The sequence below is a fragment of the Cenococcum geophilum genome, assembly GCF_001692895.1.
Source record: "Cenococcum geophilum 1.58 unplaced genomic scaffold K441scaffold_18, whole genome shotgun sequence".
Classification (NCBI taxonomy): domain Eukaryota; kingdom Fungi; phylum Ascomycota; class Dothideomycetes; order Gloniales; family Gloniaceae; genus Cenococcum; species Cenococcum geophilum.
In genome coordinates this window covers 2428677-2568715 of record NW_027137576.1, presented here as the reverse complement: position 1 = coordinate 2568715, position 140039 = coordinate 2428677, and the positions used below count along the sequence as shown (strand labels likewise).

Below are 140039 nucleotides of genomic sequence, written 5' to 3'. Positions count from 1 at the left end.
CAAACCTCCAACTTCATCGATCCCCCAACTCTCCTCCCCGCCGCCATCACTACATCCGACGATGTATCATGGTGCTACAGGCTTTCTATGGGTTGCGTCAATTGCACATCGATTTTGATATCACCGAATTCTTCCACTGCTTCGACGACATATTGTTGCAGCCGAATGTCTTTGAATCTATGATTTCGTCACTGTCCTTCATAGTCAAATCGAGGCCTAAACTCGAGACATTCAGCACCGGATGGACGCGCATATGGAGTAATCGCAATAATACAAGGACGCTCGAGAAAAGGCTACAAAAAGCGAAGAAGATCTTTCTTGATGGGATTCGAGCTGGCTGTGGCGAGGGGTGTCCGATCAAGGCCGACATTTATGGGAATTTGGCTTACAGGAGTTCGTACACGGTTCGTCAACGCCCGTGCATCCTCCTCCTTCACCAAACTTTTACCAACATCAATAAATTCTTCGAGCTTGAGATGTTCAAGATTGTCCCCCTTTCGGCTCGTCTATATATCGTCGATAGATGCTCTTACAACCTTGAGCCCGTGGAGCTGAGCGAGGTCCTCTGCGCCAGGGTTCTGGGCCCACCGATCAAGCGTTTAAGACAATAACGACAATGGTAACGACGGTAAAGACGACGAGGAGGAGGATACTTCAACAGATAGGAAAGACGAGAGGGGCCAGTGAAAGCGAAAGATCTACCCAGAAACAAAATAAGTAGCTAGAAGGGTTATAAGTCTACTAAGATTATTCTGTTTAATCGGAAGGAAGAGGAAGGGTCGTGAAAACTAAAATTGATCTGTGGGGTTTGGTTGGTTACACGTCTAGGGCGAGAAGTAATGTAGGTGTGCCAGAGGTGGCGAGCTTGGGGATGACCTGAGAGCACGGGTGTGTGGAAGATTGTCTGTGGATGGGTCTGCGTCAAGGGAGTGCGGTGGAAGGTTTAGAAATGGCGTACACCTACATTGTTGATCTGAAGTCGTACATAACTATTGTTAGATTTTAGATTTTGTATGTTTGATGGAACGGGCTCTTGGTAGGTACCTTCATGAAGATCTGCGATGCTCAGCGCCAGAGTTGGGGGTTGCTCACGTGGCCAATACAGGGGGGGCTGTGGCCATAGAGTAGTTTATATATGAATGTTGATTTCCCCGCATTGTTAAGGCCGAGGACGAGAAGGTCTAAGCAGTAGTTTAGATGGAAAGATTATTAGATTGATACTGCATCTCATAGCTTACCGGCCTGTTTCTGGACTAAACCAAGGTACAGAAGAAGTACAATGACTGCAAAGTATGGATCGGAAGCTACAGTGTAGATCGTCATAATAGAAAGAGGAGGCAATACGAGGTCCGTGTAACAGGGTCCTCTAGGGAGAGATCGCCTACCCCTGGAGACAAGTTAAAATTGCGCAAGAAACGGTGAAGAGAGAGGACTAGCCTCACGTATTGATTGAAAATCCATCTGAAGCACGAAATTACCATTGTGCATCTGGAGACGCCTTTTCAGGTGTCGATCTGCAAGAAGTAACCACAACAAGAGGCTCCTGAAAACAGAAAAAATTCTCTGAAATGACGCTGACCGATAATTGCGGTGAGAGGAATTTGATCCCAATACCGGTCAAATGTTGGTATTCCTATGAGGCGACAGAAATGCTTCACATATTATGAGGCTAATATCGACACGTGTCTCTTTCTCTGCATAAAGAAAAAAAAAACAATATTGCTGCCTGGTGCCGCCAGGGTAGTTACTGGCGTGTAAAAACCACCGAGATGGAGAGAAGGATGAATGCTCAACAGAATCGACCAGACGGAAAGAAAACAATGATCAGCCTCATCACAATGTGGCCCAGCTGAAGTTGCCCTTGTAGAGCTGACCCCCATATTGCGATAGACTTCTTTGGTCCAATAGGAGGAGCCAAAGCCGTGGTGACGTCATCTGGCGGCCTTAGAGCCAAACTAAGAAGAATCGCTTTCGGACGGCGTTATGGATACATGAGCATCGGACACCGAAGTACCGCAGGTGAAGTCGCAGGGCGACGACAAATGGACGTCGAGGAAATGAGTCAAAAAGCCTAAAATTTCCGGCAAGCCTTTCTGCTCAACAATAACCACTTACTCGCACGGCGTCCCACATAACCGGTCAATCTCCTGCCAGATCATACCCCAAGAATTGCAATTCGATTTGTTGGCATCGCAAGGCTGTGCCTAGTCCTGCCCCTGTCGGGGGCTGAGCGCTAGGTCGAACAACGGGCGCCACGACCACGTGCTCAGAGAGCTTACTTATTAAGCGATGCACCTCGCCCTACCGGGCTTCCACTATACTCGCTTTGCACTAAACATCTTCCCGTCTTTTCGACGCAGGGCAAGTCATGCCGATAATGGCTGTGTGACTGGGCCTCGGCAGTGCATACAATGGTGGTGAAGCGTTGGATAGTGGATGGGCGATTGAGTGGTTCACACCGTTAGTCACGAGCTAGGATAATTCGATTTAAGTGCTGGGAACCAGTGATAATTGATTACTGAAAGAAAAGGCTACACCCGTAGGCTAAGCGCCCAGGCCATTAAAGAGATTGACGGAGCCGGCTCACTCAAACTGCCCATCTCAAGTGAGTTGAGCTGAAATGTCCCGAAACAGCCAGTTCTGCAAAGAGCGAACTTCTTGAATCCACATTCCTAGCCTATTCCCATGACGCTTCCAGTCCGCTAGCAGTGTTCAATTTGCCCATAGTTCATGACGTAAATCCATGCCATGTCGTACTTTCACTCCATCACGAAAAAGTAAAATTCAAAAGTGCTTTTGTGACAAGGGTTTCCACGGTGCCAGGTTCATGCTGGAAAAAAGCCCCAAACCAAAGGAAAAGAAGCTCAAAATATCCAGAAACTCCAGCGCCACATTTGGATGCTAACGCTGCCAAGTAATCACTTCAAATCGTTACTTCTGTTAAGCCAGTCTGATCTACAGTCTGTCATTGAATCGAAGAAAAAATCTGCTGAAACTGCCGAAATATCGCTTGCTGAACGCGTGTACTAAGGTTGAAGTGTTGTGGAGTAGATCTGCTGTCGGGGTCCAGTCCCAGGACTTGGGCCATTTAGTGTTCTGGGCGACAAAGCAGACGAAATTTGGTAAGAGAGTGGAGAAATGCTGAGAAGTGGGAGTGAAACCGGTCACAAGTGCCCGTGTCGGAAGTGCGTAAGCTAAGACGCGACAAGAAGACCGGCTTTATCGCTATAGTCGCGCCGTTTCTCATCTGCGAGATGCCAGGATTTGTTGAATAGTTATAAGTGCCGGGTCTTCGGCCAGCCACTTGCCCTGTTCTGTATCCTGCGATCTCAACGTGTATTCGATGTGCTCGTCAGTGATTCCAGCAAGCTCCTATCATCAAATCCATCAGTGAAGTCCAGGAAAATGGCATTTTTCTGCAAAATGGGAAAGTCTGGTCGGGAAAAATAGACGACTCAAGGTGACATACCATCCTGAGCCTGGTATCAGCTTCTTGCAGTTCGGTAAAGTGGCCTGCATGAGCATTCTGGCCCCTCAATATGGAATTTCGTGAGTTCATCCATCGTAGTGCAGTGTGCGCGCGTAGGTACGCTCTCTGGCACTGGAAGCGGCGAACGCTGGCGTCCAGGATGATGCTGCGAGGTGGCGGACTTGTCAGCCTCATTAATAAATCCAACAAAGGTCCATCAGAGCATCATCGCTGCATAGAATTCGAGTAATGCGCCGAATGGATCGTCCCCTAGGGAGAGAATGGGGAAGACGTACGATCTCAACTGCGCTTTCCTTTGTTCCGCATTCCCGCCTGGTGACGTGGTCATCGCGGCGAATGGAGCAGCGAGGACTGCTTGGGCCTCAGCGGCGCACTGTCGCAGCAAAGAATAGCCTTCCAGATAGTACTCCTCGGCGGTGGGTGTGGCCCGTATCTGGGCGATATAGTACTGGAGGTTGCGGAAGTCGGTCATGATCTCCGCGACACGTATAGCGCGAGCATCGTTAACTGGCAAAAGGAAATCTTAGCACAAACTTGGAGAGGAGTAACCACTATCTCCAGAGACACGGAAAGCAATAACGGCGGGGTGGAATGATGGTGAGAGGGAAGCAGGAGTAGTCTTACATCCATCAGCCATTGTGTGATTAGGGTATTACGAAATAAGATTCGACGAAGGAGAGACCGAAAGCAAAGGACGAAGGAAAGAGTGGCAACTGGGCTTGATTGAGGACAAGCAGGACTGGTGAGGATGTTCGCAACGGTTTATAAAGAAGCTTCCGTTGCATTCATGACGATGCCCCGGTTGGCATATGTCCCGAATCAGGCTCAATAGTCAGGCTCTTCCCGCCGCCAGTGTTTTGCCGAGTCCCACAATAGGTCATGGTTGAGGTCCAGCTGGGCGTGTGTTTCAGCATCGCAAGGTACAGAAAGGGGGACAACGATAAGGCGTAAGAGTAACATCGCAGAGAGCAATGCAAATACAGTGAAAAGCAAAGCAGCTCTGTGAAGGCTCAATGGAGCTGGAAGTATGCGGGTGAGGGCCATATCACGGGCCCCAATGGTTGCTCAGCTTCGCGAAAGCAAGCCATAGTGCGCCACACTTTCAAAGCCGCCAAGGGCCTTTCCGGAAACGGTAGAGCTCACCGCCAAGAATACCAAAGCAGCCGCAAGGCAAAGCTGAGATTGGCCATCCTCGACAAAATTAGTTTGGGGCTTTCGCGTGCGCCTGCTGAAGGTGAGAAGTCCTTCTTGCGCCCTGTGGACTCAACCTGAGGTTCCTACAACGTCTGCGCAACGCTTCCGGCGACCGGTGCGCGCCACACTACGGCTGTGTCTCCGCCCCATTGGCCCAGTCAGATGCAGCAACTGCCAACGGAGTGATCAGAGTGGAAGAGTGAGCAGCTGGTAAGTAGCAACGGCTGGAATTGTGTTTGACAATAGAGGGGCTAGTAGTACATACAAACCGTGGACGCTGCGGCTGAAAACCTAAACCTACCCGATCGCCCAGACACGATGCGCTTAATGCAGGAGTGCAGAATCTATAGCCCATGTATACCTCTAGAATGGTGAGAGAATGCCCTGCGTGTGAGACTGCTTTTCGCCACCACAGTGGCTCACAATGAGCGGAGCCCCTCCCGCTGCAACATGCGTTCCCAAGCCCATCCTTCTGGCTCAGTCCTTGTCAGCGATAGCTTGCAGACGTTCGTCAATCTCATCCTCCGTAAGAGCCCTGAACTCTGAGTCTGTGCCTTCCTTGCCATCAGTGCGTGGCCCACCAACAATGCCAACTTCCAATTCGCCCTTCTTGAAATCAACACTTAGTACCGTGCTCAAGGTCGTTATGCCAAGCTCAACCACGTCCTGCCAATCACCTTCCGCACAATCCTTGTTCTTCAGCTTCTTCTCCAGGTAGTTAAGAGCCTCCTGTGTCTTTGGCCCAGAAGCGGTTGCCTTGTAGCCTACATAGTAGCCAGCCGGATCGCACTTGTACAGTTGGGGGCCGGCCTCAGAGTCCACCGAGATGAGTGTCGTTGCCACACCAAGTGGTCGCATGTAAGCCTAGGACACCGCTGTCAGAGCCACTGAGGAATCCACAGCTTTCAGCTGCCAGCCTTGCTTACTCTTTGAGTGTAAACTTGACTAATATTGGCTATCCTTTTTGCAAGGACGTCGCAGGGCATCTCGTATCCATATTTGTACCTAAACTCAGCAGCTTCACCTCTTGCTCTATTCACCGACGCTCTGGCATCAGCAATAGACCCCGTCATCACGCAGCCAACCGATGGCGATAGTTTGTAGACGTAGGAGACAGATGAAGGGTCGATGAGTTTATCCTATGGCGATGAACATCGCATAAGCAGCTGAAGGCGACCTGCAGGCGCTGAGGGTGACTAACAGGAACTTTCTTCTGCGATATAACCACGGCACAGTCCTTGCCTCTCACTCCCACTGATGTTATATTCGCCGCCGTAATTGCTTTGAAGGCATACTCTGTGATAAATTTTGCTGTCAGCTACTGTGTCTTGTACAATGGCGGTGTTGTCGCTGGCGAGACTCGCAATGTCGCCATGATCATAAATAAAGGCCACTCACCGACTTGATATAACCGGCCTTGGTCGGAGAAGATAGTGATATGTCTGTCATAGCCCGCGCTTCCTACAGTGCAGATAGAGCTGTTAGCTAGGGAGCTTCAAACGATAGGAGCTTTCGCGAGAGCTTCCAACGTGCCGGACATGATGGCTATATGGATTCTTGACTAGACGTTTGTTCTCAGCTTTGTCGGCAACTCCAGGAAATTAATCGTAAGCTCGGTATGATCGGGTGCTGATGGCTAGGGTGATTTTATGAACTGAATGAATTTGAAGTTTGTCAACGCGTTTCTTGGAGCCTGACCTGGGAGGCTTGGCAGTTAATGCGAGGATCACCAAACGCCCTAAACCTCTCTATCCGGGCTCGGCGATCAGCTCTGCAGCCAGTGAAAACTCGAAATTACCACCGCGGCGAAAACCCTTCTCGGAGGTACCGTTGTCAGCTTGACTGTGATATTCTCGCCTGTCCATTTCCGGATACAAAGATGCCTCTTGGAGCTGTAAATTCGGCGACTGTTCATGTCCCAGCCTGGAAGCGTTTAGGGCTGACCCTGAAGCAATCCGGAAACGCCGTCACACTTCCCCAGGAACTCCAAAAGGTCGAGAAAAAGAGGATAAAGGACGATTCCTCCAGGGGTCTGAACGGTGGTATCTCGACAAATATACCGGAGCTTGTGGCGAGTGTGAAAGGAAATCATTCAGGCCTTGGCAAGAGAAAATTTGAATCTCGTGCAGCTGAGGAAGGCGAAGTAGATGACGCGGAGCACAAGAAGAAAAAGACGGCCTCGAAAGGCCCAACGTCCAGTTACGATAGCATAGAGAGTCGTCAATTTGCCGTACCAGCAGAAGCAGCAGGTGCTGCAGCTCCATGTGCCACGCCCTCAGCCAGCAACGACTCACCTTGTCCAAAAGGAGATCCGAATTACAGGATAAAGAAGGGCAAATCTAAAGAGAAACCAGGCAACCAATCTTCGTCCGCTAAACACGACGATATCTCCACAACGGCCGAAAAGGTTAACGCTGATGGCCGACCTCAGCTCGCGAAAGACCAAAAAGTCTCTAAACCAGAGCTGACACCAAGTGAAATCAAAGCATCTTATACCAATACGGGTAATGAACAAGATAATTTAGAAAATGATCTACGGTCATCTACAGAACCTACAGGTCTTCAGCTTGGTCTTACCAACGACCATACATCCACCAAAGTTTCAAAGAAAGCAAAGCAGTCAGAGAGACGACTCGGATTAGAACTATCTTCGGTGGAAGCAACCGCTACTCCATCTCTTGTCCGCCGTAAGTCGGTCGCTTTCACGCCAGACACTAAAACTAGTGATGGTAATAGTGCACAAGAGCTGTTTAAGACATGGGTGGCGCAGCAGAAAGGGCCTTCTGCTGAGTTCACCGCCGATAAAGTCGCTCAATTCGTGCCACCACCCAATCTGCATCCAGCGAATGACCTGCCATCGCCGGAACCAATTTCGAAGTCTTCCAAGAAAGACCTCAAGAAAGCTAAGAAAGTGAAGAAAGCGAAGAAGGCAGATGAAGCAGAGACAGCAAAGTCCAAATCCGAAGTGAATTCAAAAGCTTCACAGTCGGATGAAGACGCTGATTCCACTGAGGAACAGGCAAAGCCCTCAAAAGCAGATCTTAAAGCAGCGAAGAAATCACAGAGAGTCACAGAGGCATCTAGCAACGGAAAGAAAGACCCTGTTCCCTATCTACTATATTTGGACCGATACCATAAGTCACGGGAAAGCTGGAAATTCAACAAAGCTACCCAAACCGACGTCCTCAAAAACGCTCTTAACGTTTTCCGCATACCTTCAGAGTACTCCACAGCTCTTAGAGAATATATCACTGGCCTCCAAGGCGCCGCAGCACGAGATCGGCTCAGCGAAGCCGCCAAAACCACCCTAAAAGAGCTCGACGACCCCGAACCTGCGGAAGAGAAAGGTGTAGACAAGGACACGCCCATGGACGGTTCAGCGGATCGTCAGGCTGCTCATGATTCTGCGCTCCGTACTCGTCTCAAGAAAGAGAAGAAGCGCCGTCGAGATGAAGCCGATGAAAAATTACGTGTGCTAAAGCGCAGGCGAGCTGAGGAGATCTTGCAGTCGCTGGCAGCTGGGGCACCAGCGACGCCAAGGGCATCATCTATCATCACGCAGCCATCCAATGGAGTGGCGAAGAATCGGAGAATCGTTTTTCAAGACGAGGAAGCCTCCGCGCCTCAACCTTGCGCGCGGAAAAGGAAACTCCGCGTTAATCTCTCGGACGATGAGAGTAGCAGCAGTAGCAGCATTAGCAGCAGCAGTAGCAGTGATAATGAGTCAATCCCTTCTCCAGCTAACTCGGATGATGACTCGGATGCTGACTCGGATGATGACTCTGAGGAAGAGGAACATGATAGCTCTTCGGATTTAGACTCTTCGGATTCAGACTCTTCGGCTTCAAGTTCTAGTGACGGTGAGAGCTCATCTAGCTCGGAAGAGGAAAGTGATTCGGAGTCTAGTGACAGCGACTCAAACTAAACCCGGAGTATTGGCTGAGTCAACAGACCTCGAGCCACACCAAAGGATAACCGCACTGAGGGTGATAGAAAGGAAGAGGAAGATGCAACAAGCAATTTCGAGGATGAAGATGACAGGAAAAGTCGTGATAGCAATGAATAGAGCAAGTGGAGAGGTAGTATTTGAGAAAGGAAAATGATTTTGGTCTGTGATGGATGCACAAATTGCAACAAATCAGCTGACTCCATTGGGAGGCGAAAGCATGGATGGAGAGAATTCAGATCAAGGTGTAATGAGCCTGTTTGGGGAGGACTTAAAAATTGCGCATGATGAATAGGTGATAGTGGAGCTGAGTCCATGGTTGATGACGGGATTTTGGTTTAGAGGATAGGTATAGGTTGGTATCAAAAACTTTGGAGAAATTCTTCAAGGCCTCTACACCACTTCTACTTCATAGCCTTTCCAGAGCCCGCGAAAATCTCATTACGGGTCCGTGGAGCACCCCTATACTTTTTAGACGCGCCGATACACCCGCTGGATAGAAAAAGTTCATGATATTGGTATCCACCGCAACGCCTCACCGCATACAACAGGGTTCATCGAACCACAAAACTCCAATATAGTCAAAATTCCCTCAAACGTGACAACTTCTACTCCTTCCCTTTGTCCTTGTCTTTATCCTTTTCCTTCCCGCTCTTTCCCTCACCTACTTTCGGCGTCTCCTTCTCCTTGTCCCTCTTCTTCTCTCCCCTCTTCTTTCGCCTCACTGGCTGATAAACATCATTAAAATTCATAACCATAGCTAGCCACCTCATATCTACGTCCGGCTGATGATACAAATCGCCTAGTAGCACGTTGACACTCGCCTTAAAATCCGTCTTCAAGTTTTCCAGGCGAATCCGTAGCGCCGGGAGGACATCATCCTCATTACCACCAGCCGGATGCAAGAGGGCAGGGAAGGGAGAGTCAGCATCCGTCGGCCTGGGCCTACGCTTCGCCCCGGGAAGGTTGAGCGTAGAGGTATCAGAGTCTGCAAGGCCGTCTTTATCCTTTTCCGTAACGCCCCATCTCCCTTCCGCTGTCCTGGTCTCAATCCTAGCGCTCATCTCCTGTCGCCTGGTGAACTCTGCAATGGAGAAACTGTATAGCCCATCCACTGCTTCCTTATACCCTAGCATGACCTTCAACAGTTCGTGCAGCTGTCCCGTAAAGTCAACCGAAGAACTACCTAACAGACCCTTCCTCGTGATGCTTGTCAAATATCTTGCATGCGCCTGGATTAAATCATCCAATGTGCTCTCCGGTTTCCGGAGCGCGGCCTGGAGGTCGTTCCAAGAGCTCTCGATGACTTCAAAGAGGATATAGTACTGTAGCTGATTTACGAAATGGATCATTTCAGCAATAGCGCCACGTGCCTTCTTCCAGTCGGAGCCGACTTTGTCGGAGACGGAAGCGAGCACACCGCGAGCGCCTGTCATGCAGCGTCGCCAGGTGGAGCCGAGAGCGAACTCAACGCGCTTGACGCGCCAGAGGAAGTTGAAGACTTTCAGGTACTGTTTCGAACCGAAAGGGGTGACGATGACGTCGACTGGGGCGTCGATCTTGTATTCCAGGGTGAAGACATCCCAGCCAATCTCGCCGTGACTTAGCTCGAGCATGCGGGAATCGAGACGGCGCAGGACGTCGGGGGAGTCGTACTGGGCATTCGAGTTGCGGACAGCGTGTTCGAGTTGAGCGGTTAGTGTGTGCCGGTATTGCGTATTGGCAGGGCGGTCGAGGTTCGAGGAAAGAGACTCCATAAGAACTGCAATGAAGTCGCCGGCGCCGAGGAGGATGTATTTCTTAAGGGCCTGCAGATGCTCGAAGAGTTTGAATTTGTCCGCCATGAGATTGATGAGGCGGGCCATGGTGGTTTTGTATGCCTCGCCAATTGAATGTTCTAGGTTGGCAGTGTCGCCGTATCGCAGTTCTTTAGAAGCTTCTTTGGAGTAGCTTTCTACCCATGCGGCGTCACCGCAGCCGTAACGGATGAAATTTAGGCTTTTGCCAATTAAAAAAACCTTGTTAGCAAATTCTTTAGTGATTATCGAGGGGATCATGCGGTCGTTAAGCTTATATTTGTCTTCCCAGACGCTGGTGGCACCGCCTTTACGACCATCACCATTCAAATCATTCACTTCATCTTCACTCTGTTCTGAAACGAAGAATTCGAGAAAAGGATCGGCAAGCTCGCCATCATAAATCCATTGGCGTAACATGTCGTAGAATGGTCGTGTGATATGTGAAAGAAGTCGTTCCGCGAAAGCACCAACGTAAGGATCACCATGCGTAAGTGAGAATGAATGTATTAAAGATATGAGCTCTCCACCCTTTTTGCCTACAGACAATTAATACGGTTTAGATGCTATAGTGATCTTGACTTACCCTTGGATTCCTCCACCATTAAGCTCATTAATCGTAAGCCCATGGTAGCTTCTCTCGTCCAAATAACGCATCTTTTGAGAGTCACGCCAGCCTTCCCAATCCCTTGGCGAGGTCATGGTAGCTTCTCTCGTCCAAATAACGCATCTTTTGAGAGTCACGCCAGCCTTCCCAATCCCTTGGCGAGGTCATGGTAGCTTCTCTCGTCCAAATAACGCATCTTTTGAGAGTCACGCCAGCCTTCCCAATCCCTTGGCGAGGTTGAGAGTCATCCAGCATTGCTAGTGCTCTTTTGATCTGGCCTTCCAGAGTTGCTACAAGACCAAGGTATGATCTCAATTCCTTACTTAAGGCCGAACGAAAGCTCTGCCCTACTAGACCACCCTCCGAGGAGTCAACAAATTCTGATAGGTTACGATATAAAAGTGACGGCTCGGCCAGACTGTGCAGCAAGCTTATGAGAGGAATAGGTAGGGTCGGAGGAAGTTTGAGAGTCGTGGAGGACGATAATACTAGGTTGGTGGAGGAAAGGCCTTGTAGTGTGAATGGTAAGTCTCGGAGTAGGGCAGGTTCTGAGGGATTCATTGGGAGATTTTTCTGCTCCGGTGGAGATTCTTCCTCAGGTTGCTCTTTAGTTGTCTCCAAGGGTTTCTTCTCCCTCTTTCTCTCCACTTTATCCGTAGTAATTGGGCGTGGAGAAGGTTTGGGTGATCCATCATTTACGGGGAGCTTCCGTAGTCCTGAGTTCGAAAATGCTTCATTGAATGCCGGGCTATCTGTGCGGGTTTCACTTTCTTTCTGTTGCTTCGCCGGCGTTCCGGGTTGCTGCGTCTGAGAGCCTACTCCAGACTGGTGGATCATCACACGACGGTCCGGACGACCGCTCGAACTTGGCGCGCTTTGTTCCCTAGCTGGGTCTGAAAGCTGATAGAGGAAGTAGAGCATAGCCCATTTTTTATTTAAGACTGGTTGCGTCAGGAGTTTCGAATACAGGTTCGCGAACCTAATGGCCTGTTCGGGGACATCATTTTCCCGTATAACTACGCCATTATTAGCGACTGTCTTGCAAATGTCTTAAACACCAATATGTCCATCGCGTACGTTTCTTCTTTATCAGATCTGAGACGTGGTTAACATCGGAAGCGATAGGAGGTTCGCCAGCACTACACTATAGTTAGCAGGGCTTTTCAGTAGAATTTTCGTGCCTTGCCTGCCTAAAGCATCTATTGCAAAACTGAATGCGTCGTCGAATCGCTCATCGGCCGCTGCTTCGTCTTCGTCCGGGTAGGTCGGTAGAATACGCTCAAGAAGCTGTGATAACGCGTGTTCTACGCGCTCTTCTGTGGATTTCGACATTGGAATATCGAATGATCATAGCTGCTTCGAAAGACAGTGGTTATCGACGCGTGCCCCTCCTGGCGTCGAGTCGTGGTGTTTTGTTGGTGGTCGCGGGAGATGCCGGTTGGTGGGGTTTTCAGCCAGCCGAGATTTTCAACACCATCCCAACATCACGACTTCACTCTAGCTGCAAGCCCGGCAAAATCATGCGTAGCGGTGTTTTTATCACTTACACTTGCTTAGGGTTCATTTGCAAAAGTTTCACCATTATGAAGCCTATGACATCTTGAAGAAATCTACCCTAGAACCTTTCACTTAAATTCTCTTCGTAGCCTTTTGTTTTGCACGTGGTATTAACATTGCCAGGCTTTCAGCGTCTCTTAAGCTTGCTTATGCGACAGTGGACCGCATCTTTTGTTGAGGCTAAAGACTCTTCACTCTCCTCTGTCTAGTCCAGCGCGTGATCCGTAACATCCTCTTCGATCGGCACCAACTACTGCGTAATCCGTTCCTTGCCAATCAAGAAATTTTGAAGCTATCAAATTTCTCATCTGAGGGTTTCATAATATTGAGTCGCATCTATTTCGCGGATTAGAAGGCACACACTTCGGAAGTCTACCATTGGTATTTGAGAAGTCCAGGTAATGCCATAATAAGTATTGGAAGTACTACAGCAAGGCCTTTTGGAAAGTCAAATATCCGCTCAAAAACTCACGGACATTTGGAGTACTCTGGCTTCAAACGACGATTTTATATGGTCGTCATTACAGTACAAGCGCCATCTACCGAAATCCTAGAGTTCGCTAGACGCTGGCTGGACCATTCCCTTTATAACTGCCAGCATCCAAGCCTCACCATAGCTTTCAGTTGCACATTTTCTCCGCATCGGGAAAACCTAGCTAATTACTTCAACTACTTACCTTCCACTATTTATTCTACAAACAAGGATTTCAAATCGATTGATTTCTAAGTATTTTCAATTTCTTTCACATCTACAGTCCCCATTTTATCCACACTACTACTTCGATATCAATTCTACACCTTCATGAATCCAAGCACGTCTAGTCAGGAACTTTCTTCGTCTCCCCCACCCACCATGGCGGATTCTAAGCCCAAAACATCCTCTCCATCAATCGACCCAAACACGTCAAAGTAAGTGAACTCACTTGCTGTCCTCCCTCTAGCCAATTAACCAGCCCCAGCTACGTCTACGTCACACCCTTCACAATCGAATGCGGCCCCGAGCTCAAACCATCCATGGTCCACAAAGAACTGCTCTGTACCCACAGTCCCTACATCCGCGACCTCTGTGCTACAGCTCAGTCGTACAAAGAGATGATATTCTCCCTCGACTATTTACGCCGCGAACTCGCAACATCCGTCCAGGGCGGCAACAATACCTCCTCCAACGCCGAAGTAAGCCGCACCCCCTCCCCTATCCACAGCATTCTAACCCGCTCCACACTCGCAGCGCATCAAGCTCCTCTTAAAATGCCACACGCACTTCCCGTTCCCCTCCGCGCGCGACTCCCTTCGCAGCACCATCAAGAACCAAACCCACGCCCAAATCATCAACGCCAAAAACCTGCTCCCGGACACCAAACCCACGCTCCCCCCCTCCGACTCCCTACACGAGCGCCTGACCTCCCTCCGGCCGTCCAGCGTGAGGAAAATCGCTGAAGCAACCCTCGAAAAGCTGAAAAAGATCCAAACGACCGAAACCGCCACCGCAAGCCACGACGCCCACAAAGCCGCCGCCCAGGACAAGCTGCTGCTGCCCAACACCAGCCCACTGGCGGTACAGCTGCTGATCCACTGGCTCTACACCACCAAGCTCGCCGAAGTCGCGCCCGTCCTGCCGCTGTGCGAGCTGCTCGACCTCGCAGCCCGCTTCCGCATCGCGCGGCTCGTGCAGCTCGTCACGGGCCGGCTGGTCGCGACGATCGTGGCGCAGACCCAGATGCCGTCTGGCGGGCTCGGCGGTGCGCTTGCTGCTTTCCCCGCTGCGTTGCCTGCTACGTTGCCTGCTTCTGAGCACCCGCTGCAGGACGCGTCGAGCGTCGACCCCAGCTCCAGCGCCGAGTCGAGACCCGGCGCGCCCGACCCACCTTTCCTAGCCCTCCTGCGCTACACGCACGCGCATGCGGCGGCGCCGCGTCCGCTGCGGAAGTTGGTGGTCGAGACGTTAGCGTGGGCGGCGGGGCCCGAGGACGTGGATGCTGCGGCGCAGTGGCTGGATCACGATATGGCGGTGCGGCTGGCGATGGCGCTGGCCGGGCGGTTGAAGGATGCGAGGGAGGGGCGGGTGGAGAGTGGGCTGGTGGAGAGGTTGGGTGGGGAGGGGGTTGGGGCGGAGAAGCGGGAGGAGAAATTTGAGGAGAAGTTTGAGGGGGATGGGGATGGTGTGGTGGAGTAGGGAGTAGGATTGGGGTTGGTAGGTGGGTGGGTGGTTTGGTTTGGTTTAGTCCGGTTTTATCTCGGGTGGTGGGGAGAGCGGTGGGAATGCTATAGCGTCAGCAGGGGCTGTTATAGCACGGCATATATGCTCGACTTGAGCAGGTTTCTGGCTGACATGGAATCTAATGGGATAGTTTTAGAGCCTGGAATCATCCTACACTGGCGGGTAGCCGGTACGTTGAGCATGCCGTCCGTGGTGGTAACAAGGGATCACAGCTCCAAAAGTCAGTCGTTTATCTCATAGTATCCGGAAAGCTGAAGCAGATATTCTCATCTAACTACACTAGCAAGAGAAACCCAACCCTCGAGCATACTAGCTACACTGACGTCTTGAGAACTCGGCAGCGGGAGCTTAGCTCACCGGGAACTCTACAACACCATTACCAGTTCCATAGTAACAGTCCGGTACAAGAATGACGACACAAAGCCCTCAAATGCAGCTCCAGCAAACTTCAGAATAACCAATCCCCAGCGCCACCTCAACACAAAACTCCATCCCATCACAAATCACCGAAGCCTTGCACCATTACAAACATTCTTAACACGATTCACAGCAACACGTCACTCTACACGCAAGACAATCCGTAATGGGGAAAAGCCAGGAAAGCAGAAAATACCGTAGAAACTGTAGCATATACCTAAAAGTGAAAAAGACAATGGATATCCGCGCTCCACTCGCCGATACCACTAGAGTCTCAGAAACAGAAAAAAAGAGGCGCACAGCACCACACAGAATCCCTCCGAAGCCATATCAAGCCCGCACGGCAAAGCCTACAAAAAAGAAGAAGAAAGACACGCTCACCCTCCCGCTCCCGCTCCACCAATGCACTCCCTCCCATCACATCCGCAGAGCCAGCTCCGGATACCATCAGTCAACCATCAGAGGCAAACACACCATCAGAAGCAAGCCCACCAGCACCAGCAGCCAGCAGCCCCCGCTACGGCGCCGCCTCATCCTCGCCAGCCGGGAACCGCGTCCGCTCCCATGCCCTAACATCGCCGCGCTTTATCTTCCCAGCACTATTCCGCGGAATCGCGTCCACGAACACGATCTCAGCGGGGATCTTATACCGCGCGAGCAGCTCGCCCACAAACCCCCTAACCCGGCGCGGCGTCAACCCACAGCCCGCCCGCGCAACCACATACGCGCGCGCCGCCTCCACCGCCTCCACCGCCTCTGTCACCTCCATGCCCGCCACCGTGTCGTCCGTGCCCGTCGAGGCTGGCGACGTGCCCGCCTCGGAGAGCGCCATCCCCGCCTTCGCGAGCTGCTGCTGCAGGGCATCCGTACCTGCCGTGCTGGCGTGCGCCGACGAGGCAGCACCGACGCGGGTGGTAGCAGTGAGAACGGAGATGACGGCAGCGTCGAGGATGTCCGGGTGCTGGCGCAGCGCCAGCTCGACTTCAGCGGGGCTGACCTGCCAGGCGCGGACCTTGATGAGGTCCTTGATGCGGTCCACGACGACGACTTTGCCAGCATCATCCACGCGCCCGATGTCGCCGGTCTTGAAGCCGCCGCTAGCGGCGCCGAAGGCGGCGGCGGTCGCAGCGGGGTTGTCGAGGTAGCCGAGCATCGGGAAGGGCGCGTGAACGATTAGCTCGCCGAGCCGGCCGGGTTCGTCGGGGGTGGGCGCGTCGGAGTCGATGGCGGCGGTTGAGATTGAGAAGCCTGGGAGCGGGCGGCCGGCGCTGTCGTCGAGGAGCTTCTCGGGCCAGATGCCTGCGGTGACCCAGCCGACTTCTGTGAGGCCCCAGACCATGTTGATTTGGGCGTCCGGGCTTAGCTTCTCGTATAGTGGCAGTCTGCTCTTGAGCGAGGCTGCTGCGCCGCCTACCCAGATCTGCTTCAGGCTCTGCATGTTTTCCGTGGTGCAGAGTGGGGAGCGTGGTAGGCTCATGAGGACGGCGGGCGGCATGTATGTCTCTGTGACCTGGAAGCGCGCAATGCAGGAGATGAAGTTGGTTTCGTTGAAACGGCGCATGACGTAGATTGGGTAGTTGCTCCGGATGCTCGAGGGCACAATGGGGGTCGAGAAACCGTGAAAAGGAGGTCCATGCGTGAGACGGCGGACAGAGTAGGGAAGTGCGCTTGTTTTTTCGCAATGGACAGCTGCTTGTGCAATCAGGTAGGAGTGGCTTATCATTGCGGCTTTGGGAAGGCCGGATGTACCACTGGTGGTGAAGTATGCCGCGATGGTTGTAGTCGGGTCGCAGACCTGTTCGAATTCGCTTTCACCCTGTGAGAGGAGGACCCTCCATGATCTCAGGTCTGGGTAAAGGTTCGTTTCGTGCTCGTCGAAGACCAAGACTGCAGACCGAGGAAGGCCGTAGGCTTCCGCAGCAGCCAGTGCAGTGTTGAGCATTGATGGCTCGACTATCAACAACTTTGGTTTCGTCGTCTGCATATGGTGAGTGACCTCGTAGGCTGTGTAGGACGGGTTGACACCAGTGAAACGGGCGCCAGCACCAATGATGCCGAGTATCAAGACATTGTAGAAAATCTACCATTGACAAAGGGTTAGTCTGATGAAGTTTGCGGAGTGAAGAGAGAATAGGGAGCGAAGTCATACATCATTGAAACTGTCCAAACAAACACAATCCCCTAACTGTATCCCAAGAGCTTTGAGCCCGCTGATGAGTTGTCTCACATGTGTTCGGGCTTGGTTGTAGGATAGCCATCGAGATTGGTGAGATGAATCGATCAATAACTGCTTGGAAATTAGTAGACTGTTTTAGAGAACGCAGACTGAGGGCTTCGCAAAGAACTGGGTGATTGAAGACTTACAGGCTTGTCGAGATCCCCGGCAAGACTCGAGAAAGTCCATGAGACTATGTCCGTACTCCGGGCAACCTCAAGATCCGAAGAGCCCTCCATGGGATTTCTTATATGCATCATCATGTTAGTGTCCAGTTGTGTTTCCTGGCAATTGGTGTTCATACCCGGAAGGTAAGGCGTAGTTTTTGTATCTTACAGACTCAGGCCGCGACAGTGAAGAGGAGTCGGCAATATCACGTAGATGCATATGCGATGCAGTTTTGGGATGTTGAATACGAGTGACTTTATAGATGGAGAGGGTCAAAGGTGGTGTTAGTTCACAATGCTAGGGTTAAAGGCGAAGGGCAATCACCAGGCGGAGCATGAGAAAGCGGCGGTATGAAGGTCTGGCGGGTGGCATTGTGCACTTTTCCAACAGAACATGATAACGACCACGTGGTAGAGATATATCGACACCCCAACCACATTAGAATGGTCGACCTTGCCGGGTGGATCCATGGTATCATATCATTTCTACCCTCCACATTATTGTGTCAGCCCTTCCGTTTTTTTACGGCACAAACCGATCTTGGACTACCATGTCTTGTCAAAGACTAAAATTCATGACTACTTTAAGAATGTCTAGTTCCATCAGCAGCACTGCCCTACCGGCGAATGCTTGAATAACGAGACGCGAGGACAGTATTGTCAGGAAACATCAAAACTGTGTTGACGGCCATTAGCAATCAATGATTGCTCAATTGAATACAGCCATACATTATCCTTGTACTATTCAATAAATGTTTGTTTTACCTGACCTCTTATTTGGGGGTAAGAGCAGGTTTTTCAGAATGTAGCCCTGAATTCGGCTTGCTCACCGGCCATGACGTTATATGAGAGATGTGAACAAATAAATCGACCATTTCGCAGCATGAGGGGCTCCATAAGGAATACCCGGTTCGGATCTTCAAAGATGTCTGGTGTAATTAATGGAATTACTGTGTCTAGACGACGGCTACTGAAGGCCCTCGATTGTTCCGTCTTGTAGCTACATATCTGAGTGTTCAGTTTTGAAGCTGGGTAAAGTTGTGGCGCATTAGACGAGTATGTATTTGTGGTAGTTACTCTTTACTGTCTTCTTAGTAGCCTATCTTCAGGACAACCAGGGAAATCTCACATTGCAGGGCTCCCCTCAGAGTATCTTTTGGAGATAGCGGCAGGCAGGCAATTTCAATACAGAGAGAGACATATCTAATCCGTGTAAGCCATTCTCATGAGCAGAGAGTTTTAGATAGGGGTAAATACAAAGTTCACCCTCAGAGTTTCGTTTATTTCGACATCCACCTACTATAAACTAAATCCACCTCCTGCCAATTGGGGTTCTTTAGTTACCCCACTAAATTTCGGTTTCAAAAAAGGGGGGGATATAGCGTGCTAAGTTTTAGAACTACCTAATTTGACAATTAGTTTAATATACGGTAGTCCAAAGCTTTTACACCTTCCCGATTAGGAAGTTAGATACTGAAATCGTTAATCGTCGAAATCATGCGCAAAGCCTCAAACAAGGGGGCATATATATATATATATATTTGCTTGTTAGATTAATAAGCTAGCTATTTAGAGGGTGTTGACCTCTGCGCGGGCGCAGCTGTTGGCTCTGCGGAGGCTCAAGAGCGTCCTCAACCGGTTAAGTAGAGTCCTCTATATGCTTAACTGACTAACGTCTTCCTACGTTTTTTAAAGTATTTTATACAAAGCTTTAGTATTATAGAGGCTCTACTAAACTTAATATACTATTAATTGTCCCCCTACCCAAATTTACTGCCTTATTAGAGGGAGGTATAAAGTCCTTTTTTACCTACTTCCTTTTTAGCTAATTAATTGTATTCTACTTAATATCTATCTTATAGTATTGGATTTCCTCTTTTTACTACTACTAATATTATAGCTCTAATAAGCTGACTTTAAACTCTACTTTCTTTAAATTTTTACTTTTTATATCTAGTTAGTTTTACTATATAGGAGATAGAGGAGGATTAATAGGTAGTAGAGGTAGCTAAGAGTTAAGTAAAAGGTTTTATATTTTATATCTATGTATATCTATATATAAATAGGTAACTTTCTTTAGTATTTATTACTTAAACTTATAGGTAACTATACGTTTTCTACTAAGATTAAAGGTATTATTAATATAGCAATTAATATCAGGTGACGATGTCACCTCGCCTATATATATTGTTCCGCACAGCCATGCCTAGCATCTTGCCAGTCACTCGCTTACCTTTTAGGGTTTGTGCTGTGATTAGGTAGTACGGAGCCTATTATCTTACAGTTAAAAATAAAAGGATTTATAATAGGATTTTAACTTTAATTAGCGGCTTTTATAAATAGATACTAGAGGACATATCGTTTAATAGAGGTAATATTTTAAATCTACTAAAGAGCAGCTTTTATAGCCTTTATAGTTAGGATTTAAGAAAGGCAAGCTTTTATCTACTAGTTTACACTGTAACTAAAAAGCTTTAGTAGCGTTAAGGTTGGTGTAATAAGAGTAAGAAGACTATAGAAAGTATTCTACTGCGGGTGGTAAGCCTAAACTTCCTAATCGGGAAGGTGCAAAAGCTTGGGCAGCGACTACACCCTCTTGTCAACTGCGGTGGTTAGCGCAGCTACGTCTGCACGGCCTTACGTTTCCTTAAACAGCCAAAATACCAAAACTTCCCCTACAAAAAGGCCGTGCAGACGTGGCTACGCTAACCACCGGAGTTGACAGGAGGGTGTACTGTAGCTTAATGTCAATCTAGCTTAGTATAACGCTAACTTATGTACTAAGTCTAGAAATTCCCTAAAACCTAGCGCGCTATACCCCCCCCTTTTTAACCGAGATTTAGTGGGATAACTAAAGACCCCCAATTGGCAGGAGGTGGATTTAGTTTATAGGAACGTGTTTCACTTATCTGGACACCTTACTATTACCAAGACGTATCTTCGTACGATTAATCCACCACAACGCCATAATTCAATTAAAATCTATCTAGCTATTTCCTTAACCCTAGAACGTCAACAAATTGTATAGCCTTGTATATAACAATTACTACATGTTGGGATCTCCGGATGACTGGGGTGTCTGGATGAGTGGTGAAACACGTTAGGTAGGGGTCAGAACTTTGGGGGTGGATTTTGTATTTACCCCTTTTAGATACCTTCAACCATATTCATACGTATAACAGAAGTAGCTCAATATTGGCAGGTAAGATTGGGCATTATAGAGTCCCAAAAGAATATTTACTGGTGTGGGTTATTGAGGATGAGTAGCTTTAAGGATTGGAGATGTAGTTGCTTTGGGTGGACCGTGCGGCAAGTGTCAAAGCTTCTGACACAACCTATTAGCTGCTTCAATCAACATCAACTCATCGTCTTTTCATCTAGAAATCCGTTCTAGCTTGACAACTTTTTGAGAACATTCTCCGTTTAATGATTCAAGACATCTCATGAAATGATGGCTGACTTAAAGATAAGATTGCCTCTACTTACTCATTCTTGGGCACCGTCTAGCCCTCAAACCCTTGCATTCGTTCAGTAAAATCCATGAAGGCTGACGTATTCTTCGCCCGATTGAAGATATTTACAGAGGCTATAGAAAGTTCCAATGGAAAAGCTCAATTTCCGACTGGCTTATTCGGGAAGAGCAGGAGGAAGGTCAAATGTTTAGAATTTCTCAACTTCATGGCTATCATCGGAGGGCGCCCCGCATTACGAGTGATATAGTTGTTGAATTGTCCGAGAAGAGATCTCTTTACGCATACTCCGGGGCCGCTGCTTGAGTGAAAGCACTAAAATGTGTTGTGTTGCCAGCGAAAGTTCATTTATTCACTTATCTAGGTCGACAGTGAATTGCTATGATTGATTGGGGGGATAGTGTCGGCAACTGCAATGCCTGTGCCGCCTTTTGGCAACTTCCATGTGCGGAAGGGCCTCACTTATCCGCAAGCAGCTACGATAGCGCCTTCTCTCAACATTCAACCTAAAATCTCTCGCTTCTCGTATCCTCGTGTTTGCTACCTTAGATTCTACTCCTCCAAGCTGTTAATAGCATTCGTCATCCTTCGCCATCTTCGTGTCAACTTCATTTCACTCCACTCCCTAAGGCTCTACTATTTTGCTGCTTCCTTCATCCCTATGCCAGAACCGAAGAACGGACGCAACAGCGTCCTGGAAAACGGACCTCATGAAAATTGGAGGAGCCTCGAGACAGCCAGCGAATTTTCTAGAAATGAATCGCCTCTTCGGTCCAAACGCTCTCTCTCACCTCCAGTCGAACTGAAGCTCGATATTTCTGACAAAGATACTCTACCGAAAGATGAGGCAGTCTCTCCATCTACCGCATCATACTTTACCAAGCTCGACCCGGAAAGGGGGTTGCAAGTTCAGTCCGCTGATCAGATGCCGCCGCTTCCTGCGAAACGCCAAAGCAAATTTGTTCGGGGAATTCGCCATACCTATCTCACAGTCTATCGTCGACTTTTCTCCATCGTCTTCCTCCTAAACCTCATTGCTCTCATTACAGTCCTCGTAAAGATGGGTCTTCACAAACTCCCAGCTACAGATATGGCGACTGCATCATCCGCAAACTTTCTCGTTGCCATCCTAATCCGACAAGACTATATTGCCAATCTGCTTTACCAAACCGCGTGGTTGGTCCCAAGGAACGCACCCCTGCGACTCAGACGCCTCGTGGCAAAAGTCTATGAGCATGGCGGTGTACATAGTGGAGCTGCTATTTCGGGCACAATGTGGTTCATCCTCACTACAGTTACCATCACAGATGACTTTGCCCGGAGGGAAATCCGCTCAGCGGCTCTCCTAACAATCACCTACCTTATTCAAGTGCAGCTGATCCTCATAGTCGTTTTCGCTTACCCTACTCTACGCAGCAAGAAGCACAATACTTTTGAGCTGATGCACCGCTTCGGTGGTTGGCTTACAGTGGAGCTTTTCTGGGTTGAGCTTATCTTTCTATGCCGCGCAATCGGTGGTGATACTGGTGCTACAACAGGATCAATCATTTTCAAGCAACCTACGTTCTGGTTCCTCATTATCATAACCTTCCATATCATCCTCCCATGGCTTCGGTTGCGCCAATGGGAGTTTGTTCCCGAAGTTCTCTCCGACCACGCTCTCCGTCTACACTTCTCGCACCGCGTCCCTCAATTCAGCGGCCTAGCCATTTCGGAATCTCCCCTTCTTGAATGGCACCAATTTGCTACCTTTCCTGCTCCGCAGGGCCGGGTAGGTGGTTCGATGATCATCTCTGCTGCAGGCGACTGGACGAACCGCACCGTTCGGAATCCCAAGCAGAAGTACTGGGTGAAGGGCCTCCCAAAATTCGGCGTCCTGAGCATGGCATGCATATTCCAGCGTGTCGTGGTCGTCACTACGGGCTCTGGCATCGGGCCCACTATGTCCTTCCTCATAGACCGGCCCACAGACCAAGCCTGTCATCTCATCTGGAGCACTACAACACCAGTGAAGACGTTTGGCCAAACACTGAACAACTGGGTCCTCGAGGTCAACCCAAACGCTGTCATCATAAACACTCGCGAGACAGGCCGTCCTGACCTTGTGCGTATGACATACGAGCTGTACAGGGAGTGCAACGCCGAAGCAGTGTTCGTAATTAGCAACCCGAAGCTCACACGCAAGCTAGTATACGGGATGGAATCTCGCGGCATCCCAGCTTATGGACCGATTTGGGACTCATGATTATATACTGGGGGTTGTAGGTCAGCTGTGGGAATTCGGATGGCTGCTGGGTTTGCACGCCGGAGTTCCTTGTAGGAAAAAGTGATATCGTGTGAGAGTTCGGGAAGACTCGACTGCTGGCTTCACACGTACACGAACTTTTTTTTGGCTGGGTTTCTTTCCCGAGACTGGATCTCCACATCTTGCTACACTAGATTCCATCCGACACAGCCCAGGAGGATGTTTGTGAGCTGGATGATTTTGGATTCTCCAAATTGTGCATATTACTTCTTATGATTGCATGCATTTTATTTCCTTTCCTTAAATCGGCTCCAATGCTTGGAGTCGGGCCTTTTGATTCGAGCAGTTGGTGTGGGGCTTCAGGTCTGAGTGATTTGTGTTCTGTGGAGAAGCGGAGAGCTCTCCTGGATTTAACGCTCTTGCTCAGCCGCGTCACAGCATAGATAGCTTTGACGTATTTACTTCAACTCTAAGAATACGAATGTTTTGATATCAACCCCTCACTTTTCTTTGATACTTCATAAAGCCATCCCTTTGGCCTCTCGGAATTAGATGACGGCCGGCTCAATGTCAATGGCATGACTGATTATTTTGTTTACGACAGAGCCTAAATATCAGTATTGATGTTGATTCCCGTCACAACAAAAACGGACCACAAGACTAATAATCGAGTGATATGGAATGGAGTTAGCTTCCCCCCCCTAATCCTACCAACCTCATAGACGCCTGAAATATGATACACTTTTTCCATAACCACCGGCGCCAGCTCAAAACCCAGGCAATCGGTTATGTGAAGAGATGTACTAAGACACGCTCTCCAGAGCCGCGAATCGAAATGCGTCGAGCACGCAAAACCGGGAAACCAAGACGCCGCGCTAATTGCAACAAAGCATTGCAACAAAGCCCCGTCCACCCAGAAGGGAGATGCGTGTGTATTTGTACAGCAGGCCCACCATACCAACCTCTGTAACCCCCCAAAACCGTCCTAGCCCATCCTTTCCCGCCCTCTTATCATTCGTCATTCATCATAATGCTCATCAACCTCCTCCATCCACCTCGCCCCCTCCTCCCCCTCCTTCCGCGCCCCAATCCGCTTGAAACTCGCTCCATGCACCATCTCGCGATCGCGCCGCATGCCCTCTAGCACGGCCACTAGGCCGCCCTCGCGCAGGCGCTCCAGCACGACCTTCATGCCCTCCTTCGCATTCGGCTGGCTGCGCCGCGCGCGCTTCAGCCCGATTAGCTCGATCGAGCGCTGTAGGCTGGCTGTGCTCCAGCTCTTGAAGAAGCCGACTTTCGGCGCCTCCTCGTCCGCGGTGGCCGCGAGCTTGGTAGCGTCGTCGTCCGCGGCACTGCTCCCGACCCGCCGGCGCTTCCAGCGCCCTTGCCCGAGGCGCGAGTGCAGCGTCACGCTGCTCGTGACGTCTGTCTTCTCCAGCTCCGGGGCGGTCTGCAGGCCCGATTTCGCGACAGCGGAGGAATCGGGAGTAGGGAAGGGGTTTGTGACCGCGATCGGCGGGGCCGCGGCAGGCCGCCGGAAGACCTGCTGCTCGACGACGCTCAGCACGCCCGTCCACTCCAGGTTCCGGCTCTCGGTGTCCATCCAGCCCTCGCGCACGTCGACGACGCTGCGCTCCAGGATGTACGACTGCGAGTCGCCGTCCTTGCTCGCGCCGAGCAGGGAGCGCGGGAGCAGCTTCAACACGGCGGAGGGCAGCTTCGATCGCTTCAGGTGCAGCCGCACGGTCGTGAGCTGCTGGGTTTCCGGGTTGAAGGACCGCTCGATGACGTCGGTTGAGAGCACGTGCGTGCTGTAGGGGTTCGGGTAGCGCAGGAAGTAGGCAAGGGTGACGGCGGGGAAGGCGTAGTCGTAGGTGTAGGTTGAGGAGTAGAATTTCACCATTTTGAGTGTAGGGATTGGGGGGTGGGCATGCTGGTGCGGGCAAGGGTAGTCCTGTTTAGGTCTCGTGCTCGCAGAGATTGCGGGATTGGAGTTGGGGGAATCGACGATGGGATTTTTGGATGGGAGATTGAGAATATGGTATGGACTTAGATGTAGTTGGTGGTGTTGGTTCAAGGTAGGTGGAGATGGGGTGATGATGGTGGTGGTGAGAAGTCGATCAGTTCATGCCCCCATGAGCTTCGGAGCCACGGAGCCACGGAGCTCTTGGTGCCCAGTGGCTCATCGGCGCGGGGAAGACACAGCCCACAACACCGACGATGATTCAGAGCGACACAAGACTGGACAGCGAGAAGAACTGCAATTGGCACTTTTTTGAGTGTTTCTAGAGAGTGTTGCTGGGCGTGGGAAACTTCAAATTTTATTGAGCTTTGTATTGCTCGGATTACTTTTTGACTCAGGCGGCGGAATTTCCTGCCCTCAAAAAATTGACATTTTCTCTTATTCTTATATTATCTAGGCTCATAACCTCTTATTTAGGCGATCCGCCCTCTCTCTTTCCATCCCATACCAACTATGGCCGAGAAACCCTCCGCAGACCTTGGCGAGCCGCCCTCCGTCGCCGCCCTGTCCCTGACCGAAACAGCCCCACGCATGCCTCTGAACAGCAAATAGACCCGTGGTCTGTGAAAGCGGCGACAGATGAGCAGGGGAATGCGCTGGCGTTCGACTGTGAAGCAATATCCCAGTACGTTTTCTTCTCTCCAGTCCCTCGTAACCTCCGACTACCCTTCATTGTCGCGTCTCATGCCTCAATCATACACTCTAACCATATTAACATAAATCTAATGCTCCATATCTAGGAAATGGAACACTAAACTTATTGACAAGGGCCTGCTCGAGTGCTTCGAGCGCGTAACAGGCCACCGCCCGCACCGCTGGCTACGGCGCGGTCTCTTCTTCTCCCACCGCGACTTCAACCTCATTCTAGACTATTACGAGCAGGGGAAGGGCTTTTTCTTGTATACGGGCCGTGGGCCAAGTGCTGGCACTCGATACCTTTTGTATGTTGCTGTGTTGCTGCTTGAATGTAAGAGTGGGGCTGACGCTATAGGAATTCACGTGGGTGTAATGCTCTTGGTGGGGGTTTTGGAACTGTCCATTTAAGGGGATAGTGCTGACGAATGTGGTGCGGGATAGGAAGTGGTTACAGGATGTGTTTGATGTGCCGTTGGTCGTTATGCTGACGGATAATGAGAAGGTACTGTAATCTCTTTGGTTATGGGAGGCAACCGCCTGACTCCCAAGAGTTGTGATTGTATTGACCTTTTGACAGGCTTTGTTCAGAGATAATCTCACGTTCGAAGAGGTGATGGAATACTCACGGGAGAATGCAAAGGATATCATTGCGTTGGGGTTTGACGTTAAAAAGACGTTTATTTACAGGTAAGCTTCTTAGCTAGACAATAACCCATATTCCCATAAACATGTCTTTCTGATAACCATTTATAGTGATCTCAAATTCGTAGGAAATGGAGGTGGTCACTTTTCCTTAAACGCCTGGGAGGTCAGTTCCAGATATATTCCGTCACGCTTTTATCATAGCAAGTCCGATTAATACTTACTCCACCTAGTTCTCCAAAATCGTAAACTTCGATCAAGTCCGTGGCGCCTTCGGCTTCGACAACTCCACCAAAACTGGCCGCATCTTCTTCCCCAACCTACAATGCGTTGCCGCCTTTGCGACTTCCTACCCTTTCATTTGGGGCGATGACCCGCTCTCGGACTTCCGTCCCGCTAAAACTGCCGCCATCCCCTGCCTGATACCGTGCGCCATCGACCAGGACCCGTACTTCCGCCGCGCGACAACTCGCTACGCATGCGCTTCCCGTCCCCCAAGCCCGCGCTCATCCACTCGAAGTTCCTGACTGCCCTTCAGGGCGCCGGCGGCAAGATGAGTGCGAGTAACCCTAACTCTGCAATCTTCATGTCGGATACGGATAAACAGATAAGAACAAGATCAACATGCGCACTTTCTCGGGCGGGCAGGAGACGCTGGAGTTGCACCGCGAGCTGGGCGGGAATCCGGATGTCGATGTGGCGTATCAATATCTTACGTATTTCGAGCCCTTCCCCAGCAAGGGAATCGACAGACAATATACTAACCCGTGTGTAGCGTCAAGTCTTTCCAAGAAGCCCGAGCGAAGGTCACGGACGAGGTAACTATTTCCTTTCTCCCCCCCCTTCCTCTCATCTTCACCATTCTCTCCTTTCTGCACCATCTTACTGAGCGGTAACTAACGCCTTCTCGCCACAGATCACGCAAGCTTTCATACGTTCCCACAAGCTCGAATGGGCCGGAAATCCAACCCCATTAAACGCCCGCTCTCGGAATCGAAACCCGAAGCCGCTGCTGACGGCGCGGGAGCAGAAGGGCAGAAGAGCTAGGGCAAGCGGGCCGCTAAGCGGGCAGCGAAGGCGGGGAAGGCGGGGAAGAGCGAGGAGACACCCGCGGCGGCGCAGCGACTAGCTGGGCCGGTCCTGGGGTTGGGTTTTCTTTTGTCTTTTGTCTTTTGTGCGGGTTGGAGTTGGGGTTTGGTTAAGGCGGGTTAGTAGGACGGGAGAGGTGGATAGACAACGTAGTTGCTTCTGTAGAACAAGAACGGTTTTGCTTTGGAATGCGTAAGTTTGCAGTATAGGATTTTCATGCGTGAGACTCGTGGGGGGGGGTTGACGTTAGGGCGTAGCTGGGAGAGGGCGACAGTTTTGCTACAGGTAGCTTCAGCGATAGTGCAGAAGGCGCTAACTGGTGAACGCGTTCTCAGCAGCATTTGCTACTTTCTGAATGTATACTTTTATATGGGCATCGGGTGCTTCTTGTGCGCAATGTTCATCTCAATACTTTTACGCAAAGAAGCCAAACTTTAGGAGGTCTTTGGAGTTTCAAGGTCATAGACTGGTGGAAATACATCATCGTTTTTACCATCGACAGTCAAAGGGCTACAATACCCTTTCATCTGCGGCTTCTGCATCTCTTTAAGCACCCTGTCTGGATTGAACTGGCGTAGTCCTGTCTTTGACTATCCCGAGGTAGTATTTCGAGAATTCATTGCTTTGCGTCGTGCGAGGTCATAGAGAAGAGTAAAATGCTGCTTTCCGATCATGTTAGACCCTCCTCGATACAACCGTTCAATCTCCTCACGATATGCAATCTTCAGTACGTCGCAGGGTTGGAGCTTGTGGGATGTGTGCGACGGAAGGCGACAAAGGATAATTGGCTCGCTTAAGAACCACGCATCAGTCATCTAGTCTAGCTTAAGCCACAAGCAAAGCTCAGCCGCAAGTGCTGGCATTTCAACTTCCTTGGATCTGAGTTGGTGGCAGACGAAGCCCTGGATCTTCCACGGTCAAGCCTCAACCCCTTCGCATCCATATGAAAAGCACTAACCCTACTATTGATGTGAAATCCACTCCTGCTTTCTGGCTGCCGACACACTTCAGGCACCCGCAGCACAGCCCGGTCTCAAGAGTCGCCTTATCTTGAGCCAAGAAGCTTATCGCTAAATATATACGACGCTACTTGACCTGCGTGTTTGCCATCTACTGGTCATATTTTGAAATTAAGGTGATCTACTTGCCGAAACTCACCTTTCTACGAAATCATAAGTCCTCCTATTGCAGTCTTGGCCGCAGCCTCAGAATATGGCTGAGCTCGGAGTCGCTGGAGGTGCAGTTGGGATCATTTCCCTGGGGATTCAAGTCTGCCAAGGACTTATACAGTACTATGGGTCTTGGAAGGACGCCCCTAAAAATGTTGCACAGATGTGCAGATCGGTACAGAACCTGGAAGAAACATTAAAAGTGTTGAAGGTCACCATCAAAGACAAAGGGGTAGCTACGCGGGCTGAAACGGGAGTTCAAAGCAGTATTGATGCCTGCACGGTTAGTATCAATGAACTGCAGGGTGAGTTGATTAGAGTTCAAGAGGTCAAGGGGTCTAGTATCTGGTCCAAGGTTCATGGACAAGGACGTCGCCTTCTTTATCCATTTCGAGAGAGTACACTGCTAAGGTTAGAGGAGATTGTCGCTGAAATCCGCGAAAATCTAAGCCTAGCAGTGGACGTGCTACATCTGTAAGTGTGATCAACAAGGGAGATAATATATATGGAGACTGCAGTACTCACGAGGCTATCAGGCAGGGTACAGCAAACACTGGGGAACAACTAGAGTACGTGTCTACTCAAGTCAACGACTTGGTGACATTCGTTCGTTCTCATCACAATGGTATTCCGTCCTTATTGCTGTTAAAGACTTGTTCTGAAGATATCTAGATCAGGAGAGTAGGGCTATCATTAACTGGTTGTCTCCTTTAAACTTCTTCGCAGCACAGAACGATAATTTACGCAGGCGACAGGATGGTACAGGAGAATGGCTTTTCGAGACTTCCCAGTTTGAAGCATGGCTGGCTGGGACAGACAGAATACTATGGTGCTCGGGATTACGTATATCTATATTCATTTTCGAGAAGGCCAAGCTAACTTAATTCTAGCTGGCGCGGGCAAAACAATTCTTGCGTATTATTACCTATCAAATTACTCTTCTTGTACTAACTGTTACTAGATCTGCTATTGTCGATAAGCTCCAAACTCAACTAAGCCCACAAAACGTTGGACTAGCCTTTGTATATTGCAACTACAAAGAGCGTGGTAGCCAGACGCTTGCAAACCTCATCGGGAGCCTTGTTCAGCAGCTTGTGCAATGCCATAGCACTATCACTGATGAAGTTCGTGCGCTCTACACCCAGTACAACTCAAAGAACATACGACCAAGCGAGGAGGAGTTTTCGAGAATACTTCAGTCACTCATTGTCAAGTTTTCGCATGTCTACGTTGTAGTTGACGCCTTAGATGAGTGTAACCCGAAAACGAGGAGCAAGTTTATCGAGAAATTGCAGGAGTCACCGGCGAATCTTCATTTACTATGTACTTCCCGACATCTCGGCGATATCCAAGAAGCATTTGCAGAGGCATCTCATCTAGAAATCCGAGCGAGCGATTCAGATGTCGCACGATACCTGAAGGCGCAGATCGTGCAGGTGCCTAAGCTGGTTAAGTTCTGTAAGAAAGCCGTAGATCTTCAGGGCTCTATCATTGAGAAGCTGGTTGAAAAAGCAAAGGGGATGTCCGTATCTCCCCTGTATCTTAGCGCGCGCCTATTGCTTACTTGGTTAGGTTCCTACTCGCCGAATTGCACCTTGAGTCACTGAAGACGAAGACGGACGTCAAAAGTCTTCGGAAAGCCTTAGATGTTCTGCCCGAGGAACGGGATAAGACGTATAAAGAAGCTCTAGAGAGAATCCAAAGACAGCCTGAAGATGAATCGAAGCTGGCCATGAGAGTCCTGTCGTGGATTACTCATGCTATCCGGCCGCTCAAGGTTGGAGAGATTCAACATGCAATCGCTGTCATGAATTTCGAGCCTGACGATACCACACTTGACGAGGAAGGTCTTACTGACGAAGCTGAACTAATCACCGTTTGTGGAGGGATTGCTGTAATCGATCAAAACAGCAGGGTCATTCGCCTAGTACACTATACTACCGAGGAATATTTCGAAAGGCACCGCAGCAAAATATTCCCAACTGCTCAAGTCGACATCTTATGTGCTTGTATTCGATACCTCTCAATGGACCCTTTTAAAGATGGCCCCTGTACTACAGATATGGAAATGGAAAATCGACTGAAGAATTACGAGCTTATTGAGTATACTTCACATCACTGGGGCACTTATGCCTGTGGTGACCTAGATGACACAATCGAAGAACAAGTATTACGGTTTCTCGACGATGGCTCTTTACTGTCTAGCGCAGTTCAGACTATGAGCATGTCTGGTTATCGCTACGGCTCATCATGGAGTCAAAAATACTCAAAGGGAGTTCCTGGAATTGTAGTTGCGGCGGGATTTGGACTAACGAGACTTGTCGACAAGACGCTAAGGTTAGGAAATAGTATAGAGGGAAATGGAAGTGATGGGTGGACGGCGCTGCACGGGGCGGCCCGGAGCGGGCACGAGCCCACCGTGCAGTTGCTGCTAGAGAAGGGGGCGGACGTCGAGGCGAAGGATCAAGAGGGATGGACGGCGCTGCTTAGGGCGGCTTGGAACGGGGACGAGGCTGTCGTGCAGCTGCTGCTGGAGAAGGGGGCGGACGTCGAGGCGAAGGAACAAGAGGGATGGACGGCGCTGTTTTGGGCGGCTTGGAACTGGCACCAGGCCGTCGTGCAGCTGCTGCTGGAGAAGGGGGCGGACATCGAGGCGAAGGATCACGAGGGATGGACGGCGCTGCACTGGGTGGCTGAGGACGGGCGCGAGGCCGTTGTGCAGCTGCTGCTGGAGAAGGGGGCGGACGTCAAGGCGAAGGATCAAGAGGGATGGACGGCGCTGTTTCGGGCGGCTTGGAACGGGCACAAGGCCGTCGTGCAGCTGCTGCTAGAGAAGGGGGCGGACATCGAGGCGAAGGATCACGAGGGATGGACGGCGCTGTTTTGGGCGGCTTGGGACGGGCACGAGGCCATCGTGCAGCAGCTGCTGGAGAAGGGGGCGGACATCGAGGCGAAGGATCACGAGGGACGGACGGTGCTCCACCAGGCGGCTGAGGGCGGGCGCGAGGCCGTTGTGCAGCTGCTGCTGGAGAAGGGGGCGGACGTCGAGGCGAAGGATCAGGAGGGGTGGACGGCGCTGTTTCGGGCGGCTTGGAACGGGCACGAGGCCGTCGTGCAGCTGCTGCTGGAGAAGGGGGCGGACATCGAGGCGAAGGATCACGAGGGACGGACGGTGCTGCACCGGGTGGCTGAGGACGGGCGCGAGGTCGTTGTGCAGCTGCTGCTGGAGAAGGGGGCGGACGTCAAGGCGAAGGATCAAGAGGGGTGGACGGCGCTGTTTCGGGCGGCTTGGAACGGGCACGAGGCCGTCGTGCAGCTACTGCTAGGGAAGGGGGCGGACGTTAAGGCGAAGGATCAAGAGGGATGGACGGCGCTGCATAGGGCGGCTGAGAATGGGTATGAGGCCGTTATATAGCTGCTTACTCCTTTAAATCTAATCTTATAGTTAAGTGTAAGGCATATTGCCCAGGTGTACGGTAGGGAGCAGGCAAGCCGAGTATGAGTCACAGGAGAGTCGATGGAAGAGGACGATATGGTAAAGAGTAGGTATGGCAATACCCTAGTACAGAGACGAACCGATGAGGAGGGAAGGGCTGCAAGTCCGAGGTGCTTATAAGGAGGTGCCAAGCTTAGCCTTCGGCTAGGCCTTGGCTACCCCTAAGCGGTCTTTAGGCGATGCAACCGGGTAAGGGTGGGGACGAACAGACAGGGCGACACGTCTTAATTGAATGCCCCAGTTTTAAAGAATTGGTCTGGCCGTATAACAGCCAACCTCAGAGCTTCGAAGCGATCTTGAACCAAACATGGTCAGCAAAGAAAGCAGCACAATATATGGTACAAACAGGCCTCCTAGGGCAGTTTCTGGAGGCCAGGAACAGACTTGAAGTGACCAACTGAGTCTCTCTCAGTGGCAGATACGTCACACGCGACATTGGCGGAAGACGGACGGTATCAAAGCAAGAACTCCAGGCCCCGTAAAACAGGCCCGGCTCCAATATATGGTACGGAACAGAGGTAATTTAGGTACTCACTACTTTTTGATTATTTAATTTCGATCATCTCCTTTGCACAGGAACTTACCCTACACGCATATGTCTTTGTAATTTTGATTTCAGGCGTTCGCTTCTCTCCTGGGCACCATACACCTACAGCACGTAATAGATAGGCGGATAAGGGCCTTACGTAATTACTGCTGTAGGTAAGACGGGCGATTACCTAGGATTTACCTCTGTAAAATAGAAGACCCAGTATAGCGCCCTTAGGGCAGCTATAACGGTGTATAATTTCAATTAAAAAAAAAACCTAAGTAAGGGATAACATACTCCTTATATTGCCCCCCCCCCCTTTATTAGGGCTGGCCCTTAGCCTATATACCTAAATAAATAAATTTCTATATATAAAGGAAGGTAAGCAATATAAAAGCTTTACTTATATAGGGAAATAGGAAATAGGGAGAAGGACTAGCTAAGCAGCCTTAATTAAAACCTTAACCTATAGCTAAAACCCTATAGGAAAAAAGGCCTATTTAGGAAGGAAAAGAGCGTCTGCTAGTGGGGTAAGACTTAATCGTATATAATTAATCTTAAAGAGATAACCGTATATAGTTATATCTTGGCAGCTTTTTGGCTAATAGCTAGATAGTCTCTACTTAGAGCTAGCTTAATCGCGTAAGATCTTTAAGCTATTCTATATAACGCTGCTTCGCGTCTAATGGTTATTAATAAGGATTAGCCAATTAAATCTTTAGGATTAATAAGCTGCAATAAGATATTTAAGGCTTTTGATATATATATAAAACGCTATAAAAGCTTAATTTTTGGTAGAGAGTTGTGTGATATATAAGCCCTAGCACTCGTCCTTCCTATAGAATGGAATTTTATAAACGCTATAGCTAAATAAGGTTCTTCTATAACGCTAAGGGCGTTTCCAATCCTTACTATTACGACTTTGTCTTATAGTGTTAGTTAATAAATCTACTAAGGCCTTTCTACTACCTAGATAATATGTAGTAGACTTCCTTCTAGCGTCTATACAGGCAGAGTAGTTTTACAGCTTTATAGCCTAAAGCTTAATAAGCTTATATTATACTACTAGCTCCTATATAATATTATCTATACCCTTCCTCTTAGCGACTTTATATTTAGAGTGTCTTTAAATATAAATAGAGTTCTTAAAAAGCGTGTTCCGAAGGTCCTTTCTAAATTGCTTATATAACTTCTTACGCTCATAGTAGTGCTTTATAGGCTTATAAGATAATAGCTAATAGCAATTACTAATAATTATATTAAGTAAGAAGTGGAATAGAGGCTTCTAAGTCTTTCTATATATCCTTTACGTGTTGTAATAGCTCCGTAGCTAGTCTACTACATCTACCCTATATATATAGCAATTATACTCATTTATAAAGTTAGGGATTGGGAGTTTTTTAGTAACATCGTTGCCGAACACCTTGCGGGTTTAAGCAGCTCCTAAGGCAGTTTTTGTAGGTCGTTATTATTAAGTTATAATATAGGATTAACCTAGCAATACGTGACGTTAGCGCGTTCTTAGCATGGTATTAAGGCTCTTAACACTATAGAAAAATCTATAGAGCTTACTATTATGTATAGTAGACATAAAAAGGACTATATTGGCGTCCTTTTAAGCAAACTCCATTACCTAGTAGTCTTTTAATGTAGATCTATAGAGCTTACCCTATAAAATCTATGCTGAATGCACCAGCTTAAGCTTTAACAGTTGCCTATTAATTTGCTCTGGCCGCTCCTTTCTTTTTTATCCTATTAAATCCTTTATAATATCTATAGAATCCTCCCTCTGCGTTTTAGTTGTTTTTACTATTCTAACGGCCCTAATTCTAAGCTTTTAAAGGCGATAAAGAAGCTTAACGCTTATAAATAGGTTATTAAGCTATATAACGTACTTTCCTAAAGGATATAATCGCTGCTAAGTAATCTTATACCGTTATATAAGGAAATCGAGGACTACTGCTTGTGTCTTACTAAAGCCTTTTACTTTCGTATAGTGATTATTAAGGTTAATAGGGCCCTTGTTACCTTTGGCGTACCAAATCCAATCTAATACATAGCCCTTATTCGCTAGAATCTATATCTTAAAGCCTTTTGGTATTAGTTTAGATAGAATATTAACTATTTTAAACACCCGTCCCGTAAATCTTTAAATAGTCTTATTAATAGTAAAGTAGGCTCTAGGATTATAGAGCTTCCGGCATATTAGTCATAGATACTTAAAGAGTTTATTAATACGATTAAATGTAGATTGGAAGGTATTCTTGTTATTAGGGGGGGTTTCTATAGCTCTAAAGTAACGATTAAGCTGCTAGAAGCGGTTCTTTAATATATAGTTTTTAACTATATATGTTGGTATGCTTTAACAACGTGCAGAATATATATATTACAATGATATGTACTATGCGGTGTTGTAGATGGATATTGTCTTTTATATGAAGAAGGGTGAAGAACTTAAGGTTCCTTACTACGCTAGTGCCGCGGTGACACGTAACGGCAACTTGCCATACATGGCGGTAATTTGCCTCCTATTGCAATGCAATATATTCTAGCTACACTGGGAGTACTTTAGAAAATGCGGAGGACTAGTATCCTACAACTGTGCAGTTTGAAAATCCATATATATACACTTCTTTTTCTTTTTCTTCCTTTTTTCCTTCCTTCCTTCCTTCCTTATGCCTTTATATTAGTGCTATTATCAGTAGCACGTTCTACCCATTCTACTGTCTTTAACTCGATTCGGTTTGTATTAATGAGTTGCTTAAGAGCTAATGACGGTTTGCTTTTAGTTATAGCGTCCGTAGGGTTACTGTCTCTATCGATCCACTTAACTTTAGCTATTTCGCGTCTTTCATATAACTGACGTAGGCACATAACATTAATTATAAGTCTCTTCTCCTGTGTAGTTCCTAGTTTAACGAGGCATTTGTAGATTAACTTTGAATTGGTGTAAAGGATAAGTGGTAAGCTAATATTAAGTTGCAATTCGACTGTGGCCTTAATTGTAGCGCCGATATTAAAACCATAGGCTATAGTATATAATTTGGAGGCTAGTACGCTTCTAGTGATTCTCTTACACTTGACTAAGGACCAGTAGACGATGTTCGCCTTGTTTAATAAGTCTGCTAGTACTAGGATATATCTAATCTATAATAAGAGATCCTTATTGTTTATAAATAAGGAATTAGTGAATACAAGTAGTTATAATATCTCTATATTAAGTTTAACAAAGTTTAAACCTCTTATTAGGTTCTTAATTTGCCACCAAATCCTCTTATTAAGCAGTTTTACGTCTTTCTTATTAGGGTTAATTACCTAGGCAGCGTAGGATAAATTAAAAGAAGCTTTAGGTTGGCATACGGACGTAATATAAGCTCCTCTTACTTATTAGGCGATGTATTGGTCCTTAAGTATAAGTGCTATACAAATAGTGCCTCTGGAACTAGTTGTTGTAATAGCTTCCTTAATATTAATAAGGGTTAAGTTCTAGCATTAGCGCTCCTGCGTAAGCGTAATTATATAATCCTATTGTCGGATAATACCTCCATTAAACTTAATTAGGTATTCCGGCGTAAGTTATTCGCGTTCCTTAGTTAGGAACTTAGCTTTCTTAATCTTCTCCTATTCTAAAGCTGTAAAGACTAAGTTAGCTAGTAGGAGGGTATTATTAGTCTGTAAACCAACTATTCTAAAATTTGTAGGGTTGTTAAGGTAAAGTAAGTAGGGGTTATAAGTAGATTGGCTTATGTTTAGTTCTTTAATATAGTGGTTATAGTAAGTCTTAAACTAATAATTGCCTGCCTTAGGAATGCCGTATAAAGGTCTAATAACCTTTAGAATTATGCCTTGTGAGACTCTAAGTGCCGTACTAAGTTTAAGAGGTACCCTGATATAGAAGTTTCGATTTAGTCTTATAGCTAATTATACGTAGACCTATAAAATATCTCGTAAGTAGAGATATATACTATTGTTCTAAGTTATAGCCGTAATATAGAGAATAAGGCGTTGGCTGACTTATTAGATTATAGGTGATTGGGTTAATATAAAGTCTTTTTCTAGGTTATTATATGCCTGTACAACTAGTCTTGACTTCTTAAAGGCTTTATTAGAACCGGGGTTCTTAATCTCGTTAACGAATCTAAAGTTAAATACTCTGTTACTTTATGGTATATCTTTAGGGTTAACCAGTTTAAAAACTCCTTTCTTAAGTAATCCCTTGATTTTCTTCTGGCGTAATACTATAAACTAATTAGACTTTGTAAGTTGATTATTGTCCTCATCTTATAGATATATTAAAATGTTCGCGGTATTAGCTTTAATAGGGTACTTACGTGGTCTACCTCTTCTATACTTAACGGGTTAAGGTCTAGGCTTAGTTTAAGGTGGTTCGCTTTTATCGTCTTCTAGTTGCGTATTCTTTATAATCTTAGGGTCTACTAGATATAGTTTCACAACCGTACTACGGAAGTTGGTGGGTCTATAGGGAAGTTGTATAGTACAGGTCTTATTTTCAATGCTAAGTAGGTTATATGGACTAGACTAGTAGCTAGGTTGGCCTATAGGTCCTTCTCTCCATACTAATACAGGTGAGTTAAGTGGTAGGTTATAGATTGCAGTTGTTTTAGGTCTGTTGCGCATGTTAAGGGCATCTACTACTTGGCGCTTAGCTCTAAGTTTCTTAACTTCTTCTATAGCCTTTTTAAGAGCTGCTGCTCGTTATATGACTATAGGGTTAGGTGCGTCGGATTCTACTATGCGTAGGTAAGCTCTAAATACTAGTAAGGTGGGTATAAGACCGTCAGGGCCTATGGAATTATTAATTGCTTTAAAAGCCATTTATAGGGCCATGTCCTTACTAATATCTGGCAGTTCTGCAGTAATAATATGGTATATACAACGGAGGGGGCCATAGTAGCGTTTTACTATTCCGACTGAATTATAGGCTTTAATAGGTACACTTCTTGTAACTGTTCCAAATATTGTGGCGTATTGTTTAAATTCCTTACTTACAAAATTCTTGCCTATATTGTGTGTAATAATATTAGGAGGCCCTAGGTATGTGTTAATCTAGCACATTCGTAATACATCCTATATATGCTTGGCGCTAATATTTTGCAGCCATCTACTAGCTTAAAATCGTGTTCCTTTATTAACAATATATAAAAGGGGTGCGCCATTAATATATATAATATTAACCACGATTAAATAGTTAAAATCGATATTATTATATAAGGTAAATCTGAATCTACTAGGCGACTTTCTATATTTTTGATAATGGTGGCAGTAGTGTATAAGATAATCTAAGGTCTTGCTGTTAATATTATGCCCTAAACGTTTAAGTATTTGTACAAGACGCTCAGCTAAAGGGTAGCTAAAATAGCGATGCAGTTGCTTTAATTCTACGTCGGTAAGGTAGCAGGGGTTTTATTTGAATAACTTAGTTAAATAAGTACATAGGGGTGTGTTTTAAAGTAGGAAAGGGTGGCCAAAGCGACGTACAACGGGTACTTCGCTCTAAGGGGTGATTAGCATATTTTTTAGGTTGTTATAGTATACTTATAGGTGATCTATGTCTGCCAAGCAAAGTAAAAATGGGGTGTCGACCTTAACAATATGAAACTCGATTATGCTAATTAGGGTGATTACTTTAGCTGATCTAATTAATGAGGTTAATCTAATGCCGAACTGTACATTAACCATGCCTTATGTGGTGGTATTAAGCTATATATTAGTATTAAGTCTCTAAAATACTAAGAATTGGCCATATCCTACTATAGATCGTTTAGATGCTCCTGTGTTAATCATTATACCTATAAACTTATCTATAGTATAGCGGGACGTGGATATGGTTATATTGTAGGTAAAGGGGTCCTAGTTGGTCATAAGAGGTACTATATTGTCTATAGTTATAACTAAATGGCCAAAGGCTTTATTAGCTAGGGTGGCGGCTATAGAAATCGCTTTCTGCTATTTTACTTGGCTAAGGGAAGTATAGTAGTGATTAATATTTAGTTGTGAGTTCTTATTAGTTGCCTTATAACTTGCATTAATAGTTAGTGCTTAAAAAGCTTCCTTAAGCTCTTCTTCTGAGTTAGTATTATTATCCTCGTAATCTATAATATATTGGTTAAGTCGTTTCTCGAATTAATTATTAAATTTGCTAAACCTATCTCTATTGGCAGTTCTAAACTTAGCTTTAAACTCTTCTTGCTCCTCCTTAGTATATCTCCATAAGCGACATCCTTCCCTATTATATATGAAGCAATATAGTTTCTTTCGGTTGCGGTTATATGGAGGGTTGTTATAGTTACTACGGTCGTAGTTATTATCTCTTTTATAGAACCGTCGGTCTGTAAAGAAGGCTTATATCTTCTCTATATGCTCTTTCTCATATACTATAATAGACGATTAAAGTTTGTTAATAAGGGCTCTAAGGTTATCCGGTGGGTTAGAGACTGTATATCTATATACTAGTATTCCCTAGTAAGAAGTGACGATTTTGTTATAAAGGAAGTTTATGGTTTATAAGGTAGGTCTAAGGCTATGCTATAGTTGACGAAGTCTGTGGATTAATAATTAGAGATATTCGCTTGTCGACTTGTCTATATTTCCTGCTATTACTATTATAAGTATAATGGTATTCTACTCGTCTAGGTTCTTGCGTTAAAATTCTAGTCCTTTAAAGAAATTCTAAAGGTGCTTGTAAGCTTTGGCAAATAGTAGGCGGGACAGTTAGTTTATATAGAAGTGGTCCAAAGCTAGTCCTTTTAGCATAGTAGGGAATGCCTTAAGGTAGGCTTCTTGGAGTACGTCTGCTCAATTGCAGATATTATAGAATATTGTTAATTTATAGTTAAGGCTTTCGTTTATGCCACCGTATTTCTGCTCCTCTATATATATCTTGGCTGCATTTGCAATTTCCTTACTATAGCCGGTTATAGTAATAGGGCGGTTCTCCTCATCTGTAAATTGTACGTGGAGTTGCTGTATTATTATTACGGGTTAAGGCGTAGCAGATAGTGTAAAAGTAGACGTAGTCGTAGATTAAGGTATGATAGATAGTGTAAAGGTAGAGGTAATCGGTATACCGGTTAGTTAAGTTGCGGTAGTTTTAGCTTATTATTGCTCCTCTAAGGTACCCTCTATTATATATACCTTAATTAATCTTAATAGCGTCGGTCCGTACTTATTATTGGCTAATTTAATCATCTCTCTACTCTATTTAGTTTGGTCTTCTTTTTATGCTATATCGTGTAAAGACTAAGGGAGTGTTTTATTTTGTTTATGGTTAATATTAACCTATACTCCTTTAATATTTAGGCAATTATATAGTTGCTAAAGCTAGTATAAGGGGATTTGCGTAAAGATATTAACCGTAAAGTCCTTAAAATCTCCCTAGAACGATTCCTAGAGTGTTAAGTCTAGCTAGTTATATATCTCTGTGTATAGGTATATCTTACATCGTAGGTAGTTAGTTAGGTCGTCCTTAGAGGCTTCCGTTATATTAGCGACTTAGTTAATTAAGGCACGAGCACGGTAAGAGGGACGCGTAAGCCTGTACGATTGGTAGTCTATAAACGAAGATCTAAAGCTAGAGAAAGGAAAGGAGAAGAAGAGCAGCGCTGGTCGAAGTAGGGTTCTTTTATACGGTCTTCTAGTCACGTAACCGCGAAGTTCTGCCAAGTTCTGCCAGTGCCGTAACATTACCCCCCCCTCCGTAAAAGCCTGCCCTTAGGCTTTGTAGTCCGTATTATGCTTATAGGGCGTTCTTATCTTTATATTCTTCTGGTAGCTTATTATCTTTGCTATACTAGCACTCTATCCACTCGTTTAGGTACTTTAGGGGTCCTAGTTTATTAGGGTAGCGGTTATAGAATTTTTAAAGCTTATAGGGACTACTAATAAAGTTCTATACCGGGTACTAGGTAGGATCTAGGTTATAGCCTTTCCAACTAACGCGGTACTTTAGCGTTTTCCTTACTAGTTTACAGGCCAGTACTTCTTTAATTTCCCATTTGTTGTCGCCATTGACTTAAATTAGTAGGGGAGGTTCGTTCTTTTGTCCAGGTAATAGGTCGTTTATAGCTTTTTATAGCTTATCCGGTAAGAAAACGGGGTAAACCTTAATTAAATCCGGGAGCTTTACTTTGTATAAGTTACCTATCTTCTTAAGGACCTTATACGGTCCCGCTATCTAATAGTCTAGCTTACGGCTAGGCCGTTCCGTCTTCTAGTTCTTTGTTATAACCTAGACCATATCGCCTACGGTAAAGTTGGGTTCGCGTCTATACTTATTTACCTACTATTCCATTAATTTCTAGGCCTTTTCTAGATTTATATAGGCTACTGTCCAGGCTTCCTCTAAGCGCTTGGCGTACTACTAGGCTTCCTTATAAGACAGTTTCTTGCGTATAGTCCGTAGTCCTTCTGGTCTATCCTAGTTAAAGCTTATTTAGGGTAAATACCCTATTTCTAGTTAGATAGGTGTAAATCCCGTAAAGTTATAGGGTAGGGTCGCCTGGGCGTAGTCTATTAGGGGTAGTAGTTTACCCTAGTTGTTTTAGAAGTAGTTAATAAAAGGCTAGAGTCTCTAATCTAAATATTAATTTATAATCTCCGTCTGGCTGTTTGTTTAGGGGTAGTATACTATAAAGAGCTTTAGCCTAATACCTAGGATCCGGGTAAACTCGTTCTAAAAGGCCGATATAAATTGCGGGCTATAATTGGATATAATAGTATCTGGTGGTCCATAAATATAGTAGACGTAGTAGATATATAGTTGGGCCGCCTCCTTAGTATTAATATTCTTATAATAGGGAATTAAGAATAAACGCTTGCTAAAGCGGTTAACTAGAATTATAACCATATTATATCTGTTGCGGTCTATTATTAGCTTATAAAAGTCTATAAAGATATACTATTAGGGGCGGTCGGGTATCGGGAGAGGTTTTAATAGTCCTAGGGTCTTATCTCGTGGAATTATAGATCTATAGCAGCTGTCGTAATTCCGTATATAACGGTTAATATCTATAACTATTCTGGGCTAGTAATAGCGGTCACCAATAATCTTACGGGTCTTATTTTTTCTAGGGTAGGCTATAGAGACCTAGGTATAAGCTTCGGCAATAAGCTAGGTCTATAAGTTCTGTTCCTTAGCTACTACTAGCCATTCCTAGTGCTTAAGTAGTCCGTTTTTAAGGGACTATAGGCTAGTAACATTCTTTACCTTTTTACGGTATTCCTATAGAGAGGGGGTTGTTTGGTTGGCCTATAGTAGTTTATTAATAAGGTTAAGTTCGGAGGAGTTAATAGGATATATCTCGGCGCCTAAGGAGTCCGTACTTAGTTCTGCCTATATCTAGGGGTTAAGGTGTTCTAGTTATAGTAGCGTCTAGGTCCGTAGTAAGATCTTTACAGCCGTCTAGTTATCTAGGTCTTACTTACGCCTTATAAGAGTGTCCGCGCGGTTTATAGCGCCTAGTCTATATATAATTAAGAAGTTAAACTAAGATAGGGTATCCGCCTAGCGTGCCTACCGGGCCGTAAGGGCCTTAGTTATTATAAAGTATTCTAGGGCCTTATAATCTAAAACTACCTTAATTGGCTTAGGGGTCCCCTCTAGCTATATACGCCAGTGCTAAAAGCTAGAGATAATAGCTAGCATTTCTTTATTATAGATGTGGTAATTTAGCTCGGTATCTATTATAGTCTTTAAATAGTATATAATAGGGTGCCACTCTCCATCTAGTTGCTTCTAGGAAAAAATACCAGCTATTATACCGTCTAAGGCATTAGTTTCTAGCATTAAGGGCCGTTTTAGGTTAAAATAGGCAAGTAGGGGAGCCGATACCAGCCGTTTTTTAAGCTCATTAAAGGCCTGCCTATATATGGCGTTAAAGTATAAGGGCTAGTCTTTTCTAGTAAGACAGTTAAGAGGCCAGGCGATCCTGCTGTAGTTCTTAATAAAGCGTTAGTAGAAGTTANAAAANCCTAAAAANNATTNTACCCCCTTTACGGTCNNTNGGGGTGCCNACTAGTTAATTNCGGCCGTNTTNTCTNGGTCNGTTTTAATTCCGTCTATACTAATAATAAAACCTAGGTACTTTGTACGCTTAACACTAAACTCTAACTTTTTAATGTTAACCTAGAGGCCAGCCTTATGGAGCCGTTATAGAACTTTATAGATATGCTCCTTATATTCTAGCTCGTTCTCAGAGTAGATTATAATATTATCTAAATAAGCCGTATAGAAATCGTTAAGGTAGTTAAAGAGTACATCGTTTATATACCGCTGGTATATAGCTAGTCCGTTAGTTAGTTTAAAAGGGAGTACTTTATATTTATACGTTTCGTAATAGGTCTAAAATATAGTAAAATCTTTAGACCTAGGGTCTATTCTAATTCGGTAAAAGGCCTAGCGGATATTAAGCTTTGTAAAGACCTTAGCTCTACTTATTTAGGCTAGAGTCTTATTAAGTAGGGGCAGTGGATAGTGATCCTTGCGGGTTATATTGTTTAGCTTATAGTAGTTAATGTAGAAGCGGAGTCCTCTATTTAGCTTTTTAATAAAGAGAATAGGCGAGGCGAAAGGGGCTTGGCTAGGCTCAATAAAGCCCTTATTTAGGTTATTGATAAGATACTACTTTATAGCCTATAATTTGGTAATAAACTGCTTATAGAGGGGGCTAAAGCTAAGGGTGTTTTCTTTGCCCTGCTTAATCTTAATCTTGTAGTTATATAGTTAGTAAGGTGGAAGTATATTAGACGCTGCTTTAGAGAATACGTCCTTAAATTTCTAGTGTTAATAGGGCAGCTTTTATTCTACTAGTTCCTTATCTATAAGCTCGCTTTCTTGTCCACTAAGCTTATTTTCCTTTTCCTTAATTATTTAATTAATTTTATATAAGCTTGTTATAAAGGCGACGGTATTAGGCTAAACCAAGTTCTAGTAGAATCCTACGGCACTAATACAGTAGACATTAACTAGTGGGAGGTCCGCTGGTTTCCTTATAGCCGTTTTCCGGACCGTATTTTGCGGTTTAGGGTTTATAATCTTTCTTAGCTCCTATTCCATCTTCTATAGGTTATCCCTTTAATCTATTAGTTTAGTATAACGTCTAACGTCCCTTACTATTCTTTATAGCTGTATAGGGCCTAAGCTCTTTATAGGGGGCTTTTTTAGGTCACTACTAACTTCCTAGGTCTTTAATGCGGGTGGCGTAACATAGGTAGTCTAGGGGCGATATAGTATATGGATCCGTTGCGAATTAAGCTATATATCTTTCTTAAAGGCCTAGTCCCTATATATAGCATTAGCCTAGTAAATAGTATTAATCTAGGGCTGTATAAGGTTTCCTATTATAATGCTGATTTCTTTTATAAAGGAAGGGGTTAAGGGTAGGGTTTTGGGCTAGGTAAGCCGTCTACTCCGTACGTTAAGCTATAAGTCTAAATAGGCTAGCCATTTTCGCCCTAAGATTATATTATGGCTACCTAGGTCCGTAATAAGGAAGGGGGCATTATACTGCCTTTATCTGTTAATACAGAGGTAAATCCGCAAGATAGTTGTAATAGGTAGTCCTATCCGCCCATTATACCCATAAATAGGAATTGGTTTAGGCAGTTCTTTAATAGGTGCATTTAGAAAATTAGCTAGCTTTATAGTATACTAGGTGTCTATTAAGGCAAAGGCATTTACTCTAGAGTTAGCTAAAGTAGAGGTTAAAACTTAGTATCTATTACGGAATAAAGTATAAGGGATAGTGTAGCTTCTTCTACTAACTAGCCAACCTAGATTAACATCTAATATATTAATCCCTTTTAACCCTAGAAAGGAGTCTTCCTTTAAGGTTCCTCTTTTTCTAACTCTACGCTATCCTCCTAGATTAATAGGACTTTGTCCGCTTTTACGTTTGTTAGACAATTCTTTATATAGTAGCCTTTCTAACTATAAGAGAAGCAAGCTCTTTAAGCACTAAGGGCCTATATACGGGGGTTACTATATATAGGCCGAGCATTCGCTAGACCTATGGTAGGGCTAACCGCACAGCTAGCTGCTAAATTAGCGGCGGGCTATATAGGTGGTGCTATAGGGGTTACCAATTGTGCCGGGGCATTGCGGGCCGTTCTTATATTGCTTATAGTCTAATTTAAAGGGTTTCTAGCTTTATACCGTTCGGCATATACCTTAATTTGGCGGAGGCCTTAGTTAATAGCCAAGCACTAGTCTGTAAGTTCCTTTAGCGTCTATATAGTAGTAAAAACTAGTAGTACAGCTCGCTATAGGTCTAGGGTAAGCTTGTTAAATAGGTCTGGTATTAGATCTTCTTAGGGAATTCGAGCCTGGCCGGCTAGGTATAGAAAGCGGATCTAAAAGGCTAAGAAGGTCTCCGTTGTTTTTATGTTTAGGCTTTTATAATTAAGTTAAGCGTTTTATACTTTAAAGGGGTCCTTATAAATAGAAGACAGGTGCATAATTATCTCTTCTTTAGAGAGGAAGGGATCTGCCGAGTCCTATATATATTAAGAACGTAAGTGCGTTTATACGTCCCCGCCGGTACGGCCAAAGATATAGGCCATTTTAGCCTAAGTAGTAGGGAAGTAGTCCGCATTAACTTTAAGCTTATCCTGCAATTAAAGCTTCTAATTATTAAATATAGGGTTAGTTCCGTTTGTAAGTAATAGGGGGTCCGCGACCTTCGCGGACCGTAACAATGCTAATACTATATATTAGGCTAGGGCCTTAAGGATTATAGCAAGTCTTTAGGTGTCCGATGACTCTTTACTAGGTATAAGGGGTTCTCTAGCTTTAAGTAGCTCTTAAAGTCGTTTAATTTCGGCATTAGCTGCTATAAGCTCCACCTAGGAGTTTAAGTTAGTTGCTGTTTCACCATCAAAGGTATTTAAGGGTCCTGCGGCTGCTTTGCCGGCCGCTATAGTTCTTAGCATAGTAATACGGTTATTAGGGTAACTTTTGGTAGGGTTCTTATAGGGGTTCTGGTCTGTGCGTATTCTATAGATCTTATTATTCTTTTCTATTCTTCGAGTTCTAGTAATAGCCTTTAGGTCTACTTCTATGTTCTATTCTTATTTGCGGTCTATAAATATTTTTAAGTTCCTTCTTAGGAAGAAGAGTAGACGAGCTTTAGATAATATTAGCGACTTAGTTAATTAAGGCACGAGCACGGCAAGAGGGACGCGCAAGCCTATACAATTGGTAGTCTATAAACGAAGATCTAAAGCTAGAGAAAGGAAAGGAGAAGAAGAGCAGCGCTAGTCAAAGTAGGGTTCTTTTATGCGGTCTTTTAGTCATGTGACCGCGAAGTTCTACTAAGTTCTGCTAACCAAGTTCTGCCAAGTTTTGCCAGTGCTATAATACGTTAGGTTAATTCCATCTTCCTATTTAGCTACTTCTTCCTCTTAGTCTTTCTCTGTTCCTGATATCTTGTATCTTATATATTATTTAGGTAGGTAAGGGTGTTCGTAGGGTAAAGGTAGGGGAGTGGTTAAGGAGGCGGTTAAGGAGGTTTAAGGGGGCGGTTAAGTAGGATAAGGTGTTTTGCGCAGTGGTCCTCTGGAATAGATAGAACAAGATATCTAGAAGTCGTTATGGATACCAGATAAGTACTTTTAGGTGGTTTCTCTTCTTCTCTTTAACTGAAATAGGCTGATATAAAAGGTGGATAAGTATAACTATCTTCTAATCTGCTGTAAGGTGGACAGTATAACTGTCTTTTAAGCTATCTGCGTGTTTCCTGATCTATACACGCTCACTAATTAGTGTTGGTATGCTTTAATAACGTGCAGAATATATATATTACAATAATATGTACTATATGGTGTTATAGATAGATGTTGTCTTTTATATAAAGAAGGGTAAGGAACTTAAGGTTCCTTACTACGCTAGTACCGCAGTGACACGTGACGGCAACTTGCCTTACGTAACGGCAACTTGCTATACATAGCGGCAATTTGCCTCCTATTGCAATGTAATATATTCTAGCTATAATATATAAATAGCCATCTAAGTCTAAACTGCCCTAGTAGTCCTTAATAGCTAATTTACTAGTAATTCCTATATAAATAAGTACTCTAAAGTACGCGTACAGTTTCTCTCTAGATATTAGTTACTATAGATAAGCTTTACCTATTAGGGCGTCCTTATTAGAGGGCGCATAAGCCTCTATATAATTATTTAACCACTCTATAAGCTTATCTATTATCTTATCTATAAAGAAGAGCTTAAAAAGCTCTAGGGGGGCACTTATATTAACGTAGTTTAGAAGATTTGGCTCGCTATACGCGTTATAATCGTCTATAATATAGGGTTCGAATTTAGGCAGCTCCTAAGGCTCTAGGGGTGGTTCTTTCGCAATACGGGTAGGGGGGACAATGTATTTAGTAGGCTTAACGACGTTAGGGTCAATATAGGCACGATTAGAAGGTATAGTGGTTAAGTATATTACTATATAATTGTATAGACGCGTTTATAAACATTTAAAAATGGTGTTCGCGTATAGACTAACCCTTATTAGACGCCAGCGTTGCATAGGATAGCTAACTATATTAAGCCTAAGCTATCCTTATATAACTAAAGATAGGATAAAGCTGTATTTAACTAAGCTAGTAAAGGACCTTATTGAGGATTATAAGGGAAATAGGAATTAGATGTATAAGAGCTAGTACTTCTTAAAAATTGTTTTAATAAAAGGACTGTATTATAGACGTAAGGGTAAAGAATATATAATAAAGGTAGTTATAATAGCTAAGAAGCTACTACTAGATAATAAAGAGACTAAAAGTAAAAGATAGTCCCTAAAAGGCTCTTAAGCTAAAAGAATATTAAGGATATATAAGCGTACTACTAGTAATAAGGGTAAAGGAGTAGCTATAAAGGCCTAAGATACGCTAAAGAAGCTAAATATAAAGACGGCCTAAAAAGAGAAGAAAGTAGCTATTAAGGATGTCCTAGAAAAGCGCTAGGCCTATAGTAGTAGTTTAGAAGAAGCTACTATTAGTGCTTATAAAGGAGGAAGTCTTAAGATAGGTCTCTAAATTGGATATTTAGAGGATACTAAAAGCCTTAATTATATAATGCAAAGCCTTAATTAATTGTATGGATATAGAGCTATAACTAAATAGCTATATAGCCAGATTCTTAATTAATTGTCTATAGATATAAAGCCTATAAATATAAAACCTAGGTTATATATATAGTAGAAGACGCCTTAAGTTAAGCTAGAGCCTTAGTTAAATCCTAATTAATTAAATGCTGCCTTTATAGTTAAGTCGTTAAATTAGAGCTTTAGTTGGGCTAACTTTCTACCCTATTTAAACGTTGGTTAACTATATATTATTATAGTTAAATTAAATTAGTTACAGTCGCTATTAAACGTCTTTAATTAGTAGTTAAAGATATATTACTATAGGTACGTAGGCACTAGACCTAATTAGGAAACTAATACACGGCTAAAAGAATATTAGAAATACGGTTAATTAATATTTTAGAGCCTTTGCGAAAGCCTTTTTCCTTAACTACCTACTTTTATATTAATTAACTGCCGCCTATTTTAACGCCTACCGACTAGTTAACTAGAACGATCTTTTTTATAAATATAGTTACGGAGCTTTATATAGAGTCTTATATAGAGTTATATACGGAGTTTATAAATATAGAGTATATAGGTATAAAGCTTTAATTAGACAATAGTATAGTAGCTTAACTAGACGCCTATATATATAAAGCCTTAATTAAATAGTAGATAAGGAGCCTTAACTAATTGTATATTTATATAAAAGTTTAGCCCGTAAAGCCCTACTGTACGCGTCCACGTCGCCGCGGGTGGAAACATTATCAGGAAATCGTTTCTTTATGATGGCCAAGTGCAGAGGCAATGGTAGGGAGCCGTCGCAGCGCGTGCAGCGCGCTGTCGTCGCGGTTCTGTGGTGTTGAGCCTGCGACGTGTATGTATCGCCCTTAATAACACCAGGAGCCTTACTGCCTCCGCTTAAGGTTCCTGCTCTACTACCTAGGGAGGCCTATTAAGGGATACTAGGATACAAAAACCACCTAATATACGACTACCTAGCTTGTAGCTAGGCCTAAAACTAGCCTTATTATTAGCTAGTCGATATAAACGCGTCCTAGTCGTATAATAGGACACCCTTAGGCTTGCACTAGCTCTAAGATCGCAGGATAAGGGCGTAGGGTAACCCTTTTTTATAAGAACTTGTTAAGGTTAACGCGTCGCAGATACCTTATACGAAACTTATTAAGGCCCTAAGGCCACCGCGAAGAACTTGTTAAGGCCCCTGCCTAGAGAACTCGTTAAGGCCCCTCTACGAGGGCCTATCTAGTATCCGGTATACCCAGGTGACTCAGAAGAGGGTCTTAATAGGCGTGGTGCGCGCGACCTGGACGACAGCGACGCGACAGCGACGCGATAGCGACGTGACGGCGACGCGACGGCGACCAGACGGCTTGACGAGGTGGAAACACGGGCAAAGCTCTAGGTAGCGGAAACACAGGCCAGCTTCGACGGCCCCATGGCGTTCGACCTACGGTCGCAGGTGACTTACAGGAGGGTCTTAATAGGCGTGGTGTACGTAACCTGACGTATACGTATACGCACACGCATATGTATATATATATGGGGGAGGCTGTAGGGGAAATACAGGCCAGTTGGACGAGGTCTTAATAGTTAGAGGTATAGGCTAGCTTATAAAAGGGGGGGATATAAGCTTAGTTAGTAGGAGAGGGGGGAGTAGGTTGCCTAGTACGGGACCTAGCGTCTCTATAGCCCCCTCTTATAAGATACGGTCGGCCTATTATAAGGAGACTCTTATAGGCAACGCGAAATGACTACCTAGAGTAGTCGCGGGGCGTAGTGCGTAGTAGCTACTGCTAGCTCTAGGGACCTTACCCCTTAGCTAGGCTCTAACCCCTAGTGCACCTAGTAGGTAGGTAGAATTACGTCCTAGCTAGAAAGACTACTACGCGGCTTAAGAAAACGGATGTGTGTGTTGGTGTACTAATAGACGGGACTGCTCGCTAGGGTAGTATGCTAGTAAGGGACGCTTAAGGAGTAAATAGGAGTTACTTAGGCGGGAGAGGCTTTGGCTAGGCCTTAACTATAGAAGGTATACCTAGCTATATTATAGGATGCAGCCACGACGCCCTTATAGGATTACGCCAGTAGGCGCGTAAGATAGGAGTTATAACCCCTACAAATGGTAGCTTATGCCCGTGCTAGCGGAAATAATAAAGAGAGGCGTAAAACTAGAGGCTATAGAAGGCTCCTAAGCTGTGCGAAAGCGTACTAACTCTAGGAGGAAACTCTTATATAGACCGCTGGGGGGCGGACTAGTACTCGGGCTAATTTTATTATAAGATATCCGAAAGAACTAGTGAGATTCCCCGTATTATAGGTAGTGGTAGCCAACTACTTATAAACTAGGACTAAAGCACTAGAAAACTAGGGTAGAGGCCTAGATAAGTAGGCATATAGAACTCTACTATATTATTAGCTAATATATAACTACCTGCCGTAATAGCAGCGAAACTAGTCTAAAAACTACTTAATAAAGCAACCTAATATCGGAATCCTATTCCCTATACTAAGAAACCCTATAAAACCACGTCGCCCCCTATTTAGAGTATAGGGGATAATAAAGGGGCGTAGGCTTCCTACTAGAGTTATAAGAGTTGTGACGCGTGGGAGCTAAACTATAAACTAGTTGGGCAACAACGCGAAAAGGACAGCTGCTAGCAATAGCAAAAACCAAAGAAAATACTTAAATAAATTAAAAACGATCTTATAAAAGAGGAGGAAAAAACTCTATAGCACTAAATACTTGCCTCTATTTAAGAGGTAATATAGTATATTAAAGCCCTCTTAATGCATCCAGTCCCCTAGATAACCTAAGAATAAGAGATTAAGGCCTAGCTTAACCGAATTAAAGCTAGTATTAAGAAAATCTAAAAAGAAACGCGTAAAGGAGGACCCCTAAGCCTAGGAGTTTCCCTAGTATAGGTCTAAACCTAGGTAGCTATTACTGCGTAGGCGGCCCGTATAGTAAACGTAGTCGCGGCACTATAGAGAGCGAGTGTACGCGTCTAGCTTAAGGAGCCCCAGGGCCACGAACTAGGGGAGCTTCTTAAGACTATTTAGAGAATAATACTAAGCGTATACGCCGTACGCACCCTTAATAGTAGGGATATAGATATCTATATCCCCTCCTAAATAATAAAGGACTAAATTCTAAACGGGCTAGACGCGCTAGGACTTAGGATACTAAGAAAAGATTACCTTCTAAAAGTACTAGGAGTCCTACTTAAGACTCTAATTAATAGCGGAAGGGACGTAGATAATTTGGAATTAACTTAATCTATCTATAAAGCTACAAAGCGCCTTATGCCTAAAATAGCTATTAGCTAGATCTGATAGCTATATAACCCTAAAGCGTAGGCGAAACGCTAGGTAAACTCTAGTAGCGCCTAAAGAGAACCTAAGAAGACTAGGGGAATAATTATAATTAGCGTCCTAACCTAAGCAATTTAGCAAAAGATTGTAAAAAGTGGGATAGTTATTAAATCCTAGCTTTTTAAGACTAGGCTATTTAAGAATAGCGTAATTATAAAGTAATGCTACTACTATAATTAATAGGGATATATATAAAGCGTATACGGAAAGTAAATAAAATATAGGTAATATATAGGACTATATAACACCACAGATTACCCTAAGGAAAGGGTATCCTATATTAACTGCGGTAAAGCCTATAAAGTATAGTAAAGAAAGGAGTATAGGACCTTTTAAAGCTACCTTAAAGGTATCTAAATAAAGAGGATAGCCCTCTTAACGCAGTTACTCCGCATATAAGAAGCCGTAGAAATAATATACTAACCCTTAATACTAGGAAACCTTATTATAACAGAGCCTTATAGCAGGAACTACGATAGACTCGTTAATGGGCTAGGTATATAGATATTGCAAGTAAGTTAACAACGTAATAATAACTGGTAGAGTGGTTGCCTAATAGATTAACTCTAATTGTATTCTAAGAATTACTATAAGGAAGGAACTATCTAGGTAGGGACTAAGGGTCCTTAAATACACAACTATACTCCTAAGAAATCCTTCTTATATATAAGGTATGTAAGGTATATAAGGTATATAAGACGTTCCTTATAGACCTTGTAGAGCTTATAGAGCTTATTATATGACCTTAGTTACTATTTCTCGTTATATAGCTCTACGGGTTCTATTTTAGACCGTGCTTATATTAACTAACTAGCTTCTTCTAACTCCTCTCTAAGTAGTTATAACATTATACTTAAAGCGTCCGTAATACCATCTCCCTCCTTTTTATCTTCGTCCTTAAAGATACCTAGTATCTCTAAGTCGTTTACTAGAGGTGTAATATCCGTCTAATTAATTTAGTTAATATCGTTGCTTATAATGCCTAAAGCTACCCCTTCTTCCTTAGCTAAGCGTTAGTCTCGTACCATAGCTATTATATTATTGCTAGGTAAGGTTATACTTTCCTATTCTTATTATACGAAAGAGGGTTTAGTTTATATTATAATTGCGTTACCTGTTAACTAATAACCGTCCTCCTATACTGAGTGTCCGTAAGCGAATATGCGGTCTTTCTATAATATTCGTTCCGTTTCTAATACTAAGTATACGCGTCCTATTACTTTTAATAGTCTCTAAGTTCCCTAAGTAATTTATTATAGGGTCTTATATTTAATCTACTACTGCGAAACTTAATAGTAAACTGTTAGAGGTGTTGGCCGAGATTTATTAACTTTAGTATAACGATAAGCTTTATCTAGCTCGTATTTGTAATAAAGAGCGTTATACCCTTAAGGCTCGTTAAAACGCTTATACTTGTCTTCTTCGTCTTAAGAAGGTTTGTAAGAAGGTTTATTCTAAGGAGTAGAAACTTATTTAATAAGGTTTGCAGGAACTTAGTGATAAAAGAACGGATTCTCTTCTAATAGAGAAGGAAACAACTCTAAGTAGTTTAGCAGTCGCTCTTCCTAGGTCCCCCTTAGGTAACTTATTCTTTAGTGATTTTCTTTATTAATATTGCCTAACCTTTTTTTTTCTAATACTCCTATACCTTTCCTATAGCGTTTTTTAAATTCTCTAGTAGCTCCTAGGTAGTCTCATTATAGCCTATCCACTTTACTTTATACTATATTTTATTATCTACGTCCTTATAACTAACGATCTTTAAAACTTGCTATTTATCTTTCTCTTATCCTTTATATATATCTGCTTTATAAACCGGTGGCTTAACATTCCTATATACTAGCTCTAGCATTATAATATATTATATAGGGTAGATCTTTATCCTAGCTAGTAGGTTTAACTTAAATATAACTAATAAAAATTTTTATATAATTTTAAAAGGTCCTAGTCTAACGTGGTTTAACTTCTTGCTTAGTTGTTAACTCTTAAAATTTTTATATAGTAGCCATACTTTATCTCCCTCCTTAAGATCTAGTCCCTTAAATCTCTTAGCATTATAGTACTTTTTTATCCTTTACTATACCACCTTAGCTATTTCCGTAAGGTTTATATAAAGATTTATTAAACTCTTTATTCTTTACTTAGCTATACTACTTATCTTTTTTACTTAATATAGCGATAATAAGGTCCTTAGCTTATATCCGTAATTCGCCTTAAATAGTAATATACCTATTTCTTCTTATAGTGTTACATTATATATAAACTATATAACTGGTAATAGCGATACCCAATTATTCTATATATAATTAATATAATGCCTTAAATATTATTTTAGTATCTAATTTAATCTTTCCGTTTAACCGTCTGTCTATAGATAATATATAGTAGAAGTTACTACTTAAACTCCTTACTCTGCTAAGAATACTTCCTAGAATACTACTATAAATCTTAGATCTCTATCCAATATAATTTTACTTAATACTTTATATCTTATAAAAACTTCTTTAATATAGATTCTAGCGACATCTTCTACTAATATTTCTTTTAAATATGCTATAAAGTATCCCCACTTTATAAGCTTGTCTACTATTACTAAGATTATATTATAATCTTGCCCGGTAATAGGATCTCTTAATTTTAGTAACTTAATAATAAAATCCTATAATATAACCTCCTATAGTCTCTTTAGTATTTTAATAGGTTATAGCTCTTTATATAGCTTATACCTTATTAGTTTATTCCTTTAGTAATCTAGATATTCTTTTATAACTTACCTAGCTAGTCCCTAGATTCTATTAATAATATACTCCTCTTAAAGTTTTAACACTAAGCCTATAGCTCCATTATATCCTTAAGTTAGTCCTTTATAAAATAACTTAATAAACTCCTTTGTAATAGATCTTAGTATATATATTACTTTTTAATTTTTATACTACTCTAAGTCTAGATCCTCTGTTTATATATTTAGGATCTTTTATATCTAATTACTTTCTAGTAATTTATAGGTCTTTTCTTTTTATATTACTGTGATCTTTAGATAATTATACCTAATTAATCTATCTATATCCCTTCGTAATAAAGCTCCTAATGGCTTTTTATTATTTTATAGTTTAGCCTTTCTACTTAGAGCGTCTGCTTGTGTATTCTCTATACCCTTAATATACTAAATCTTAAAATAGTATTCTATAAGCATCTCCGCCTATCTAACCTATCTATAATTAAGTTCTTTTGTTATTAGAAACCCCATTAGGTTCTTATAATCTATTTTAATTATAAATAGTTTTTCTATGCCTTATAAAAATAATCTCTATTTCTTTAGTGCTGCAACTATACCTAATAACTCCTTATTATAGATGTTATAGTTTAGTTCTGGTAGTGTTATCTTTTAACTATAATATGCCACTAGGTGCTATTTATCTTTATATTTCTATAAAAAGCACGCTTTTAGTATATAGTCTAATACATCTATCTTAACCACTATCTCTAACCGTAGTTGATAGATTTTAAGAACTAGCTCCTAGGTAAACAACTATTTAACTCTCTTAAATAGTTCCTTTTATTCCTTTCCCTATACCTATAGTTCTTCCTTCTTTATTAATCTTATAAGTGGCTCAATATTCTTTAACTATTAAACTATAAACCTTCTATAGTAATTACAGAACCCTAAAAATAACCTTAACTATATTATATTTTCTAGTTCTTACTAATTCGCTATAGCCTTAATCTTCTTTAGATCTATACTAAGTTAGCCTAGTTTAATAATAAATCTAACAAAATCTGTCTTCCTAGTAAAGAACTCGTATTTCTTAATTACTACTAGCATCTATTCTTCTTATAGTCTCTTTAAGACCCATTTAACGTGTTCTCCATATTCTTCCTCGCTTATTAAGTAGATAATAATATCGTTAAGGTATACCATAACAAATTTATCTAAGTATTCTCTTAATATATTATTAATATACTTCTAAAACATTGCTAGTGCGTTTATAAGCCCAAATTATATAACTAGTAGTTTATATAGTCCTTCCTTTAACCTAAAGGCTGCCTTCTATTTATCGCCTTCCTTAATTCTAATTTAATGGTACGCCCATTTTAGATCTATTTTTATAAAGATTTGCGCGTTGCTAATCCTATCTTAAATTTCGCTAATTAAGAATAAAGGATACCTATCCTTCCTAGTAATACTGTTTAACTATTTATAGTTAATGCATAGCCTAAGTTTTCCATTCTTCTTTAGTACGAATAGTACTAGATATCCCCCTAATAACTATAATGGTCTAATATATCCTTTTTATAAGTTTTCCTAGATAAACTCCTTTAGTGCTTTTTTTTTTTTAGTAAGCTTATAGATTGGAAAGAACCTTAGACTTATTCCTAGTTCTAATTCTATCTTATAGTCCTATACTATATATTCTAATAGCTTTTTACTTTCTAGTAACTATAGCTTCTTGCTATACTTATAGTATCTCTTTAGTACATAGCCTAACCCTTTATTTGTTTCTTTATAGGTCGCCCCTACTTAGTACTATACTATCTTAGCTTATTATTATATTTTATGGCATTAAGTATCTCTAATATTAACTTAACCTATAATTTAATCGATCTTTGGATTATATTCCTATAACTAAGGTATTCCTAATACTACCTCATCCCTTCCTAATAGTAGGATATTAAAAGACATCTTAATCTATTTCCCTTTAATGGTTATCTAAATAGGTCCTGTTTTAAGGTTAATAATGCCTCCTCTATAGGCTATTAGATCTCCTAAAATTGTAACTAGTAGATATAAGTGCTCTTTTTGCCTATATAGTAGCCCTATCCTTTCTACTACTACTAGTAAGATATGGTTTTATATTACTCCACTATCTACTAACGCTTTAAACTGTTGATCTTGCTAATTAACTCTTAGGTTTAGGTGTCGTCCTTAAATTCCTTTAAGGGTCTAAGGTTCTACTACTAGCTCCCTCTAGTCCTATAGGCCTCTACTTTTTCTAACTATTAGCTACTTAATCTTATTATACTTAGCTTATTCTTTAGCTAATACCTAGTTCGCTTTTTATCTTTAATATACTATAGATAGGTATTCTCTAAATATTCTTACTATTATCGTCTATTTAAGCATTCTTCCGTAAGAAATCTTCCTGGTTAAAGTATTAAATCTCCTTCCTCTTAAACTTCTGCTGGATGCTAGCCGTATATATACTTAGCATTCCTATACTATTGTTTATCTATTATCTAGTATATCCTTATAGGGTATTTTTAATTCTTTTCTTTTGGATTCTTATATATCTTATATATATTGTCTATATATACAATCTATAATAGCGTATAGTGTGCTAGGTGCTTTAGGTTAACTCTTAGCTCGTCTTTATCCTTAAGTTTAAACCTCTATCGTACTAATCTAAACGTTATAACTTTATTCGCAGGTACTAAGACGCGTCTTTTACTTCTCTAGTCCTCTAATTATTCCTCTAGATCTTTTAATGTTATAATTAAGGCTCCCTTAATATAATTTATTGCTTTTTCCGTAATTAGGTAGTCTTAGATAACTTTTTCATCCAATTATATATAGAAATCTTCCTACTTATTATTATGTCGTTACCTATACCACTTTTAGTATAGCTATTAGAGTGTATACGGCTTGTCCGTAAAGAAGTATCTCCTTATTACTACGTTATAACAGCCTTTTATATATCGTTCTTTAAACCTAGTAGGAATCCCTAGATCCTCTTTATTTTCCAGTTTAATAAGCCACTTGGCTCTTAGTGTGCCTATTCTTAGCCTATTAGTAATTCTTTATATAGGTGCTCTGTCCCTTATACGATCTGGTATGCTAGATCTTATATCTAGTTTCTTTTCTTACTATATAATAATTCTTACTCTAAACTCGTCTATGGTTTCTTGTTATTTACGTCTTATAACTAGATCCTTAAAGTTCTCTTACTTCTTAATTACTATATTAACTTTTTAATCTTTAGTCTAAACGCTATATTCTACTAGTAAGTCTTCTAAGTCTATATATCTGTCTCCTAATCTAACTACTATTTATACTATAGATTCCCTAATCTATAGCGAAGCCTCTTACTTTTTTCTTGCGGGTGTTCTTATTTATACTCCAAATTCTTAACCCCTTAGATCCTTTAATCCTAAGCTTGCTTCTTTCTTAAGTTGTGCTTTAGCCTTAGTCTAACTAGGCTTTACTAGTGTCCTTATCTTATTTTAAGAGTCCTAGATTTTACTTATCTTGTCTTAAGAGTCTTATACCTTTAGGAAACTTCGTCCTAAGCTTATTTATATATTACTAAACTAAGCTATTACTCTATCCTATCGGTTTTTGTCTATTATAGGTTCTTAAGCATACCTTATCTTATCTTAAAAATCTTAGTTGTCTCTTATCTCGTCTTAAGAATCTTAAGCCTTTAGCCTTTTACCTTTATTAAGTAGTAAGCTAGCACTAGTAGTTATCTGCTTACTTAATCGTCTCTAGATATTACTCCTTCCGTCTTATAAAGCAATAGATGCCGTATCTAATAGTGTTATAATACCCGTTACTAAACCTTACTCTATAGCGGTCTTAGTCTCTACTTCTATTACGTTATTAAGGTTTAGATACCCCTAGTTAGTTCCTTTACTATTCTTATTACTATTAATTAATAAGTACTCCGACTCTATTGTTATTGTTATTAATTATTATCCGTATATTACTGTAATATCTTAATCTAGCTTATAAAGTTGATCTTATTCTTTATTTAACTCTTTAGTTTCTTTAAGTCCTCTTAACTCTAGCTCTTATAGCTAATAGCTTACACCGTACTTAGCGTCTTTATAAATTTAGTATGCGTTATTATAACAAAACGCAAAACTTCTAATTAAATATTCTTTTGTTCCTTATAGTATACTATTATCCCTCTATATATTTATATTATATACTACTAGTCTAGTTCCCTTTACTACATAATAACTCTAACTACTTCTATAGTCTCTAGTAAAATAACCCTATTTTCTGCAATTTATATAAGCTCTATCTTTAAACTATTACTTTTATTATAGAGTCCGCTTAAACGTCTTCTACTACTAAGATCCTTAGTTTAGCCTATACTCCCTAGTCCTGTAATTATTTAATCTTTAACCTCTAGGTTTCTATGGTTTCTTACTCTATCTCTTATAGGTTTCTTTAGTACTACTTAGGTCTATTAGCTCTACGCCATACTATATTTTCTAATTTAGCTTAGGTTGTTACGTACTCTGCGTCTTATATAACTATGGAACTCTATCCTAGCCTTTCTTAGCCTGTTCCCTTTAGTAAATCCTATTATTAATCTTTATCGCCTAATCTATTAGTTCCCTTAGGGTGTCTATATCTTCTATTAGAATAATTACATCCTAGACTTTAGCCTTAAGTCCCTATTTATACTGTGCTATAAGCGCCTTATTATTCCACTTAACTTATATTGCTAGCGTTTAGAACTACGTTATATACTTAATTACTAAGGTTCGTTGCGTAATATCTTAGAGTTTTCTTTCTACTATAGTTGTTGCCTCCAGATCTCCGAATATTTATATAAGTCGCTCTACGAACTTTCCCTAACTTAAGAATATAAACCGTACCTCTTAGTTTATTGTTATTATTCTATTTACTTATATCTCTATAAGGTAAGGCTTAAACTATTTAAGTGCCCTTCCTAATAAGAATAATCCTACGTATGCTACTTAATCTATAGTTATTACCAGTTTCGTTCCCTTTTACGTAACCTTAAAATATATTTACGTAAGGAATCCTTTAAGCTTCGATCTCTCTCCTAAGAATCTTTTAATTAATAGTAACTTAACCTTTGCTGCTCCTATTCCATTAATCCTATTTTTAAGTACTGCATTATCTCCCGTTAACTAGTTAACTATCGCTTATAACTATCCTACTATTATAGGTTATTATAAATTAGTGTCTACTATACTAGTGTCGTTACCTAATCTTAACGTAGTTGCCGCCGTCAATGGCGTCATAGTGGCTGCTTTTAGTGGCATATTATTTGACTTATTAAAACTGTAACCGTAGTAGTAATTGTGTAATAAAGCTTTATAGCAGGAACTACAATAGACTTATTAATGGGCTAGGTATATAGGTATTATAAGTAAGTTAACAACGTAATAATAACTAGTGGAGTAGTTGCCTAACAGATTAACTCTAATTATATTCTAAGAATTATTACAAGGAAGGAACTATCTAGGTAGGGACTAAGGGTCCTTAAATATACAACTATACTCCTAAGAAATCCTTCTTATACGTGAGGTACGTGAGGTACATAAGGTACGTAAGGCGTTTCTTATAGACCTCGCAGAGCTTATAGAGCTCGTCGTGTGACCTCGGTTACCATTCCTCGTCATATGGCTCCACGGGTTCCATCCTAGACCGTGCTTGTATTAACTAACTAGCTTCTTCTAACTCCTCTCCAAGTAGTCGTAACATCGTACTTAAAGCGTCCGTAACACTTATAATCAGCACTAATAAAAAAAGAGGACGGGAAATGTCTTACCTAGGGACCTAAGAATAACTACTTAAATGGGGACTAGGTAAATTATCTTTTATTAAAATAGCAAGTAGAGATAGATTATAATTAAGGCTCCGGCTTCGCGCTAATAGAGTAATAATAGTTAATAGCGAAAATAATAAGGAATAGGATATAGATATAGATAAGCCTATACCCACTTTAAATAAGTAAGTGTATAATTATCTAGTATAACTGCGGAAATGCAAACTAAGGGGCGTGTCGCCCCTTCTTCGACAGCGTCACGCCGGCGGACTACTAGGTCCTCGTAATTTAGGAGCTAGTATATAATAAATATACCAAATCAATATACTACCCTAGGGGATTCACACTTATATATAACGCTCTCCCTATAATAAAGGTCTGCTTTATAATTAGCTAGAATATTAACACTGTATATTAGAAGCGTAGATAGTACGGCCCCTTTACTATAGCCCTCTAGGTACGCCTAAAGGGGCTAGAGGCTATAATTATTAATATTTATAACCCGCGCAAAGATAGCCCTTAAATTAGGGCATGGCCTAAGGTTAAAATGGCTATTAAGGAAGCCAAGGAAGAAATTATACTCTTAGGTAACTTTAACGCCTACTACCTAATATAGGGCGGAAAGTATATAGCTAGCGAAGAGCAGGCGGAACGCCTTTTGGCCGAAACTAACGCTAGAGGCCTAGTACTCGCTATACTAAAAGGAGAGCCTATATAGAAAAGAGGGCAATAGGAAAGTGTAATAGACCTCACGTTTATATCACCAGATCTATATAGAAAAGTCAACTTTTATAGTATAGTTAAGGAATAGGCCCTTATAAGAGACTATATACTAATCCGCATCTAAATTAATAACGCCGGCTATCTACTAGCAGAACGCTAGCGCCTCGCCCTTAAGAAGCTAAATTTATAGGGCTTTCTTTAAAGCATTTAGGAGCTTAACTAGGCTATATCTAAAGACCCCTTTTAAGCCCTTTAGGAAGGGATTAAGTAAGTACTTAAAGAACACTATCTATAAGCACAGCCTAGCCAGTAAGCCTATTAAGAATAGTTGCTATAGGCCATATAGCTCTACGCTGGCGCCTAATAGGCGCGATAACAGCTTTAAGCTTATAACAACCCTAAGGACTACTAAAAATATTTAGCATTAAATAACTAACTATAAAAAGAGATTAGGAGAGTTAGTTATAGTAACTAGAGACGCTTTATTTATAAAATTACTAAAGATTAATTAAAACCATATAATAAGGGACTTTAGACTCTATTAAAATGGAGTAGAAAAGCAAGCGTAGTAAAGGCGGACCCCTATCTACTAGACCTTAGAAGGTTTACTAAGGATCCCTTAATAGACAATAATATTATAAAGGCTAATATCCTTATAGCTAAGTTCTTTTCTAAAACTAAAATAGTAGACCTTAGTAATATAGAGACAATAAGGGAATAAAATATACTTAATATTAGCCCTACTATCTTAATAAAAGAAATTAGTAAGCTTATTAGGACTCTTCTAAATAAAAAAGCCCTAGGGCTAAATAGCATACTAAATAAGGTCCTTAAAGTAGTTGCCCTAGTTATTATAAAAGATTTAGCAGAAGTAGCTAGTTATTGCTTTACTAGCGGAATAATACCAAAAAGCCTTAAAGAATTTATAACTATAGTATTATATAAAGAAGGAAAGAAAGACTACTTTCTCCTAGGCAGCTATAGACCAATTACCCTTAAAAACACGCTAGTAAAAGTCCTAAAAAAGTATATAGCTAATATTATATCTAAGGCTGCGGAGGAGTAGGGGCTACTTTTTTAGAACTAGATAGGAGCAAGGTGTAAATAATCTACACTATTAGCGGTAGGACTGCTTAGCTTCTATATATAGATAGCGTAGCAAACGCGCCGTAGGTATATAGTGTTAATGCTAAGCCTAGACTTAGTAGGGGTATTTAACAACATCTCTTATAAAAGGCTCCTCTATATTCTATATAAAAAAAAGGCTTTTTAAAGTGGCTTATAAACTTCGTATAAAGCTTCCTAATAGTATATAAAACCCGTATTAAGTTTACAGGATATAAAAGCAACTAGATTTAAACGCAGATAGGTATCCCCTAGGGGTTACCCTTATTACCAATCTTATTCCTCTTTTTTATATTAGAGCTATTAAAGGAATTTTAGTACCCTAATAGCGGCACGCTAGGGTTTAGCTTCGTAAATAACACAAACCTTATTACCTAGGGGGACTCCATAGTAGAGAACTGTTAATAATTAGAGGCTGCCTATAACTGCTACGCTGTATAGGCAAATCGATATGGGGCGGCGTTTGCCCCTAAGAAGTACTAGCTTATATACTTTACAAGGCGACGGCGCCACGCCACTATAGACCTTACGTCTACCATATATATCGCCGGCTATAAGACAGCCCCTTAAAAAACCAGTATGCGAGTCCTAGGGATCTAGGTAGACCCTAAGCTCTAATAGAAAGAGCAGGTTAAAAAGGCCGTAAGTAAGGGCTTAGCAGCCTTTAAAGCAATATTAAGGATTACCGCGTCTATATAGGGCCCATTAATGCGCCGCTTACGCCTTTTATATATAGCCACCGTCTAACTAGCGATGCTATATAGCGCCTAAATATAGGAAGTACGGGACGACAGCGGAACGCCAGTAAAAAGCTTACTTAAACTACTATAGAAAGTCTAGAACTAGTGTCTCCGTAGGGTTATAGGGGCATACCGGTAAATACTAATAGCTATAATAGAGAAGGAAGCGGCTATTCCCCTAATCCAACTCTATATTAAAACAACAGCCCTCTAAAGAGCCGCTAAGACGGCCTCTAATAGGGTAGAAAAGGAATTAGTAGAGGTACTTAACGGTATCTAGAATATATTAGTAAAGCGCTAGTAAAAAACAAAACGGCTACTAGTACTATTAGAAGCGCTTAGGGAACGCGTAAAGGACCGTAAAAATAAGATATAAGGCTTTCTCGCGCACTAGAAGGATTATATAGAGTAAGAAGCTATAATAAACCTCTATAAGCGTAGCCAGCGGAACGCCGGCAGAGCGTAGGCGGAGCGCCGCTACTATATAGGAGGTCACCAGCACTAAAGGCGGGCAACTACCTTTATCGTGAAATAGGCAGATTTAGAATAGCGACGACGGTAATAAGTAAAGGCTAAAGACCGCATAGAAACTACGTAGAAAACCCTATAGGGGAAACCTATAATCCCATTATATAAAGGCCTAATAAAAGTAGAGGCTATAGTACTATTTCTTCTTCGTATAGAGGTAATAGGGCTTAATATATAGCTTATATCCGTCAGTATACCGGTAGTTCTTCCGCGGTATAAATGCGGCTAGATAAAGCAGACAGTCTACTATATGCTGTTTTAGTGTCTAAACTATTAAAGGGCGGACTTTATAGTAAAATGCGCCTTTAAACGCCTTTAGGATGTTTTAAATAATAAAGAAAGCACCTAAGCAGTAGCAAAATGGCTGGTATAGTTAGGTATTTTACCCTAGTTTTAGGCAGTAAAGGTAATAGATATAAAGAATATAAGTAAATACTAGCCCTTTTAAAGCCTAGAGGACTGGTAAAAGAATAAGGGTAAAAGAATAAGGAAAGAAGGGGGTAGAGTAAGATTGTCCGCAAAGCGCGGCTAGTTGGCTTAATATATAGACTTAAAGGCAGGTAGAAGGCGAGCCGCTGGTACTCCGATGTCGGAACGCTGCTATCTCTCTAGCGCGGCCTAAGGTGGGGTTTTCTCTAAGTTAGAGTTTTTCCTATAGAAGGTATTAGCCTACGTAAACCCATTAGGGGGACCGGAACGGGCGGTAAATTGAATTTATTATTATATAAAAGTTTAATTAATTATTTATAGATGTAAAGCCTTAGTTATATATATAATATAAGAAGGTCAGCCGCAATAGCAGCGAAACTAGCCCAAAACCACTTAATAAAGCAATCCGACATCGGAATCCTACCCCCCGCACCGAGAAACCCCATAAAACCACGTCGCCCCCTATCCGCAAAGCATGGGGGACGGCGGCGGGGCGCAAGCTTCCCGCTAAAGTCGCGAAAGTCGTAACGCGAGGGAGCTAAACTATAAACTAGGTAGGTAATAACGCGAAAAGGACAGCTGCTAGCTTAACTAGTAATAGCAAAAACTAAAGGAAATACTTAGATAAATTAAAGACAATCTTATAAAAGAGGAGGAAGAAACTCTATAGCACTAAATACTTGCTGTTGTCTAGAAGGCAATATAACGCGTTAAGGCCCTCTTAACGTAACTAGCCCCCTAGATAACCCAGGAAAAGAAGATTAAGGCTTAACTTAACCGGATTAAAGCTAGCGTTAAGGAAATTTAGAAGGAAACGCGTAAAGGAGGACCCTTAGGTCTAGGAGTCTCCTTAGTATAAGGCCAGACCTAGGCAGCGGTCGCTATATAGGCGGCCTGTACAGTAAACGCAGCCGCGATACCGTAAAGAGCGACTGTATGCGTCTGGCTTAAGGAGCCCTAGGGCTAAGAACTAGGGGAGCTCCTTAAGACTATATAGAGAATAATACTAAGTGTATATGCCGTACGCACCCTTAATAGTAGGGATGTAGATATTTATATCCCTTCCTAAATAATAAAGGATTAAATCCTAAACGGACCAGACGCGCTAGGACTTAAGATATTAAGGAAAAACTACCTCCTAAAAGTACCTAGGGTCCCACTTAAGACCCTAATTAATAGTGGAAGGAATGTAGATAACTTAGAACTAATCTAATCCATCTATAAAGCTATAAGGCATCTTATACCTAGGGTAATTATTAGCTAGATCTAATGGCTATATAACCCTAAAGCGCAGGCGAAACGCTAAGTAAACCCTAATAGCGCCTAAAGAGAACCTAAGAAGACTAAAGAAATAATTATAATCGGCGTCCTAACCTAGGTAATTTAGTAAAAGATTATAAAAAGTAGGATAGTTATTAAATCCCAGCTTTTTAAGACTAGGCTATTTAAGAATAGCCTAATTATGAAGTAATGCTATTGTTATAACTAATAGGGATATATATAAAGCGTATGCGGAAAGTTAATTAAATATAGGTAATGTGTGGGACTATATAGCACCATAGATTGCCCTAAGGAGAGGGTATCTTATATTAACTGTGGTAAAGCCTATAAAGTATAGTAAAGAAAGGAGTGTAGAACCTTTTAGAGTTACCTTAAGGATATCTAAATAAAGAGGATAGCCCTCTTAACGCAGTCGCTCCGTATATAAGAAGCCGTAGAAATAATATACTACTCCCTAATACTAGGAAACTTTATAATTATTACTAATAAGAAAAGAGGACGGGAAATATCTTATTTAGGGATTTAAGAATAACTACTTAAACGGGGACTAGGTAAACTATCTTTTATTAATAAAGTAAGCAGAGATAGATTATAGTTAAGGCTCCGGCTTCGCGCTAATAGAGTAATAATAATTACTAGTAAAAATAAAGAGGAATAGGATATAGATATAGACGAGCCCACATCTACTTAAAATAAGTAGATGTATAATTATTTAGTATAACTACGGAAATGCAAACTAAGGGGCGTGTTGCCCCTTTTTTAATAGCGTTACGCTGGCGGACTATTAGGTCCTTATAGTTTAGGAGCTAGTATATAATAAGTACACTAAATTAATATACTGCCCTAGGGGATTTACGCTTATATATAACGCTCTCCCTATAATAAAGATCTGCTTTATAATTAGCTAGAATATTAACGCCAAGTATTAGAAACGTAGATAGTACGGCCCCTTTATTATAGCTCTCTAGTTGCGTCTAAAAGGACTAGAGATTATAATTATTAACGTTTATAACCTACGCGGTAATAGCCCTTAGATTAGGATATAGCCTAAAGTTAAAACGGCTATTAAGGAAGCTAAGGGAGAAATTATACTCCTAGGCGACTTTAACGCTTACTACCTAATATAGGGTGGAAAATATATAGCTAGCGAGGAATAGGCGGAACGCCTTCTGGCCGAAACCGATGCTAAAGGTCTTATACTTGCTATACTAAAAGGAAAACCTATGTGGAAAAGAGGGTAATAGGAGAGTATAATTAACCTCACGTTTATATCTCTAGACCTATATAGGAAAGTTAATTTTTATGGTATAATTAAGGAATGGGCCCTTATAAGAGACTATATACCTATCCGCATCTAAATAGACAACATAGGCTATCCGCTAGTGGAACGCCAGCGCCTCGCCTTTAGGAAGCTAAACTTATAAAACTTCTTTTAAAGCATTTAGGAGCTTAACTGGGCCACATCTAAAGATCCCCTCTATGCCCTTTAGGAAGGGATTAAGCAAGTACTTAAAGAATACTACCTATAAGCACAGCCTAGCCAGTAGGCCCGCTGGGAATGGTTGCTATAGGCTATATAGCTATATGCTAGCGCCCGCTAGGCGCGACAACGGCTTTAAGCTTATAATAACCCTTAAAACTACTAAAGATACCTAGCCTTAAATAATTAACTATAAAAAGAGACTAGGAGAGTTAGTTATAATAACTGGAGACGCTTTATCTATAAACTTACTATAGATTAGTTAAAACCATATAATAAGGGACTTTAGATTCTATTAAAGTGGAGTAAAAAAGTAAGCGTAGCGAAGGCGGACCCCTATCTACTAGACCTTAGGAGGTCTACTAAGGACCCTTTAATAGATAATAATACTATAAAGGTCGATATCCTTATAGCTAAGTTCTTTCCTAAAACTAAAATAGTAGACCTTAGCGATATAGAGACAATAAGGGAATAAAATGTACTTAATATTAGTCCTACTATCTTAATAGAAGAAATTGGCAAGCTTATTAGGAACCTTCTAAATAGAAAAGCCCTAGGGCTAGATAGTATACCAAATAAGGTCCTTAAAGTGGCTAGTCTAGTTATTATAAAAGACTTAGCAGAAGCAGCTAGTTATTGCTTTACCAACGGAATAATACTAAAAAGCCTTAAAGAATCTATAACTGTAATACTATATAAAGAGGGAAAGAAAGACTACTCTCTCTTAGGTAGCTATAGACTAATTACCCTTAAAAATACGCTAGTAAAAGTTCTAGAAAAGTATGTAGCTAATATTATATCTAAGGCTGCGGAGGAGTACGGGCTACTTTTTTGGAACTAGATAGGAGCAAGGCGCAAGCAATCTACACTATTAGCGGTAGGACTGCTTAGCTCCTATATATAGACGGCGTAGCGAACGCGCTGTAGGTGCGTGGTATTAATGCTAAGCCTAGACCTAGTAGGGGTATTTAATAACGTCTCCTATAGAAGGCTTCTCTATATCCTAAAAAGAAAAGGCTTCCTAAAGTAGCTTATTAACTTTATATAAAGTTTCCTAATAGCACGTAAGACCTATATTAAATTTATAGAATATAAGAGTAACTAGATTTAAACGCAGATAGGTATCCCCTAGGGGTCTCCCCTATCGCCAATTCTATTTCTTTTCTTTATATTAGAGCTCCTAGAGAAATTCTAAAGCCCTAATAGTGGCACGCTAGGGTTTGGCTTTATAGATAATATAAACCTTATTACCTAGGGGGACTCCGTAGCGGAAAACTGTTAATAATTGGAGGCTGTATATAAATGCTATACTATATAGGCAAACCGATACAGCGCAACGTTTGCCCCTAAGAAGTACTAACTTATACATTTTATAAGGCGACAGCGCCACGCCACCGTAGACCTTGCGTCTACCGTGCGTATTACTGGCTGCGAAACAGCTCCCTAAAAAACCAGTATATGAGTCCTAGGGATTTAGGTAGACCCTAAGCTCCAGTAGAAAGAATAGATTAAAAAGGCGGCAAGCAAGGGCTTAGCAGCCTTTGAAGTAATGGTAAGAATTACTATATTTACGTAGGGCCAATTAATACACCGCTCGCAACTCCTATATACGGCCACTGTCTAACTAGTGATGCTATATAGCGCTTAAGTATAGGGAGTATAGGACAACGGCGGAACGCCGGCGAAAAGCCTGCTTAAACCGCTATAGAAGTTTTAAAATAAGTATCTCCGTAGGATTATAGGGGCATACTAGTAAACACTAATAGCCGTAATAGAGAAGGAAGCGGCTATTCCCCTAATCTAGCTCTATATTAAAACGACAGCTCTTTAAAGAGCCGCTAAGACAGCTCCTAATAAGGTAGAAAAGGAATTAGTAGAGGCACTTAATGGTATCTGGAAAACACTAATAAAACGCTGGCGAAATGTAAGACGGCTAATAGTACTATTAAAAGCGCTTAAAAACCGTGCAAAGGACCATGAGAATAAGATATAGGGCTTCCTTGTATACTAGAAGGATTGTGTAGAACGGGAAGCTATAATAAACCCCCTTAGGCGTAGCCAGCGGAACGCCGGCAGAGCGTAGATGGAGCGCCGCTATTATATAGGAGGTTACCAGCACCGCTAGTAGGCAACCACCCTTATCGCGAAATAGGTAGACTTAGAATAGCGCTAACGGTAGTAGGTAAAGGCTAAAGACCGCATAGAAATAATGTGGAGGACCCTATAGGGGAAACCTATAATCCTATTATATAAGGACTTAACAAAGGCAGAGGCTATAGCACTATTTCTTCTTTGTATAGAGGTAATAGGGCTTAATATATGGCTTATATCTATTAGAGTACTAGAGATTCTCCTATGGTACAAATGTAGCTAGATAAGGTAAATAGTTTACTATATACTATTCTAATGCCTATACTACTAAAGAGCGGACTTTATAGAAGAATGCGCTTCCGAACGCCTTTAAGAAGTTTTAAATAATAAAAGAAGCGCCTAAGCGGCTACAAAATGGCTAATATAATTAGGTGCCTTAACCCAGTTCTAAGCTATAAAGGTAATGGATATAAAGGATATAAGTGGATATTAGCCCTTCTAAAGTTTAGAGGACTAGTAAAAGGACTAGTAAAAGGAACAATGGCAAAAGGATAAGGGAAGAAGGGGCAGAGTAAGATTGTCCGCGAAGCGCGGCTAGTAAGCTTAATATGCAGACGTATAGATAGGAAGAAGGCGAGCCGCCGGTGCTCCGATGTCGGGACGCTATTGTCTCTCTAGCGTAGCCCGTAATTGGGTTTTCTCTAAACTAGAGTTTTTCCTATAGAAGGTATTGGCCTACGTGGACCCACTAGGGGGACCGGGACGAGCGGTAAATTGAATTTATTATTATTATTAGTTATATATATAGTAGAAGATATCTTAAGTTAAGCTAGGGCCTTATTAGATCTTAATTAGTTAAACACTATCTCCGCATTTAAGTTAGGATAGTTAGAGCCTTTAACTAGGCTGACTTTTTACCTTAATTAAATAACTAAACGATTAGTTATAGCACGTTGTCGCCGACTAATTTGATAGTCTTTGTCTAATAGTTAAAGTAGGTATATAGGCACCTATATTAACATGGACGCAGACTATATAATATAAAACTATTAATATATAGCTAGATGTATAGTTAGCCGTATTATTAGATATAGAGCTATATAGACGTAAAGCTTAGCGATATAGGGCCTAATATAACGCTACGGATGGAGCCTTAATTAAGAGCTATATATAATGCAGACTGATGTAGAGCTAGGTATAGAGCCTTAATATTAAATAACTAGCCGAACTACTAAGTCGGGCCGTAGTTTCTGCTATTTTAATTAACTGGCCTACTGTCACCGCTACTACTGCCGCTATTTTATTTAGCTATTTTGCCCCTACTATCTTAACCAACTACTCTGTCTCTACCGTTCTAAATCTATACCGCTACTAGATCTATTTTACTGCTAGATTTGCTAGATTTATTAGACTAACTAACCTGTTCCATTCTACTGTTTTTACTAACCACTATTTTAACTAACCGCCGCCGATTGACTATTTTACTGCTATTGTTACTGCTACTACTATTCTAACCAGCTATTCTACTGCTACTGTTTAACTGTTCCGTTCCACTGTTCCGATTATTTTACTACTACTGTTTTAATTAACTGCTACTAACTAACTACTATTGACCGTTTGCCGCTACCGAGTGTTCTACTATTAAAAGCTCTACTACTAGATGTCCTACTACTTTCTATATAGACCGAGTTTTTTTACCAACTATTCTATTACTAACTGTTTTACTTTGCCTTATTGCGTAAACTATCTGCTTTTTACTATTACTATTACTGTTACTATTACTACTGTTACTGCTGCTACTGCTATTACTACTACTATTGTTATTTCTAGTTTATTGCTGTTTTAGGTACTGCTAGTAGGAAAAGGGATACAGTAGAATAAGTTTTATAGGAGGGTTTACGGCGTATCTAGTAGATGTTTTATTAGGAGGAAGAGGTTTCTAGCGTTTTTTTAGGGATATGCTTTCCTTTTCTATTCTACTTTTGCTATTTTTTTGTTTAGCTATTCTTCTATAGTATAGAATGTTAGGGGACAACGTTCTTAGTAAGGGAGGTATATAGTAGGGTAAAATAGACTACTGCTTAGTGGCTTGGCATTTTCCTATATTTATAGAGCCTTCGGCTTCCCTTTTTCTTAGATACTACGACCTACTAGAATACATTCTTTCCTTTCTTCTTACTGACTGCTTTCCTACTAATTAATTACAACTGATAATAGACTAACTAACTAACCGACCAACCGACCGACTAATAGATAGACAGCATTATAACTTCCTATCTAAGAGGGACTACGTACACCACTATAATACTATAATTAGGTAGTAAATATATAATAAATCCTTATAGTAAATACTGCGGTAAACTTATTAATAGGCTAGGTATATAGGTAAATAAGAAGTTAATAATATAAATATAATAAGTAGAGTAGTTACCTAATAGATTAACTCTAATTATATTCTAAGATTTACTATAAAGAAGAGAACTATCTAGGTAGAGACTATGGTCCTTTAAATATATAATACTGCGCCTAAGAAATATACTAAGTACGTTAGTATATTAGTACGTTAGTACGTTATATATTTTTATATTCTTACGTTCCTATATTCTAAACTTATAATATAACTAGCTATATAACTCGGCTACCCTTTATCCTATAGCTTAATTGGTTCCATTACCTCCCGCACTATTTTAACTAACCTATATATCTCTCTTCTTAGTAGTTCTACTACTGCTAATATAAGGTCCGTAATACTTAGTATCTTAAAGCCCATCTTTTAGCACTAAGTAATTACCTTTTTAAGCCCTTTAATATTATAGCCGCTAGTAATTATAAATGGGCCTTAATTAATAAAGTTAACGCGTTAAATACGGTCCTTATTATAGTAGACGTTGTCTAGTATTACTAAGAGCTTTACCCCCCGTAGTAGCTATAAGGCCTTACTTTTTAACTACTATATATAAAGCTTGGTAATAGCGGAGATATCCCTTGCACTGCTAGTGTTTGATAAACTGTGGTCCGTACGCGACGCTCAGGAAAATCAATTTATTAACGCCTGACCGCCTACGAATGCAGTTGATTAATTGGTTGCGCACAGGCTATAAGTTATTGGACGAATCCAACAGTGTAAGGGATAGCTATTTATAACTAAGTATTAGACTATCTTATTAAATAGGGCGTCTAGGGCCTCCTTATTCTATATCTCTATTATACCTAAGCCTAACCCACTTAACTATACAAACTACTAAAAAGGTAGCGGCATTGTCTCGCGACTGGACGGATCGCCAGTTAGAATGCCTTATAAGCTCTCCAGCCCATACCTGCCATATAGGTAGCGTAAGGTCGTAACAATCTCCCCTTCCTTATCCTCTATAGCTTCCTCTCCTATAGTTACGGCTGCGGCTACCCCTACGGCTGCCTTTTCTCCTAGCTACCCTCCTACCCGCTTAGCTATTTTTTACCTCTTCTTTACCTACTTACTATCTTTCTATATCTCTTTCTATTTTAACTTGCGTTTTTAATAACCAGCGGCCCGTAATTCTTAGTTAACAACTTACTACTTTAAAAATAGGTAAAGCTTATCTTCCGTTACCCAGGCGCTATCTATATTACCTTTTAGTCTTATATACTAGTCTTTCTACTTTTTCTACCTTAGCTTATACGTCCTTATAGTATTCTTTAAACGCTAGGCCTTATAAATATCCTATAGCCGCGGTATTTAGGCTTTAAATCCGCTCTAGAGGCTATAGGGGAAAGAGGCTGGGGGGGACTTCCTTTAGCCGTAAAGTGGACTGTAGGGTAAGAAGATTCTTGGAAGATTCTATATCCATAAGAGGTAAGGGGGAAGACGCGTAAGCGCGGCGTGGGTAAATAAAGCTACCAAATTTATAAATATTAAAGGAGAAGAAGTGGGCTCTATATTATAGAATTAGAATTATAGTAGGCCTTTCTATATAAAATTAGAAGCCCCGTATAAGCTAGGAGTTAGTGTAGGCACGAGGACGGGAGAGGGTTGGAAAATAGACTGGTAAGGCAATAATAAGGTCGAGGGCGCGTAATAAGGACCTCTATACTAACCCGGTACTAACCTAGGCCTCAAAAACGCGTCCGAAAAGTAGGGGCCACCCCCCTAGGGGGAAGGTAATATATAGACAATATGTCGAGGACCTTGGGGGCTTATGCGTAACCCAAGGTTATACCAAGCCTAACCTAGACCTCCAATACCTTGAATTCGATCGTCCAGGAGGTCCTTGCATATAGCCACAGGCGTTCGCTACAATTACTATGTATAGCTAGTAGTAATTGTAGCGAAATCATCTTTTTTTTCCAAGGGGGTGGAAGCTGGTCACGCTTATAGCTGTATGATCAAAAGGCTGTTAAATAGCGTCGTCTCATGAGTTGTGGCTCAACGCCCGCAACTGAGACCCGCCCTATAAATCATCCGCATCGAGGACATCACAATGGCGGGCTCAGCGCCACTGCTGCAAGCCAGCAGCAACCGGAGCTGCAATGCATACAGGGGTTTTGTACATACACGTATCAATCTCTTGACCTCACCTTGACGTTGACATTGTACACACGCGCCCCTCCCACCCGCGCGACCACCGCACGAATTGAAGAGGATGCGGCATGCCAGCGGCGTCCTCGCGGGCCAAACCCTCCCCGTGCTCCTGCGGAACCTGACAATCGTAGGCCTACTAACCGCCACACTACTCTGGTCGCTCCAACCGGGCCCCTCCTTCGAACCCGCCGGCAAGCCGCACAGCAGCAGCAGCGACAGCCAAGCACCCGGCTCAAACCCCAACCTCACCGTGACGCTCGTCGTCGCCCGCCTGCGCAAAGACGACACGAGCTGGCTCGCCCGCGAGCTCCCCGGCTTCTCCACCGCCATCTACACCCTCGACGACGACGACGCCGCAGCCGCGGGCCCGCTCGCGGTCCCCGCGAACAAGGGCCACGAGGTCATGGCATACCTGACGTACATCATCACGCACTACCGCACGCTCCCCGCGCTCTCCATCTTCGTGCACGCGCACCAGCACGCATGGCACAACGCAGAGCTGCTGGACCGCGACATGGCGACGATGCTGCGGCGGCTGCGGCTCGGGCGCATCGTCAGCGGGAGCGGGGGGTTCGTCAACCTGCGCTGCGAGTGGGAGCCCGGCTGCCCCGCGTGGCTGGACCTGCAGTCGGACCCGGAGATCGCGTTCAAGAGCGAGGAGAAGGCGGCGCGGGCGTCGTGGCGCGAGCTGCACCCTGCGGATCCGCGGCCGGACGTGTTGGCGCAGCCGTGTTGTGCGCAGTTTGCCGTCTCGAGGGAGCGCATCCGCGCGGTGCCGTTGGCGGAGTGGGAGCGGTATCGGGCGTGGGTGGTGGAGACGAGCTTGAGTGACGGTTTGGCGGGGAGGGTCTGGGAGTATACGTGGCAGTGGGTGTTGGCGGGGACGAGCGTGCTGTGTCCGAGTGTCGAGGCGTGCTACTGTGAGAATTATGGGGTTTGTTTTGGGGAGGGGGAGGGGAAGGGGTATGAGCGGTGGGTGGAGTTGAAAGAAGGGAGGAAGAGAGTGGAGGAGCAGTTGCAGGAGGAGGAGAAGATGAGGGCTGAGGAGGAGGGTTGGGGGGAGAGGGAGGAGCTGGAGAAGTGGCTCGAGTTAGCTGAGGCGGAAGGAAAAGCGCTTGTGGAGGAGGCGATTAAGAGGGGTGATGAGATGCTGTGAAAAATGTACCCGTAATGTCTAAATAGATACGATGTAGTCACGACGAAAGCGCCTTCGACTCACGTGTGCGTATGCCAGCCCAGGGGTGTAGGTAGCAAGCATCGTGACCACACCACCCTCCTCAACTCCATCCAAGCCTGCCAAACCTACCGCAAATTACACACCACAACCCGAGCATCCCTCGGCGCCTACCCAACAGCCCGCCAAATAACAAGGACCGCACAAATGCTCACCTCCCTCCATCTCCCTTAGATCGGCAGCATCATCTACCACCCCAAGCCCCCTCACCCACCGCCTTCCCACAGAGCCTCCACAAAATCTAAATCACTAGCTGACATGCGTGCAACGCATAAGCCTCACGCCCTGCCCTCAGCCCTACCACGTCACCGGTGTCGTGCATACAACGCATGACATCTCCCCCTCCCACCAATCAAATCCTCCCCACTGCCTTCGCCCAGCCAAGCCCAAGCCCTCGTCACACTGTGACCCTCCACTCTGCCCGCTATTCGCCCGGGCGGCAACACGCTTCAATAACTCCCAGAAGCCAATATGTCAAAATACCGCGGAGGGCCTCAAACCGGGCGCCGGGCGCTTCGCCGTACCACTGTCAATCTTGCTGCCTGGCCTTTTTTTGTTTCCGCTAAGGCCGGCTGCGCGGCCGGCGCCTCAGTGGGTCCCGATTGCGTGTCTGCGGCGCTTGCGTAATGAGCGACGCTACTGCTGGCCCGCTTTTAATGAATTTTCCGGAGTCGATCGTGTGTGGAACTGAGTGGGTTGCTGTCTGGAAGCCGTTTCGTGTGGGGGCACACAGGACTTTTGGAGATGGGTAGGCGTTTTCGAGATTTCAGGATTGAGTGGAGGAGGGAGTCTTGTGGTGCTGGCGGTTTTGGGGTGGAGCAGCTGGGAGCCTGAGGTGTCAAGGTTTGCTTTGATTGATGGGTGACTGAGTACGGGAATGCCCATGGTCCCACAAGTCATCACATTGTAGGTATCAGCAAAGAAGGATAGCGAAAAGTGGTTCTGGCGCTCGCTAGCACCGCATTACAAGTGTGATAAAAATACATTTCAGAATGCTGGGAGAGCCGTTGACCCAGAAGCCTCATTGGGCGCCACATGCAATAACGCCGAAGCCATCAGTTATGCAGTGAAGAAAAAAAACCACTCCTAAACAACCCCACAATACCCTTGACTCAGCTGATTCAGAGAGTCGAACTTCTATCTGCCTTTCTCGGTTCCTGCATATTGATGCCCTCATACCATCTAGGTTTGTTAAGTGATATGGTCCCAAGCCCAGTAGATAGCTCGACCGAGCCACCGCTTCCCCGCCCTAGTTAGCGGGTCTAGTCCATCTATTACAGTAATACTTATTATTCCTCCAAACATGAAAAGTAAAGCGCGAAGCGCGCAGTTGTTGGAAATTATCCGCCCGGTTTGTGTTCTAGAGTCAGTAACTAGGAAGGAGGACCATAGATCCAGTATTGAGCAGCATATGGTACCGTGAAGGCAGTGCCCATTGACTCGCAGGTCGCAGGTGGTTGACCTCCAGCTGTCTCAAGTCGATACACAGTGTTGACACCACCAGTGCTGCCACCGTTGTCGATGAGATACAGCCATGGCACAGCACCTTCATTGGCTTCGCCAGGGCAGCTGCTCGTTGGTGCAGCCATTGTGGCGTTCTTCTTGCCGTTGACTTGCGGAATGGGTGGCGGAAGAACGTCCGACAAGCAGAAAGTTGGGACCATGGTGCTGGTGAAGAAATGGTTGCCAAGCACTTTGCTGTATCCTTGGGATTGCAGATAACCGTCAAGGATCTGGGGATAGGAGGACAGTGAAAGTGCAAGCCCAGAGAGGGAGCTGATCTTCCAAGCCGCCATAGGATCCGTATTCAATCTCGTGCCGAGATCATAGAGAGTTGCTAGTTCAGTCAGCGCTGTTCAAGACCAACTGAGTTCGGAGGAACATACCCAGAGCACCATCAGAGGCAGGAACGGCAGTTGAAGAAGGCGTCGCGCAGGTGTAATTCTGAGTTCCGATGCCAAGGCCAACAAACTTGAGAACGAGGCCAGTCGGTGGTGGGAGAGTAGAGCTGGGAATGACGAGGTTGTTGAGAGTAGAAGGGTTGGCACGAGGTATTCTAACAGGCGTGCCGTTGATTGGGAGAGTGAGAAGTGAGACGGCGAAGAGAGCCGCGGTGAGTGTTTTGGCGAACATGATGATTCTGTGAAGAGAGAATTTCCCGACAAGAAAGACGAGCTTTTATGACGCGCAGTATCGACTAAGGAAGCGTTTATTGCAGTGTGGTTGATATGAAACCAAAGTTCCAGTGAGGTTTATTGTTGTGGGAGAAAAGAAATCAAACAACAGACTGATAAATTGTAGGTAAAAGTGGTGAGAGGGTCGTGAGAAGGTCGTGAGATGACAAGTAGTGATTATTACAGTAGGTTAAGCTACGAAAGAGCAGGTGAGAAGAGTAGGTGAGAAGAGTAGAGTGTGGAGAGATGAGGTATGGTTGACGGGCAACTCGTGTCTAATTGAACTAAACCCTCCGCTGGTGCCTTCCCGGTTTGGCTTGTGCCTCAATGTCTTTCCAGCGGTCTTGCGGACTGTGGCATTTCAAATTATGGATCTCCCACGAACTTATACAATCCAACAGGCAACCCTGTTTGGCCTGGAAGGTGTGGCTGCGGGGGCTGGCACTCGGCCAAGGCCATGTACTCCTTCCATGAAGCGAGCTGCAGACGCTGCAGAAGCTGCAACGCTTCTAGATCCGTGCGTCGACATGGATACATGGATACATGGGTAGCTGGAGATATGGATCCACATGCTGGGAAACGGTCAATGAGATGAGCTTGCCCTGAAACAGCAGTGAGGGTGGAAGAAATGAGGAGCTTATATTCATGCAGGCATCCTGATACGCTGAGGCTAAGATGCGTTGCCGGATGGAGAGGGATCTGAGCATGGACAGCACGGTGACGCGAGCGGAGCGCCAGCTTTACTGAGCCGCAGCGCCAATGTCGTGTAAAGGTCCGATTCGCACAGGCACCCTCTTTCGCTCTGTTGCGCCCAACGGGACCATCGAACGACCATAGAACGAGACCATAAAACGAGACCATCAAACTGCTCCCTAGAGCGCATGACACTTAACATGGAAACTGGGGCTGGAAACAAGGCAAAAGCAGGAGTTGAAGTCGCCCGCCTTACCCGCCATCTCCTTAAAGTTTTACTTTCGGGATTTCCAAAAACATTTCCCTCAGGTACCTGCATACCAAGGACTCGATGATCAATGGTCCTTGCTTGCAACATGGGTACGGGATGTGCTATGGGTGTAAGGTGGTGGGAGAGTTCGAGAATGCAGCCAAAATGGCCCTCAGGTAGACCAAGGCCACGGCAAAACCCGCTGAGCAGGCGGGGTCTTTTCTTAGCAAAATCCCCGCTTCCGGAAGAAAAGTGAGCAAATTAATGCCTCAGCGCCCGATTTCAGCCTCCGAAATTGAAAAGGCGGGACAAGGGAACTTCTAAACGAAGCTGACCTCCGTCGCACTTGCGGCTAAGCGCATCCTTCGCGCCTCTCGGACCCATAGAAGCTCCCTCCTCTAAATCGGCGAGCACGAGGTCCGGAGCTAGGGCTCTCTCGTTCGCGAAGTCTTCTTCCAACAACCCTTCCCGTCCAAGCTCTAATATTGCTGTCCACGCGTGCGGATTAAATCCGTATTCTTCCCAGCGTTATTCTTCCAGCGTATGCGCTTACGGATGAAGTGCGTTATAAGGCCCTATGACTGGAGAGAAGAGTCCAAGGGAGAATATTGGGTTATCAGCCAAGGAAGCGAATAAGCTTGCATTCGCATTCGAGCGAGGGGAAGCGCTATTGATTCCGATTCTGCAAGTTGCGAGGATGACTGGACCCTGCGCCCCACGGACTCCCACCATGATTCAAGCAGGTTCGGGCAGACTTTATTCTTCGTTTCTCGCGAGGTCGGTTCAACTGGCTTCACGGGCCGTACCTGAATTGGGCATCTTAGGCTGAAGTGTTTCGAAACCCTTGAACCCCCTCGTCCGCGTCGCAGTGCCTTGACCTTTCGACGACGAACTTTGTTTCACCGACTCGGTCGCGAAGACTTGAGACAACAGAAGAAGCAACCTCCTAATTCCTAAATCCCGACTTGGTGGCCTTACCGGAAAAGCAGACTGCAAGCCGAACAATCTATGCCCTCTTAGGCCTGGAATGTTGGTGGCGGCGGCGCAATGTAGACACGGAAAACGTCTGAACCTCCCCGGCTCCTGCATCGCCATTCTGTCATTCCTACCATGCCACCACTATACCTAAGTAGATTTGGAAACCCTGAGAAGGCTCGAAACGCGACCGTCTGATCTCCAACTCTTGTAACTCTTCCCCACTGTGATGTACTTTGTTTCTCTCACGAAGTTCGAACCTCAGGAGGCTTGCAGGGCCCTAGGCCACGGCAACAATTTCCCGCATTGTTTGATGACCATCGTTTGTTAAACAGAATTTGCCCTAACTCCTCCCATCGCCTAAGCTTCATTTGAGCTTCATCTGAGCTTCATCTGAGTGTCGTCTGAGCGTCGTCTGAGCGTCGTCTGAGCGTCTTCAGAGCGACCTCAAGGGCTGTTGGCAGGATTGCCACATCGTGGCTGAATGCTTTCAACGCGGTCGGTGAGCTTTTGGTGCAATTCTACCAACACCAACAACAACAATAACAACAACCACTCGGCTCGGTGATCCTCCAACTGATCGGGGAAATATCACCTGTCGTGCTGCGCATTATACAGCCTGCACTTGCATCATCTCAGCCCTGACTCTGCATCGCCGCGTACATTCCGAGAGTTGCTAGCTCCAACATCTCCACATTCACCCTGGTCAAATATGCAAGACAAGGTTCACTCGACCTTCCGGCTATCTGCGGTCTATTGTGCCTCGTTCCGACAGATGCGACATCGACCCAACTTGTAGATTCGCAGCGGCGCATTCAAAAATTTCCCTGAGGATGACCGAATGATTAACGACCACGAGGCCTGTGCGGTGTTGGTTTGGATAGCTTTCATCCATTCAAGCAGAGTCTTCGTCCGGGCGAAATGGCGGTCGTGTATTACGCCCCGATATCGTCACCGCAGTGGATCCTAACTTACCCACCAGTAGTCCTTCTGATCATTTTGACATGTCAAAATCTGGTGGGGCCGCCAGCTCATCCCATCGCCCGCTCTGCCTCATGCGAGCTTCCCTTCCAAGCCCCCACCAAGCCTCCAAGGATTTCTGGATCTCAAGGCAGTCGTATTCGCTTGGCGCTGAACCGCAGAGCAACTGATTTGATCCTGAGGAAGGGCGATGGAAGAGGACAATGGAAGATGATACCCGTTTTGTTCTCAGTAGACGTCCATCTTGAGCTAATTTTACCCTTTGTCGTTTCTTTCATCTCTTTCAAGCAGTCAAAGGCTATTATCTCTTGACGATCCAATAAATGAGCGTACCGTGTCAGTCGTCGCTCGAAGTTCCTCACTAAACCACTTTCTCAAATTCTATTCAGTACGCTGGCGCTTCTTACTATTATTAGCATTTGACATCATCGCACAATCGCATTGCTAGTGTCTCCGAATATATCTCTACTTGCGCGCGATAAGTATACTTTCTTGTATCAAGCAAACGAGCCAACCAAACTATCACGTCAAGCTTTAGGACATCTATAATAGTAGTTTATATTAATTCATACTAGTTCCGATGGCGAGGAACCGAAGCCGCGAAGGACGCGGAGGCCAAGCAGGCCAAGGTAACTACGGAGGACAAGGAAACCATAGAGCTCAGGTGAATCATAGAGTTCAAAGAATCCATAGTTACCAAAGCGGTCATGAAAACCATGGAGGCCAGGGAGGCCAAGGAAGCCAAAGAGGCCAGAGAGGCCGTGGAGGTCATGGCGGTAATATCGGCCACGGCGGACATGGCGGCCCTGGAAGACGAGGGCGGGGTAGAATGTCAAGCGGACGAGGAAGAGGGACAAGAGGAACAGGAGGACGAGATGGAGGGCGAGGTGGTGGACAAGATTTTCATCACCCCCAAGCACCTCCCCGAAATGTATGAACTCCCATTTACTGGAACCATTCCACAGTAACGTCAAGACACTGCTAACAATCTAAAACAGAACGACAACAACGCACAATTCGGACCAGTTACGTGCAATCAATGCGAGAGACGAGGCCACATTGCAGCGAACTGCCGCGCTCAGCCGTTAGAAGAGCCTTGTTCGTGTGGGAACAGATACCACAGACAAAACCAATGTCCCAACCAAGGCAACCCGAACCGGAGCAACGGCGCTCAGGGTTCTCAGCCTCTCCGCTTCATCTGCCAGTGGTGTAAAAGCGAAGCCAACCACACAGCCGACAAGTGCAAAGACCGACTCGACTACTTCAAAGCGATGAAAGCCGGCATCGAAAAGACCTATGACCAGTACCCCTGGTGCTACCACTGCTCGGCTCAAGACCACAAAACGAGTGCCTGCACGCGTGAAGCCGCCAAATTCAAGCGCGCCATTTGGGAAGGCGGCATCTGCACCATGATGGAAGACTGGATCGAGCGCGACCAATATCAGCCGCAGCCCGGCACAAACGGCACAGAATGGGAGATGGTCGACGCCGTCGCCGTCTGCGAGCCGCCGAAAGCCACGCCCTGGTGCGTCCTCTGCTCCGTCTTCGGCCACAGCGCGTCATACCAGTGCCCGGACAAGAGCGAATGGCTAAACCGCGCGCCGCTGGACTGCAAGCGGCAGGTCGAGAGCATCCTGTCTGGGAAACCGGCCTTCGTGCCTAATCAGACCTGGGCGCAGTACCCGCTGCACGAGAACCTCACGCGGCAAGACGAGATCAGCGTCCCCTGCCGGCACTGCAGCACTGCTCTGTCCTTCCCGCGCCTCTCACCAAAAGATTGCTCAGTCTTCTGCCCAACCTGTAGCCTGCAGAACCACCACCCCTCATCCTCTCCCTCCCCCTCCCGCTCGCACTCCGACTCAAACTCCCCCTCCCCACCCGCCCAGACTAGCGACTTCCTCGAGCTACTAACCCTCTTCAGCGCATCCAAGAAAACGCCAGATACCCCCCCGCCCCCGCGCTGCCCCTCCGCCGCCGTCCTCCCCCTGTGGAACTGGCCGCAAAGCCAGTCCCACTACGGCAACCCCCTCTACGACGCCCCCGGCAACAGCCAGCCCTACTTCCTGCCCACCAAGCTGTACCTCTGCCAACACCACCTCGACACCGCGGTGGACCAGGACGCGCCGATCAACAGGGCCGGGCCACAGGGCGGGCGCGCCGTGTGCTATCGATGCTGGGCGATTGCCGCGACGTATGATGCCGAAGATGATGTTGTGATGGCGTGTACGGATCCGGCGAATGTGGTCGGGTGCGGGGAGGGGGAGAACTTCTTTGATCACAGGACTGGGTTTAAGGGGTGTAGGTGTGTGGGGGGAGTGCCGGCGCTGGGGTATGCGTTGGCGGCTGCGACGTGAGGGGGGTAGGTTATGAGGTAGGTTTGTGAGGTAAGTTTGTGAGGTAGGTCGATCATTCGGTCTGTTGCTTCAGTCGTGTGGCTTTGTTATTTAGAAGTATTGTTAGCGGAAGGTAGGTTAGGTTTAGTCTTTTCTTTCATGCATCCACCCATGTCCGACCATAACGCACGGTTTCTTTATAAGTAAGCCCTCAAGGCTTCTTTTTAAAAGTATATGCATATTCTCCGCTATAATTAAATAATCTTCCGATACATTGTGCAACTAATCCTCATCTCAATTCGTGCCGTGTTTGACCTCGTAAACGCTCCACTATCAACACTCGCCCGTATCGCCAACCCAGCCAGCCTGGTCAACCAAACATCTTCTCTATACTTTGTGCAAGCTAGTTGAACTCGACTTATTTCCAAGCAGATTTACGAGATTATACGAGAAGGATTTGGTGGAGGCCATATGTAGCGTCTGCAGCAGCTCCGGTCCGTGCGTCTTCGAACCCGTCAAATATAGCACATCATACATCACATCATCAGCACTCACGCACACCACCAAATCCTAAGAGCCATCCAATGCATTACCCTACGGACTTTTTCTCCCACACCCTCCCACCCAAAAAAGCAGCAGAAAAATATATTTTAAGAAAGGAAAAAATATATTTTACACGCCACCGCTTACCATGCCCTCATAACTCATCCTGCACCCTCCATCCACCAATTACAAACAAACCCCGCACAACCCCCCCCCTCCCCCCATACTCATAGCGGGGGATTGCAACAACACCAGCACGCACGCACGCACGCACGCACGCACGCATACACCCACACACATAGCCCAGCCAAGCGGGAGAAGAAAAAGACTCAGCGAAAGGCGCGTGTGTAGGGAAGGGGAGCCGCTCTAGCGGGAGAAGAGAGGGCATAAATACAAGTGGGCGGCCAAAAAGCGGGGGCGGAGGATCCCAAAACGTTACTCTAAGTCAATCCGAGGCGTTCAAGAAGGGGAGAAAAAAGGGGGTTTATCGCATGCCGGGTGCGCCCATGCCTTGGCCCATGCCCTGGAGACGGCTGGCAAGCTGGGGGTACTTTTCTTGGACCTAGGGGAGGGGATGTTAGTCGGGAGCTTGGGGGGAAGGGAAGGGGAAGGGCAGTACCTCGAGCTGTGTCCGTGTGGCTTCGGCGTAGGAGAGCGCGTTGACGATCTCGCCCTCCGTTCGGGAGAGCTCGGCAGCACGCTCGAAGTATTTGAGCGCTTCCGTCACTTTGCCTTGCTGTAGGAGGAGCTGCGCCATTGTGGCGACGGCGATGTCGCATTCGGGGTCGACTATGGGGAGGAGTCAGCAGGCTTCACTAACGTCGGAATAGGGTGGATACGTACTGATCAGCGCCTTCTGGCACAGCTTCTCTGCCTCCGCAAAGTCCTGCTTCCATTGGAATAGTGCGAGCGCTTTGTTGATGAGCGGGAGGACGTTCATCCCAAGCGGCTTTGTCGCCTTCTCCATGTCCACCGCTGTGTCGAATTTGTCAATGGCCTCCTGGTATTTTTGCTGGTCAAGCAGCAGTTCGCCGTAATAGTTATATACATCGGGCACCTTGTCGAAGTTCTTCATGCAGCGTCTGAACGTAGCCATTGATGATGCGATCGAGCCCATCTTGTATTGCGTTACACCAAGCTGAATATGCGAGAAAATGAAGTCTTTGTCGAGATCGATGGATTTTTGGTAGTCCTTTGCGGCTTCCGCGAATTCGCTCAGGATGAAGTGGAGTTGCGCGCGGTGGTAGTAGATATCTGGGTCGTCCTTGTTCTGTTCCATTGCTTGCTCGAAGTCGTTGGCTGCTGCATCTCGGTTTCCTAGATTATGTTAGTTGGTATTGTTGGGAGAGAGTAATTGTGGAAAATACCTAGTTCCAAGTGCATGCTAGCGCGTTTGATGAAGCTCTGTGTCAGGGCAGGGTTAAGCTCCACGCTCTTAGTCAAATCCGCCAGCGCATCCTCGTTGTCGCCCTTGAGATACCTAAACGTTCCACGCATATTGTATGCAAAAGCTTCATGNTCGTCTAGACCACCTAGCTCAAGAGCCTTATCATATGCCTCTGCCGCCTCTGTGTATCCGTCTGATGTCTTCCTGTTCATTGCAATCAAACCCTTCCTCAATTGTCCTTTGCCGGTCTCGTCATCGAGTTCTGCTTCTTCCTCGAGTCCTTCGGGTGGAGGCTTCGGCCGGAAACTCTGCAGATAATTTGTGACAAACGTGGGGCTCGGCAACTTCTTCTCCTTTCCGGTCAAAATAGCTCTGCCTTTGGCCTCTGCGACCTTCTTGAGCAACCGTTCCACGCTCTGGGCACTTTGTTCGTTGCGGAATCCATCGATGATGCAACTAGCAGTATAGTCTAGCAAAGCCTCGCTGTACCGCCCGACCTGCTCGTATGCGTTCGCCCTTCGGTTCAAGGCCTTCACGTATTCGTTATCCAGATTAATTGCGGCGGTGGTGTCCTCAATGACCTTCTCCCAATCTGACTTCGCATTCCAGCAGGCGGCGCGGTTTGAGTAGAAAACGGGGTCTTGCTTGCACAAGATAGCTTTGGCATAGAGATCAATCGCCCGGTCGTAGTCTTTTGATCCATATGCCTTGTTACCAGCAGCCTTGAGCTTAGCCGCATAATCTTTACGGTCCTAAAAAAGAAGTCAAAATTGTCACACCAGGCATTGAAATTGAACCATACCTGCTCCGATAGCGTCGCGACTGTGTTCTCGTCAACCTGAGGCAGTTCATCCTCGGTCTCGATCGTGACCGTGGGTTTCTTGTCCTCTGTCTGCTTATTAGTTTCCGCAGTTGTTATAGGGCCTCCACGTCATTTACCAGCCTTAGCCTCCTCCTTAGGCGTCTCTTCTGCTTCCTTCTTTGTTTTCCGTCTATCCTTCTTGCTTTTTCTCTTTCCACCGGACGACTCCTGCTGCTTTGGACTGCTGCCGGACTCCGACACGTAGTATATCACTCCTGCAGCCGTCACGACTAGTGTAACACCCGCGATTGTATAGACAACACCCTTATGCTCAGACGCCCATGTCGATATCCTATCCCATAAGGATGATGATCCAGATGTGAGGTTTCCAACGGGGATGGGCCGAGGGCTCTGGGGAATTGGGACTTGCTGGGTGGACATGATGCGAAACTCGCGAATTCGAATATTAAAAGGAAGATACCGCGTCCCCGAAAAGCAATAAAGGACAGTTGCGGGGTTGGTGGGGAGCAGGAGATGGCGGGTGGATGGGGATTAAATTGCTCGTGCTTAGGAGACGAGCTGGAGGTTGTAAATTTCCGCCTGGCTCACGGAGTTGGACCAGGGCCGAGCTCATTACGTCGACAAGCTGGTACGGGCCAATTCTCATCCTTCATGACAGCTCCATTTATAACAGCCATTACCCGTATCAAGTAAGTGCCCTCTTATTTGCTCTTTCCTAATGCTTTATATAATCTCATTCAGCAATCCATCTATTCTTCCTCTTCCTCCTTTGTTCCCAGTGATCCAGGTCCACGTCAGTGAATCACGTGACCTATTCAACCAATCTAATCAGCTTGCACTATTAAAAAAAACCCTGCACCCTGCCTTCTTATTATTTCCTATGTATTGAATTTCCAGTTTGACAGTTTTATCGTGCCTGCTTAATCCTATTGACTACGTTGATATTCTCCGCACGTTTTCTATGCATGAACGTTTTTCCCGGTCCTAACAGTAATATATTGTGTGCATTGTAGATTGAAAAGCTTCAATAAGCGTTTGGAATATTGCATCTAAATATGTCACCCTCTCCTTCAGGCTTCGAGCTCTTCACTTCTCTCCGCTATGATCCCATCCTCCTTACCAGTTCCGAAAACAACTCCCCGGCACTAAGCTTCCATTCTCCAAGCCCATTCTACATGCTCGTGTACCATCGTGACCGTATGCTGGAAGCAGCTCAGCATTTTGGATGGGATAACGTAGCCAAGAAACTTGCAGACGGCGAAAGTCTTTCGGGGGTACTGCTTGAAAAGGTTCAAACATATCAAAAAGAAACTGGAACGGAAGGTAGGCCATTGAAAGTAAAATCAAGCTCTTCTATCATTCTCTTATTAAAAATCATATAACTGACACAAAACCCCAGGTCCGCGTCCTCTTCGACCGCGCCGCAAACCTCTCCATCGAGCTCTCCCCCGTCCCCGCCGTCCTGCTCTCAACACTCTACCCTCCATCCCTGGAACCGCCCAAACCGCCCTCCCCACCCCACCCCGCCAACACTTTCAAACCATCCCCTCTGACCGGCGGTGCGCTATCCCTCGGGCACACGGACTCCCTCCCCGCCTCCCCACCAGCACCAGAAGCCCCAACCTGGATCCTCAAACTCGACCCGCTCGCAACCCCCATCACGCCCTTTACATCCCTCAAAACGACCCACCGCGAGCACTACGCCGCCTCACGCAGCCGCGCTCTGCCCAGCACACCCCCAGCCGCAACGCCGAGCGCCGCCGCCGGTCCCGCGAACTACGAAGTCCTGCTGCACAACCCGTGCGACGAGCTGACCGAGGGCAGCATGACATCGCTGTACCTGTTCCGCGGCGGGCGCTGGGTGACGCCGCCAGTCGGGGTGCCGGCGGGCCACTTCGCGCTCGCTGACGCCGACGCTGGCACCGCCGCCGCCGCGGCGTTCCCGACGCCTGGCAAGAACCCGAACGAAGACGAGGGAGAGCTGCGGACGCCTTTCCCCGGCCGCTGGGGCCACAGCGTGCGTAGCGAGAAGGTCGGCAGTGGAGGCCAGCGGGGGACGACGCGACGCTGGGCGCTGGGGAAGGGGTTGTGTATGGAGGAGCCGGTGCTTAGGGAGACGGTAGAGATTGGAGAGGGCATGTGGGTTAGTAATGGGGTTCGGGGGTTTGGGTTTGGGAAGGTGGTTGAGTAGGGTGGGTTGGTGGGTTTTTGGATGGTAGTGTAAAGTGAAAAAAGGTATGTTGAGGGTGGGTTCAGTTCTTAGCTGAGAAAAGATGCTCTTTTCGTCACGCCAGATTTCATTTTGGACGTAAGCTGAACACGTTGAAGGTTTTGTGGCAAATTTCAATCCAAAAGGTCCGCAGAATGAAAGGAATGGATGCTCTTTTCCTCAGAAAATCTTCGATATGGTAGTGATAATGGAGAGAACGTAAAATGGAAAGACCCCCTTAGCAGATTACCGAAAAAGGTCTAGCAGGCCGAAGCATGTCCCGAAATCCGGGATTATGCCTATCATAGCATCAGCGAAGAACAACAACTTACTGAGGTTCTTCAAATTTAGCCCTGAACGTGACTTTCCGAACCGAATGTCATTCTCGTCTACGCAAACACCTAGAAGGTTGTGAATATCATTTTGACCTAACATGCAAAACCACCCAGGACAGGTAAAGCCGCTGTCCTCATACGGTACTGGTTGGACAACATGACCTGTGATGCTGAGCACATTTTTATTCTTATCAAAGTCCGCATAGAGAGGCAAGCAACAGAGCAGCTGACCGTCGTATAATACCTCCGTAGAAATATCCGGGTTAACACTTCCCCTAATGGTTTTACCGTCCGTCTCGAGTAGAGTCCTATTATCTATCCGGCGATAAATGGCTTCCATAAAGAGCGCCTTAATAATGAGTGATGTATCGCTGACAGTGCTGCTATTCCGTTCTACGGGAGAAGCCACTCAAACTTCTAAGGCCGTAATCAATGGTGTGTAGTTTTCATAACATCTATTGAATACATAGCGTTAGTTCTTCCCTAATTCTAGAGCTGCTCATGACTGATAAGGCGCTCTACAAACGGATATCCTCCTTGCACCATCACCCAATGGGGTCCATGTGAATAGTCCCCAGAGATATGATTCCAGAGTCCCGCTACATATTAGTCACCAGTCTTTCCCTCAAACAGCCCCGCAAGGCCTAACAGAGCCACCAGCCTGTCACTAGAATAGGTTAAATTACACCCATGTAAGCGCTGAGAATGTCATACCTAAAGGCTAGCGCTGAATGAGCAGCCAGTCCAGGCCGTACGTGAGCTTTCTTGGGACCAGAATTTCGAAACAGAGTATTGAAGTCTTTCAATCGATATCCTTGGTATCGCACCCCTAGAGGGGACCTCTTGGATTTTTGAGTTTGATAGCATTCCCAATCAACCTGCCGCTTTCCGAAGTGCAAAACGCGCGGGGCTAGAAGCCGCTCTTGCAGTACCCATCCTCTTTTGTGGAATTGGGACTTTTCAATGTCATTCCTCCAATCGTCCAGATGTATCTGATGGAGAAACGGCGCGCGATAGTCACAAGATCCTTGAATGTCTGGGGTAGTGCATGGATCGGTCTTCCACATCGAAAGTCTGCCAGTCTTACGGGTCAAGAAAAACACTTGCGATGAACCCCAGCGATAGCTATGGGCAAGATAGTTCGTAGAGCTCAAAGGATCCGCAGATGAAACGAGCAGTCTCCATTGTGTCCGTCCTTTCTCCCTAACATTAAAATATACCATCCCCATAATCTACCCTTAAACCACGCCCAAAAATTCAAGGACACTACCCGCGCTACCAAATCTACACGCAAGCAAGCTACATTCATTTTCCGCAGATTCCACTGCTTGTCAGCTGAGCAAGAGGATAGTAGACACGAGGCAAGCCTGAGGCCATCGGAACTGGCAGATTACCACTGCTGTCCACCGTTACCGCCGTGCAACTCAGAACTTCGACGACCGAAGTGCCAGAGCTCCAGCCGGTGTTGCTTAAACTCAATGTGTAGCTGCTCCCGCTCGCGCCGAGGTTCGACAGCACCGTGATGATCTGCTTGTTATCATAGCCTTTGCGCATAGCAATGGTGGAGGAGTCAGAGTAGATGACCCAGTTCTGGTACGTTAGGTAGGTGCTGTCCTTGCAGATAGCCTGGTTGCGGATCTGATTCAGGCTTGCGACATGTGTATACAGCGTAGCAGATGTGCTGTAGCCGGACAACCAGGTGGCTTCGCGATTGTAGGGGTCGTTGCCCCCCGAATAGTGTTGCTCTTGACCAGCGTAGATGATCGGAATGCCGTCTGAAAGAATAGTGTAGGCGATGATGTTTTTGGCCAGAGAGTAGTCGGATGTGTAAGACGCAAAGCGTGGTACGTCATGGTTCTCGGAGAAGCTGCCCAGAAGTGTAGTGTCTTTGCAAGTAGATTTCATAGTGTTCAGTTCGTTGACGAGGTTGGAGATGCTGCCGGACGTGGATTCGAAGGCTGCGGTGAGTGGGTAGTAGCTGAATGACTGTTAGTGATGCAGCATAGGCTCTAGGATATAACAGAGGTTCTACATTGGATAATTCAACACGCTGTCCAAGTAATCTTGATATGGGCAGGTGTAGGCTGGGTCTCCATCATAGACCTCACCAGTGCAGAAAACACCAGAGGCATTGTTGAATCCTGGCCAGAAAGCTTTATCGACATGCTTAGCAGTATCAATACGAAGACCGTCAACTGATGGATCATTAGTTTCAAGTTATCAAAATCGACGAGAATGCTCAAACTTACTTGAATAATTTGAGACCAGTTGCGTAATCCACGTCTGGTACATACTCGCCACACTGGGATCCTCAGTTTTCAAATCAACCAGCTCAACGTTTGAATCACCCAACCAGCAATCTTCAACGTTGGTTTGGTTATCGTAATTCGTAATAGCACAATATGGATGGTAGTAAGACGCCTGATTGAAGGGGTAGAAGTCGGAGTAGACAACGCTATTTTCACTGCCATTCCAACCAAGATGGTTGACGACGATGTCGACCATTAGATACTGCAAAGAAAAAAAATTAGTAAATGAACAAAAATCTTGAAGGTTTATTACTTCAAAGAAAGAAACGAGACAAGAAAAGCGTATGAGAATATCATACCATTTCACGGTTGTGCAGCGCAGTAGCCAGAGCCTTCAGTTCGGCTGCGGTGCCAAAATTAGAGTTTAAAGCATATAGATTTTGCTGCCAATAGCCATGAAAAGCGTAACCGTATGCAGTGTCTTGAGGTAGATTGTAGGTAATTGGAGAAATCCAAATCTAATTAGAATATATTGTCAATTTCCCATCCATTATTCACCTCGTCGGAAACTTACGGCAGTAAATCCCATATCCTGAATGTAATCTAAATGATTAATAATGCCTTGATAGGTGCCACCACAATACACGCGATCCTCAGTATTGCAGGTAGCCGTTGTGCTATTATCCGCCCGGCCAAATCTGTCAAATATTAGTCGAACTATTCGGAATTTATTTTATAGAATGCCTCACCGATCAGTAAGAACTTGATAAATAGATCTTGAGCGCCATTCTGCGGCAGTGGCCGCATTTACGGTAACGCTGGTGAAAGCCACAGCTGCAAGGATGCTTCGCTTCATTCTCATGTTGTTTTCTTCCAACAAGAAACGCAACACGCGGGAGACGGTTGAATGAAGAGTGACGCGAGAAACAGAAAATCTCATAGGTAGAGCAGTGTAGTATTTAATGCCCCTTAAAGCCTCTGGACTGAATGCTCGAGGCAACCAGTCCGAAGCAATCCTTCAATCTCTTTTATATCCCTAGCGCAGCCGCACCAAACGAATCATCGCGCGAAAACGCCACGCTGAATCCCTGAAGTGGAACGCCGCTTCTCACCGTAAACCAGTAGAGAAAAGGCAATAGAAAAGTCGACAGAAGTCGCGATTTTTGAGTTTCGGGACATGGCGCAAGGTTCATTGCCAGGGGCCGTATGGATTACCGAGGTCAGATGGACTCGCTGCCTTTTGGGTCATTACATGGAGACAAGATTCGCATCTGGAATGATATCTGCTCGGTATGCGGGGTGCTTCATGGTCTTTCCCCCTCTTCTAGAAGCCTTCTAGAAAGAAAATGAAGCTCCGTGGAAGTCGCGGTTAGGCTTGAGGCTCGGGCGGATAAATAGAACAAAAGGGGATCCTAATTGCGGGGAAGATAGATGATGACCAAAGCATTTGTGGGTGGTGGAAATCCGTGATTAGGTATTATCCCTTAACCCGCTAGTTCGCGTCCAGAAGTTATCGATAAGGACTAACCAATCAGGTGGCTAGGATCAATTACCAGTGCTTAAATATTTAAAGCTAGTGATATTCGATAATTACTATAGAAAACACGTATGTATATTTAATCTAGGGAGTTAAGCTAATCGATATAAGGCTGCTAGCATTTACCCTTTCTGCGGAACGGTATTTTACATACGCTGCAGCTAAATTGAGTCCTACGTAGCCTTTGTTCTGGTGTTCTGGTGCTCTGGTGCTCGTGCACGGTCCAATCTTTATCGATAAGCTCTTACACTAGCGGGTTAAGGGATAACTCATGCAATACGTATATGATTAAGTTGCTTGCGGCATCCAAAACCGAAAGCTATCGGGTAGGGCTAGAAGCCTTTCAGGTGGCGGCTGTCGTCGCTTGGAAGAAGCCAGGGAGCTATACTACGAAGATATGTCATGACGCATTCCGAGCAAGTTTTGGTGAGATACGCGTCTTCGTGCTTCAGGCGAAAGGCACCAATTGAGAATGGCAAGTAATCTCGGATTGCTGAGACTCTTAACATCAAACTTAACGACTGTAAGACCTTCTAAAGCAGGTATTGCTTCCTCTCAGCTACATACTCCAATATGGCAACCCTTCAATGCCCTTGCTTTACCTCTTGCTCGCTTCCATGAGTCCAATATAAGAGGAGTAACAGAGCAAGAATGTGTCAAGGCGCCAGGCCTGCGATCCAAGCAAAACCAGTAAGACACGCCATTTGAATGCTGGAACAAAGTGTAATGAAGGGGAAATATGAAGGGTCCATCGCCCCAATACATTCGAGACCAATCTCATGTACAGCCTTTGACTAAATAGGTTAATAACATGCAAAACCATAATGAACTCTTTGAAATTGAGAAAACATGAGCCACCTTTGGAAGATCATCGTTTCCTCCGACTAAATCTTTGAGATGAGATTCTTTATAAATCTTAAACTTCACGATCCCACCTTCTAATTTGAGGTGACGAATTACCAGGAGCAGGAGCTGGCCGAATTGGTAGAGACATGGTGTTTTGGCTAGACGCACTTGATGTTCTCATGGGATACATGGGTCTTGATGGGGCGGGACCCGCCCCGTTTGTATCTGATAGTATGGACTCATTAGATGTTGGTGTTCTGGCTGTTGATGAGATAGATGGAGATGCTTGAGGTGCGAGATGAGATTTGCGATTATGGCGTTCCATCATACTAACTGCCCAAGCTTCAAGATCCACTGGTGTTCGTTTAGCAGCGAGAAGGAATGGGTCTGCATCCTATAACAATATTAGTGCTACAGTGATTGAAATTGCTTAAGGGCAGCTTACATAAAGTTCCTTCGGAGTTGGTCGCTGCGCTGGATCCTTCATCAAACACTTCTCAATCATCTCTTCTAAAATGGATGGGAAAGCATCACTCTTTGGGAGTTTTGGCGCAGGCTCGAGAACGATTTGCTGAAGAAGATCCAGAATACCCTGCGGCCCTCCTGGTTCATCCGCATCGTTTTCACCGCCGCCGAATGGGAACTTGCCAATTGCAAGCTCCATCAACGTAAGACCAACACTCCAGACGTCTGACTTAACGGTATAAGGGGAACCTTGTATCCGCTCAGGAGCCATGTATGTTCCTGTGCCTACAAATGTCTCTGCAATCGAACCTTCCAGTTCGCTCGAAACGCCAAAATCGCACAACTTGATTTGCCCGCGGGAGTTAACTAGGATGTTGGAAGGTTTAAGGTCGCGATGCATAATACGGTGCGCTGCGTAAAGGTATGCAAGGCCACCAAGTACAGCCTCTGCAATCTTGCCTAACACATCAACTCGTACTGGGCCGAAGGTCTTAGAAACCCAATCCAGCGACCTGTGAGCGAGAGGTTTACATTAGTTTTCGTGCCAGAAGCGATGCAACAAAGAGTACGCAATTACCCGACATCCATATACTCCATGCACATGATGACATCGCCTGTGTCATTTTGAAAGGCCCCGTAGAATGCCACGATGTACTCAGAGTTGCAGTCATGCATAATTCGAAGTTCTCTCACGATGCGTTTTCGAATTTCGTTCTTTGCTTCGACATGGATAATCTTTTGTACGTCAGTCTCAGTCAAGCTATTGCCAAACCAAAGCCAAGATAAAGTGTATACTGACCTTCCTCGCCATTATAACCTTTGTAGCAGCGTGCTGTACCTTACTCACTGTGCCTCCATTCCCTGAACCAAGCTCTTTCATTACTATCAAATCTTCTGCCTTTAAGTCCAACCGGAACTCCACTCCAATCTCAAGTGTGTCTGTCCGACTTTCATCGTTTCCGAGCGCACCAGGTATCTGCGAGTCACCAGCGGAAGGAGTTGAAGGTTTAGGTGGGGGTGCGGTTAGAGCAAGACCCTTGACATTCTTCCGCTTCATCGTCTTTGTCTTGAAAGCGTCGGCCATTTTGACGATATGAGGTTACCGCCCTCGTACGTTGGAAACGGATGACGGCGGTGGTTGAGAATAGGCGACGCGGTCTCGAAGAAAGTCAAATCTCGATATGAAAACCGGCGAGAGGGTCAGAGAAAGGTGTCAGGGCAGCGTCGCCCTATGTTTCGTCTTTGCCGCCCAAGGATGCCGTCCAATTGTTTCGCCAATCAGGAGGGTTATCGCTACTGCGTCTATTGGATTAACGCTTTCGGGACAGCTGTTGGATGACTCTTCCGGGGCCAGCAAGTATTGGTTCCCGACGCGCGGATGTCTTCAAACAGTTGTCAGAGGGTGGAATCTCGCAGAGTCGGGTTCGGATGCTGTACAAGTCGAGAAGTTGATGGTAGTGGGGCGATGTGGTGGGGAGGTCGGGTACGAATCGATGGAGAAGTAATTCCAGACAATAAAGCAGTTAAAAATGGCACAGGTATTGAGGCAGTAGACGATACTATTGTGAGCGAGATGGTGAAGATAATTCTATTGTGTTGAATAGGTGGTTGCTATTGTTCTGTGGTTTCAATTTTCGCATGACTCTCGGCCGCTCTGCTTCATTACAATCAATCACGTGCCATATCACGAAGATAACTTGGATTCATATGCGATCAACCACGTTAACTAAACGGAACTTATTATATACTCTAGAGTAAGTAAAACACAACTTTTAATTCAACTAAGGTCTTTTTTAATTTATATGGCCTCTACAGTCGTGTTATTAAGGCATTACTGAACGGGTTCATCAGAGTCTATCTTACCGCCTTCGGGATTCTAAGCAATCCTATTGGTGGTAGAGAGTTTTGGCTCAAGTGCATAATTGATTGTAATGCGAGCGACATGAGTGAGTAGTGCCTAAGGTTGGCAGTTGCGTCCGTGATCCCAGTACAACACCACTTTAAAGTAGGAAGAGAATGGACAAGCTAACGATTTGTTTGCAAGCTTATCATTACTATACACCATGGTCAATACCTTGGCCACTCACAATTACATACGTTCGAAGTAGAGAGGTTTAGCGAAACGTAATAGCCTCTCGCTCGAGCCTTTAACCTTATATAACTCCGCCTTTATTTAAGATATTTAAACAAAATCTAAATTTAACTACTTATACATAGAAATTCTTTATTCAAGATTTTCAATTTTTCAATTTTATATATTTAAAATTAATATAATCGTTTTTAAAGTTTCAATTTTAATACCTATTATAAAAATTATTATAATTATATACTATAGTTTAATCAAATATATTTTAGAGGGTTTAATTTTTAATTTTTAGCTAAATATCTTTAATAGAGGTGGAGTTATAAAAGGTTAAGGTTGGTAGATTTTGGCGGGTACCTCAATCGGTGGCTAATACGTTACCTCAGCAAGCTCAGACCATAGAATTAATTAGCGGACATACGTATATCCGCAAGCGGATATCGCTAACCTTTTTTGTCAAAAAGTTGATTCTATCCCTTCGTCTATTATTCACACGCTTGCGGAGAAGAGAATTAATTAATCTGATTGGTGGGTACGGGCTCAAAGGCATCAATTGAGAATGGGTATATTCGCAAGGCCATTTGCAGGGGATTGCCCTGCCTTGACTAAACGTAATGCCCATGGACCCGTGCGCAAGCATATTGCTGCAGTATCTATTTATAAAGCCCAAAATATGCAACTAAAGAAAAAGGTGTAGGTGGGAGGGAAAGCAAGCAAGCAAGGCTTAATTTTGTAAATATTAATAATATTAGTATTACTAAGATGCAGGGGTGCTACTGCAGTGCTTGCTTAGCTATATAAATATATCCATTTATTATTTATACGCTTGCGGAGAAGAGAATTAATTAATCTAATTGGTGGGTACAGGCTTAAAGGCATTAATTGAGAATGGGTATATTTACAAGGCCATTTGCAGGGGATTGCCCTGCCTTAACTAAACGTAATACCTATAGACCTAGAAGCGCAGCACCTGTACCACACAAGGTAGAATAGGGGGAAGAAAAAATAAAAAATAAAAAAGGGGGGGAAAGGAGAGATTTAAGTTAATATATTAGAGTGCCAAAATAGGCACTCTTATACGCCGTTGTGCCTAAATACCTTTGCCCATTATATCTAGGGCGAGTAATAATAAGAACGGTATTGGCGTTCTATATTAGAAGTTTACACTTAGCTAAAATAGGTCTTTTAGGGATAATAAATAGTAAAGCTGGAACGCTTATAAGGACTACCGGCCTAGTTACTATATTTAGCCGTCCGTAAAACTGTTATCTTAAGCGTGTTAAGCAGCACCTTTTTAAAATAAGTATCTGTTATAGAGCTTAGAGTGGAGGCCGAGAGCGGCAACTTTATACTTTAGCTTATTTCTAACCGCGTAGCTTATAAAGGCCGATCTCTTAAAGTAAAAGAGAGGGGCGTTTCTGGGTTGGGGGTTATTTTTAAACAGGTGTTTTATAGCTTAAACTGCGTATTTAGGTTACCCTAAAGCGGCAATTATAATTAAGACTTCTTAGTAATTAACATCCGTTTTACTATACTTTAGATATAATATTATATAGTCCTCTGCCAGTGTTATATCATTTCTAGTATATTTTATAGTAGAGAAGGCGTGGCTATCTTTCTAAGCCTTAGTGTAGGTAATCTCGCCTAGATAAAGGAATCCCGTAAAGGCCGTAGTAACGGCGGCGTTAAAGTTAAGATCCTTAACGGATTGGGTATTTAGGGTAACTAATTAGGCGAGGATGTCTTTAGTAATTAATAATCTTTTAGCTATAGTAGAGGGATTTATAGATATTGTACCGTCTAGGATCCTCTTAATAATAGGATTATTGAAGACGGAGGTATTATAATTAGCGTTAATATAGTAGGATTAAATTGCGGAGACATAGGCTCTAACTATAGTAGGTTTAATACAGCTTATTCCTAGACTAGCATTGCTAAAGATCTATTAGGTAATCTATTCTCCTAAGTAGTAGAGGGGCGCTAGGTACTTTACCGCTCTATAAAGGTTGTAGTAGCTCTCCCAACTCTTAATTACGGGATGGTATAAATCTCTTATTTTATCGGAGAGGCCGTGCTATAATAGTTGGCCAAAGCATTCTAAGGGGGCTTTTACCTTAATCTAGAAATTAAGTAGGGGGTTTTTAAGAGGGACCAGGTCTCCTATTTCGGCGTTAAATTAAATATAATAAAGAAGCGTATAGTAACGGTAAATTAGAAGTATCCTAATACGGGTATAGTAATAACACCCTATCGCGATTAAAATGAGATAAAGTATTAGCTAGCCCGTTTTCTGTAGAGGAAACCCACTCCGTATAGAGCGTAATATTATAAGCTATGGCTAGTTAGAGGATCTTATGGAGCGGGTAATTACCTAGTCCTTTTACTACCGTATTCTAGAATTCTAAGAGTGCTACTATATTATCCGTATAGATATAGACTAAGCTATACTTCTACCGTGTTACCTAGAGCTAGAATAAGGTTGTAATCGCTCGGACCTCCTACTTATTAATTAGGGCAAGGCGGTGTTCTGTATTAGGGTAGCAGCTTAAAGAATTATCTTAGGGTAGAGATACTAAATAGGGCGGCCATATTGTCCCTTAAGAATCCTTAAGGAAGAAGAAGGCCCTATAACTAAGAATCCTAAATACGTCTAAGAAGAGATGGAATTATTTTTAATCCATATCGTTAAAGAAGAGGATACTATTTAAAAGGGTAAGAGCATCCCTCTACTATAATAAGTCTTAGTAAAGTTTAGCTATTAGCCGTTAGTAAGGATAATTACCTGCCTTTATAAAAGTAGAGATAAACTCCTAGATAGAGCGGTTGTATAAACGCCTAAGCCTAATTACCTAGGCGCTCTAAGCGAGTCTACTAGCCAGTTTTTAACTCTAAACTAGCGTTAGGGATCTACCACTTAACGCTTTATTAATCTCCTTAATTATAATGGCCTGTTTTAAAGGAAAAAGACGCAGCTTAGACTTTAAAGTATCTATAATATAACCTAGGACTTTAGCCGTAGTGCCTTTAATATTCTTTAATTCATTTTATAGGATGCCTAATTTATTACTTAATTGGTTATACATACTAAGCAATTAAGGGAGGATAGAAGCGTTAGAGAGTATAAAGATAAAGTTATTTAGATAGTGCTCTAAGGCGGCGTTTGGGATATATTAGATAAGTATCTAGTGGAATCCCTCTATAAAAAGATTAAATAAAAAGGGTGCAGTTTAAAGGCCGAATAAAAGGCAATATTTAAAATACACTACACCCTTCCAGGAGAACCCTATAAGGCGTTAAGCTTTAATAAAAAGTAGGATATTCCAAAAGGCGTCCTTAATGTCCCTCTTAACAATTATATAACTACGGCCTATATATATAACGTATTAAAGAACCTAATTAACTGTTAAATATTATAATATAGCGAATGCTATAGGGATTAAGTTATTAATAGATCGGCTAGATAGTAAGGATAAGTTATAAATACGGCGCCATCCCCTATCTGTTTTAGGTACTAAACCTAGCGGCAAGGACATAACGGGAGACGTTGTTATTATAATCCTGCCTATATCTAGATCGGCGCTAATCTTCTCTAAGATTAGGACCGTATTTGCGGCTATTAAGGCTTAATTCTTCTAGAAGAAGAGCTTAATTTCTAGGTCTACCCTAATCTAGCATCTAAACTTTAAGATACTAATAATGTTGCGTTAGAGGTTGCTAGGGTACAGGGATAGATAACGCCCCTACGCTTAAATAATTAAGGGGGAGGGAGAGTTCTGTAGAGGAGAGGAGGGCAGAAAGACTGGAAATAATAGTATAGTATTTAGCCTACCCGTACTATAAGGGTAGAGCACGGTTTTAGCGGAGTATAGGTATAGCTTAATAAAATCCTCTTCCTCCTCTTCCTTTTCCTTATTAATACTTTCCTCTAGTAATTACTACTTGTAATTCCTTGCAGCATATAGGCTACCGCACTTGCTGTAGGTATATAGGAACTTGCAATCCTTGCCTAGGTTATACTTCCCTCTATTAAAGCTATAATAGGTCCTTAAAATATTAGTGCTTATTTATATACGTTTTAAGATAGATACGGATTTATAAGTACTAGGATTGCAATAGATATCTAAGAAGTTACTAGAGATCTTCTAGTTAGCTAGCTCTAACTAGTTCTTTTAAATAACTATAGAGTGGTGCTCTAAGGCTATAGTTATTAAGGGAGCAATTTAGTAGGTAGTAGATAGCTAAATAACTTAATTATAGAAGGTAAGTATTTAGGGAATAAAATCTACCAAAAGATTCTTATATATAATAATTAAAATTATTATATAGTTAAGGAAGCCCTCTACCTATACTTTAACGGATAAGTAGTTCTTTATTATCCCTTCTTTTGGTCTTATAGAAAGGACGCTATTAATAATAAGGATATTATTCTAAGGCTTAGACCAAAGCTAGTGTATCCGGAGGCGAGAGAGGTTATTAGGCAAGAAAGTACCCTAAAATACCTTAAGTATCTCTTTATTCGGGACGCCAGGGAGGAGGGTATTTAGGATATTGGCTATAGATGGGAGCAATTTACCTAGTTTATTAATTGGGGTTAAGGATAATACTGCCGTAGCTAATCTCACTGTTACCGTAGCAAGGCTTAATATATAGAATTTAGTTACCCAATCTTTCTATTCTTTTTAGACGCGTAGTATTTTGGTACGGTCCTTCTATTTCTAAAGGAGTCTTATTTTCCGGTTGGTTGCCTAGTCCTTAACCTCTTTTACCTAAGCTCTTCTAATCCTTAGGTCCTCCTTATGTAGTTACTAAAGCTATTCTTTAGCTTTTTTAGCGGCTAAAGTCTCGCGTTAAGCCGCGGAGAGAGGCGCCATTATAGAGGATAGAGACTGTAACGCCGGCGTATCGCCTAAAGGTATAGGGGAAGGTAAGGGAGACTAGTAGGTAACCTCTAAGGAGTTTAGCTCATCGAGTATGTTATCGTTGGTTAAGTTTTTAAGGTTTTTATGGACGATTCGCGAAGGTTTAGACGAGCGTATAGGTCGTTAAGTCATTAATAGCAATAATTAATTATTAGAAATTGAGTAAATAAGGTATTAGCTCTTAAATAAGACTAATATGGAAAGCAAGCAAGCAAGGCTCAATTTTGTAAATGTTAATGATGTTGGTGTTACTAAGATGCAGGGGTGCTGCTGCAGTGCTCGCTTAGCCACATAGACATGTCCATCTGGTAAAACGGACTTTTCGTATTGGGCGCTTTAGGCGCTCCTGCCTGGGTTAGCATGCTGTAGGCACCCTAGCTAGCGTGATTTTATCAGCAAGCCTCACTAAAGCGCGTTAATATTGCGATGCCGATAAAATACTATAGAAGGCCACCACTAAAAACACCTATATATTTTTTTAAGGAAGTTGGGCAAAAAGTCGCGATATATAACGTTATAACTGTAGGTTTCCGCCCTTCCTCTATTAACCAGCTGCTGACTATATAGGAAAATCCCCCACTAGAGTCCTCCCCCAAACTACCGCCACCTATCCACTTTATACGCGTTCTTGTTACGGACGCTTTAAGTACAATGTTACGACTACTTGGAGAAGAGACGGAAGAAGCTAGTTGGTTAATTCAGGCACGGTTTAGGATGGAGCCGATAGAACTATGTGACGAGGAATAGTAACTAAGGTTATATAATGTGCTATGTATTAAACGAGAGGAATAAGAGGAACTTACGTACCTTATGTATAAGACGTATATTACGTATAAGAAGGATTTTATAGGAGTACGGTTATATATTTAAGGACCCTTAGTCCCTACCTAGATAGTTCCTTTCTTATAGTAATTCTTAGAATATAATTAGAGTTAATCTATTAGGTAACTACTCTACCAGTTATTATTACGTTCTTAACTTTTATACTTATATTTCCTATATACCTAGCCTAATAACGAGCTTATTGTAGTTCTTGCTATAAGGTTCTATTATATAATCACTACCTAGTTATAGTATTAATATAAGAAGTTAAATAATATGCTACTAAAAGTAGCCACCACGACGCTATTAACGGCAGCAACTACTTTAGGGATAGGAGGTAATACTAGTATAGTAGATACTAACTTATAGCAACCTGTAACGGTTGGACAGCTATAGGAAATAGTTAACTAGCTAATAGCTAACAATATAGTATTAGAAGAAAGACTTAATGGGATAGGAGCAGCAAAGATTAAGCTACTATTAATTAAGAGATTTATAGGAGAGAGGTTAAAGCTTAAAGGATTCCTTATATAAATGCACTTTAAGGTCTTATAGGAGGGAGTAAAGTTACCTATACCCGTAGATCGGATAGCCTATATAGGACTATTCTTATTAGGAAAAGCACTTAAGTAATTTAAATCTTACCTTACGGAGATATAGGTAAACGGAATGACGACTACTAACTAAGATGTGTGATTTATATTTTTAAGTTAGGAAGGATTTATAGAATAACTTACGCAGATATTTAGAGACCTAGAAGAAATAACTATAGTAGAAAGAAAACTTCAGAACCTTATATAATAAACTTTAGTAATTAAGTATATAATATAGTTCTAGACGCTAGTAATATAAGTAGAGTAGAATAATAGGGCGCTTATGGCATAGTATAAATAGGGACTTAAGGCTAAAGTCTAGGACGTAATTATTCTAATAGAAGATGCGGATACCCTAAGGGAACTAATAGATTAGGTAATTAAGATTAATAATTAGATCTACTAAAGGGAATAGGCTAAGAGAGGCTAGGATAGAGTTCTATAGTTATATAAGGCGTAGAATACGCAATAACAAAAGCTAAGTTAGAAACTATAGTATAGCGCAGAGCTAATGGACCTAAGTAGTACTAAAGAAGCCTATAAGGGATGGAGCAAACTATAGAAACCTAGAGGATAAGGATTAAGTAATTAAAGGTCTAAGGAGTAAAGGCTAAATTAGGGATCTTAATAGCAGAAGACATTTAGGCGGATTCTATAGCAAAAGAAATGGTTTAAAGAAGAAGCTTATATAAATTACGGAAAATAGGGTTATTATATTAGAGACTATAGAAGTAGGTAGAGTTACTATATAGTAAAGGCCACGAGACTAGTAAGCGATATATACGTATAGAGGGATAATAATATACTGCAAGGAACAAAAGAATGTTTAATTAGAAGTTTTGCGTTTTGTTATAATAACGTATACCGAATTTATAAGGACGCTAAGTATAGCGTAAGCTATTAGCTATAAGAGCTAGTACCTATAAGATATAAAGGAACTAATAAACTAGTTTATAGATTAGATATTAAGGACGATAAATTTAACCTAAGCGAAATATTCCGTGGCAATAAGGCAATAAGGGCCGCTTACTAGGAGCGAGTAGACCTTAAAGATGTTATACTAAAGGTAGAGGATAATTCCACTATAGAATAAGGAACATTAGTAGGGATTAAAACCCCACTAGATATAATATCTATTGCTTTGTGAAACGCAAGAGAAGTAGGACAGTAAACCACTTTGGCATTTAATAAAGGTAAAAGGCTAAAGGCTTAAAATTCTTAAGACGAGATAAGAGACAACTAAGATTCTTAAGATAAGATAAGGTATACCCTAGGACCTACAACGAACGAAAACCAATAAAGTAGGGCAGTAGCTTAGTTTAGAAATATACGAATGAGCTTAGGATAAAGTTTTCCACAAACATAAGACTCTTAAGACGAGATAAGTAAGATTTAAGACTTTTAAGATAAGATAAGAATACCATAGACGCCTAGTTAGACTAAGGCGGGAGCTAAGCTTAAGTTAGAAGTAAGCTTAGGATTAAAGAATCTAAGGGACTAAGATTTTAGAGTATAAATAAGGGCACCTATAGATAAGAGGTAAGGAGCTTCTTTATAGATTAGAGAATCTATAATATAAATAGTAGTTAGACTAGGAGATAGATATATAGACCTAGAAGACTTACTAGGGGAATGTAGTATTTAGCCTAAAGATTAAAAGTTTGATATTAGGATTAAGAAGTAAGATAACTTTAAGGATTAGAGCGTAAGGTGTAAACTAAAAGAAACTATAGAAGAGTTTAGGCAAAGAATTATTATATAGTAAGAACAGAAACTAGATAAAAGATCTAGTATATTGGGACGTATAAAGGATAGAGCACTAATATAAAGAATCACTAATAGGCTAAGAGTAGGCACACTAAGAGCTAAGTAGCTTATTAAACTAGAAAGTAAAGAGGATTTAGGGATTCTAACTAGGTTCGAAGAACGATATATAAAGGGCTGTCACGATATAGTAATAAGAAGATACTTCCTTACGGATAAACTATATATACTCTAGCAGCTGTACTAAAAGTGGTATAGGTAAAGGTATAATAATAAGTGGGAAGATTTCTATATATAGTTGGATAAAAAAGTTATCTAGGACTACCTAATTATAGAAAAGGCCATAATATATATTAAAGGAGCCTTAATTATAACGTTAAAAGATCTAGAGGAATGTTTAGAGGACTAGAGAAGTAAGAGACGCATCTTAGTACCTGCGAATAAAGTTATAACGTTTAGATTAGTATGATAAAGGTTTAAATTTAGGGATAAAGACGAGCTAAGAGTTAACCTAAAGCACCTAGCATACTATATGTTATTATGGATTGCGTGCGTGGATGATATATATAAAATGTATAAGAATCTAAAGGAAAAGAATTGGAAATACCCTATAAGAATATACTAGATAACGGATGAGCAATAGTATAGGAATGCTAAATATATATATAAATGGTATCTAGTAGAGGTCTAAGAGGAAGGAAGCGTAGTACTTTAACTAGGAAGATTCCTTATAGAAGAATGCTTAGACGGACAATAGTAATAGGAATGCCTAGAAAATATATATCTATAGTATATTAAAGATAAAAAGCGAACTAGGTATTAGTTAAAAAGTAAGCTAAGTGTACTAGGATTAAGCAGCTAATAGTTAGGAAAAGTAGAGGCCTATAGAACTAAAGGGAGCCAGTAGTAGAGCCTTAGACCCTTAAAGGAATTTAAGGACAACACTTAAATTTATAAATTAATTGGTAAGATTAGCAGTTCGAAGCGCTAATAGATAGTGGAGTAACGCGAAACCATATTTCACTAGTAGTAGTTAAGAGAATGGGACTACCTTATAGACAAAAGGAGCAACCTTACCTATTAGTTACGATTTTAGGGGATCTAATAACCTATAGAGGAGGGATTATTAATCTTGAAATAGGACCTATTTAGATAACTATTAAAGGAAGATAAATTAAGATATCTTTTAATATCCTACTATTAGGACGAGATAAGGCAGTATTAAGCATACTTTGGTTATAGGAATACAATCTAAGAATTAATTAGATTATAGGTTAGGTTAATATTAGAGATACTTAACGCTGTAAAACGTAATAATAAGCTAAGATAGTATAGTACTAAGTAGGAGCAACCTATAAAGAAATAGAAAAAGGACTAAGTTATATACCAAAGAAATACCATAAGTATGGTAAAAAACTATGGTTACTAGAAAGTAAAAAGCTGTTAGAATATATAGTATAGGACTATAAGATAGAATTAGAACTAGGGATAAGTTTAAAGTTTTTTCCAATCTATAAGCTTACTAAAGAAGAAGGTAGAGCGCTAAAAGAGTTTATCTAGGAAAATTTATAAAAGGGATACATTAGACCATTATAATTATTAGCGGGTTATCCAGTACTATTTGTACTAAAGAAAAATAGCAAATTAAGGCTGTGTATTGACTATAGATAGTTAAACAGTATTACTAGAAAGGATAGGTATCTTTTACCCTTAATTAGTAAAATCTAAGATAGGATAGGTAATGCGCAAATCTTTATGAAGATAGATCTAAGATAGGCGTACTATTAGATTAGGATTAAGGAAGGTAATGAATAGAAGGCAGCCTTTAGGTTAAAGGAAGGACTATATAAACTATTAGTTATGCAATTTAGGCTTATAAACGCACTAGTAACGTTCTAGAAACGTATTAATAATGTATTAGGAGAATACTTAGATAAATTTATTATAGTATATCTTAATAATATTATTATCTACTTAATAACTAAGGAAGAATACGGGGAATATATTAAATGGGTCTTAAAGAGACTACAAGAAGAATAGATACTAGTAGCAATTAAGAAATGCGAGTTCTTTACTAGGAAGACCAATTTCATTGGATTTATTATTAAACTAGGCTAACTTAGTATAGATTTAAAAAAGATTAAGGCTATAGTGAATTGGTAGGAACTAAAGAACGTTATATAGTTAAGATTATTCCTAGGGTTTTGTAATTACTATAAAAGGTTTATAGCGTAGTGGTTAAAGGATATTAAGCTATTTACGCGGTTAATAAAGAAAGAAGAACTATAGGCATAGGGAGAGGAGTAAAGAGAACTCTTTAAGAAAGTTAAAGAGTTATTTACCTAGGAGCCAGTTCTTAAAATCTATTAACTAGGACTAGAGACGGTTATAGAGATAAATGCATTAGACTATATACTAGGGGTATACTTTATATAAAGGCATTAAAATAGATAGTACCCAGTGGCATACTATAGTTAGAAGATAACACTACTAGAACTAAACTATAACATCTACAATAAGGAGTTATTAGGTATAGTTGCAGTATTAAAGGAATAAAGGGCATTCTTATAAGGCATAAAGAAACTATTTGTGGTTAAGACGGATTATAAAAACCTAATAGGATTCCTAATAATAAAGGAACTTAACTAAAGATAGGTTAGATAGGCAGAGATGCTTATAGAATACTATTTCAAGATTTAGTATACTAAAGGTATAGATAATACGCGGGCAGATGCTCTAAGCCGTAAAGCTAAACTATAAAATAAGGAAAAGTTATTGGGGGCTTTATTGCAAAAAGATATAAATGAATTAATTAGGTATAATTATCCGAAAATTACAGCAACTTAAAAAGATAATAAACTAGAGAAAGTCTATAAGATACTAGAAAGCTTTTAGGTATAAAGAATTCTAAAAGTATAGCTAGAAGATCTATAGACGGATATATACGAAAATTAAGAAGTAAAGTATATCCTAAGAAGTATAGCAAAGTAGTTTATAGAAGACTTCTATAAGGGACTAACTTAAGGACATAATAGGGCTACGGGCTTAGTGTTAAGACTCTAAGAAGAATATATTATTAATAGAATCTAGAGAATAGCTAGAAAAGTTATAAAGGAATGTTTAGACTGCTAAAGGAATAAACTGATAAGGTATAAGCTATATAGAGGGCTATAACCTGTTAAAATACTAGAGAGACTATAGGAGGTCATATTATAGGACTTTATTATTAAGTTGCTAAAATTAAAGGACCCTATTACCGGATAAGATTATAACGCGATTTTAGTGATAGTGGATAAGCTTACGAAGTGGGGATACTTTATAGCGTGCACAAAAGAAATCTTAGTGGAAGATGTCGCTAGAATCTACGTTAAAGAAGTATTTATAAGATATAGAGTACTAAGTAAGATTATATTGGATAGAGATCTAAGATTTATAGCAGTATTTTAGGAAGTATTTTTAGCGGAGCAAGAAATTCAAGTAGTAACTTCTATTATATATTATCTATAAACAGACGGTTAAATAGAAAGATTAAACTAGATACTAGAATAATATCTAAGGCATTATATTAATTATATATAGAATAATTGGGTATTGCTATTACTAGTTATATAGTTTACGTATAATGTAATACCTTAAGAAGGAATAGGCATATTACTATTTAAGGCAAATTATAGATATAAGCTAAGAATATCGTTGTTACTACGGTAAGTAAAGAAAACGAGTAGTATAGCTAAAGAAAGAATAAAGGATTTAATAAATCTTTATATAGACCTTATAGAGACAGCTAAGGTAGTATAGTAGAGAATAAAAAGGTACTATAATACTAGGAGATCTAAGGGACTAGATCTTAAGGAGGGAGATAAAGTGTAGCTACTATATAAAAATTTTAAGAGTTAACGACTAAGTAAGAAATTGGACTATGTTAGACTAGGACCTTTTAAAATTATATAGAGGATTTTACCGGTTATATTTAAGTTAAACCTACCAGCTAAAATAAAGATCTACCCTATATAGTATATTGTAATGCTAGAGCTAGTATATAGGAATGTTAAGCCACTGGTCTATGAAGTAGATATATATAGAGGATAAGAAGAAAACAAATAGTAAGTTTTAAAGATTGTTAATTATAAGGATATTGACGATAAAATATGGTATAAAGTTAAGTGGATAGGCTACACTAAGACTATTTAGGAGCCACTAGAGAATTTAAAGAACGCTATAGGAAAGGTATAGGAGTATCAGAAGAGATTAGGTTAGGCAGCATTAATAAAAAAGAATCGCTAAAAAATAAGTTACCTAAGGGGGACCTAAGAAGAGCAGTTACTAAACTACTTAGATTTGTTTCCTTCTCTATTAGAGGAGAATCCGTTTTTTTATTACCTAGTTTCTATAGACCTTATTCTATAAGTTTCTACTCCTTAAAACGAACCTTTTTATAAACCTTCTTAAGACGAAGCAGACAAGCAAATGCCATAATTTAAGTATTTAGGGCCTTCTATTTCGCGTTACGGGAACGTTCCAACTTAGTAAGGGCTTACAATAGTTTACTATCTAGCCGCGTAGTAGTAGATTAAACACAAGACCTTAAGATAAATTAATTAGGGAACTAGATAACTATTAAGAGTAATAGGTCGCGTATATTTAGTATTAAAAGTAGAGCAAATATTATAAAACGAATAAATATTTGCTTTAGTACACTCCGAGCAAAAAAACAGTTGTTGTAAAAATGGGTTCGCCAATGTAATACAAACTAACCCCTTTTTTAAATAACGAGAATATGGAGATAGCATAATCTTACTAAGAGATAATATTACAGTAATAGTGCGGGCACGACGTTGGGCGTGTAAAGAAGAAATTGCTTTAGGTATAATAAGCAATAATATTAACTAAATTAATTAGATGGATATTACACCTCTAGTAAACAACTTAGAGATGTTTTAAATCTTTAAGGACGAAGATAAAGAGGAGGGAGATGGTGTTACGGACGCTTTAAGTATAATATTATAACTACTTAGAGAAGAGACGGAAGAAGCTAGTTAGTTAATTTAGGCATAGTCTAGGATGGAGCTAATAGAACTATATAACGAGGAATAGTAACCAAAGTTATATAATGTGCTACGTATTAAACAAGAGGAATAAAAGGAACTTACGTACCTTACGTATAAGACGTATATTACGTATAAGAAGGATTTTATAGGAGTATGGTTATGTATTTAAGGACCCTTAGTCCCTACCTAGATAGTTCCTTCCTTATAGCAATTCTTAGAATATAATTGGAGTTAATCTATTAGGCAACCACTCCACCAGTTATTATTACGTTCTTAACTTTTATACTTGCATTTCCTACACACCTAGCCTAATAACGAGCCCATCGTAGTTCTTGCTATAAGGTTCCGTTATAGTTCTTGACGTTAATAAGGATAAGCTAGTAAAGGACTAGCTTAAGGTTATAAGGGAGGACGTGCAGTATACGTTAAATGAGATGTATTAAGTGCTATAGGTTATTAAACGGTTTAGTTAGCGGTTATTTGGTATAGAGGATTGATTAAAGGCGGTAGAGAAGGACTTAAAGGAGGCTAAGTAGGACGCTGCACTGAAGGCTTAGTTAGCTTTAGAGTCTTAATATCGGGGGCGTGAGGAAGTGGAGGGCTTAAAATAGTCACCTAGTTGTTGCCTACTAAATAGAAGTTGTTAAAGCACTAAAGGTATAGAGGAAGCCTATAAGCCTTGTATTTATATACCGTTTACCTAACCTTTACTATAAGCTTCTTTGCCTCCTTCTATCTATATATCTAGCACTTTAGTGGGCTTTTATAGCCTTACTTCCTTATAAAGCTTTTAATAGAATAGTAAGTTCGCGTCTTACACCATCGAATTACAGGCAGTGGGGTTTTAGCTATAATGTAGGTGGTTTTTTAATTTGTTTTATTTTTATAACTAGGCCCAATACTAGATTGATATTGCCTATATTTTGGTAAGTTTTAATAAAGAAGACGCTTAGTATCGTGCTTATTTAGGCCTATCTTTTAACTGCCTATAATAACGAGGTTTTATGCCAATTGTATGCGGAAACGGCGGTAGGTTTAAAGGTGCTTCCTTAACGTCTAGAAGATCTTCTTACTAATAATATAGGCGTTAATTATAGCCGTATTAAGCGCCTAGAAGAATAAGGGCAGCTAGGTACGCATAGTAGTAATCTGGGTGGTATAGTAGCTTTAAAGCTAATTATAAATATTAACGCCGCCTATTTAGTTATTATAGTTAATAGAGAGCCTAAATAGCGTTAACTTCTTAATTAAATTATTGCCCTAAACGTTAGCTACTAGTTTCTTAAGGAAGGAATTATATGCCTGTGGCCGACGTTAATTAATTTTATTAACGTCCTTATTGCTATATAGGTGAACTATCGTTAAAAACCGTACCAAATTCTTATCCTGCCATATAATTAAAAGCACCGAATTAACTACGTTAATAATTACTCCTGTAATAAAGTTAAACGGTAGCCTTTCCTTCTTTTTATTAGCCCTTTTATACACCTCTGGATAGTCCTTTAAGTTTAATTAAGCCGTGCCAGCTGTAGCAATTCTGAGTTGTTAAAGCACCTAGAGTAACGGAATATTTGTGAAGTAGTTATCTAAAAATAGGCAAAATCAACGAGCCTAAAGAGGAAGCTGTTGGGTAAGGTAGAGGACGTACTTAGAGGTATTTAAGAGAACGATATCTTAATAATCTATTTAAGAAGGAAGCCTAAAAAAGTAGCTAGGTAAGGTGAATATAAAGCTATAGTAATATCCATATTAATAAAGGCTTATTATCTTAAAGCCCTCTAATACTAGCTTACTAGGCAATTTAATTATAGCCGTAGATTGTTTAGTAAACCTTACTATTATCTTATTAAAGCTAACTATAGATCTAGGTATAATATACTTTTTAAACGCCTCGCCCAAAGGAGTCGTTAATGGCTCAATTTTCTTAAAGACTTAACGTTTAACGCCCTTTGGTGGAGGTAGTGAGATATAGAAGAAGCGCTTAAGTTGCTTCTATCTTTTTAGGCCTATAAATAAGCTAATTAAGTGTCTAGGATATTTAGGATCTATGGCCCAAAGATTTGGCACCTAAGTGCCTTTAAAGACGCCTATATAGATGATAAGCCCTACCTAAATTATTAATTCGCTAGCGGAGGTCTCCTTCTACGCCCGTGATTGTTTACCCGTATATTGTCCCGATTGGTGATATCCGCTAGCATTTTAAGAGGCTGCATATAGGTTTGTATTAATCGCGAGCTTCTTAAATATACTGACACTAAAGAATAGTAGAAATACTCGAATTGGTAGGTCTTATTTAGATCTACATCCGCTAGACGCTATACTAATCTAATCTGCTAGCGTATAATAAGCATAGCGCTCACAATCCTTATTTTAATTAGGAAGGTTATTAGATTTAACATCCGCGTTAATACCACTAATAGGCTCACTAGCATGCCGAGCGGCGAATATTAACTTATTTAGAAGGTTAATAACTTTAAGATCTAGTTTAGGAATAGCAGCTATAGGCTCCTATAAAGTAGGAATAGCAGGAAGGCCTATTCTTATAACTTCTTTAGCTGATAGCTCTGGTAGTTTAGTCTTATCTACCTCATCTGCCTTATCCTTAGCAGTCTTACCGTGGGCCTTAAAAGAGGCTTCTAATTTGTCCTCGATATCCTCTATCTAGCTACTTAGCTAAGCCTCCACTGCCTGCTGCGTAGCTACTGCCGACACGCTATCGTGTGTATACTGCGTTACTTAAAAGGATTATGAATAGGACTCCCAGGCTTAAGGTACTTTTAGAGGCTTTGGAAGCTTTAGAGCCAAAGGAGTACAACTTTTTTTAGGCGGCATAAGGACAATATTTTACTGGCAATTTAATGATTAAATAGACGGCGACAATATTAAAGCTTTTAGATTAACTACACCAAATATTATAGGCTTCCTAGCTACATCGCTACTGTTCACCGCAATATTCAAGTGTTAATGAGGCGCTAGCACCCTTGCTACCGCACTGACCAGAGGCTTCAACACCAAGCTCTATATAGTATAGAGCCTCTAGATTGGCTTATGAGGCGTGCATATACGAAAAGTCCATGAAAACTTGCCAGACGAAGGGATGGTCTGAGAGACTTTCGCGAGGGTTATTAAGCGATGCGACTTATTTTGTATGTAGAGCAGTCACCTTCTTCAACGAAATTGATCTACACCCCCACAACATCTATCATCTTAGAAATACCGTCAAATTGATCCGCGGAAGCAGCTCTATAATCGATCAGTATATCTACTCCGTACGCCTCCACGATATCTAGTAGAAAGCGCCGCCGAATGGGCGATTTGCCTACTCAGGGTCTGCACGAAGCTCTGCACGAAGCTTTGCACGAAGCTCTGCACGAAGCTTTGCACGAAGCTCCGCACAAAGCTCTACGTACGGAGGCTCTGCACGAAGCTCTGCATACGGAGGCTCTGCATACGGAGGCTCTGCATGAAGCTCTGCACGAGGCTCTGCGTACGGAGGCTCTGCACGAAGCTCTGCACGAAGCTCTGCACGAAGCTCTGCACGAAGCTCTGCGTACGGAGGCTCTGCACGAAGCTCTGCGACGGAGGCTCTGCATACGGAGGCTCTACACGAAGCTCTACACGAAGCTCTACGTACGGAGGCTCTGCACGAAGCTCTGCACGAGGCTCTGCGTACGGAGGCTCTGCACGAAGCTCTGCACGAAGCTCTGCACGAAGCTCTGCGTACGGAGGCTCTGCACGAAGTTTTACACGAAGCTCTGCACAAAGCTTTTATATAGAGCCTCCGTAGTAGAGCCGTCGTGCAGAGCCTCCGTATACAGAGCTTCGTGCGGGGCCTCTGTACGCGGAGCTTTGTGCAGAGCTTTGTGCAGAGCCTCCGTACGCAGAGCTTCGTGCAGAGCTTCGTGCAGAGCTTCGTGCAGAGCTTCGTGCAGAGCCTCGTGCAGAGCCTCCGTACGCAGAGCCTCGTGCAGAGCTTCATGCAGAGCCTCCATATGCAGAGCCTCCGTATGCAGAGCTTCCGTACGCAAAGCTTCGTGCGGAGCTTCGTGCGGAGCTTCGTGCAGAGCCTCCGTACGCAGAGCTTCGTGCAGAGCTTTTATACACAGAGCCTCTGTACGGCCTACCTAAACAATAACTACCTAAGGTTCTTTAGGGTAGCTATTATAGATTTATATAGGTTTTATATATATTAGCTAGAGTTTAATAAAGTTATATATGGTCACAGAATTGCTAATAACGCTTTTTTTTTTTAACGAAAATGATCATAAGACCTGAAAATACCTAAGTAATAAAAATAATATATTCTAAAAGCCTAGGTTCTGTTGTATAATCGATCAACTTTGGGAAATAATATAAAATATTGGTGTTGAGTTATTCTAATATCCGCAGCCTCCGCAACGCGGATATCCGTGGATTTACTAAGAACCGTCGCGGAACACGCTCAGACGTGATACTGGTGGTGCATCACAAACGTAGTTAGTCAGCTTGCGGACCGATTGAAAATCCGCACCAACAGAATCACGTCTGAGCTTGCTGAGGTAAGCTGATACGTTAGCTGGTATTGAATTCGGAGTTACCAAATCTCCGATAGCTAGAACTAGCTAATACGCAGTGTAAGTCATTACTAATCAAAGAGGCTCAATATTTCCGCCTCTCCTCCGCTGAAGATGCGAACAAGCCAAGTCAATCGCATTCATGCAATCTATCTGATCGTCGTAAATCCAGCCACAAGCTTGTGTCCCGACCTCCCTGACTCCTAGCCTACCCTCTCCAGCATCCATTCCGAATCCCTCGCCTCAACTTCCTTTGTCTCGCGCCAAGAAACTTCCTTCATGTCGCTCAACCTCCTTGTAGATGATGTCGCCGAGCTAGGCAGCGAAGAAGATGACGAGGACTTTGATGAAGAGACAGGTGAAGTGCGGAAAAAGTCAAATGGTATAAATGGCGGGTTGGACGACTCAAGCGAAGAAGATGATGATGATGATGAGGAGGAGGCAGCTGCTGTGAGTTCTTGGACCTCCGCACTTCAAGGCACAATCTGTTGGTCCAATTTCTGATTTTCCGTCACAGATTCGAGAGGGTTTCATCGTTGATGAAGATGAGGACGAAGAGGAGCGAGCGGCGCGCCGACGTGAAAAGAGGAAGCGTCGGAGACTAGAGCGTGAAGAGGAGGAAGCTGCTCTGGATGACGAGGACTTGGATCTCATCGGGGAAGCAAACCCTGGCTTTGAGCCTAGACAAACCTCTCAGGTACGAAAACATCTATCAGTCGTTTTAACTACTTACTAAAGTACATTCAGTCAAAGTACAAACGCCTAAAGCGCGGCCACAAAGAAGACCGAACTACCCACGAGTCTCGCGGTGTCGAAGAAATCTTTTCGGATGACGATGACGCAGGAGATGACTTCGACGACCGGCGGGCGACAGCTCGAGAACACAGGGGTGGGATGGTCGACGAATTTGCAGATTTCATTGAAGAGGATGAATTCGAAGATGACATACAACGGGAGCTCATGGAAGACAGGGAAGTTGCGAGGCCAGGTCTCACTGGCCTGGCTGGAGTTTCTGGATTACAAGCAGCTGGCCTAGATGAAGCTGCCGAAGAAGACTTCCGAGCCGCCTTCGGTGATGGAACAGAATATGATTGGGCTATCGATCTACAAATTGAAGCTGACGAGAAAGAGCAAGGGGAAGGTCGGGAGCTCGAGCTCAAAGATGTCTTCGAACCCTCTCAACTTATAGACAAGATGCTTACGGATGACGACAACGTAATTCGCGAAAAAGATGTTCCAGAACGATTACAACTTGCCAGGAAACCTTTCAAGGAGCTCGAGCTTTCGGAAGATGAGATGCAAGCTCGACTAAAAGAGGAAGCGCTTTGGATTACAAGCCTGCTACTACCCAAGAAACGGCTAGCTCGCTACTTCACTGAGCCGTTCCAACGAGCAGTTAGAAAAGTCTTGGAGTTCCTTACCGTTGAGGACTACGAGGTTCCGTTCATATTCACACACAGGAAAGACTATCTCATCCATGCAGGAGGCGATCCCGCTCTCGATCCTGATGACCCGGAGGCCCCACCACCAGATGCTCCTCCCGAGAGACTGCTAGTTCAAAACGATCTGTGGGAGATATTTGAGCTGGACCTCAAATTCAGGGCTCTGGCGGAGAAACGCGATGGTCTACAACGAGCTTATGATAACTTGAAGTCTATCTCAAATATATCCGATCCTGTGTTTGAGGAGATGGTACCAAAAGCCGTAACTATTGAGGAGCTTCAAGAAATTCAAGACTATTTGCATTTCCAGTACTCCGCTGAAATGAAAGACATTGGTCTGATGGAGTCCGAGGCAAACGGGACACAAAAACGTGCACAATCTTCTCGAAACATTTTTGAGAGGGTCCGAGCAAGCGGAGTTTACAGCATGGTCCGTGCCTTCGGTATCACTGCAGATAGCTTTGCCCAAAATATCCTTGCCACAGGCCGGCGTCAATACACTGAGGACCCTACTGAGAGACCTGACGATATGGCTGACTCGCTCATCGATCCTCCAGAGTACCATACTAGTGCCCAAGTCCTCCGTACAGCAAAAGCTATGTACGCTGAAGAACTAGTTATGAGTCCCCGCATGCGGAGATATATGCGCCAGTGCTTCTATCAAAATGGTATGGTGGATTGCATCCGAACTGAGAAAGGAGCTCGCAAGATTGGTGAGGATCATCCTTACTATGAATTCAAATATCTTCGTGGCCAAGACTTCCACTCTCTTAGCCGCCAGCCAGACATGTATCTCAAGATGCTCAAAGCCGAAGAGGAGGGTTTGATCGAAGTCAAGGTCCGAATGGATGGCTATGACCGATTCAAACAGAACCTATATCAGTACATCGAGTCAGACAATTTTAGCGAAGTTGCAGATGCTTGGAACACTCTGCGCCGAGAAGTTCTGGACATGGCTCTGGCGAAATTGGAAAAAATCATGGCAAGAGGAGTGAAGGAAACTCTCAGAGCAGAGTGCGAAAACGAACTCAGCAAGAGCGCTCGAGAGAAGTACTACGAGAAATTAGATCAGGCGCCTTATAAGCCAAAGGGCACTGATCCGGGAACTGTCCCCAGAGTACTGGCTTTGTCTAATGGCAAAGGCGGCAGAGGTGACGCTATCTGCTGGGCTTTTGTTGAACCAGATGGTCGAGTAGTTGAAAGTGGCAAATTCACTGACCTTCGACTCGGCAATCCTGACAGATACATTTCTGATGGCAAAGATGTTGCGAGGCTTGCTGAGGTAACCCGACGCCGAAAACCGGATGTTATTGGGGTGAGCGGCTTTGCAGTCGAGACTCGCAGACTGTTTAAAGACTTGCAAGACATTATCGACAGGCATGATCTCCGTGGTCCGGAGTATGAAGATTTAGAGGACGAAGGCAACGAGAAGAGCGACAAGCTAGAAGTCATAATGGTCAACGATGAGGTTGCGAGACTATATTATAACAGCGATCGCGCCGCGGCCGAGTTCCCCAACGTCCCTCCTCTTGTAAGGTACTGCATTGCTCTCGCGAGATATTTACAGAGCCCCCTACTCGAATACGCTGGTCTAGCCAAGGATATTGTTTCGATACCGTTTGTGCCGAATCAGAATCTCTTGCCTCAAGAAAAGCTTCTAGACCGTCTCGATTCGGCAATGGTTGATATGGTCAATCTTGTTGGCATTGAAATTAATGAGGCTGTAAGCAGTCCATACCTCGCAACTCTACTGCCTTATGTTTGCGGTCTAGGGCCTCGTAAAGCCAACCAGATCTTAAAAACAGTCAACAACAATGTGAGTAAATTATTATTGTATTCAAACTACCTTCATCTAATAGTTTTAGGGCGGTGAAATTTTTGCACGTTCTGAACTTATCGGCTATTCAACTTCTCGAGATGTTCGCCCCGCTGTCGGACCGAAGGTTTTCCAAAACTGTGCAAGCTTCCTTTACATTCTATACGATCCCCAAGAGACCGACTCTGATTACCTGGACAACACCAGAGTGCATCCGGAAGATTACGAACTCGGTCGCAAAATGGCCGCTGATGCAATGGAGATGGATGAAGAAGATGTTAAGGGCGAATGTGACGAATATGGCCCAAGCGGTGTTATCAGAAAAATGGTCCGGGAGAATGACCAAGAAAAAGTCATGGATCTCGTCCTCGAAGACTACGCAAGAGAAATTGAGGAGAACATGCACTCACGGAAGCGAGCAACCCTGGAAACAATTCGAGCCGAATTGCTTGTCGCATACGAAGAGATTCGGCGCAGCTTCTCGCTAATGTCAACGGATGAAATCTTCACTATGCTCACGGGCGAGACACGCGAATCGCTAGCCGAAGGCATGATCGTACCTGTGCAAATCAAACGCACGTTCCCAGATCACATAGAAGTCAAACTTGATTGTGGGATCGAAGGCGGTGTGTCAGAATCAGAGTATCCTGAAGGGGTTGGTAGCACTGGCATCGAACCTCGCCAGGCCTACCAGATCCACCAGACCGTCCGAGCTAAGATTCTTTACATTAACCGTAAAGCACTGTCCTCACAACTTACATTCCGTGAGGACTTACTACGGCGGCCTTACCACAAAGAGGTTGACCGCATGCCTGGAGAATGGGATGAAGTGCAGGAAGCTGAAGACAAGAGAGCTGCTGAGAAAGAAAAGGAAATTGTTACCGGTCGAGCCCACCGTGTGGTCAATCACCCCCTATTCTTCTCATTCAACGCTGCACAAGCAGAAGAGTACCTAGGTTCCAAAGAACCCGGCGAAGTGGTCATTCGTCCCTCGTCCAAAGGGCTTGATCATCTTGCCGTCACTTGGAAGGTTTCAGACAATATCTATCAGCACCTAGATGTGCTAGAGCTGGACAAGGAAAACGAATATTCGCTTGGAAAGACATTGAAAGTCGGGCGCAATACGTATTCGGATCTAGACGAGCTAATTGTCAACCATGTCGAGGCTATGGCCAAAAAAGTCACCGAGATGATGAAGGACGAGCGTTATCAGAAGGGTAGCAAGGCTCAGACAGGTATGCTTTGCAATATTCGTACTCTTTTATATGGACTAACGCCCTCCATAGATCAGTGGCTTCGCACCTACACAGAAGCTAACCCGAAACGCTGCATGTATGCGTTCTGTATCAACCCCAAGTTCCCGGGTTACTTCATCCTCTGCTACAAAGCTGGACAGGCAGCGCCACTAGGTGCGTGGCCGGTCAAGGTCATCCCAAATGCATTTGAACTCCAGCACCATCAATATCCAGATATGAAAGCGCTGAAGAATGGTTTCAAATTATTATTTGGCAATGCGATGAACGGACGAGCAGGTATGGGAGGTGCAAGGCGATGAGTGAACATAGTAAATGGAAAAGGAGCACTTGGTTGGTTAATTGGCTTATCCTTTCTAAACTTGTTTTATATTTGGTCGTTGATAGCAAGTGGCTTCTGCCCAGAGAACAGACGCATTCAAAGGAGCTTTTACGGTTCGGCGAAGCAAAATGGAAAACGAGCCTAGAGCAAGAAGCTCAACGCTGGTTAGAAAATTTAATGATTCACTACCATTATCGTCGAGAATCTGGAGCTACAATTTCGTATTGAGCAAGACCTTCAAGCTGCATACCAACTCCTAATGGCGTACAGAATCAACAAATGCCGTCCAAGCTCCCTAGAGGCTTGATACAAGCTGTATATTCCCTAGCCTGGTTCCGACTGATACTATTACAAACACTACTCCCTCCCACTTCCAATTTTTATGTAGCTTAATCGACCCTCAACGTCCGAAGAGCCCGGAAAATAACCTCCACACCTTTAAATTTGAAGCAGATCGTGCCAGCAGGTCCGGCTTCCCAAATTCGAACCCCCCCTTGCCTTCAAGGAAACAAAACTGGCCCTTTGTCGCGAGGTTTGCAGAGCTCCTTCCGGCATAATGGGCATCTGTTACTGCTAGCATTCACTCCGTTTATCGATTCATCCAAACAAACACGGTGAAAAACATGATCACATGCGGAGAGACGCAGTAGTCGAGCATCCAAATCCGCTAACGCATCGTGCAGTTTCCAAAGACAAATAGAACATTCGACTTCCTCTAGTAGTTTAGAGCAGAGGGAGCCCAATGCAATTGGGTCAATTCGAGGATCGGTGGGCTCGAAGGTGACATCACCACTAACGAGTTCCATCCAAGTCGATATCTCCTTCGTAAAGAGTGAATACCTCGGCTTGTTGCACCGCTTGTGGAATATGGCCGGAAGCTTCATCGAGCCAATCTGTGAGTAGTGCATGGCCGTTGTTAGTTAGGACGCCCTGTCTATGCATGTAATCAACTTGTAACATCAACCCCAGAATTGTATCTACCGTGTTCTTACCTAAACGGTCTAGCCCATTTCGAATAATGACTGGGTCGTTCCCTGGATAAGAAGGGGGATGTGGAATCGCCCACTCGTAGTTGTCGCTATTGGGTGCACCAGAAGCAATGGTACCGCAGAAAGGGTTGATCGAATAGTCAGCGCAGAGGACCGAACTCGCGTGAGTAGTCTCGTGAGGGCGTGAAGACAGATTACGCATTTCGCGTCTTTAAAACCAAAAAAGAAATTTACAATCACTCTTAAGGCTTCAAAATAGCACGGCTTTAACCGATTTAAAAGCGGGGATTTGTCTATTCACAGCACCGTGATTTTAATATCAAGCACGATATGACGGGGCTGCAATTGGCAATCTCTATCAGGCGGGGTTCAACATCTTAGCGAATTTTAACCCGTGACCAATACAAGCCATCTAAATCAGTTATTATCGTAATAAGGAAGACTATGGCTTTCTTTAGTATAAAACCCAGTATTTTTACGAGGTGACAGTTCCCTGCGCCGTGTGTGACGGTAACGTAACTGAGCCACCCTGCCTAACCACCAAGCGTTTCTACGCCACGCTTATAAAAATATTATTTTATTAAGCTGGGTTTGGAAATAATTTTTATTTTAGACCTATCTTATTAAAATTTCATTATACCAAGCAGGAAATAAAATAAAAAAGTTGCTAATTTCTAAAATCTTTAATAACTATTTAAGTTCTTAATAACGTAGGCGATAGGGTTATGACGGTTGGCATAACAAATTTCGTCTATGCGTTCTAAACCGTCATAACTCTATCACCTACGTTATTTATTTTTATAAAATTTAGAGAGTTTGTTTTTAAAAATAATTTTAATTTAATTTAATTTAAGCCATAGCTTTAAATAATTAATAATATATATTGTTGCTGCTAAAAATAAAAATAAAAAGTGTTAAAAGTGGCTCGTTAGGCAGCGTGGCTCGCTTCCTGGTCAGCTACGTTAGGTCACATTAGGGTATAAGTTCATCTGTGCGATGTTCATGCCTAAACGGCGATCGTCCTTTCAAGTTTGTTACACATCTACGTTACTCTTGACCGCTTTCACAGATCTGTGAACTAAACCAGCTACGCATTTCCTCATTTGATTCCCTAACCTTCATGTCACGTTAATACAGTTCTACTTATTTTGAAGTTCTTCAATGTGCCATTTTCATATAAGTGTATTGTTAATATACCAAGAGCAGGAACGCAAGAGCAGTGAAATGAATGGTGAAGCAAAAAATGTATAACACATTATTTGAAAATAGTGAAGACGCTCCAAACATTGTTGGCCACGTGTGTCTATATATTCACCCTTCTACGGTGTACGGCATAATTCTCCCCTCAGCCGAGTGCAACGTCTTAATCTCAGAAATATCGATAGCTGCAGGTTCGGTTTTCACCCTTTCTTGAGAGCTAAGAAAAGATCATTCACGTAAAAGTCGACAACCGTAGACCAATCTTCAGAAACTCTAGATGCCATGGATCATCCAACATATACCGCACCCGAAGGTGAGGCTTATCACTTCCAAACTTTAACAACAGCCCTTGAGCCCTTCGTAGGAGACCCCGAAAAGGCGGGCCAGGTCCTTGGACGCATCCTTGCAATCGCTCTGCTGGCATCTCATAGAAGCGTGGACGTAGGCGGACACGCACCGCCAGCAAATGTTGTCACCCAATATCAAAGACTGTGGGCTCGTATTTGCCAGGACGCAGGCGATTCAGCCGAGATCAGCGCTGCTCTCCTACGCACAAACGTTGATGACATAGTACTTCGGATTTGGGCCAGAGCCTGGTTGTTCCATTCAGAGCGGCCGGATCTTTCCGCTCTTGACATTCAATTCATGATAGCCAAACCTATTGTAATAGCTGCATGCGAGGTGTTACAGGCGACTGAGGAAGAGTTTAGCATTATTCTCCGATCTATCAGCCTCAATAACCAACAACTAGACGCTGTTGATGTTGCCGTAATCTCTGAGCCACACGACTGCAAGCCCGAAGATGGCGATTGCGGCATTTGCATCTCCCCATTTAGAGATGATGCTGTGCGGCTGGTCGCTTGCGGGCATATTTTCTGTCTTGACTGTATTGGTGAGTGGGCTACGATCAAGAACACGTGCCCTCTCTGTCGAAAAGTCTTGTCTGAAAGAGTATGAATCTGTCACTTTACATCGGCGGCTGCTGTCCTGATAAATCGTTGTATCGTGATAACGGTATAGCATTTTGAAATGGCTGACATTACTTGTCTTTCACACTGTGCGTAATTTCTTGTTGTTCTTAGACCCTTTCCTCATTATTTTCTCAGAGGCCTAAATGCCTTCTGGTGCAAGGTGCTAAATTATAGTGGACTCTCGAAATGCTCTTAATAAGGGCTTATAAAAGACCCCAAAAGCTCCATTTCTCGTACCTATTAGTAAATGATTTACAAAAGTGAAAGAAAGACTATTTTTATTGGAAACTGTCGATCACAATCGTTCTTATACCCAATTTGGGTTAGATTAGGGTGCTAGTGGCCCACCTAATTCGTGTATATATAGAGGCTCCGGAGCCTCAATCAATAGGATAAAGTTCTCATTCTTGATCTTCCGTTCAACAGAAATTGATAATTGGGGATCTGGTGAACTGGTCGCTCATATAAACCAATGATATATTAAGCGATTTAATTTCGTTCAAGTGAAATTGGTTATATAAATGGGGTTGGAAGTTTAAAAAGGGAAAAAGGAGGAGAAAACGATATTAAGCATTTCAAATATTTTGTGGGTCTACGTTGTATCTTAACATAGGCTTAAACGACATATAACATTATATAGCGAGCGCCCCCTTCAGCGCAACTCAACCCATTTGCCTTTCTGTCGATTTAGGGTCCGTGCGCAGGTCAAGAATGAGAAGTCTGTCTATTGAATGTGGCTCTAGGGCCTCTATATATATACATGAGAAGGGTAGCCAAGTCGGTAACCAGGTCAAGGGGTCGGTGACCGAGTCAAGGTGGCAAGGTAGTGGCAAGGATATCCGTTTCAGATCGACACTTTCATACCTCATACCAAAAGTCACAGAACCAGAGAGCTAATAACAATAGTTCTAAACGTTAGTATATCACTCCAACAAAGGCAAAATGTCTACAGCACCACTTTATATCTGTCGACCTAAATCGAAGTTCCTTACTACCATCGTAATACTGTCTAACGACCTAGATCGTCTATACGAACTATGTCTCAGTTATCTCGTATCTTAAGCTCGTATATCTTATCGAACGTCTCATTACCTGTTTCTCTTAACTATGACCTACTACATAACGACGTCGTCGTCATTGTATTTGGGACCTACCTAATGTATATAAGAGAGCTTCTAGAGCCCTCTTTAATAAAACAGAGTTCTCATTCCTAATCGTCCGTTTAACAGTTATAAGCCCAGGCCGTTTACTATATTATCTTTAATTCCAAAGCCTTTATTCCTATTAATTTCAATTATTATCTTAATCGTAAATAACTACCTATAATAACTTCTCAACAAGAAACCCCTCCCGTTATTATATTATCCGTTATCCTTATAAGCCTAAACAATTAGGATAAATAAATTAAGGTTATTAAGTTAAAAGCGAATAATAATCGTCTCTAGAAGTATGTTAACCTATTAATACCTAAGACCGATCTGCCATAGCTTAAAGAACCTATTTGTGCCTTACCCAAGGATGCTAATAGCTAGGGGAAGACGAAGCTCGCGGACCTAAATAAGGAGGAGAAGAAGAAGCTCTGTACGCTTAAAGCCGACTATAGGGATAATATAAAGCTATATAGAAAACAGTTGTTAGCTCTTAATACGTTACGTAGCTATATCCTAAGCTCCATCTTATATACCTACCTTATCTATATATTTAAATGCACCACCACCTATAACGTCTTAGTATCTCTTAAGAAGAGAATTACTCCGACTAACCACGCCCAAAAGCTTTAAATAGCCACTTAATATATAAGGCTTAAGAAGGCGCCTTAAAACTAGAACTTTAAGATCTAGTTATAAGAGTAGGAGAAGGTATATACTAAGTATAAGGAGCAAGCTCTACCTAAGGTAGATGGTAATCGTTTAGTAAAAAACTTCGTATATATAGTTAAATTAATTATACTAAGCTAGTTAGAATATTAGAAAAACAAGCTTAATAAGCGTAAGTAGGAGAAGAAGACGCTTTTTACCTTCTTTAAACTAGTTAAAATATACTAAAACTACTATTATACGGACCTCGCCTAGAAGGGCAAAACCCCACAAGGAGGATCATTTGGAGTTACCTTTAAAGACGACTCACTAAATTTAAAGCCTAAATTAAAGCCTTAATCGTTAGCAGATAAGTAGAAGAAGGAAAGGCAACTACTGCCAAAGTACCTATATAGAAAACGTCACTACTTTAATAAGTGCTAGTATATTATAGAGTTAATTCCTTACCTATTATGGTTTAAACCAAGTAATAAAATTCAAAAGAAGGTGGATAAGAAGATTGCTAATACAACGCCTAAAATTAAGGCTTATATTAAGCAAATTAAAAAGGACAATTAAGCTAATAAGGACGATTAAGCTAATAAAAAGCCAAAGGAAGGCAGTAATTAGAGCTTATAAGGGCCTACTAAAAACTTTATAGTTTATTATATAGGATCCAATAACACGACTTCCAATTACGAGCTTCACAATAGTATAATTCTTAACTTAGGAACCAGCCTATACGTCTTTAACAATAGAGCTAGGTTTATTAGCAATATTAAGCCTATATTAAAACGCGTCTACACAGGCTCGCATATAGAAGAAATCATAGGCTATAGTATAGCTATAGTTATAATTAATAACCTAAAAGGGAAGAGACAGATATAGCTCTTAGGAGCAGCCTTTATACTAGGCTTCTATACCAACTTAGTATATCTTAATAAGCTTAATAATAAGGGAGTCTACTAGAACAATAAAGAGAACACTCTCTTCTATAGCGACGACGAGACGTACGCCTACTATAGCCGCCACTATAGTTAAAACACCATTAAATATAATAAGCCAAAAAGTGACTCACCTAAGGCTTTATTTGCGACTTAATTAAAGCCAATAAAGCATTTATTAAAGCCTCTACTAAATTAGGTAGAAGGCCATATATAGTACTAGCAAATGGGTTATATAGGAAAAGACGCAATTAAGTAACTACCTTAGTTAGTAATAGGCGCGATTATAAAAGGCCTAATGACGGTAAAATATAAATTATATAGAGTAAGCAAAGCTTATAAGGTGGTATCTAGAAAACCTCTAACTTAGTCGCTAGTTCCTTTCTATAGAATCTACCTTAATTTAATACCCGGAATAGTTATATTTAATAGCGATAAGTACGCGGTACACTTTCTTAATAACGCGACGCGAATGAATAAGGTAGAGACAATAGCTAAAAAGTCATCCCTTACCTAAATTGTTATTAAATATTATAATATTATCGAACAACGATATGGCTTTAAGGTAGCCATTATCTACATAGATGGAGAGACGTCTCTTATAGGCGAATTTAAGGAATAGGCAGCTGAATAAGGAATTAGTATTAAAAGATTAGCACCTAATACTTAATTATAGAACGGTCCAGCGGAATAATCTAGGGGGGTGATTATATAGAAGGCTTAGTGTATAAGAATTAAGGCTTATCTACTAGAGAAGCTATATCCTAAAGTCTACAAAGCAGCTACCTATTTACTCAATTAAACGCCTAGTAGAAGACTTAGGTAGAAGACACTATTTAAGAGAATCTAGTTAGCTATAGGTATATTACCACCAAAACCAAATATAGGCTACCTACAAGTCTACGGCTATAGGGCCTACCCTTTTAAGTATAATATTCTACGCCTAAATAAGCTCGTGCTAAGGGCCTATATAGGATATCTAGTAGGATATAATTTAACGAATATATTCCAAATCTATATTCCCAGTTAAAAGAAGGTTATAAGAACTAGAGACGTAAAGTTTAATAAGCGGTTGCTTTATAATAACTTACAGCTAAATCTAGTAAATATACTCTAAGTTAAAATTAACTAAATATTAGAAGTTATTAATATCCATTAAATATAGGATCTTTAAGACGAATTAAAATCGTTATTTAATAAAAGCAATAAGACTTAAGATGAGATTTAAGTTAATACTAAAGGGAGATGATAGGTAAAATCTAGTAGAAATAAGGAAGAGCCTAATATTAAGAGTAGTAAGCAACAAGATTTAAGCTCTAAAGATGACTTAGCTTTAGGGCTTCCTACTCTAGATAAAATACCAAAACCTAACTTACCAGAGCCTCCACTACCATCCTTAAATACCTTAATAAAGAAGCCGCACTATATTCTAGTTCTAACCGATAAAGCTAAGCTAAAGAAGAAGATTAATAGCGATATAGAAGAGCAAAACGTGGTTAAAGGAAAAAGACTTAAAGGACAATTAAAGATCTATATAGGCTTTCTTGCTAACGTTACTAACTAGAGCCTTCTAGCTTAAAGATTAGCCTTTAATATAGGGCTTATATTTTATAAAAAGCTATATTATAATTAGCTCCTACCGCCACCTAGGAATTAGAAGAAGCTTTAAAGATATTAATATAAAGAAGAGTTCGCGGCTACTGCCTAAAAGGAATATACGGACCTTTAAAATTAAGGAACGTTTTAAGTCGTTAATAAGATAATCTATACTAAAACAGTACCTATTATCTAGGTATTTATATATAAGACTAATATTAATAGATATCTAATAAGGTTTAAAGCTTATTTTTATATATAAGGTAATCTATAAGAGTTAGTTTACAAGAATACCTATACCGTAACTTTAGCAGTAAGATCATTTAGAGCCTTAATAGCTATTATCGTAATATTTAACCTAAACTACTAGTAAGGCGACACTATTAATATATTTATAAACAGCGTAATTAATAAGGTTATATATATTAAGTATCTAGATAGATTTCTAATTAAGGGCAAATGCCTACTTCTCTAAAGAGCCCTCTATAGATTAAGGCAATCACCTCTACTATAGCACGGTAACTTAATAATAACGCTAAAAAAGGAAGGCTTAAAGCTAGTGGTAAAGGAGCCTTGCCTATATTATAATAATTAGCTAATAGTCTTCTTCTACATTAACAATATTATAGCTATATTTAGGAAGAAAGACCTACTTAAGCTCTAAACCTTTAAGGAGCACCTTATAAGAAAGTATAAGATAAAGGACCTAGGTAATCTTACCTAGTTCTTAGGAATTTAAATTATCTACAATAGAAAGAATAGGAAGCTCTAGCTTAGCTAGGATTCCTATATTAACAAAATTATAATAAGCTTTAAAGTTAAAGATTATCGCAAGATATATACACTAATAGGTATTAAGGAACTTAAGCCTAATCTAGAGTAAGCCTCTAAGTAGGATACCTACGCCTATTAGAGGAAAGTTAGATCTATACTCTATACAGCTAATATTACTTATCTAGATATAGCGAGAATAGTAAGTAAGCTATCAGAATTTTTATAAAATCCGTTACTAATTTACGACGCAGCTACTATAAGGGTAATTACTGTCACGGAACCCCACCGCAGGGGCCTCTATAGGAGAGCCCCGTGCTCTTGCGTACACCTCGCGTATAGCTTATATCAGCTACGCGTAGGTATATCACCTCCTTACGCCCTCGACCCTTACGATCGATTGCGTAACGTCTTGTAGACTCCTTAAATACATACGTCTTATAGCCACTGCCCCGTCCCGTGACATTACGTTGCGCCTTTTTACTACCGACACCCAGCCTATAACTAATTCTACGTCTCTGCAATACTATAGGCGCTGCCAGAAGCAGCGTGCCTATAAGTTACCTTACTTTATACTTCTAAGGAACCCATAATAGTAAGACAATATTCTTTACTAGCCACTATATTAAACCTAAAGAACAATTTAATACCTATACTTAACCTATAACGCCAATTAATCCTAGGAGAATTCGATTTATTAGCCCTAGCCTTAACCCCTAAGGAGATAGACACTAATAATATCTTATCTTTTATTGACTATATAACTACGGACAAGCAAGCGGAAGGGCTACTACCTATTAAAATCGAAATACGAGACGCCGAGACGTTTATAAAAATGGTAGCACGAGAACCCGATAAATACTACCGCCTTCTATAGAACTACTACCTAAAGCTTATATAAGCCAAGATGCGTGCTGCCTAAGATCGCGATATCATCTAAGACCTATAAGCTCGCGAGGCGCTCGCCGATAACACGTGTCAAGAAACCGAAGATAACCTCTGCGTGTCTAAACGCGACGTCTAACAGTTAAAGAAGGCTAAGATCGCATTTATTGCTACAGTTACTAAAAGAGAAGGTATAATTAAATACCTATAATCTTAGCTTAATAAGTATATTTGTAATAACGCTAGATACCTCTCTACTGTATATAACGCCACTTAAGTCTCTATGCCTCCGGCAACTTTACCTACTTAACGCTTAATAGAGAGTTAGCGCTAAGCAGCTTTACCTAACGGGAACCCCTACTAAAGCGATAATAAAAGCTATAACGACTAAACCTAAACTGCTACTATAGGGTCTAATACACGTTATCCTGATCCCCTAGTTTTTTAGGGAGACCGCAAAGAATATAGCTACTAGAAGATATAAATCCGCAAAAAACTAACTTAGAGCGCCTGCCTTTTTCCTACGGAAGATATTAAGATTGGCTATATTATCGGGCGAATAAAGGGTATACTATTTAATAGACTCTTTGCCTAATAGGAGACCAATAGCCCTTAGAAGTAGTAGTCCTACTAAAAAGTCCTTAATAATCTTAATCTAATGTACCGCGACTATAACCTATTAGCTACTAACCGAGCTAAACTACGTGCCCTAAAGATAAGCCCTACCAAATTATTTAATAAGTTCTATGTTAAATTCTAGGAATATACTAGAGCCCTCGCCTAAGACGATACTAAAGACTAAAAAGATCTCCTTAAAAAAGTCACTTATCGCCTTAGTTACGCAGCCGCTAGCCATAACTATAATAATATTTATAATATAGTAGCAGCTATACGGAAGATTAAATGACGACTAAATTAGATTGCTACTGCAAACCCCCGCCTAAAGACCTCCCTATAAAAGCCCTCCGGACCTACTAAACTACTAACACCTATTACCCTAAGTAACACTACTAGTCCTAATATCGACCTTTCTATACTAACCTTCCCGTAGAAGCTACTAGATGGAGAATGTAAGCTACTCTAAAAGCTAAAGCGTTACTATAAATGTTGTTAAGAAGGCTGTTATAGCTATAGCCCAAACTACCTAATGGCTAGGTTTAGTAGCCGCCGCCTAATACTTAACCTAGTACCTCGAATACTAAATACGTTGCTATATGCCACTACCGTATAAGATAAAGACGTAGTAATAGCGGTAGAGTTGGATATGGAAACGGAAAACGCTAAGTTCTAGCCCTAAGTTGTAGGTTAGGACGCCCTAATAATAAGGGGATCTATATATTGGCCTGCTTAATAGATAACTTAGTAAAGATAAATGGACGGAAATAGATAGTTTTACCTATAATAGGAACTACTACTAAAAAACAATATAAAAGCCGTTCTATAATTAATTGCGGAGCTACTAATAAATTTATAGATACCTAATTTATGTGTACTTATAACCTACCTACCTTACCCCTTACTAAAGCCCGCGCCCTATAACTCGCCAATAGTAGTTATACCGTATAGAAGATTACCTATATAGTATAACTCCACCTAGATATAAATAGGCACTAAAAAAAACTCTAGGCCTATATTATACTACTTACTAACTACCCTATTATCCTTAGAATAAACTGGCTTAAATAATATAACCCCGCTATTAACTGGAAAAAGAGAGAAGTAACCTTTAACTTTAAATATTATAGAGAGACCTGCCTAGGATATAGCCTAGCCGCCTCTATCTACTCCCTAGGATACCAACCTAAGGAACCCCTTATTACCCTACCTACGACTAACTACTACTATGTAAGTGCCGCGGCCTTCTACCGTATAGTATATAGGAAAGGCTAGACTGTTACCGCAGCCTCCTAATTACGACTATATAAGCTTAATAAAGAACAAAACTATGTCCTCTATAGTAATAGGATAGATATAGTCAACTTTTTAAAAAACAATACCCCCGTAAAACTCTATGGACTTTTACCTTTAGACTTTAAGAAGTTTATAAAGCTTAAAAAAGGACTTACTAATAAGGAACTCCGTAAGCTCCTCCCTAAGAGGTACTATAACTTTATTAACGTATGCTTATAAAAGAGCGTAAATATACTCCCCCTATATTGACCTAATAACTATACCATTAATATTAAATAAGGAAAAACGCCACCCTATAAGAGACCCTACCTAATATTAAAAGACGAACTTCTAGTTATTAAAAAGTATATTAACGAATACCTTAACAAAGGGTTTATTTGCCCTAGCATATCCCTAGCAGCCGCCCCCATCCTCCTTACTAAGAAGCTAGGAGGAGGTATTTAATTCTACGTTAACTATAGAGGACTTAACGCTATTATAATTAAGAACTAATACCCCGTACCGCTTATATATAAGACTTTTAAGCGGCTTAGCTAAGCCAAAATCTATACCAAGCTTAATATTATTGCCGCCTTTAACCGCCTCTAAATATAAGAAGGTGATGAATAGAAAACCGCATTCGCATTGCGCTTTAGCCAATTTAAATATACTGTTATGCCCTTTAGCGTATATAATGGCCTAGGTAGCTTTTAAAGCTATATTAATAACGCCTTATGGGACTACCTTAATGACTTCTACTCTACGTACCTAAATGATATACTTATTTATAGCGATAACCCTTCTAAGTATACTGAGCACGTTTAAAAGGTCCTATAGCGCCTTAGGGATATAGGACTTTATATTAATTTAAAGAAGTGCGAATTCTTAGTTATAGAAGTAAAATACCTTAAACTAATTGTCACTACTAAGGGTGTCCGTATAGACCCTAAGAAGGTATATATAATTACCAAATAGCAAACCCTTAACTGCATTAAAGACGTATAAGCTTTCCTTGGTTTTGTTAACTTCTATTAAAAATTCATATATAACTTCTTGGGTGTTATAGTACTACTTATAGCAATAATGCGAATAAAGGGCCTTTCCGCGAAAGGAAGAAAAATATATTTATATTTTATCTGGACGCCTAAATATAAGAAGGCGTTTTAAGACCTTAAAGATACTTTTACTAAAGCACCCATTCTAGCTCACTTTATATTAGGATAATAACTCTATCTTAAGACTAACTCCTTAGACTACGTTAACGCAGGCGTCCTCTTTTAGATAGGTGACGACGGTCTCCTCTACCTAGTCGCATTTTATTTATTTAAGCTTATACTATAAGAATATAACTATAAAATCTATAATAAGGAACTTTTTGTGATTATATAAGCGTTTAAGGAATTCTAACTGGAACTCTCCTTAGCAAAACCTAACTAGCCAACTAAAGTCCTTACGGATTATTGTAACCTTAAGTACTTTATAACTATAAAACAGCTAAACTGACGCTAAGTACGCTGGAACGAGTTCCTCTCTAGTTTTAACTTCAAAATCGTATATAGGCTAGAAGTATAAGGTACTAAGCCTAATAGCCTAATACGCCGCTTATAAGACCTTCTTTAGTCTAAAGATAACCCCTGCAACTAGTTCCAATAATAGACAATCCTAAAAGTACGGAATTTGGCTCTAGGTATACTACCTACAATAGAGCTAACTATACCTTAGCTCTATACTACAGAACTAGAATTACCTCCTAAAATTAATAAGCTTATTACTATAGTATATAACACCTCTGTTAACCTATTACTATATTAACTTATTGCTATAAAGACTACTAGCGCCTATACGCTGCCGACTAAACTCTAAAGCTTAGGNTAGATTAATATAGNAGCCTTAGAAGTAAAANANAANAGGCTCTATTATAGAGGCCGTCTATTTATCCCTAACTTAGAAAATCTATAACGGCAACTAATCTAAATGGCCTATAACCTCTAATTAAGCGGCCATCTAGGCAAAAAAGGAACCTATAAGCTTTTTAGCCGATACTACTTCTAGCCTAAAATAATAGACTTAGTTAAACGCTTTATAGGCGCCTACTACGGTTATAAGCGCGTTAAGGCCTTTAATATAAAGTACTAAGGACTACTATACCCTCTACTAATACCTATACAACGATGGGCAGATATTGCTATAGATTTCGTTGTTAACCTATTACCCTATAAGCGATATAGCTGTACCTATAAGAACATCCTTATAATAATATACCGACTTATAAAAGAGCGCTACTACGTCCCAACCGAAGGCGTAGCTATTAGTAACGTCACTAACGCCTTCCTTTGCGAAATCTACTAATTATATAGGTTACCTAACTTAATTACGTCCAACTAAGGTATATAGTTTGGCTCTAATGTATAAAGACAAATCTACTAACGCCTTAGCATCTCCGTTAAGATATCTATATCCTTCTATTATAAAACTGCTAGGTAACCGGAAAACGCTAATGCTAGCATAAAAGCGTACCTACGATAGGTAGTTACCTATAGTTAAGATAACTGGGTAGATTACCTCTTACTAGGTAAATTTATAGCGAATAATTATGTCTTAACTACTATAGGACTTACCCTGTTCTTCGCGAATAAGGAATATTACCCCTAATCTAGTATAGAACTACTAGAACCTATTAATAAGAAACTGCTATATAGAAAACGCCTTAAAATACTACTTGCCGACTAGTATACAGACTGTATAAAAAATCTACTTAACTACTATAAGGGAGAAATGGCCTGGGCTTAAGTAAAGTAGGCCTACTTTGCTGACTGTTATAGAACGCCACCACTAAAGATGCATATTGGCGACTAGGTATAGCTAGATGTACGTAATATCTCTATGTAGAGGCCTATAAAGTTACTTAATTATAAGAACCTTGGCCCCTACCTAATTAAATAAGTTATTAATAGGGGAGCCGTATATAAGCTAGAGCTCCCGCCTACTCTAGCCACCCGCGGGATATAGCCTGTATTTTACCTATAGCTACTATACCTTTACCAGCCTAACCCCTTACTAGGGCAGATATAGCCTAAACCCCTATTAGTACTAATCCAAGACGAGAATAAAGATGAGAACCATAAGGAGTGGACTATTAAACGAATTATTAACTCTAAATACTTTGGCAAAGGTAGAGGACGACGGCTCTACTATAGAGCTATATATACAGGATTTGATATAGACTAGCTAGAATGGCAACTATAGGAAGACTTTAAAAATGCAAAGGATCTAATTAGCGACTTTTACTACGCGAACCTATAGAAACCGGGCTTAAGCAGAGATTTTATACCTAATCCTCTATAGGAGCCCTTATAGAGTTAAACCGTTATACATTACTATATAGGGGTAAATTACCGTTAGATTGCCGTTAGATTGCGGTAAAGTGCGATTATATGACCGGAATATTGTTAAGATGTTTAGGAACTTCGACCGGCGGTTAAAGTTGTCTAATTAGTTGGATTCTTAGATGCCAAGCCTTATTACATAACGTTATTTTAAGCCTTTAGCAATACCCCCCTTTTCTTCTTTTCTATACCCTAAGTGTCCCTTTTATATGTATATAGTAACCACAGCGTCACTAGAGCTCTGCCTTTATAGGAGGGGGGGTAGTGTTACGGAACCCTACCGCAGGGGCCTCTATAGGAGAGCCCCGTGCTCTCGCGTACACCTCGCGTATAGCTTATGTCAGCTACGCGTAGGTATATTACCTCCTTACGCCCTCGACCCTTACGATTGATTGCGTAACGTCTTGTAGACTCCTTAAATATATACGTCTTGTAGCCACTGCCCCGTCCCGTAACAATTACCTACCTTAATTAAACTAAGACTCTTACAATTAAGTACTTAAAGGAGAATGTAATAAACTAGATCTTTATAAGGGCCAGCGATATATTATTTAGTAACGACTTAGTAAGCAGAAAGAGTATAGAAGGTTATCTATTCACCTTATTTAGAGGGCTAATTAACTAGCAATCTACAAAGTAGAAGTTAGTAACAAAATCAAGCACAAAAATAGAGCTCTTAGCCCTATCGCATACAGCTACCGAGTTAATTTAGTAGCAGCAATTCTTTAAAGAAATTGGATTTGACTCTAATAAGAAGCAAACGATATATTGTAATAACCTATAGATAATTTAACTACTTACTAAAAGCGACGCGGAGCTTAATACTAAGCTTTAATACGTTAATATCTATTACCACTAGCTCTACTAGGAAGTTCGTAAAGGAAGTATTAATATTAAATAGGTGCCTACTGCGGACATAACAGTAGACGGCCTAATAAAGGCTCTGCCTTATTAAAAGCATAAGACGTTTATTTAGTAATTAAACCTCATTAATATTAAGGATCTAATTTAATTTAATTTAAATGATATTTAGGTAAGGTAAATATATAGAGGATTTCCTTTAACTTAACACTAAATTGCTATTATAACTTTTTAGTATTTTCTATAGCAGCCCAGAAGGCTCTGTGCAGCTGGGGGGGTGTGTCGACCTAAATTAAAGTTCCTTACTACCATCGTAATACTGTCTGACGACCTAGATCGTCTATACGAACTATGTCTTAGTTGTCTCGTATCTTGAGCTCGTATATCTTATCGAACGTCTCATTACCTGTTTCTCTTAACTATAACCTACTACATGACGACGTTGTCGTCATTGTATTTGGGACCTACCTAATGTATATAAGAGAGCTTCTAGAGCCCTCTTTAATAAAACAGAGTTCTCATTCCTGATCGTCCGTTCAACAATATCCCGGCTTTGACTGACGCCTTGCGCCTATGCCCTTCGGATACCCATTCCGCATGCACGATAATTTTACACTTCCAGCAATTCGCTCTGAGAGTGATAGATATAGGAATAGTAGACCTGGTGACTTTGTATGATCTCACCCAATCCTTCTGGAATTCAATGCAGTGATGTTAGCAGTTACACTTCGGTTAGGTTAGGTTAAACCAATAAGAAAAGGCTAACCGGTTAAAATTCTTAACCAGTTTATTAGCTTATATAGGCTTAGCATTTACTTGTATTTTATATTAGTTCAGCAGGTTTAACCGGTTAAATCACCAATTCGGTTGGTTTGGTTAAGGGCCAAAATTCGTGGCTTAACCGCTGACATCACTGATTCAATGATCTCCAACGACAACACCCCTCGGCGAGACGATTTCAGGAATGCGATTGCGGCCTGTGGAGCGGCGCACTCTGAGAAACAACATCCCGGATCGCCACCAAAGCGCAGAGTATCCGGTTTTATTACCCCGGGGTTTTTGTTGAGGAGCCTAAATTATATATTGCACTCCAGATCTGGGATTTGGCGCAGTCTACTCTTCAAGAGTCACCCCAGGATTCGATGATGCTGCACACCGCTCGCAATTTGTCACTCTATGGGCACGAGGAACATCAGGCCATGCAAGTTCAGAGTATGACACGCTTGGAGAAGCAGAATAGGATCAATTTCCTTTTGCTTACATCGCCATATGTTTGTCCTTACTTAGTGTGTTACCTAATGATAACAAGCCGAGTTCTAAACCTCAACGAGCTGGTGGCGAGGCCAGCCAGCAAGCTATGACCGAGCCAACAACCGATCCCCCAATCGCCAAATTTTCAGGCTGTAGGAATACGGCTAGGCGAGCAACTCCTCATTGCTATAGGACGTTCGCAGGCTTACCCCCTAGTGTCACTAGGGACCAGTCGGTCACCCCTCCATCCCCTCTGGACGATAGACCTGTCGACCGGGAGCTTTGATAAGGTATCCCGTCAATCGCTATCAGTAGATGAAGAATGCGACCTCTGTAACTCAAAGTACAGGGACGATCGATTTACTGACATGGGGATGCCCCCAACTGTCCTGACTCTATGCAAACATACTTTCCATCAATCTTGCCATTTTATTTGGACGTTCAATACCAAGAGAAACAAAAGCAATTGTCCAACTTGCTAGAGAAGCCTCCATGACTAGACGGAAAGGGTAATTAGGTTGCCGTGGTTGAACGGTAGTTACTGGTGGCTGAATAGGTAAGGCCTAGCGAGCATATGAGGTCAGTTTTATTCTCATAGATTTTGGGTACCGACGGGTTCCGTACCATTTTCAATACATGTTTTAATAACTAAAGTGGTTTCTATGTTTCGCTGTGATTATAAAGATATTGATTGAGTGGCGATTACGAATTGTCGTCGTCAGTGTCGTCGTCAGCCTTTCGCTACCTCATGTACATGTAAGGGCTCCTAGAGCCACCTTGAATAAACAGACTTCTTACTCTTGATTCCCCCTTCGACAAAAGATGCTAACGAAGCTGTAGATGTTTACTGGGCGGATCGTGCTTGAGTATTTAGGTTTCCTTTCTCTCGCCTTTAATGGTTGAGACTAAGACCACGAAATTTAAGTATAGGAAGCCGTTTCATTAACATTCGCTAATCATTCTCTTAGAGCTTACTAGTAATATTGTATCACGATATACAAATGAGTCTGTTATTACATCGTTGATGCTCGTGTACCCTTGCCCCTATTTCTAAGCTTGGCTGCTAGTGGATTTGACACCATTTGAGCTTAAATAATAAGCAGAAGAGGAGTGTTTTAAGTTTATGATGTTAGAGTGGCTTACAGCAGGTAGTTACTTACTATCTAAAGTTGGGAATTCGTGTTAAACGGACGATCAGGAATGAGAACTCTGTTTATTAAAGAGGGCTCTAGAAGCTCTCTTATATACATTAGGTAGGTCCAAATACAATGACGACGACGTCGTTATGTAGTAGGTCATAGTTAAGAGAAACAGGTAATGAGACGTTCGATGAAACATCCGAGCTTAAGATACAAGACAACTAAGACATAGTTCGTATAGACGATCTAGGTCGTTAGACAGTATTACAATAATAGTAAGGAACTTCGATTTAGGTTAATATACCCCCCTAGCTGCATAGAGCCTTCTAGGCTGCTGTAGAAATACTAAAAAGTCATAATAGCAATTTGGTGTTAAGTTAAAGAAAATCCTCTATATATTTACCTTACCCAAATATTATTTAAATTAAATTAAATTAGATCCTTAATATTAATGAGGTTTAACTACTAAATAAACGTCTTATACTTTTAATAAGGCAGAGCCTTTATTAGGCCGTTTACTATTATATCCGCAGTAGGCACCTATTTAATATTAATACTTCCTTTATAAACTTCCTGGCAGAGCTAGTGGTAATAAATATTAACGTATTAAAGCTTAGTATTAAGCTCCGCGTCGCTTTTAGTAAGTAGTTAAATCGTCTATAGGTTGTTGCAATATATTGTTTACTTCTGTTCATACTAACTTAATAGCATGAGTAAGTCATATCCCGGGGCACGAAATACGTATAGTATTGTATGCTCTTTGGGATGGTGGTAACTGTCTCTTATATTGAAGCAAACTACGTAGTCTATATACTAATGCAACCCCCCCCCCCCTAATTAGCTAGGGCTTCAGGAGTGCACTAGACGCGTAAGCGGGTGGTTAGTGCACCAAACGCGTAAACGCGTAGTTAGTGTACCAAATGCGTAAGCACGCGGTTAGTACAGCAGGTGCTATAATTATACACTGGCGGTACTTAAAAAATGAAACCACCTATGTACAGCCTCCGTAATTGTTTTAATAGAACCGTAAAACATAAAAGAAATACATAGAAAATCCCTCCCAAGGTGCCTTCTAGGCTGCCTTCCAGACGGTGCTTTAAGCTGGCCGTAAGTCCTGCTTACGGTCCGTAAAGTAAACTATACGGCCTTCCAACGGGCCGTAAATGAACCGTAAGTGCTCCGTTAGTCTCGTTCTACCCATTCTATAACTTTTAGGTTAAGCTTATTCGTATTAATTAGGGTTTTAAGGGCTTAACACGGCTTTGCCTTAGTTATGGCGTCTACTAAGTTGTTTCCGCCGCTAATCCATTTAACCTCCGTAATCTCGCGTTGTTTATAGGCCTAACGTAAGTATATAAGGTCGACTATAAGCCTCTTCTCCTATATCGTACCTAGTTTAACTAGGCAGTCGTAGAGGGACTTTAAGTTAGTATATAGAACTAGGGGTAACTGCTCTAATTATAGAATCTTCTGGACCGTTAATTTAATTGCGGCTACTATATTAAAGCTATGGGCTAGTGTATATAGTTTAGAAGCTAGTATACTTCGGGTTACTCGTTTGCACTTAATTAAAGACTAGTATAGTATATTTATATCCTAATTATGGTCCGTAAGTATAATTATAAAGCTAATTTGTAATAATAGGTCTTTATTATTAGTAAAGAAGGCGTCCGTAAATATTAGTAGGCTAAGGGAGTTTAGGTCTAGTGGTATAAAAGTAAGTCCCCTTACTACGTTATTAATTTGCTACTAAATGCGCTTATTAAGCTGCTTAATATTTTCTTCTTACGGATCTACTACCTAGGCCGTAAAGGATAAGTTATAGGTAGATTTAGGTTAGCAGACTATGGTAATATAGGCGCCTCTTACACGTTATATAGCGTATTGGTTCTTTATATTTACGGTTTTATAGGTCTCTTTACGGGAGCTAGTAAGGTCCGTAGGTCTTACTATAATAGGCTTTAGGTTTTAAGCTTAGCGTTCCTAAGTTAGCTAGATTAGGTTGCCCTTTTATATAATTAAGCCTCTGTTAAACTTAATTAAAGTCTACTTAGTTAACTACTCTCGCGGCTTTACTAAGAACTTTGCCTCTTATAGTTTAGTCTCTTTAGTGTCTATAAAGGTCTAGTCTGCTAGGAAGAGGGTATCGTCCGTTTAGAGTCTAATAATACTAAGGCCGTTTAATGGGGTATATAGGAAGCAGGGGTTGTAGGTCAACTATTCCATTTTAAGTTTACTAACGTAGTGCTAGTAGTATATCTTAAACCAATGGTTTCTAGCTTTTGGTACTCCGTAAAGAGGTTTTATAACCCGTAAAATTGTTCCTAGTTATAGGTTAAGCTCGTAGGGTAGCCGTATAAAGATGTCTTTGCTTAGGTAGGTATTAGACTATATATAGGCTTACGAGATATCCCGTAAGTAGAGGGTTATAGGTTTACTTTGCTGTAGTTTAGGCGTAAGTGTAAGTATAATCCGTTAACTAACTTGTTAAATTATAGGCAATTGTGTAAGGACTAAGTTCTTTCCTTAATCGTTATAGGCTTATATAATAAGTCTTAATTTTTTAAAGGCTTTATTAGTACTAGGGTGCTTAATCTTGTTAATAAAGTATAAGTTAAATATACGGACGCCTTACGGAACGTCTCTCTCTATTACGGCCGTAAAAATACCCTTTTTAAGTAGTCTATTAATCTCCTTACGTTATAAGTCCGTAAAAGGTGTTTCCTATACTAGAACTAATATATCTATAGGCGGAGATTGCCTTACGGATATTCCTGCGGAGGTTAGGTAATTTTTTATTATAGAGTTCTTAGTTATAGGGTACTTTCGGGGGCGTCCTTAACTACGCTTTATAAGTTTAATCGGTTTAGTAAGTTCCTAGGGGACTTCTATAGTAGGTAGGGGTGCTTTTAGTTTATCTAGTTTGGCGGGTGCTTCTAGTTTATCTAATTTAATAAGTGCTTCCAGTTCGTCTGGCTTAACGTTATAGTTGTCTTTAGGCCGAAAGTAGGGTTTTACGGACGTGCTTCTAAAGCTAGTTAGCCTACTAGGGAGTTATACACAGCACGTCTTATTTTCTACGGCTAGTAGGCGATAAGGTCCATTCTAATTACCGCTTTTACGCTATATAAGGACTTTAGAGTTAAGCGGGAGGTCATATACTAGGGTTATATTAGGTCCGTTATGGTAGTGCAGGGCGTTATTAATAGTTTATTTGGCCCGTAGCTTAACTATCTCAGCCATTACCTTCTGTATTGCGGCTACTCGTTCTATAATAGATAGGGCAGGAGGATCTAGTTTACTTATCCTTAGGTAGGCTCCGTAGACTAAAAGGGTAGGTACTAGTCCGTTTAGGCTAGCAGTGTTATTAATGGCTTTTACGGCTATCTATAGAGCTAGTTCCTTTTAGATGTCCTTACACTCGTCCGTAATAATCTAATAGGCTCTTTATAAAGCTAGGTAAGCTTACTTAATAAGTTTAATAGACCAATACGCCTTAACTAGAACGGCTTTTATTAATATAGCTATAGCTATAATATACTACTGGAATTCCTTGCTAATAAAGTTTCTACTAGTGTTGTGGGTAATATACTATGGAGGTCTAACGTATATGTTAATCTAGTAGGTCCGTAAAATATCCCACGTGTACTTTATAGATATATTTTATAACTAATAGGCGGCTTAATAGTGGGTTGCCTTATTAATTATATATAATACTAGGGTGCCGTTAATATATATAATGTCTATGTATACTAAGTGGTTAAAATTAAGGTCTTTATAGAGAGTAAACTTAAATCGGCCTAGGGACCGTCCGTATTTCTAGCAGTAGGAGTAGTATTTAGTTAGGTGGTTAATTGCCTTCCTGTTAACGTTGTTGTGTCCAGAGCGTTTAAGGACTCTATACAGCTTTTTAGCTAATAGGTGGCCGAAACGGCGGTATAGGTGGTGGATTTCCGTACTAGTAAGGTAGCACGGGTTATAGTTAAAAGATTCCTAAATATACGTCCGTAAGGTCTCTCCCTATATAAGGAATGGGTGTCCGAATTGTCGTGTAATTAGTAGGGTTATATACTTACTTCCTAGGGTAGTTATAGGGCCAATTAGGGTATCCGTAACGTTATTATAGTACACCTATAACCTATCCATGTCCGCAAGGCAGAGTAGGAAAGGGGTGTCCGCTTTTACTACGTGGAAGTTAACTAGGCTAATTAGAGTCTTAACTTTAACTAATCCAATTAATGCGGTTAAGCCGATGCCGAATTAGACGTTTATGGCCCTAGTTTACGTAATATTAATGTCCGCATTATTATTTATAGTGGTCCTATATGCGAGGTATTATCTATAGCCCGCGGTGGACTTCTTTAAGGCACCTATGTTAATTATAACACCGTAGAATTCTTTAGAGGTATAGCGTTCTGTAGTAATATATGTAAATAGGTCCTGTTTATAGTCCGTAATATCTATAATAGGTCTAGCGGGTATACTTATAGATTAGTTTTTGGGTGCAATTAAGTGTATAAAGGAACGGTCAGCTAATACGGTCGTAATATTAAAGGCTTAGCTGTCCGTAAAAGGTTTAAAAGTAGTTAGGAATATCTCTAAGGTCTCTTATTCCTAAGCATTTAAGTTAAAGTTAATTATAAGGGCTTTTATTAACTTATTAGGGGGCTCTTCTACTTTCTCTCCTTCGTATTCTAAAATAAACTGGTTAATATAGTTATTAAGTCTCTTCCTAGACTTATTACGTTCTTCCTAGGTATACCTTATAGACTAATATTCTTCCTTACCATATATAAAGCACTTCTAGCTGGTTTGTCTATGGGGGTATATTTTTATATAGGGGTTACTATAGGGGTTACGGGTAGGACTTAGTCGGTATAGGTACTGCTAGCAATAGCGGCGGTCCGTAAAGTAGACGTCTAAGTCTATTTACGGATATTAAATATCCGCAATAAAGGCTTAAGTGCTGCTTAGTAGGTTTAAGACTTTATATATTATAATAGAGGAGCGTAAATCGTTAATAAGGCCAGCTAAGGTATCTATAGGCTTATAGTAGGCGTACTTATAGGGCTTTACTTCCTAGTAGGCCGTAATAAGTTTATTGTGCAAAAAGTCGTCTATTTAAAGCTTAGCGTTAAGGCCGTACTATAGGTGCTAGAGGTCTTTAATAAGAATTTACAGGCACTCTATAGTCGATTTTTTAGTGTTCTTATTAATTACGGTCCGTAGCTTAGTCGCATTCTATTAGATAAGGATATTACACTTATATTCCAGTCCTTTAAAGTAGTTATAAGTAGCTTCGTATAGCTTATTAAAGGGAACACTAAGGGGGTTGCTCTTAAGGTTAGTATAGTAGTGGTTAAGTGCTAGGCCACGCAGTATAGTAGAGTAGGCTTAGCTAAACTCCTATTTAGGAATATTAGCCTTCTAACAGAGGTCCGTAAAGATAGTTAGTTTAAAGTTAAAATTATCGTTTTTACCGCTATATTTAGACTTATTGGTATAGAGCTTGGCTAGGTTAGCTAGCTCCTTACTATAGGTCTTTATTTAGGTAGGTTACGGATCTATAACTTGTAGATCTATAGCTTGCGGATATATGGCTTACGGATATATGGTTTACGGATATATAGCTTATAGATCTGTGACTTAAATAACGGAAGGGGTTTATTCCGTAATTTAATTTACGGGGGTATTATGGTCCGTAATTTAGGTTACGGGGGTATTACGGTCCGTAACTTAAGTACTAGGTATACTTTAGCCCGTAAGATTAATTCCGAAATTGCTTAGGTTTATAGAACAAATTTAGTTAAGTAGGTTAGGTATAAGGCTAGCAATTATAT

General features: G+C 42.2%; 22 protein-coding genes across 22 annotated transcripts in view; 11 read left to right on the top strand and 11 right to left on the bottom strand.

Annotated features, from left to right (window-relative positions):
* K441DRAFT_677062 (uncharacterized protein) overlaps positions 1-611 on the top strand; it is a gene marked incomplete at both ends in the record, with an annotated part of 1010 nt that extends 399 nt beyond the window's left edge. The window contains one exon of the mRNA XM_067651028.1: positions 1-611. This exon is cut by the window's left edge and continues 166 nt beyond it. Within this exon, the coding sequence (XP_067504692.1) occupies positions 1-611 (611 nt within the window).
* A 422-nt stretch (positions 612-1033) lies between these two features.
* K441DRAFT_88289 (uncharacterized protein) lies at positions 1034-1571 on the bottom strand. The gene is made up of 3 exons (XM_067654508.1): positions 1438-1571; positions 1239-1387; positions 1034-1181 (listed from the first exon to the last, which is right to left on the bottom strand). Exons 1-3 carry the CDS (start codon positions 1479-1481, stop codon positions 1066-1068), a joined length of 309 nt encoding a protein of 102 aa, XP_067504691.1. The 5' UTR covers positions 1482-1571; the 3' UTR covers positions 1034-1065.
* Positions 1572-3074: 1503 nt separating this feature from the next.
* On the bottom strand, positions 3075-4221 carry K441DRAFT_88197 (uncharacterized protein). The gene is made up of 4 exons (XM_067654507.1): positions 4115-4221; positions 3766-3997; positions 3470-3635; positions 3075-3372 (listed from the first exon to the last, which is right to left on the bottom strand). Exons 1-4 carry the CDS (start codon positions 4125-4127, stop codon positions 3244-3246), a joined length of 540 nt encoding a protein of 179 aa, XP_067504690.1. The 5' UTR covers positions 4128-4221; the 3' UTR covers positions 3075-3243.
* Positions 4222-4908: 687 nt separating this feature from the next.
* Positions 4909-6477, bottom strand: K441DRAFT_635578 (N-terminal nucleophile aminohydrolase). The gene is made up of 5 exons (XM_067646437.1): positions 6218-6477; positions 6083-6145; positions 5886-5980; positions 5611-5823; positions 4909-5548 (listed from the first exon to the last, which is right to left on the bottom strand). The coding sequence occupies exons 1-5, from the start codon at positions 6222-6224 to the stop codon at positions 5162-5164; spliced, it is 765 nt and encodes a 254-aa protein (XP_067504689.1). The 5' UTR covers positions 6225-6477; the 3' UTR covers positions 4909-5161.
* An 86-nt stretch (positions 6478-6563) lies between these two features.
* On the top strand, positions 6564-8787 carry K441DRAFT_677059 (uncharacterized protein; the record flags this gene model as incomplete). Its single annotated transcript, XM_067651027.1, has 2 exons — positions 6564-8339; positions 8503-8787. 2 exons carry the CDS (start codon positions 6564-6566, stop codon positions 8785-8787), a joined length of 2061 nt encoding a protein of 686 aa, XP_067504688.1.
* Positions 8788-9238: 451 nt separating this feature from the next.
* K441DRAFT_686898 (uncharacterized protein) lies at positions 9239-12365 on the bottom strand (the record flags this gene model as incomplete). The annotated part of the gene is made up of 4 exons (XM_067652036.1): positions 9239-10965; positions 11013-11103; positions 11244-12049; positions 12179-12365. The coding sequence occupies 4 exons, from the start codon at positions 12363-12365 to the stop codon at positions 9239-9241; spliced, it is 2811 nt and encodes a 936-aa protein (XP_067504687.1).
* A 1078-nt stretch (positions 12366-13443) lies between these two features.
* K441DRAFT_677057 (uncharacterized protein) lies at positions 13444-14763 on the top strand (the record flags this gene model as incomplete). Its single annotated transcript, XM_067651026.1, has 3 exons — positions 13444-13499; positions 13532-13763; positions 13819-14763. 3 exons carry the CDS (start codon positions 13444-13446, stop codon positions 14761-14763), a joined length of 1233 nt encoding a protein of 410 aa, XP_067504686.1.
* A 979-nt stretch (positions 14764-15742) lies between these two features.
* On the bottom strand, positions 15743-17679 carry K441DRAFT_558123 (acetyl-CoA synthetase-like protein; the record flags this gene model as incomplete). Its single annotated transcript, XM_067643403.1, has 4 exons — positions 15743-15988; positions 16154-17305; positions 17375-17512; positions 17590-17679. 4 exons carry the CDS (start codon positions 17677-17679, stop codon positions 15743-15745), a joined length of 1626 nt encoding a protein of 541 aa, XP_067504685.1.
* Positions 17680-22002: 4323 nt separating this feature from the next.
* Positions 22003-23322, top strand: K441DRAFT_557524 (uncharacterized protein; the record flags this gene model as incomplete). Its single annotated transcript, XM_067643377.1, has 1 exon — positions 22003-23322. One exon carries the CDS (start codon positions 22003-22005, stop codon positions 23320-23322), a length of 1320 nt encoding a protein of 439 aa, XP_067504684.1.
* A 1016-nt stretch (positions 23323-24338) lies between these two features.
* K441DRAFT_659200 (MSF1-domain-containing protein) lies at positions 24339-25425 on the bottom strand (the record flags this gene model as incomplete). The annotated part of the gene is made up of 1 exon (XM_067648482.1): positions 24339-25425. Exon 1 carries the CDS (start codon positions 25223-25225, stop codon positions 24341-24343), a length of 885 nt encoding a protein of 294 aa, XP_067504683.1. The 5' UTR covers positions 25226-25425.
* Positions 25426-25798: 373 nt separating this feature from the next.
* K441DRAFT_705326 (Nucleotidylyl transferase) lies at positions 25799-28145 on the top strand (the record flags this gene model as incomplete). The annotated part of the gene is made up of 10 exons (XM_067653586.1): positions 25799-25840; positions 25891-25970; positions 26086-26286; positions 26423-26483; positions 26559-26668; positions 26735-26789; positions 26857-27112; positions 27231-27339; positions 27399-27441; positions 27540-28145. 10 exons carry the CDS (start codon positions 25799-25801, stop codon positions 27750-27752), a joined length of 1170 nt encoding a protein of 389 aa, XP_067504682.1. The 3' UTR covers positions 27753-28145.
* Positions 28146-28259: 114 nt separating this feature from the next.
* Positions 28260-28527, bottom strand: K441DRAFT_718061 (uncharacterized protein; the record flags this gene model as incomplete). Its single annotated transcript, XM_067654004.1, has 1 exon — positions 28260-28527. One exon carries the CDS (start codon positions 28525-28527, stop codon positions 28303-28305), a length of 225 nt encoding a protein of 74 aa, XP_067504681.1. The 3' UTR covers positions 28260-28302.
* A 397-nt stretch (positions 28528-28924) lies between these two features.
* On the top strand, positions 28925-32296 carry K441DRAFT_557594 (ankyrin; the record flags this gene model as incomplete). Its single annotated transcript, XM_067643379.1, has 7 exons — positions 28925-29355; positions 29418-29513; positions 29546-29724; positions 29772-29796; positions 29843-30403; positions 30454-31429; positions 31520-32296. The coding sequence occupies 7 exons, from the start codon at positions 28925-28927 to the stop codon at positions 32294-32296; spliced, it is 3045 nt and encodes a 1014-aa protein (XP_067504680.1).
* Positions 32297-72932: 40636 nt separating this feature from the next.
* Positions 72933-74027, top strand: K441DRAFT_557894 (uncharacterized protein; the record flags this gene model as incomplete). The annotated part of the gene is made up of 2 exons (XM_067643394.1): positions 72933-73847; positions 73905-74027. The coding sequence occupies 2 exons, from the start codon at positions 72933-72935 to the stop codon at positions 74025-74027; spliced, it is 1038 nt and encodes a 345-aa protein (XP_067504679.1).
* A 1114-nt stretch (positions 74028-75141) lies between these two features.
* On the bottom strand, positions 75142-76722 carry K441DRAFT_659196 (uncharacterized protein). The gene is made up of 2 exons (XM_067648481.1): positions 75992-76722; positions 75142-75942 (listed from the first exon to the last, which is right to left on the bottom strand). Exons 1-2 carry the CDS (start codon positions 76236-76238, stop codon positions 75479-75481), a joined length of 711 nt encoding a protein of 236 aa, XP_067504678.1. The 5' UTR covers positions 76239-76722; the 3' UTR covers positions 75142-75478.
* A 2039-nt stretch (positions 76723-78761) lies between these two features.
* Positions 78762-79781, top strand: K441DRAFT_87848 (uncharacterized protein). Its single transcript, XM_067654506.1, has 3 exons — positions 78762-79129; positions 79183-79566; positions 79754-79781. Exons 1-2 carry the CDS (start codon positions 79039-79041, stop codon positions 79488-79490), a joined length of 399 nt encoding a protein of 132 aa, XP_067504677.1. The 5' UTR covers positions 78762-79038; the 3' UTR covers positions 79491-79566; positions 79754-79781.
* Positions 79782-82536: 2755 nt separating this feature from the next.
* K441DRAFT_87805 (mitochondrial precursor proteins import receptor) lies at positions 82537-84856 on the bottom strand. The gene is made up of 5 exons (XM_067654505.1): positions 84381-84856; positions 84244-84329; positions 83422-84193; positions 82898-83371; positions 82537-82843 (listed from the first exon to the last, which is right to left on the bottom strand). Exons 1-5 carry the CDS (start codon positions 84682-84684, stop codon positions 82632-82634), a joined length of 1848 nt encoding a protein of 615 aa, XP_067504676.1. The 5' UTR covers positions 84685-84856; the 3' UTR covers positions 82537-82631.
* A 463-nt stretch (positions 84857-85319) lies between these two features.
* K441DRAFT_557648 (uncharacterized protein) lies at positions 85320-86455 on the top strand (the record flags this gene model as incomplete). The annotated part of the gene is made up of 2 exons (XM_067643385.1): positions 85320-85601; positions 85664-86455. 2 exons carry the CDS (start codon positions 85320-85322, stop codon positions 86453-86455), a joined length of 1074 nt encoding a protein of 357 aa, XP_067504675.1.
* A 1658-nt stretch (positions 86456-88113) lies between these two features.
* On the bottom strand, positions 88114-89913 carry K441DRAFT_557611 (glycoside hydrolase family 13 protein; the record flags this gene model as incomplete). The annotated part of the gene is made up of 6 exons (XM_067643381.1): positions 88114-88786; positions 88841-89003; positions 89058-89319; positions 89417-89575; positions 89632-89755; positions 89807-89913. The coding sequence occupies 6 exons, from the start codon at positions 89911-89913 to the stop codon at positions 88114-88116; spliced, it is 1488 nt and encodes a 495-aa protein (XP_067504674.1).
* Positions 89914-91306: 1393 nt separating this feature from the next.
* On the bottom strand, positions 91307-93136 carry K441DRAFT_87757 (mitogen-activated protein kinase). Its single transcript, XM_067654504.1, has 4 exons — positions 92705-93136; positions 92483-92640; positions 91886-92417; positions 91307-91834 (listed from the first exon to the last, which is right to left on the bottom strand). Exons 1-4 carry the CDS (start codon positions 92987-92989, stop codon positions 91511-91513), a joined length of 1299 nt encoding a protein of 432 aa, XP_067504673.1. The 5' UTR covers positions 92990-93136; the 3' UTR covers positions 91307-91510.
* Positions 93137-111966: 18830 nt separating this feature from the next.
* K441DRAFT_677044 (transcription elongation factor-like protein spt6) lies at positions 111967-116500 on the top strand (the record flags this gene model as incomplete). Its single annotated transcript, XM_067651025.1, has 5 exons — positions 111967-112137; positions 112205-112384; positions 112435-114945; positions 114995-116180; positions 116232-116500. 5 exons carry the CDS (start codon positions 111967-111969, stop codon positions 116498-116500), a joined length of 4317 nt encoding a protein of 1438 aa, XP_067504672.1.
* A 2491-nt stretch (positions 116501-118991) lies between these two features.
* K441DRAFT_677043 (uncharacterized protein) lies at positions 118992-119823 on the top strand (the record flags this gene model as incomplete). The annotated part of the gene is made up of 2 exons (XM_067651024.1): positions 118992-119601; positions 119792-119823. 2 exons carry the CDS (start codon positions 118992-118994, stop codon positions 119821-119823), a joined length of 642 nt encoding a protein of 213 aa, XP_067504671.1.
* Between the last annotated feature and the right edge of the window lie 20216 nt (positions 119824-140039).

Coding starts and splice junctions, on each gene's coding strand:
- K441DRAFT_659196 (XM_067648481.1), bottom strand. CDS start 76,238: ATGTTCGCCAAAACACTCACCGCGGCTCTCTTCGCCGTCTCACTTCTC. Junction 75,943..75,991: donor TGCCTCTGATGGTGCTCTGG/GTATGTTCCTCC, acceptor TGACTGAACTAG/CAACTCTCTATGATCTCGGC.
- K441DRAFT_88289 (XM_067654508.1), bottom strand. CDS start 1,481: ATGGTAATTTCGTGCTTCAGATGGATTTTCAATCAATACGTGAG. Junction 1,388..1,437: donor ATTTTCAATCAATACGTGAG/GCTAGTCCTCTC, acceptor ACTTGTCTCCAG/GGGTAGGCGATCTCTCCCTA. Junction 1,182..1,238: donor TTTAGTCCAGAAACAGGCCG/GTAAGCTATGAG, acceptor ACTACTGCTTAG/ACCTTCTCGTCCTCGGCCTT.
- K441DRAFT_88197 (XM_067654507.1), bottom strand. Junction 3,636..3,765: donor AGGAAAGCGCAGTTGAGATC/GTACGTCTTCCC, acceptor GCCACCTCGCAG/CATCATCCTGGACGCCAGCG. Junction 3,373..3,469: donor CTGATACCAGGCTCAGGATG/GTATGTCACCTT, acceptor ATTTGATGATAG/GAGCTTGCTGGAATCACTGA.
- K441DRAFT_87848 (XM_067654506.1), top strand. CDS start 79,039: ATGATTAACGACCACGAGGCCTGTGCGGTGTTGGTTTGGATAGCTTTC. Junction 79,130..79,182: donor CCGGGCGAAATGGCGGTCGT/GTATTACGCCCC, acceptor ACCCACCAGTAG/TCCTTCTGATCATTTTGACA.
- K441DRAFT_635578 (XM_067646437.1), bottom strand. Junction 5,824..5,885: donor TATCGCAGAAGAAAGTTCCT/GTTAGTCACCCT, acceptor TCATCGCCATAG/GATAAACTCATCGACCCTTC. Junction 5,549..5,610: donor GTCAAGTTTACACTCAAAGA/GTAAGCAAGGCT, acceptor GCGGTGTCCTAG/GCTTACATGCGACCACTTGG.
- K441DRAFT_87757 (XM_067654504.1), bottom strand. CDS start 92,989: ATGGCCGACGCTTTCAAGACAAAGACGATGAAGCGGAAGAATGTCAAG. Junction 92,418..92,482: donor ATGGAGTATATGGATGTCGG/GTAATTGCGTAC, acceptor TCTCGCTCACAG/GTCGCTGGATTGGGTTTCTA. Junction 91,835..91,885: donor CAACTCCGAAGGAACTTTAT/GTAAGCTGCCCT, acceptor ATATTGTTATAG/GATGCAGACCCATTCCTTCT.